Source organism: Podarcis vaucheri (assembly GCF_965113315.1).
Source record: "Podarcis vaucheri genome assembly, chromosome: 1".
Taxonomy (NCBI): domain Eukaryota; kingdom Metazoa; phylum Chordata; class Lepidosauria; order Squamata; family Lacertidae; genus Podarcis; species Podarcis vaucheri.
The window spans coordinates 84,270,466-84,412,277 of record NC_138759.1 but is presented as its reverse complement, the minus strand read 5'-3'; the positions used below and the strand labels follow the sequence as shown (position 1 = coordinate 84,412,277).

The 141,812-nt window shown below is 45.3% G+C and overlaps 7 protein-coding genes across 10 annotated transcripts in view; 4 read left to right on the top strand and 3 right to left on the bottom strand.

Annotated features, from left to right (window-relative positions):
• LPXN (leupaxin) overlaps nt 1-7,630 on the bottom strand; it is a 16,199-nt gene extending 8,569 nt beyond the window's left edge. Inside the window, exons 1-4 of the mRNA XM_082211988.1 lie at nt 7,407-7,630; nt 3,918-4,087; nt 2,073-2,128; nt 330-432 (exon numbers count right to left, since the gene is read on the bottom strand). Coding sequence (XP_082068114.1) covers nt 330-432; nt 2,073-2,128; nt 3,918-4,087; nt 7,407-7,419 — 342 coding nt within the window. The 5' untranslated portion in view covers nt 7,420-7,630. The remainder of the gene's footprint in view (nt 1-329; nt 433-2,072; nt 2,129-3,917; nt 4,088-7,406) is intronic.
• A 9,573-nt stretch (nt 7,631-17,203) lies between these two features.
• ZFP91 (ZFP91 zinc finger protein, atypical E3 ubiquitin ligase) lies at nt 17,204-31,285 on the top strand. Of its 2 annotated transcripts, none has more exons than XM_082211742.1 (11): nt 17,204-17,624; nt 18,771-18,796; nt 21,618-21,833; nt 22,541-22,577; nt 23,280-23,366; nt 23,671-23,799; nt 25,722-25,769; nt 26,670-26,748; nt 27,044-27,158; nt 29,463-29,562; nt 30,006-31,285. In XM_082211742.1, the coding sequence occupies exons 1-11, from the start codon at nt 17,230-17,232 to the stop codon at nt 30,514-30,516; spliced, it is 1,743 nt and encodes a 580-aa protein (XP_082067868.1). In that variant the 5' UTR covers nt 17,204-17,229; the 3' UTR covers nt 30,517-31,285. The 2 variants fall into 2 exon arrangements, with proteins under 2 accessions (XP_082067868.1, XP_082067867.1); XM_082211741.1 differs by having other exon boundaries at nt 17,215-17,624; nt 25,719-25,769.
• A 5,286-nt stretch (nt 31,286-36,571) lies between these two features.
• CNTF (ciliary neurotrophic factor) lies at nt 36,572-44,021 on the top strand. Its single transcript, XM_082212956.1, has 2 exons — nt 36,572-36,822; nt 38,601-44,021. Exons 1-2 carry the CDS (start codon nt 36,709-36,711, stop codon nt 39,087-39,089), a joined length of 603 nt encoding a protein of 200 aa, XP_082069082.1. The 5' UTR covers nt 36,572-36,708; the 3' UTR covers nt 39,090-44,021.
• A 6,460-nt stretch (nt 44,022-50,481) lies between these two features.
• LOC309525807 (macrophage-expressed gene 1 protein-like) lies at nt 50,482-56,184 on the bottom strand. The gene is made up of 2 exons (XM_082211393.1): nt 55,801-56,184; nt 50,482-53,540 (listed from the first exon to the last, which is right to left on the bottom strand). Exons 1-2 carry the CDS (start codon nt 56,019-56,021, stop codon nt 51,329-51,331), a joined length of 2,433 nt encoding a protein of 810 aa, XP_082067519.1. The 5' UTR covers nt 56,022-56,184; the 3' UTR covers nt 50,482-51,328.
• A 9,774-nt stretch (nt 56,185-65,958) lies between these two features.
• Nucleotides 65,959-73,504, top strand: FAM111A (FAM111 trypsin like peptidase A). Of its 3 annotated transcripts, none has more exons than XM_082211725.1 (3): nt 65,959-65,974; nt 67,759-67,841; nt 70,431-73,504. In XM_082211725.1, the coding sequence occupies exons 2-3, from the start codon at nt 67,779-67,781 to the stop codon at nt 72,231-72,233; spliced, it is 1,866 nt and encodes a 621-aa protein (XP_082067851.1). In that variant the 5' UTR covers nt 65,959-65,974; nt 67,759-67,778; the 3' UTR covers nt 72,234-73,504. The 3 variants fall into 3 exon arrangements, with proteins under 3 accessions (XP_082067851.1, XP_082067849.1, XP_082067850.1); XM_082211723.1 differs by lacking the exon at nt 65,959-65,974 and adding an exon at nt 66,403-66,536; XM_082211724.1 differs by lacking the exon at nt 65,959-65,974 and adding an exon at nt 66,423-66,546.
• Nucleotides 73,505-79,666: 6,162 nt separating this feature from the next.
• On the top strand, nt 79,667-118,356 carry DTX4 (deltex E3 ubiquitin ligase 4). The gene is made up of 9 exons (XM_082211720.1): nt 79,667-80,732; nt 100,152-100,926; nt 105,982-106,043; nt 106,944-107,105; nt 109,841-109,902; nt 110,620-110,772; nt 112,512-112,673; nt 112,830-112,919; nt 115,071-118,356. The coding sequence occupies exons 1-9, from the start codon at nt 80,522-80,524 to the stop codon at nt 115,302-115,304; spliced, it is 1,911 nt and encodes a 636-aa protein (XP_082067846.1). The 5' UTR covers nt 79,667-80,521; the 3' UTR covers nt 115,305-118,356.
• A 3,189-nt stretch (nt 118,357-121,545) lies between these two features.
• Nucleotides 121,546-124,307, bottom strand: MPEG1 (macrophage expressed 1). Its single transcript, XM_082211463.1, has one exon. The coding sequence runs from the start codon at nt 124,234-124,236 to the stop codon at nt 122,086-122,088; it is 2,151 nt and encodes a 716-aa protein (XP_082067589.1). The 5' UTR covers nt 124,237-124,307; the 3' UTR covers nt 121,546-122,085.
• Between the last annotated feature and the right edge of the window lie 17,505 nt (nt 124,308-141,812).

Sequence of the window (141,812 nt, the reverse complement as noted above, 5' to 3'; positions counted from 1 at the left end):
CTTAAAACTCCTAAATCTCACTTATTCTACAAAGCCTTTCCTGGATCACCATGCATGAACCTTTTCTATCTTGTCCCACAGAAGTGTCCCCTCTCCCCACACAACCTACACCTTCTGTTAATTTTTTTTGCAGCCTGTCTTCTGCCTTAGTTTTTCTTCTGCCTAAGCTGGAGATGGGAATGTAACTTCTGCTCTTCATTTGCTATGGCTAATACAATAACCACAAAAAACATTAAGCATTCCTTAGGAACAGTCTTGGCGCTTCACTATCATTTCCCAGAAACTGCTGTTGTTTCTCCTGCAGAGGGTCAGCCGGGTCTGTGACTCACCTGGTCCTGGATTGTTCCCAAGCAAGCCAAAAGTTCATCCAACTGTTGAGCAGGTGTGGTGAATGAAGACGAAGAGAGCACTGGCTGTGGAGTTTGCACTTTGCTAGAGGGAATAGAAAGCCAAATTTATGACTGAAGGAAAGGAGGAAGGACGTTATTAAAATTCTACAATGAACCATGTTCCCTTTGTCCATCATGCATGTTCACACATAGACCCCAACCCTGGCTACTCCTTAACTGCTACCAACCTCAAAAACTTTGAAGGCAGAAATGGATCACTGGGTGGGGGTGGAGTCACTACACTAGCTTCCTAGCAGATGGGCCATCATTACTTACCAGGAGATGTGGAAGGACAGGAAGGTTGGCACATTGCAAATGCACCAGCAGGAGCACTAAATTGGGTCTGCCAGTGCATTTGCACCACACTGACCTCCCCATCACTTTGACCTTCTGCTTCCCGGTAAGCAACAATGACCCACATACCAGCAAGCTACTCATTGCTGCTACAATGCGCCTGAGATCCTTTTAAAGAAAAACTCTCCCACATCCTCATTCCACAATTGGTGCATCAATTCCATGTACTGTATCTGATTCAGGAAAGCCATATGGCAGCAGTATCTGCCCTCCCACTGATTGCCTCCATTTCTCAAGGCATGCTGCCAGTGGGGGTGGGGTGTCTTAGTCCACCTGGGATAAATCACACTGACCACCCCTATATACATCCAAACATATGAAAGAAGGTCAAGTTGCAACAAATCTAATCTCATCCCTCACCTTCTTCGCTAAATTCATGCATCTAAAGCAGGGGGGTAGCCATCATGGTAGCCTCTTGCTGTTGAACTACAACTCTCTTCATCCCTGGCCATTGCCCATGCTGGATACCCTTGACCTGAAGCCAACCTGATACCATTATCTAGTTAACTACAGACAAGATTATATGTGAATTATAGCTAATAAACTGAGTTGTTTTTTTTAAGAGGAATTTTCACCTTCTTTGGAGTCCAAAAATTATACTTTGTGATTTGCTTGAGGGTTCTTGGAAATGGGGATAATTTCCAGCCCAGATACCCCTGACACACAATGCATGTAAAATCAGGCATATGAGTAGTACGAAAGAATGTTCCTTCTGCTTAAAATGATGGCACGGTTCCCTATTCTGAAAAATAATCATGCTATGCTTAAATGAATCAACCTGTCTTTTTAACGTTCAAGAGTTTCAAAAAAGTTTATATCACCGATTGGGACATTTAAAGCTCTGGAATAAGAATGATAAAAGGACTATATGAACAGACAGGCCTCTCTGTTTGGTTCCCCCTTTTTTTGTTAAGAACATATATGAGATGCACAAACTTCTGCTCAGACCCAACACAATGGGTGGAGCCAAAGTGTGCTTTCCTTCAGCTCTCAGCCCCAGGGCAACCGACAGATTGTTCTTTCTGGCAGATAGTGGGGAAGCAAGCTCCTTGAAGCCATTCAACTGTTATTTTTGTGTTATAAAACTTACTTCGGGGTTGTGGTATGGTATAGATGCATATGTCTGCATATGAATGAAGATGACCATTTCTGGTAGCCTTTGATGCAGTGCTAACTAACCCTTAAGAGAGCAAAAGTTTACATGCTGTACAGTTTTGATCCGTTATCTGTGGAAGGCTTTTCTCTCTCTCTCAAAAAAAAAAGCAAAAAAAAAAAAAAGCAGCACAAGTGAGCCGTGTAACCTGCCTTCCTGATTCAGTGTTCATTTACCTGTAAATATGGTCTGCATCTTCTTCACGGCATTGAACATCATGTGCTGGTGGCACCTGGGAATATACACAAGAGAAGATATACAAAAAGGACACTGTCTCCCCTCAAATCCACCCAATCATATGCTCCTCTCCAATATTGGCTGTTATCCTGTTATCCTGTATCAGCTAGTTCTGAAAAGCAAAGAACCAACAGAAATTGTTACTCTCCTCTGTTTCTCTTGAGCTGCTTTATAGTTAAGTTGCCATCTCCCAGTGTGAAGCCAGCTCCTATTTTAGAAGACTTTGGACCAGATCTCAAATATATTGTCTCCCATACCTATTGACTGCCCTTATCTCCTGTTACTGCTGCAAAGCATTCAATTATATTCAAAACATACAGGAAAGAAAAGAAGACAACTGGATCATCACAGCATAGGATCAGGGCAGCCATGCTATGCAACAGTCTCTAGACTGGGAAGTCTCATGTGTGAAAGGATATATGCATTTTGAGGAGCTGCTGTAAACTGAATCAAGGCAAAGGCTTCTCAAGTCCACTATAGCTCAGTGAGCAGGTCTCCAGGACCAGGGGCAGAGGTCTTTCCCAGGCTGCTACCTGTGGTCCTTAAACCCCAGGGTGTGGAAAATGCAGCCTTCCTGATGTTGTTAGACTCCAGCTCCCAACAGCCCAAGCCAGCATGGCCCATGGTCAGGGGTGATGGAGTTGTCATCCAAAAACTTCTGGAAGGCTCTGCTCTAACCAGAGTTGAAACTTGGGGACTTATACAATATATGCAAACCATGTGTAGTAGCTTTATGACTCTACCAATGTATAGTTATGTATAGTTTCGGTTCCTTTTTGGCTGAAATGATCAGGATGGCTGCAACAAGAAATGAATTTGACTCTACAAATGCAGCTGATTTGCTGAAAGGGGATCAGTTTTCCAAGGTCATCAGGCAGGCAGGTCTTTAGCCTGTGTTTTGCAACTCAATGGACTTTTTATGGGTTAGCCAAATTTTGTGATTATTTTTCCCCTCCAGCCATACATAAGACAAAGTGCTTTTACCCAAACTCTGGGGAAGGTGAAAAATGGCGGCAATGAGGTGGATTAAGCCAAAAACTGGAGTGGATTGTCTGCTGGGGACACAAGCTGTCATGTGGTTCCCCTGTGACCTGCAAGCCATATCCAGCCCGTTAAGCTATGTGTGTGTGTCTCCCCAAGACTCCTGTACTCTGGGAGTGCAGGGAAAACAAACAAACAAACAAACATACAAACATACAAACAAACTGCTGAACTGATTCTCTGATGCTCCTTATGAAGCGTCATTTCTTCAACATTTGGGAAGCCTTTCCTAGATGATTCGTGCAAGACCGTGATACCGATCACTCCCTCTCCTCCACTCACCACAATCAGATCAATTATCTGGTAAGCAGAGTGAAGGAGGATCTGCATCCTCACCCTGGCCCTGGGGTGAGCAGAGAAACTGAAACCTCTCCACCCATCCCAGCGCCAGGATCAGGCCGGAGATTGCTCCCTCACCCTGCTGACCAGAGGGTCAATCTGGTGATCCGGGAGAGGGAGCAATCTGCATCCTTTGCATGCATCTCTGTGTGTAGGTGTGTGCATGCATCTGGATCTGGGTGTTTCTGAGTGTGTTGCCGACTGTGTGTGCTCTGATGTGTGTGTGGTGTACATGACTGTTGTGGAGTGGCCATGCCTATCGCTGGCATTTGGCACCTGGAGGGCTTGGAAGCTGGGGATGTCTCCCAAAGCCCCCCAAAGTGTAGTCACCCCAGTGTAATTCATCTTGAAAAGCTGAATTAACCTGCAACTTGCTAAGAAGGTAAACAGCTTAAGGAGAATACCTTCTTGGCTGGAGCAACTGGTTTCTTCTTCTGGATGACACTGGTCTCTGCTGCTGCTGCCGCTGGTTTCTCCTTGTTGTCACGTTCCAGAAGAAAGTAGCCCTTTGACGTTACTGGATCACTCACAGTTAAACTTGCTGAGGTTTGTTCCAGTTCTGCCAACAAAGCATCTGAACAAATAATAATAATAATAATAATAATAATAATAATAATAATAATAATAATAATTTATATCCCGCCCTCCCCAGCTGAGGCTGGGCTCAGGGTGGCTAACAACAATCAAAATAATCCAACGTTCTAAAAACATTTCATTATAAAACTTAATTAAAATCAAATTGATGGCAACCATTAAGCAAAATTCTGTACAGATTGCCAGAGGAGGGGGTCAGGCTGCGCCCTGACCAAAGGCCTGGTGGAACAGCTCTGTCTTGCAGGCCCTGCGGAAAGATGTCAGGTCCCGCAGGGCCCTAGTCTCTTGTGACAGAGCGTTCCACCAGATTGGAGCCGCGGCCGAGAAAGCCCTGGCTCCTCTCTTCCTGCCCCTATCATGGCCACTAGCAACATCCACACCATACATTTAAAGCATTGGTGCAGTGGTACCTTGATTCTCAAACGCCTTGGTACTCAAACAACTTGGAACCCAAACACTTTAAACCCAGAAGTAAGTGTTCCAGTTTGCGAACCTTTTTTGGAAGCCAAATGGGCTCCATTTTGAGTGTTAAGCTTCCGATTTGAGTGTTACGCTGGGGTCTGTCTGGTTTTGCTATTTATTTTGCATTTTTGTTTTTGTGGCTTTTTCCTATTGTTTTTGTGACTATGTGGAACCCGGTTCAGCTATTGATTGATTGATTGATTGATTGATTGATTGCGTGGCTGCAGTACATTGTTTTATGGATCAATAGTCTTGTTAGATAGTAAAATTCATGTTAAATTGCTGTTTTAGAGGTTGTTTTTAAAAGTCTGGAATGGATTAATCCATTTTCCATCAGTTTCTATGCGAAAGCGTGCCTTGGTTTTGGAACGCTTTGGTTTTGGAACGGATTTCCAGAACGGATTAAGTTTGATAGCCATGGTACCACTATACAGTATACCTTTTCAACTCATGGCTTCCCCCAAAGCATCCTGGGAGCTGTAGCTGAGTGTGCTGAGAAGAGAATGGGGGCCTTCTAACAACTTTCAGAATCCTTAATGAACTATAGTTTCCAGGATTCTTTGTGGGAAGCAATGACTGTTAATATGGTATAATAGTGCTTTAAATGTAAGGTGTGGATTTGGCCCTGGATGCCTCTTGTCTTGAACTTGTGGAACAGCTTGAAACCGAAGTTTGATAAATCAGTATATGTGCTCTCTTTCTTTGCCTTGCATCTCTCTTGTGCTGGCTTGCATACAGTTGTCTCACAGACACTCTTGGGCTATGCAAGCCACCTATTTATATGGTGCCCAGCCCAATTTAGTACATCTTCTGTCCTAGGTGCACCTTCAAAGAGAGCTATTAATACTTGCTGGCTTCCTCTACCACATACCTTGCTCTCAGGAAGCACAATTGTCTCATCTGTGGGAGGAGCTTTAAATAGCCTTTCTCCTTGCCCTAATTTCTGCTTCCTCTGTTGACCTTTAGTGTGTTGTACATGACACATAATTTCACCTTTAAAAGATGGAGTTATAATATCCGGTGGCATTTCTCTCACATGAAATGAAGTGTCCAAAATCAGAAAAGTGAGAGCCACAAAGTTGTTGTTCAGATACCTCTTCTCACGGAAAGGAAAGATAGTTGTCATGTGGCCTAACAAAGACCTCAAACTTACATCCAGTTAGATTCAAATAACACAAAGGAATGTCAAATAAAGGACAAAAGTTGCCACCTTTTAAAGACATGAACCATATTCCACAAGTTCAACAGGCAATGTATTATTGCAGAAGCCTGAATGGTTCAATTATCTCATTTTTAAGCGCATATTTTTCATTATGGCCAACTTCAGTGCAAACTGAAATTAAAAATTGTTATGATGGAAAATCAAACCTAGACAAATTACAGGCTGAGCTAAACTTGGTAGTTATGCCATTTTAAGGGTCAACAACCAAGTTTATTAAGTAACTTGTAATTGGTTGTGAGGACGCGGGTGGCGCTGTGGGTTAAAGCCTCAGCGCCTAGGGCTTGCCGATCGAAAGGTCGGCGGTTCGAATCCCCGCGGCGGGGTGCGCTCCCGCTGCTCGGTCCCAGCGCCTGCCAACCTAGCAGTTCGAAAGCACCCCCGGGTGCAAGTAGATAAATAGGGACCGCTTACCAGCGGGAAGGTAAACGGCGTTCCGTGTGCTGCGCTGGCTCGCCAGATGCAGCTTTGTCACGCTGGCCACGTGACCTGGAAGTGTCTCTGGACAGCGCTGGCCCCCGGCCTATAGATGTGAGATGGGCGCACAAACCCCAGAGTCTGTCAAGACTGGCCCGTTCGGGCAGGGGTACCTTTACCTTTACCTAATTCTGTTTTATTCTTCATTACATTATGATACATCTCTCTGACCCACAACATTGATTTGTGGCTTTTATTGTATGTGCACGCACATACACACACAGGATTACCCATTTATGGCAGTAGCTCTGATGCAAAAAAGGAAGTGAGGTAGGGAAGGGAAGGATGATAGAATTAAATGTGAGACCACAGTGAAAGAGAAAGATATCCTTTCTGCATGTATCCAGCACAATCTAGAATATTCTAGAATATTTTAGAATTTAAAACTGCTAATAATTTCTTTAAAATGTTCTCCCCTGTTTTCCATATAAATTGGTTCAGATGTCATTTGCAACCACAGGTTTCTCTAACCATTCCTCTTCTTTCTACTGCCTTACCAATCATTATCTTTCTAATGTATCACCTTTTGTAAATGCCATATATTGGAAACTAACAAGGACAAGCTTCTTCCATCTCTGTGGATAAAGTTTTCCCCTCACAGAGCTACAACTCCCAACACCGTTAATGAACTACAGTTCCCAGGGTTCTTGGGAGAAATCGTGGGTTTTAAATGTGCTTTGAATGAGATTTAAAGGAATGGTGTGGATCTTTGGTTCTCCATTCCTCAAATTTATTCAAGTTCCTCTGCCCTAAATTGAGCTCTTCCTTCTGGAACACTAGTGACCCAAATAAGTCTGGTGCTTTTCTGTAAAGAAAGTCTTTGTGCTTTTAACAGCTGTCCGAGAGGTAGAAATTCAACATCTGCAGCTCTTTTTACTTCACCTTCTTTTTTCTTGTTATGGAAAAAGCTGTACCTGCTGAATTCTTGCCTGTCAAGCAGCTGTGAATGTTAAAGGCACAAAGCCTCTCCCAGATGGAACTGTGTCATCTCAACAGTCGGTGTTCAATCTCTTCACATCTTCAATTCTCCCTGTTCTCTTGCCCCCCATAAAAGAAAAGATGAAATATTGTGCAATCTTCTTGTGCCTTCCGCACCATGTCAGTCCTTACTGTTTTGGTATAATGTGAAAGAGTTACTTACCGAAATCATCCATTGCCTATATTCGCATACTACGGAGTCTTCTCTCTGCAAGACAGCTCAAAGGATCCCCAACACAGAGACAAGTTTGTTGGCTCTTGGAACTGAAGGGGAAATGAACAAGATGGTGAGTGAGCGGGACCGTAATTCGTGCAGACTTTTTCAGTTCCTCTCTCTAGCTGTACTTCCTTTCTTTAGAAGCTGAACGGTTCTTTCCCCCCTGCGAGTCACATTTTGCGCAGCTAAAAAATGTACTCAACATAGCTGAACAGGAAGAGACAGCAATCCAAGCTTATGCAAATCTGACGTGGCTGTTTTGTGAGATCTTTCCTATAGATTTGGTGTGTGCACTGTTGCATCAGGCAGATTGTAACATACCCCATGAATCTCTTCAGAATAGGATAATGACCAGCCTTGGAATAAGTTAATAACTGAGGTTAACACTTAACAGGTGCTGAAAAGTAGAAGGCATCAGTTATACCCTGACATTTTCCACCACATCTTTGGAAAATGCAGGGCTTGGCTGCACCTTTAAAAAGGTAAAGGTAAAGGACCCCTGACAGTTAAGTCCAGTCACAGACGACTCTGGGGTTGTGGCGCTCATCTTGCTTTACAGGCCAAGGGAGCCGGCATTTGTCCACAGACAGTTTTTCCGGGTCATGTGGCCAACATGACTAAGCTGCTTTTGGCGCAATGGAACACCGAAACCAGAGCAGCGCACGGAAACGCCATTTACCTTTCCACCGGAGCGGTACCTATTTATCTACTTGCACTTTTTGCCGTGCTTTCGAACTGCTAGGTTGGCAGGAACTGGGACAGAGCAACTGGAGCTCACCCCAGAGTGGGGATTCAAACCACCAACCTTCTGATCGGCAAGCCCAAGAGGCTCCGTGATTTAGACCACAGTACCACCCGTGTCCCCGGCTGCACTTTTAGGTAGAATGAAATGGCCATCCCAAGGCTGTGGGCACTGTTTTTCTGTTTTTATGATATTGTTTTATTGTTTTTATGTAATCTTGTATATTGGCCTGAATAGACGATGCACTTTTTTCCAGATTCCGACCATGAAAATTAAAGTGCAGCTTAAATTCATGACCTTACAAAAATTGGCTTTTACGATATCTCTGCTGAAACAGACATACGGTAAAACGGAACAAAAAATGTTTTATTGCTGATTTGCAAGCTTGAGACTGTTCATTTGCCATTTATGGGTGTGAGTGCCTGCGGAATTGTAGCAATTTTCAGCCTGTAACCCAATTTTAAGGGAGCGGCTTATATTTGGGTATTGTCTTTTTTTCATGCCCCCTCTCTTGAATTTTAGAGGTGCGGCTTATTTGCAGGTGTGGCTTATATTTGTGCCAATACAGTAGTAAGCCGTTTAGAAATGCTTTACAATGAATGAATGAATGAATGAATGAATGAATGAATGAATGAATGAATGCTGTGTGTGTGTTTGTTTAACAGTATCCCCTGCCCACTCCTCCAGAGGAACCCCACCTTCCCATCCTTCTAAGCTGGCACTCCATTGGTTTTAACACTGGCCTGCTGCTTGTCTGTGCTAGTTGGCTGTGCTAACTAGTTGCCTTCTCCCAAAGCATCACAGACAGTGCCAGAGGGAAAGACTTCTGACCAAGCAAGGTGGCAGAAAGGCAGCCAGTATAGGCCATGCATTCCAGTAGGGATTGAACGTGCTCATGCATTGTGCTGTTCACATGACACACAGTGGCACATCCAGGGATGGAGAAGGAAATTCGATTCAGTTTGTACTTCAGGTCAGTTTCATCTAATTTGCACTTTCCAAAACTAAATGAGAAAGAGTTCTCCTCTCCTTCAAAATCCAGACTTACCCAGCAGCGCTTTAAAAATGCACATTATAAAGGGGAATCTGTGCATACAAAGGCATATATTAATTAAAAGAGCATACAAAAATGCATTGTGTTAAGAGAAAATGCTTGCAAAAATTTGGTGTTCGTTAGTCAAAACTGCATGCAAAAATGTGTTTACTAGGAGAGATTCGCATTAAAATGCTGATTTTTAAAAATGTGGAAATTACTGCAGAAATGTGAAAAACTAAATTTATGGTTGGAAAAATTAGAAATAGAGAGGAATGGAATTGATGGATCTTTCGATCTCTTGTGGCACAGCTGCCACCACAGATGCATGGCAGCATTTGTTTGTGCAGGCAGTGAGTGGGTGAAAGGGTCAGTAAGGGACAAAATGAGATCCAGTGGAAACACTGCTGAACTGGAAGCACATTTACATGTGCCCAAGCATGTTCGAAAGCACCCTCAAGTGCAAGTAGATAAATAGGTACCGCTTTATAGCGGGAAGGCAAACGGCGTTTCCGTGTGCTGCGCTGGTGCCGGCTCGCCAGAGCAGCTTCGTCACGCTGGCCACGTGACCCGGAAGTGTCTCCGGACAGCGCTGGCCCCCGGCCTCTTAAGTGAGATGGGTGCACAACCCTAGAGTCGGACACGACTGGCCCGTATGGGCAGGGGTACCTTTACCTTTACTAAGCATTATGGCAGTCTTCCCTAACATGTTGCCTTCCAGATGTTGTTGGGCTAGAGCTGCCATCATCTACAACCACCAACCATGCTGGCTGGGGCTGTTGGGACTTGGCGTCCAAAAAGTACGGAAGGCATCAATCTGATCTATGGGGCTAGTGTTTGGAGGCCCTGGCACCAAATCTAACGTGGGGGGGGGGACTGTCCTCTGGTACACTAATTGCCAACAAATACAATAAATGACTATGCTTTGGAATGGTCAAGGAACTGTTTAGATGGGCTATCAAATTTAGCATGTATATAAGTGCAAGTTGGCCAGAGAATCCAACAAGGCCACATTTAATTTCAAAAGAGGAAACATTGCAAAACTGCAGGGATTAGTTGCAAGGAAATCGAAAAGGGCGAGTCTAGGGAGTCAAATCTCTTCAGAGTGCTTATTGAAAACCACAACAGCTGAAACTCAGCTAGAATGTATACCACAGATTTGAAAATGTTAAGTCCAAGTAGAGCAGGGGTGCCCAAACTTTTTTCAAAGAGGGCCAGATTTGATGAAGTGAACATGCGTGTGGGCCGACCAAGGTGGTTGAGCTTTTTTTAAGGACATGCCTGAAGTAGAGGCTAGCATACTTGTGGAAAAAGTCGAGAAAACTAGGAAAGGCAAGAAGGCTTCTTTTAAATAAACAAGGCTTGCTCAAATGAGAACAAATAAGAACATAAATTCTAACAGTACAAATGTGTCAAATAGACAAGTTGTGTTTTTTTAAAGAAGTGCTTAGCAGTATTAATATGAAAACAAATGTTTAAAAGTATATTAAAAACAGGTAATCAAAGCAGGAAAACTGGCTGGATGCTAGAAACAGACCAGTTTTCAACCTATAGGAAACAAAACCTTCATGCTTTTCTCAAAACTCAAATCACGCACACATTTATGACATCAGAAAGGAGAAAACAATCATACAGTTTTAATAATACACAAGTGTTGAAAGCTACAACACAGAGAAGTCACCCACCATTTCTCCTACCAGTCCTCTTTACCATTCACAAAAAGAAATACAGGCAACTCCCAATGTGGGGGTTATGTTCTGCACCTCCATGCATATAACTGAAATTGTGTATATTGGGAGCACCCTAGAGAGTCCTCCTGGCTCACGAGGGGACCCTTCCCAGGGCAAAGAGGACATCTCCAGGGTGCTCCCCATTTCTGGGATCAGCTTCTGGGATCCCACACCATGCATGTTCACAGTTGCATGCAGGGGGGCGCACCGCGGGGCCTGCAGAGTCTGCCTTCCTCTTCCCACTCAGCCACCCTACAGCTGGGGGGGGGGAGGGAGGCAGACTGTTTGGGCAGCGCAGAGCCTGCGCGCTCACAAGCCACCATGTCTCTCTTTTTTTATTATTAAATAATTTTTATTAACTGACCAATCAAATCAAATCACATCACATAAATTCCGAATTACAAAGCCGAATTTTAAATTTTTGTTGAGGGGACCCATATTTCAAGATCCGAAGGGGGATTCCGATCATCTTCTTGCTACTGTGTTCATATCCAAATCAGTCCAAATAAAGTTCATAATTCTATCCAGTCTTATCTTGCTGTTTCCACATCTCATCTTGTTCATATATTTTTTTCTTTTTTCTATAAGATCTCTTCTGATAATCTCCTTAAGCAGAAAAACACCAATTATATCCTGTGTGGATTTTTCCTTTCGTCCAATCCTCATATCAAGATGGTTTCCATATATCATCACTTTCATAAATAACATCGCTCTTTCCATCATTAATCTCAGGATCTGTCGTTCTTAAGTCCCACTGAGGAGTCTCACCCACAATATAATAACAGCTCTTTTCCTCCTCCCAGACTCAAGTCCTCCGACAGAGCTTGCTAATATGGCGACGGTATTTTTAACTGCGTCATTCCAGAGCTCTTAAACCCTCTACACTCTTCTTAAAACATGCTTTGGTTAGAAAATTTATCTCCACACAGTCGTAAATCCACAGCTTAAGTTATTAAAACGGCATTTCTGACTTGTGGGAGGAGGGATTCTTGTTTAATCACATAGAACAAAGAAAGGAAAGTTTTTTCCCCCTCCCCCACCCAGTCCCTTTGCCATACCGAGTCTTGGCATATCTTCTCATGATTGATTCTTGTTCCTCTGACTCGTCTTGTTTATCAGACAACTCTTCAGTTAGCAGTCTTTACTCCCCCTCCTTCCTTGAAATATGTGCATTCGCTTCTTCCTAATTGTTCCTTTTGAAGTTTTTGCAGCTAGCGGCGCGGATCAGAGACAGCGTCCAGGAGCACCGAGATCCACAGGAGGGCATTCTGCCTAGTGCCCCCATCCCCACAAATTCGGGAGTGGTATAGGGCACAGCAGGCAAGGGCAGCCCCCCCCCAATCCTGGGGGGGTAGGGAGGCTATTTACTCCCATCACAACCTCCTAATTACCTCCTGTGGGTCGGAGAGATGTTATTGTCAGCCATCTTCCGATGCGCCCCTAGTGGCCCCTCCACAAGCCACCATGTCTCTCCCAGGAGAGACGCGTGGCTTGGGTGCGCTGCAGGCCCCGCAGTGAGTGCTGCTCAGCATTTTGTCACCCCCCTCAGTGGTGACACCCGAGGCGAACTGCACCCCTTGCACCCCCCTTCCTCCGCCCCTGGTTGCACGTGAACAGAGCACTTGTAAATGGTGTGTTGCCTGTACACTTAAGGAAGAATAAATACTGTACTAGCCCAAATATAAGTTGTACTTTTCTTTCCAAATTCCGACCATGAAAAGTTAAAATGAGGCTTAAATTTGCTACCTTACAAAAAATGGCTTTTACAATATCACTGCTGAAGTGGTAAAATGGAACAAAAAATGTTTTATTGCTGATTTGCAAGCTTGAGACTGTTGTGCAATTAATTCTAATGTCATTCATTGCTTTCCCCATATTTTACAGTGCAGTATTGATTTTTTCATTTGCATTTACAGTGCTACAAATGGGTGTTTAACCCACTTGGGGGTCCTCTCCAGTACCTGTAGGAATTTCTTCTACACTTGCCAGTTTCAGGTGGGAGTGCCTGCAGAATTTTAAGGGAGCAGCTTATATTCGGGTATTGTCTTTTTCTCTCCCCCCCCCCCGAATTTTAAAGGTGTGACTTATATTCAGGTGCAGCTTATATTTGGGCCAATACGGTATTTATTAGCGAAGGACATATTGTGTCCACCATCTCTCTCTCTTGATAAATATTAATTCAAAATCAAAATGCTCAAAATAACAACCATACCCTCCTCATACATACAAAAATGTGCTTTGAGCTGTTTGGAGGTGTGGCCTTCAAGGAAACATTTCCAAGCATGCTCAGCAGGCAAGGAGGTCTGCTCTTCTTCTACCTTGTCCTATACAGAAGCTGGAGCTGCTCTCATAACAGCAGGAGGGGAAACCTTCACAACAGGGGCTGAAACACTGGCAATCCTAATACTCAAATTTCACATGTGTGTGTTTTTTTCTGCCCAGAGACACATGTAAGGAATCTCTTTGCCATAGCTTCACCTTTTGATTAGGACTAGCTGAGTGCTGCAGAGACCTGGTTGGCCAGAGAATAGATTGGCAGAAATGCCTCCGCAAGCCTCTGTAAGTTCATAAAAGTATAAAATGTGTGTGGGACTGAAAGTAGTAGTAGGAGGAGGAGGAGGAGGAGGAGGAGTTTGGGTTTGATATCCCGCTTTATCACTACTCTAAGGAGTCTCAAAGCGGCTCACATTCTCCTTTCCCTTCCTCCCCCACAACAAACACTCTGTGAGGAGAGTGGGGCTGAGAGACTTCAGAGAAGTGTGACCTGCCCAAGGTCACCCAGCAGCTGCATGTGGAGGAGCAGAGATGCGAACCCAGTTCACCAGATTACGAGACTACTGCTCTTAACCACTACACCACACTGGCTCCCAATGAAATGTCACCACACATGTGACAAACAGCCCACTGAAGGTAATGTGCTAACAGCAGCGACTGCAGGTGCACAATTGGTTATTTTTACTTATTGGCTTTTCAGTGATGAGGGGAAACCCAGAATAAATGGAAAAAGAAAAAAGGAAGATCTGGTGTTATGATGGTGGCATAAAGTGGATGCTGGGGGAGAAAAAAAAAGGTCATGCATAAGCAGAACTGATTCTACAATGAACTCCCATCAGGAAACACCCTTGGTATGTAAGCATACCAGTATCTTTCAGCTTTTAGGCGCTGAGTGGACAAATCAACCTGCATTACTTGAACTGATCACTAGGTGTCAGAGACACACCACAGGAGAGGAAAAAACATGTGGGGAGAGGGGAATGCTCCTGTATAAATCCTGACATACCCTCCAACATTTCTCCAATGAAAATAGGGACGTCCCATTCCATAAGTAAAATTTTACTATTTATACCCCACACATCTTACTGGGTTGCCCCAGCCACTCTGGACAGCTTCCAACAAATATAAAAACATAATAAAACATTAAATATTAAAAAAACCTCTTCCTTATACAGGATTGCTTTCAGACAGTTCAAGGGTTGGATAATTTCATAGCCTCCAACATTTCTCCAATGAAAACAGAGACATCCTAAGGAAAAGCGAGACATTCTGGGATCTAATAAAAAACCAGGGTGGCTTCTCTAAAGCAGGGATGTCCCTGGAAATCCTGGAAATTAGGGACACCTTGAGAACCTTTCCCGATGGAATTGTATGCTAATTTACATATAGCCCTGGAAGTATCTGTTCAAACCAAGTATTTTTCTGAATAGAATTGTTGTCTGTAAATATACATATTACCAGTGCTTTTTTCCCCTTAAAAATGTTTAGGGATACTCTAATTTGTACTCAAGAAAATCACCATTTTATAGTTCAAATCGGGAAAAATAAATACAGTAAATGGACAAAAGTACAAAGATTCACAGAACGTTTAGGGGTATGCATCCTCCTGCGTCCCCCCCCCCCGAAAAAAGCACTGCATATTACTCAACACAAGTATAATCCTTCAATTCTGTCAACATTTAAAAAACAATTCAGGTTGTACCTTAAAGACTTAGGGCCGAATTCAACCAAATAGTTGTGCTAGCGCAAGAGGGTTTCACCCCCCCTCCTTTTCCTGCACCCCTCCAACTCAGCCCTGGGGAGTCAGGTGAAATCCCAGAACAACTTGGGAGGCAGGTGGAGGGAGATCTGAGAAGCAGAAATGCTTGTGCTGACAAAAGGATCGCCTCAGTGCAATGTTTAATTCCACCCTAATAACTTTGTTGCTGTTACAGACTGCCATGACTTCTCCTCTGTAACATTTTGAAAATATGATTACATTTAGCAAAAAGTATCTTATAATTGTTAATATGTAACATTTTATATAATATCTAACCATGTTTGGTGTGCTGTCTTGTCTTTCGTACCATACAGAAGTTAAAGCAGCTCAAGGTGTATACCTGAAGGCCATAGCCTGTAGAGAGTTTTCCTAACCTGGCTTTAAACTAGTCTCAGCTTCTTCTCTCCTCTCTAACGCAATTTTAATGCCACTTGGCTGGTTCCTTAACAGTACACTCTCACACATACACAATGTATAGCAAGAGATTATTTTAAAATTGCATGCATATATGGAAAGTGATACAAAGGTTTTTTAAATATATCTTGGGAACAGTTGCACCATCATGTATACAACTCAAGCATGAGACTGTGTTCTTTCACAATGACAGCCTCTAGGTCAGAGTTTAGTCCTAACAGCATCATAATGCTTTGCAATAAAATTATTGTTCTTTTTGCTCAACTGAGGGGGCTCTGCTTACTTTTGTTACTGAACTGAACTCTGGATTGGATGTGTGTTAAGGCTGTTACAAAATATGAAAATGAAGGAGGCAGGCAGAAAACTCCGAAATAGGTATTCAGACTAAGAGTTTAATTTGGTTTACAATTAAAAGTTACAAAGTGTTTTGTAAATTCAATGTTACAATAAGTTACAAGAAAGCAGATTCCAACTAAACATCAGGAAGAGCTGTTTGACAGAGGAATGCACTTCTTCAAGGTGCAGATATGCATGTTGGTCGTTTGGGAGTGGTCAATGAATTATCCCAAGAGAAGCATGCATTCTGGCCTTATAATGTTTTCCAGTGCAACCTTATTTAGAAATAGGTTCCATTAAATGTACTGGGTCCTGCTCCCTAGGTAAGAGAATGTGGGATTTCAGACATACAGCCCAGCTCTATGCATGTCTACAAGGAGTAAATCCTGCTGCGGCCAATGGGACTCACTCTTCCTCGGCTTACAGATAGGTAGCCGTGTTGGTCTGCCACAGTCAAAATAAAAAAAATCCTTCCTGTAGCACCTTAAAGACCAAGTAAGTTAGTTCTTGGTATTAGTTGGTCTTTAAGGTGCTACAGGAAGGAATTTTTTTATTCTTCCTCGGCTTGTACGCGTAACTATGTATATACTATAAACTACAATTCCCATAATGCCGGCTCGGCCGGCAGCTGCGCAGTTCTAGCCTCGAGAGCGGAAATGCGCGCGTCCTCCGCAAGTCCCGCCTCTCCTCATTGGACGCCATTTTGTCACCGACTTTCACCCGCCACACGACGGTGCTTTTTTTTCTTAAAGGAGAAGCTACAATGTTTTTTCCCCCCTTTTAAATCCTTCCCGAACGTGAAGCTCCGAGAAACGCGGACGGCGTGAAGCTCAGGGAAACAGGTTTTCGGAAGGTACCGAATCTCTTTTCGTTTCGTTCGTCAAAACAAGAGGCTGTGGGATACCAGAGCGGCCCAAACTGCGGAGCGGACGGGGGGGGGAGGGGGCGACAACGGCAGGACTGAGGGCTTCGCGGGAACAGCGTCACTGCGCGGCACTGAGAGAGCGGCAGCACGAGAGAGAGAGAGAGAGCGCGAAGCCTCCGCAACGATGCCCCTTCCTCAGGGTAACGAAGGACATTTGGCGCGCGAGAGATAACTGTTAAACGGCTCCGCTCTACGACGCGCGCGCCACGGTCAGGATTCCGACAGCGCGCGCGCGCCCCCGACGAAGCTCGCCCGTTGATTGGAGCGTCCTGAGCCAGCCGGCCTTGGCGACGCCGATTGGTGGAGTCGGAAGAGCGGTGGGTGGGGTGTGTCCGGCACCTTCCCTTCTGACTGGCTGGCGCAGAGCGAGGGGGGAGACCTTGCGTCCGGCCTGAACTCCGAACTCGCTCTTGATTGGCCTCGCTCGGCGCGGGAGGGCGGGGGCCCTCTGTACAGAGGCGGGGGGAGCGCTTGGCGCTGCTGTCACGAGCAGGAGGGGCAGCCGCCGCCGCCGCCGCTTGGGCCGCCCTTTGAGCCGCCGCCGCCAGCTGCTCTGATGCCGGGGGCGCCCGAGCAGGCGGAGACCCAGGAGGAAGAGCCGCAGCAGGAGCCACGAGAGAGCGAAGAGGCGAGCGCTCCGCCTCCCAGCGGCCGCCGGCGTCCCCCGCCCACTCCCGCAGCCGCTGCTGGACAGGGGGAGGAGTCCGGCGGCAGTCGGGTGCTCCGAGGAGGCCGAGACCGGGGACGGGCGGCCGCCGCCGCTGCTGCTGCCGCCGCCGCTGCCGCCTCACGCCGAAGGAAGGCCGAATATCCCCGCCGGCGCCGCAGTAGCCCTGGCGCCCGGCAGAACCAGGGGCCCGAGACGCCGTCGGTGCCCGGCTCCGAGGCTGAGCCGCAACCAACCGCCGCTCCGCCTGGCGCTGCCGGCAGGAAGGAGAGCCCGCGCGCCGCGTGAGTATTGGTACTGCTCGCTGGTGAAAGAGAAAGGGGTTGCTTCTCTCCCCCCCCCCCCGCGCGCTTCCCTGTCGCATCCCCACTTTGCCGCTAATGGCATTGAGAAAACGTACATTCAGGAACTTGGCCGCGTTGCCTCACTTTGAGCGCCTCTTTGCCTTATGGCAACGACCCCATGCGAGAATGCTTCATGCGCTGTGTAATCCTGAGCATGTTTACTCTGAAGTCAGCCCCACAGAGTTCAAGTCGGCTTTCTTCTAGGTAAATATCCCCAGAATTATTTCAGGCAGTGCAAGTCTGCACTGGGAAGCACACATCATCTGTGCGTGTTCATGTTAATTAGGGACGGTTACATTACTAATTGGGGATTAAGACACACGCCCCTGACTGTTGTAGGGCCAGTTTCTATACAGGGTCAGCTTAACTTCATAGGAGAAGTGGCTAGTTAGTGGTAATAAATGCTTCCAGGGGTGGGGGCCCTGAAGTGGGGTGGCGTTGTGTAGTCCTTGCTGAAGAAAGCTGGCTTGCGCTCAGTACTTTTATAAGCATTGTCCAGTTTCCCCCTCCCTCTTTTTTTGGTGGGGAAAAGTGTTGGGAGAAAGTATATGTTGCTTTCTGAGGACTTGGCCCTGAAAATAATGAAGAACTGTAATAAAATAAATCAAATAGCTTAGCACTTGAATGAAGTGGTTGTGTGAGAGAACTGGAAAACCAAGACTGACATTTAGGACATTTCTCAACATTTGTGGCAAAAAATAATAATTTCCTGGAATTTTTCCTAAACATATAGTATTAGCACTTGTGAGCACAGCTATGTACCTTTTCCTTAGTTACAAAAGGTTATCTCCTCTCTAAGGAGCTCAAAGCAATGTATGTGATGCTTTCTCTCCCAACCTTCTCCTCACAACAGTCCTATGAAGTTGGCTAGACTAAAAGATAGTGTTTGAGTGGAATTTTGAACATGTATTTCCTAGTTCCTAGTGCAATGCTTTAACCCCTACAATCATCCTTAATGATGAAACTTCCTGAGAAGGAACATATATTTTGTTGAAGCAGATGTAATGCTTAGAATAAATCTTACTTTTCATGCTGTTGTGTTAGTGGTTTCAGCAGAAATTCACCATGTATTTCATTTCGTTTCAGATGCCTGGATAAAACTGTGGTGAAAGGTAAGATTTGAATGTATCACATATAATACAATTACTCTCCTCAATTGTATTTAGCCTGGCAGTCCATTCCCAACTTGTAAACATCTGGATATCCTTGAGAGGTTCACATGAATAGTAGAAATTGTTTGTTACCAACTGTAGAATGTATTGCTTCGGTCCATTGTTTTATTTTTAGCTATTATGGGTAATAACAGTTGGTTGATAGATTCTTTTCTGAACTTGACTAAACCTTTTTAAAAATGATCTTAATTCTAATGGTTATCAAAACATCTCATGTAAATGAATTCCATGAGTTGATTTCACATTGTCTGCACTACTTCAGTCTGTCCTAAACTACAGTACTGTCAAATTCACAGGCTAGAAGAGTCCCATCTGGATGTGCTGTCTTGTCACTTTTTTGCAATTATAACTTAAATTTTAATGTGATCGCTTCTTTTATTGGTCATATGTACGTATATACATTGGTCATATATCTTGTCAATGGATGGTGGATCAGGTGTGGCTATGTCTGATGCACCTTCAGTTAAAACTGATACCGATCATTCATTTGCCTGCTTTACACCTTTAATTACTTCAAAACCCTTTTTAATTTTTGCCATCCAACAGTTTTACTGTCTTTCTATCTGTAGCTGACATGTTTAAAGGAAACGTCTCTATTTAGATATCTTTAGTATATATTTCCTCTTGGGTTTCCTGTTAATATAATTAATTAAAATGTGGGAGACCTACTTCCAGGATAGCTACATTTCATTAATAATCAAATAGTACATTATTTAATTATTTGAAACTGGCATGTCTGAAGCAGGGTATGGTAACCGCATCCTGTGTCTTCTAATATGAGTTACAGGTCCTATTTTCTCTTTTCTGCTAGCTAAGATTATGAGGGGTGAGAGGGGTTGATCAGCCTTTTCTTGGACCTTGAAGGAGCTGTTTCTGCCAAATAAATGTCATTAGACATAGACATATAAACTCTATTTCAACTTTTTGAGGTCCCTCTGTCAAAGACTCAACTACTCTGTAGTAGTTTTTTCTTTCAGAAGGTTTTGGGTCCTTTGTAAAGACTCATTTGCTGCTGTTTGTACCAGTGAGAAATCCCTGTCCACTGAATTAGCAGTCTTGTTTCTTCTTAAAAGCCCGATCTTATTTTTCTCCTTCTTTAAATGTAAAAAATTAAGAGTTTACCCAGAGAGCAAAATATTGCAGGGTAAGAAAAATTGTTTCCTATTGGAGAGCTTTGTGTGCAGGTGTCTTTCTCCTTACCGCGCTGGAGCTTTCCTATAGTCAGATTTAAATTGCCTTACATTAGATAATCGCACAGCAAGTGTCCTGCATGTCAGCATTTATTGATTTATTCTCTAATTGTTCACACAGATTCATAGGTTAGGTTGTGGAAGGTAAGAAGTATTGGGATTGTTAGAGCAAACATTTTTAGACGGTGTATAGAGTTATTGGTAGCTTCAGACAAGTGTTGATAGTTATCTTGGAAAAATGTGTCCATTTTTGGTCAACTATTTTTAAGAAATGCATTTGATCCGGAATAGGTGCAATGAACAGTATCTAAAGCAATCATTGAAAGAAAGAATGTATAAGAAGAGGTTATTTGTTTTGTGTAAAAGTGATTGCACAGAGCAGCCTATTATAAAGAGCATTGCCTATTTACTTATTACAGTTTATATTCCTCTTTGAAACTAGAAGTTGCCAAAGTAGTGTACAACGTAGGTCAGTCCATTAAAAATCAAGCACATTGACCACCTTTAGAGTATAAAAATTATATCTATATCTAAGAGAAAGTAAAACTGGTCTAACATATCAAAGGCCCAGGTGAACAGGTTCATATTTACTATTGGTGCTGACTAAATATTGAAGGGAGACCATTTCACAGGGTGGGTAGTATCACAGCAAAAGCAATATTTATAAACAAAGTTTACATAAATGTTCTGCAACTTCTCTTGAGCTATTTACTCTAAGAGTGCCCTTCTCTAGCGCTGCACCTCCCAGCTTGTGATTCTTTGTGGTCTGGAGAATGCATTGCTTTTTGTTCCATTCCAGCTATATGATTCTAAAAGCAAAGGTGGTGTTGTTGTTTTTATTCTTGATTCAGATAAACTGACCTGGTCTCTGAGTACATCATTTGAGGCCCTTCTCTGTGGGCCCTGGGAAGTCTGTAGGATTGTAACAGGAGAGCAGGCCTTTTCACTTTGTGATTTCCTGCTTGTGGAATGCTCTCACCCAGGCATAGGCAAACTCGGCCCTCCAGATGTTTTGGGACTACAGCTCCCATCATCCCTGACCACTGGTCCTGTTAGCTAGGGATGGTGGGAGTTGTAGTCCCAAAACAGCTGGAGGGCCAGGTTTGCCTATGCCTGCTCTCACCCAAGAGTCTTGCCTGGTGCCATCTATATTTTTAGGCACAGGGGAAAAACTTCCCTTTTTACCTGGGCTTTTTGCCCTTGGAAGCCTTTAAAATACATCTATATTTAAAATAAGTGAGGCAAGATCTGTAATACAGGCAACTCCTCATTTGTGCGGCAGTTGCATATCAGGTTATTGCATGTGTCAGCGGTTGGGCGTCAGCCCTCCCTGCTTATTCCAGGGCCAAAAGTGGTGTGATTGTCGGTGGTCATACATCAGTTGGACACACGCAAAATGGTCGCTGCTTGTATCTTTTATTTGTAAAATTTGGGGGTTTAAAAGGTTTTTATTGATCATGTTTATTGTAATTGGTTATATTATTTCTGTTGTGTCTGTAAGTCCCTTTGCATCATTTCCATGAGTAAAGTAACTAATAAATAATAATCACCATCTGATATTTATATCACAGATCCCAAAGAAGAGACAGAAGAGGAAGAAGTCTCAAATATTCTTGCTGCTGGAACCCCGGTCGGTATAGCCAGGCCCAGTCGGGGCTGGCGTAGCAACAGGGCAGCAGCTGCTGTTCGTCAGTGTGATACAGATAATTCACGGAGCTCTAGATCCAAGACTGGGTCTTTGCAGCTCATCTGCAAATCAGAACCAAACACAGACCAGTTAGAATTCGGTATGTGCTGCTTTCAGTCCTTGAAAAATGCAAAGCAGGACCAGTAAGGAGTGTGGCCTAGGGTATGATGTGAAGAGAGTCCTAAGCACCAGATGGAGAGGCTTGGAAGACTGCATTTGAAGTTCCCCAACCTTATTGTAAAGCATAAAATTTATAGGATTTGAAAGCCACAAATTAGTATTGTGCCTTAAAGTTGACAGTTACTAAAAATAGTTTTTGCCCATGTAGTCACGCGCAACACAGACCAGGTGCAAATATAGCTTAATTGTTAAAATGCAAGCTATAAGCATTTCACACAACACATTTCATTACTATTGATGCCTGCGTGGCTTGGGTTGTAATTTTCTTACATATTATGTACTGTCCTTTTTGTGCAAAATTGGAAACAGTATCTCCATACGTTACATCATACGGATATTTGACATGTTGCATCATTTTGATGCAGCACTACAGTGATATATACAGTGGTACCTCAGGTTACATACGCTTCAGGTTACAGACTCCACTAACCCAGAAATAGTGCTTCAAGTTAAGAACTTTGCTTCAGGATAAGAACAGAAATCTGGCTCCGGCGGTGTGGCGGCAGCAGGAGGCCCCATTAGCTAAAGTGGTGCTTCAGGTTAAGAACAGTTTCAGGTTAAGAACGGACCTCTGGAAAGAATTAAGTACTTAAAATATAAAAATATGCTTTTGTTTCTAACTTTTAGAGGTCACAGAAGAGCATTCATCTCCAGCTGGAATCAGGTAAGTTTTGATTGCCGTGTTCTTCCATAATTAGTGTATTTAGAATATTGGTTTGTGCATAAGAAACTGATTCAAACAGGGTGCTGTCAGGCTAAAATATCGCTCAAAGATGCTTGGATTATACAAATATAACAGATGTCTGGTGTCTTGAATTAATTCAGAGGCTGACTTGCTTAGATGATGACCTAAAGTTAGGGAAAGCTAATCTGTGGCCCTAATATGTTACCCGATAGAAATATTGCCAGTAGCCAGGGTTGGAGGTTTGAAGCACTGGGGATTAACTGTCTACCATATAAATAAATGCTCAGCCAGTTTTAGAACTGATGAGGGCTAAGTTTTTAACCATTGAAATTGATAGGAAAATAGAAGATATATCTAAAGAGATTGTTACAAAGAGAGAGAATGATTTAGATAATGTTAATTCTACTTGCATTCCCACTATCCTGCAATATGATTCCTGTTATTGGATTATTTGAACTATTGCTGATGCAGGCTCCTAGCAAGTGAACAGATAGCTTGCTGTCTCTTTTGCATGTTCCAGAAAAAGTGCCTTTTGTCTACTGTGTACTCTGTGCATAATATTGTAAGGCCCAGAAAAAGTGTGTGAAGTTTATACTGTTCTCTTCTGTGTTCAGGAATATGTTGATATAAAAATTCTGTTCATCCTTTCACTTTCTTTTCTCCTCTTCACTGCATCAACAGTGATGAAGAAGAAATGCTTATCAGTGAAGAAGAGGTTCCTTTCAAAGATGATCCCAGAGATGAAACCTATAAACCACATTTAGACAGGTGTGTTCCATTTTCCAAGCAAAAAGGAATTTTATGTCTGATGTGCTAATGGAATAGCTGCCAGTTCAGACCCATAGTTAGAAACACACACTTAAATATTAAGTTTCCACTTTTGTGAGCAACTGGACTCTTTAAAAATTGGCAGAGACCAAGGCATGTTTACTAATTACAGGGCTAGCAAACATGAAAACTTGGAAGTGCCTCAAAATCCATGTTGAAGAATTGTCTAAAAGATTCAGGTTGTTGCCAAACTGCAGATGAAAGGTTTCCTGAAGTAGAGAATATGTGATGTCTGTTTCTGCAGGGAAGCTCCAAAGCAGAAGAAAAAAACAGGGAAGGGAAAAGAAGAAAAAGAGAAACAGAAAGAGATTAAAGTGGAGGTGGAAGTCAAAGAAGAAAGTGAGTTCCGAGAAGATGAGGAACCACCTAGGAAGTGAGTAAAATTCTGTGGCTTTGTGTACAAGCCATGTAATGTGATCAAAATTAAAGGCCACGTATGTGCTTTGTACTGGATCTGGAATATTTATTTCTATATCACCCATGCTATGAAGTCTACAGTTGAGTGGTTGTGTAGATTTTTTAAGGCCAAGAAGAATGTCTGGTTCATTACTTTCTGCTAGTCTACCAACATCGAAGTTATCTGCTGACTTTGCATGGCATTACACTGAGCACAAATAAGTTATTGAGTTGAATCTAACAAAGTCATTGCATAAGCAGAACAACTTTCATTCACCCAATGGAACTTCACTTCTCTCTCTTCTTCTTCTTCCTGCACCCTCACCCCAAATATTCTCTGGAGGGTTGAGGAGGAAATCCAGAACAGATTTAGGATGGGGAGTGTTTCATTGTACAAGCACATTAGATTCATTTGTTTTTGAAGAACCTGTGGCATCTGATCATTTATAGGAGATTACCTGCGCTCATGGTTTGGGGTCTTTGTTTACTAGATAAGATGTAGAAACTTGCAGCATTTCTCTTTTTGAGGGGAAGGAGTACTAGATCCTGCAGTTGTGTTGTGTACACAAATTAAATTTCAGAATTTTAAGGTGTATGAAAGCATTGTGCTCTTCTAACATCCATGCTGTATTGGTGGTACTGAGGGTAGGGGCAAATGATGGTCCTGGAGTTGGCTAATTGTTTCCCTCCTAAATAGATGCTCTTGGCCAAATTGAGGACTGCATGCTAGGGCTTAGTGGGAAGGGAAAGACACCTCACTCTTCTCTTCGAGAACCTTTGTAGAGGTAATGATCAGGGATTTCTCACCCTTCCCACGGGAGTGTTCAAAGAAACAGTAACAGTGGCAAGGATATTGCTTGCATTTTCTGTAAAAGCCTATCTGTATTTGTTGTTATAAGTAACTGAGTTTTTGTAAGTAAATAAAAAACTACTAAGTTTAATAAATAACAATAATCTTGTGAGAGAGGGACTACCTCTTCTTCACAGAGGAGAAGGAGGGAGGGATTATATCTCTTCCATCTGCTTTTGAAGTAGAAGGCAGCAGTGTACTTTTCACAAAACCCCATTGCAAAGATTTTACTTTACTTTGCCTGCACACATATACCTCAAGACTAGAAGGGAGGAGTTGATAAGACCTCAAGGAATTGGTTTGATTAGGAAGCCAAGTGAAAATTTTAGGTGTCTGGAGAGATCCCTTAATGAAAAGAAGTTCCTATTAGAAAAAACATGTTGCAATACTAGAATTTATATCTTCTGAAAGTTGTACATTGGGACGCAGGTGACACTGTGGTCTAAACCACTGAGCCTCTTGGGCCTGCCCATTGGAAGGTTGGCAGTTCGAATCTGCATTGTGGGGTGAGCTCCCGTTGCTCTGTCCCAGCTTCTGCAAACCTAGCAGTTTGAAAGCATAGCACTGCAAAAAGATAAATAGGTACTGCTGCTGTAGGAAGGTAAAAGGCGTTTGTGCTCTGGCACTCATCACAGCCCTCCGTGCACCAGTAGCGGTTTAGTTATGCTGGCCACATGACCCCAGAAAGCTGTGGGTGAACACCGGCTCCCTTGGCCTGAAAAGCAAGATGAGTGCCCCACCTCAGTCGCCTTTGACTGGACTTAACTGTCCAGGGGTTCTTTACCTTTACCTTACATCTGCTTGCTTGGGGGTTGGTTGTGTTAGAATGAATTCTGTGCCAGCCGGATAACAGAAATATATGTAAATAAGTTACATTTTATTGTGAATAAGCTACTTGTTCTGTTCTGTACTTGTTTTATTTTAGTGGTAGATTTTTGTCATTAATCAACTTGCCATCTGAAGAATAGTTCCCTTTGCATGTACATCAGTAAATGTGCTTTCTTTTTCTCTTTGTTTTCGCTTTTGTCCATGTGGTCTTGTTCTAGAAGAGGAAGGAGGAGAAAAGATGACAAGAGTCCACGACTTCCCAAAAGGAGGTGAGCTTCTTTTACTTTTTCTATCTTAATATAGTGATACAATATAAACTTGACTAACTGGATATTGGTTCTCTAAAGTTCTGCTGAGGCAGATCCTCCCCATGCATTTAGTTTTGCATATAAAAAATGAAAGACTCTTCTATGTATCATAGCAGGTTTCCCTTCTCTACAGTCTGCATGGGAACAAACTAGTACCTTCTGTGGGCTTATTTAAAGGCTTGCTTGCACTAGTCTCTTTTTGAATAACCTAATCCCATTTGATACAGTATGTTTACAGGAGTGATTAAATTTTTATCCTTGATTCAGGTCCATTCTGTGCTGCTTTTTCTATACTGTATTTCATTTGCCTGCTCAGTTCTTGCATACTTTGTAAAGTGAGTTGTTTTGAAATGTTTATTATGTAACTCTAATGGAACCATTTATAATATTCATGGTTAAACAAAAGCAAGAAAAGCTAAACGAAGCTGTGTAGTCCCAACTGCAAACCATCCTGCTAAGAGGATAATGACGCAGCTTGTATACATTTCTAACTTCCAAATACATTGTGATCCAAAGAGTTGCTTCTGGGGATGGCTGACTACTTCAGTGATAAATTGTCCCTCTAAGAGTCACGCCCTAAAGGAAGGGGGTGCAGAAGTTGTGTTGAACACAACAGTGCAGATGTTTTTCTGCAAAGGATTTCAGAAACCACAATTACTCTAGAAAAATCATTTTTTTTAAAGTAACATTTTTATTGAGGTTTTCCAAAGAATTTTCCATGGCCAAAGGCTAATGTGGCTTCTTTTACTGCTCACCCCTTGCAGTCCACCTCTCTGTGTTCATTAGAAAAGTATATTGTCTACATTTGTAATAGTACTCCATGTCATTCTGTCCCCATCTTCGCTCCTGTTTTTTCCTTAGGAAAAAGCCCCCAATACAATACGTACGTTGTGAGATGGAAGGATGTGGCACAGTTCTTGCACATCCTCGCTATCTGCAGGTGAGAATAATTTATAACTATATGTTTGCATCTATTTATTTTTAGTTATAAATATTTCCAAGGCCTGTGTAATCTGTGCTGTTTTCCTTAGCCCTCATACTACCATGAGTTGGTAGAAAATCCTTTAGGAGGAAAGGCAGGATGTAAACTTAATAAAGAAAATAAATGTTGCATTATTGCCCTTTATATGCATGTACTAAAGTGTCACAAATGCTGAGCTTGACTTTACCAGTGAACCTTTCTTCTGTTACTATTTTTAATATTTGTGAACCTTCTAAGTTTTGCTTGTTTTCAGCATCACATCAAATATCAGCATCTGCTGAAAAAAAAATATGTATGTCCTCATCCGTCTTGTGGGAGACTATTTCGGCTCCAGAAGCAACTTTTGCGGCATGCCAAACACCATACAGGTAATATAGGCTATAAGACAAAATTGCCACACTTTGCTAAAGAATATAGGACGAAAGCAGTAGCGGCCAGCAGGGTGGTGTGGTGTTGTTTACTTGGATTCCCAATGTGAAGGTTGTTGCCGCTAATGGGGGCGGGGGCGGGGAGAGCAGTGCAGTGCAGGCACAGTGACAGAGCCAGTCTGCTCCTCCCAACACTGCCCACTCCATGCCGCCTCTCAGTTCCTGGTGGCAACCTCTGCTTTGGGAAGCTAGGTAAGCAACACAGCTCCACCAGCTGTTGCTGGAGGAAAATGAATAGTTTTTCTTTTTAGGTGTGTGAAACCTCAATCCAGGTGTGATGTGCACAACAAATAGAAATTGTAGCAATTTCAGTGTTTAATAAAATGCAGAAATAAAACGTTCAGTGCAAAGGTGGAGGAGTTCTCTTTGTGTATTTGGGCCTTAAAATGCCCATTAGGTTTTTGGTCACAGCTTAAACTAGCTTTGAAAATAATCACCTGCAGGTTATGCTAGATCACAAAGTTTTTATCACAAACCAGCATCAAACCAACCCAAAAATATGAACTTGATAGGGAGGGGAGGAGGTTAATCTGTATACCTAATCCTGGTGGCTTGTTCATCAGTTCCATATAGTGGATGTTGACATCTTTTTCCATATGAAAGGAGCTGCAATTATTCTTAACACACTTCTGGCAAAGGTTAATATTAAGCTTTTACTATTTACTTATTATTACACTAATAGCCCACCTTTTCTCCAACGAGCACACTTCTCCCCCTCTCCATTTAATTTTTGGTGCCTGAAACTTTTCAAGTGTGTCAGTGTTTAGATCTGAACAATCCTGAAGAAATTTTGTCTGGATACATATATTCTGACATTCCCAAAAAGTAAACTGAAATGTCAGTATTCAGATAAGAAAGTAGACCATCTGCTATGCATATATACTCAAAATGTTGACGATGACTAGTACAGAAGAAAGCAGTAGGCAAAATACTAGGTCCAACCTCCTAAAGTTAGTTGGGTTCTCTTGTTGTATTCTCCTCACACTGAGCCTGATCTGTAGGGCAGGAGTGGGGAACCACTTTTGAAAAGATCAGAAGGATCTGAACCCACCAGAGAGCAGTGGTGCTTGCATTCAGCAGTCAGTTTGAACAGTGGCAAATGGAAGCCCTGCTGCAAAGGAACAATCGAGAGAACAATCTAAGCTGCATGCTTCCTGTTTTCCCTTAGCAGTGGGGCTTGTATTCTGCATTGTTTAAATTTGCCAACTTTGCTAGGTGAATGATAGATGACCATGGCTGGCCACAAAGAGCTGTGATGGCCACATTGGCTGGCCTCATTGGGCCTGATTTAGCATGGTCTGGAGGTTCCCCAACTGATGTGAGGAAGACGGGGAAACAAGTGAAATACTAGTTATTTATATATAAAAAAGAAATGACAAGCAACTGTTACTCAAATGCAAATTAAGTATTTTACATTGTATCTATCAAGCTGTTTTATGTCCTTATAGAGAAATCTGGCCCTATCTCCTATTTCTGGCTACTTCCCTATGGCTCTTGTTTGTTCTTGCATGTGTTTTGATCTAACCCAGACTATTTCTTCCAAGGACAGTGTCTGTTATGGGTGAAGTTACGAAAGGGCTTTGTGCAAGTATGCACATTTATTCACTTGTATATATTTGTATGGAAGTTGTGGCGTACAGGCACCTTAAATTGGGTAATGTGTAACTTTAATAGTCTTCAAAGAGAAATACTATTTACCTGTGATTGGCCCAGGAAAAAAAATAGTCTGGCCTGGATTCAACTAATCCAGCACAGTAGCCAGCACAAAGGTTCCCACTAGTTCAGTGGGGCTTCACCTCCCACTCCTCCCTTAAATACACAGGGTTCAGAAGAGCTCCCAGAACAGCATGGGGGCGGGGCGGGGATTGGTCCATTGGGCAAACAGAAATGCTTGCACTGATGGAGCAACTAGAAGAGTGTGACACTGAATTCCTCCCTGTGTACCTTGCAAGTCTAGTGTGGAGGTTTTCCATACCTTCCCTCTTCATTGGAATCTTTTTGGAAAAGAAAAAGTAGGAATGCATGAAAGTAACATCTAGGAATGGCTTGGTAGTGATATACAAATGTATTTTCAGCTGAGAAATATATCCCTGCTGCTTTTAAACAGTCCCCCGCACTCTTACAAGGAAAACATTTTAAAACATGAGTATTATGATTGGAGCATTAAGGTATTTTCCAGATGTACAAATAGGAATCTGATTAGGAACAAGACTTGATTATTGAATACTGTGTGCTGCTTTCCAGATCAAAGGGATTATATTTGTGAATACTGTGCCCGTGCTTTCAAGAGTTCTCACAATCTGGCAGTTCACCGAATGATCCACACAGGCGAGAAGCCATTACAGTAAGTAATGTCATGTTTTATCCTGCGTCATGAGGGATTAGACCAGCTATATCTTTGGGTGCCTTTCTTAGGCTACCCTTCTGTATTCCACTCTTATTTCTTAACTTATTTCAAATTCTTCTGTCCAACTTGATAGGCCAGAGGTGCTCTAAAATATTTGTATAAAGAATCACATTCCTGTAGTATCAGCAGCAGAAATAACATCTGTATTGTGCCATAATTCTTCAGGCAGACTTTCTCTGCCCTCACACTGGTGACACCTTTCAGCTACTTGCCTAACAGGGAACAGGTCTACTAAGGACCTCTGGGGCAAGGAAGGAGTAAGGCGGAGCAACTCATTTGGCCAATGACTGAGGCTAGGTTTCCCTTGTGTTGTAAATTACAATACTTTATTCTTGCAGCCTTATTTCATATTTCTTTTCCCACCCCACTTTTTTCTTTAGATGTGAGATCTGTGGATTCACCTGCCGACAGAAGGCCTCATTGAACTGGCACATGAAAAAGCATGATGCAGATACATTTTACCAGTTTTCATGCAATATCTGTGGAAAGAAGTTTGAGAAAAAAGACAGCGTTGTAGCACATAAGGCTAAGAGTCACCCAGAGGTGCTTATTGCTGAAGCCCTGGCAGCCAATGCAGGCGCCCTCATCACCAGCACTGAGATCCTGGGTACCAATCCAGAGTCGGTTGTCCCGCCCACTGATGGCCAGGGCCTCCCCCTTCTTCCAGATCCCCTTGGAAACACCACTCCTGGAGAATGTCTACTGCTGAACCCTGACGGGATGCCCAAGGCATATTGCAGTGGGGGTGATCGGGTCAATCTGATGGCTGACGGGAAGATCTTTGTTGGCACTGCTAGTGGCGAGAGTACGGAAGGGCTGGTCATGAACACCGAGATCCTTGGAGCGACCACTGAAGTTCTAATTGAAGATTCTGATTCTACAGGACCTTAGTAGGGAAAAGGAGCACATGGGTGTTGGGACAACTTGAACTTGTATTTAAAAAAATAAATAAATGGGAAAAGCTTATTCAGTATAGAGAAACTAAAACATTTAAATTACTAGTCAAATAACTAAAGGGCCTGCTCCCCCTCTGCCCCACCTCTCCTCCCTCCCAGAGTGGATCACTACACATTCTTTTGCAGTTCCCTTCTTGGAGAGGAATGTTGCCTTTACACAGAGACTGACAAAGCAAGGAATTCTTGTAATGCAGTGAAGGGAAGCAGCCAGAGCCTATCCCTCTCCCTGCCCTTCCACAGTAAGCAAACTTCCTGCTTCTTGACCAATGTTGCAAGATTGAAGGTGTTTGTATTCTGGATCACTATCTCATTTTCAAAACCCTACTTTGCACCTCCCAGTCACGTCATCCTTTTCTATGCATTATTAAATTCTGACCCTTTGCAGGCTCCTACTTCTCCTAGGGCTTGGGAATATAGCTTGGCACTTTAGGACCCTTCAGCAGGATGAGCTGTAAAACAGCATATATTCCCCCTTTCTCTCATCCTTCCTTCTGCCTCAGTAAGGAGAGAGAAGGGGATTCTGGCACTCGGGTGCTCACTTTTTCATAAGGGGTGCCATCCTTTTCTACAGTTGCTCTGGCTGCAAAAGCCCTGTGTAGGAGAGGCAACAAGAATGGGTGCTAGACTGGTAACAGAAAATTTGCACTTTGAACGTGTCTTGTTTTTAAGTTGTGATAACAAATTCCTTATTTATTTTATTTTTTTTTTAAAGATCTAGCTGCTGTCTAGGGAGGATTTTCTTTCAAAACCATTTCTTCTTAAGGGGTATAAAATGGAAGCAGCCTCTTCAGCAAACCATGTTAAGGAATTGTCCATCTCCCTGCTTGAAGGAAGTGCTAGTGTAGCAGAATAGGTCTTCGTGCCCTTTCTAGTGAACAGGGAGATTTCAGCATGTGTTGTTGTTTGGAGGAGGAGGATTTCTTTGTGAAGAAGTAATACCCACTCCAAAGCTTTGTCCTGCCATTAATCTCTCCCCCAGCTTTCCTAACGCTTTGCTCACTTAGGTTGCATTATTAGTTTTGCATTTCTCTAGTTTTGGTAAGATAATGCCATTAAGAAAAAGCCTGTTTTTGAGGATGTGTTATATATAGACTGCTGAATAGATTGACTGTCCAAAGACGCTTGGACCCAGTCTTTAAAAACCTATTTAGATGCAACACTGACATTGAGTGGTGGCAGCTCCAGACCTCCTTGGCCATATATCCAGCATTTTCACATAGGTGCATATCCTCTTGTTTCTGTCATAGTTGGTGGCTGGGGTATCACTAAGGAGTGCAATAGTCTAGCATTTTGTGGAGAGCTTAGAAAAGCAACTGACACCTCAAAAATTTACTTGGATATAATTTGCATGAGCTTTTGACTGTTACCCGACAGCTTGTGGTGACAAAGTATTCCAGCGAACCTACTTTTCTATTTTACTGGCCTAGTGTATTCATATTCACAGGAACCGAGAATGAGGAATTATCTTAGACATGATCCTGATTGATTTTTTTTGTTTGGTAATGTTGCCGCCCTCTTTTAAATCAGTGGTTATAGAAAGAGGTTTTTCAGTCTATACTGTAGTTCTACCTCATGTAGTTCCAAATTACTCTGGATAGCACTAGCTAGCATCATTCCCAGCCACAGTTTTAATTTATCTGGAGAGATGTGTAAATGGAGCTCCTTTATTGAGTTGGAAGCTAAGCATCAACCGGGTATTTCCATGGGGCACTAAAATGATGCAAACTATTGCTGTCTGCCAGGGTTTTATTTACCAACTTGTGTTCCTTCCGTTTCTGCAGACTGGTTGGAGGTTTGTCAACAACCTGCTAGGCTGCAGTGTGTAGCTGGGGTGCTGCATGTGGCTTTAGGCTGTGTGTTTTACAGGCTTGACATGAAGCTACGTATCCTGTGATTAGGGTTAACACCAGAAAGGTATTTGCAGTTGAGAGCTGCTTCTGTATACTGCTGAAGAGGCTGTCCTCTTTTCTGCAGCATAAGGAATTTCACTGCTGTACCAGCAAGAACACATCATAGGCTCTTTTTCAGTGTTGTTGGGGCTGTTAACTTTTGCTGTAGGTAGGTAGTTGCCAAGCTACTTGAAGTTCTTTCTCAGCTTGAGTTGCCCATCAGCTTATTACCTTTCCTAGACAGCTCTGTTGATCTTTTTTCCCCTCTGTTGGTGTGTGTGTGTGTATGTGTGTCTGTATATAATTTTGTCAAAGAAACATTGTCTTGTGTTTAACCAGGTCAGCTCCTTGCACTCTGGGGTGAATAACTTCTGGTCTAGATTTATGAACTGAAACCATTTGCCTTGACATAAACTGTTCCTGCTGCTTCCCCTTAATGTGTCTCCCACCATACGCATGCAGTTTTGCTTCAATCAATTATTATAATACTTGCAATAAACTATTTATATTTTCCTCTTATAAGCTTTTTCCAATGGGAAGGAAGCATGGTGCTGGGAGCTGAAGCTATATAATCTCCTTTCCTCTGTAATATGGGATAGTTTACAGTAACTAATTTGATACTGACCCACTCTGGAAGCAGTTTGTAGTTTTGTCCAATCTGTAAACTCACCTTGGCTGTGTAAGCATTGGATCCCCTTCCTGTCAGTGTGAGCGATGGTGTGCATCCTGCACCCCACCACCACCAAAAAAAGAGCTAACATAAGCCTATTTCCTAATCTGATATGTATGAATTCTCTCTTCGACATTTATATGAACACCAATAGAAGTGATGTCAACAGGAAGCTCAGGGGTTTTTCAATGGTGGGTGAGCTTAGTATGTTAGAAATGGTCCATTTACTTCAAATAGTTTCTGAACAATGGCAATATGGTGGAGTCTTTGTAGGGTGGGGGAGAACTGCTAAATCCCTGGAGCAGCTTTCCAGGATGATAGTGAAGAACTAGAGGCAATCTGCACTAGCATTGTAAATTCCTACCACAGAGGGAGCAGAATTTGCGATACTTAGCAGAACTACCTGAAGTAGTAGCCACTGGGTGGCAACAGAGCTGTGTTGCATTGTGGCACACCCCTATTTTTTAGTGTTAAAGGAAGGGATGGTTGAATAGACAAGTCTTTGATTGCTTAAAAGCCTTGTTTCATATAAAAATTTCCACCAAGTGATGGAGATTTGGGGCAGGGTGTCGGGGGGAGGGCAGTGATAAATCCATGTTGATTAAGGGTTATGTAAACAAAAATAAATAAAACAATAAAAAGGGATACTGTTTTTCATCTCTTGTGTTTAAGATGGGTAAGCCATAACCAAAATAAATACTTAAAGGGGAAAAATAAAATATTTCATGTCTCATTGCATGCTGTCTATATGGAGAAGACAAAGGAGGCGGCTTTCCATGCACCTGCATCAGTGCAGGAGCAATCCCATGCCACTGAAATGTCTACGAATGAAGCAATTTTGATATGAATTACACCACCTGGTGCCAGATTGTTTCCAACTGATGGGACGCACGCCAATCTATGTGGTTGGGTTCTACCTAAATGGTTGATTCATTCACATTCCTGAGAGATTATGGGCAGAATCCAGTGAAGTAATTCAGTTAGCGCAAGGATTTCTGGTTGTGCAGTGAAACTTTCCCTCATGTGCCCTCCCCAAATCTGCTTGGGAGATCTGCAGACCACAGGGGGGCATGGAGAGAGAGGGGGTACGGTAATTTCTGTTACACAGCCAGCAGTCTTTGTGCTAATGGCACTACTTCGTTAGATATAACCTTACATTATTTACACTGAAAAGATACTGGAAGAATAGCTATGGTTCATTTGAAGTGTAACAATTCTGTCTGGGAGACCTTACTGTTTACTTCCACAGTAAAGTATAAGTCTGTGGGTGGGTCACCCTTAATAGAAAACAGAAAAATGAATTAATTAGCACCCATTTCAAGATTTTCTGGAAGCAATTGTGTGGGATGCAACAGACTGATGAAGGAAAAAAGTTATTGGCCTCATTTGCATTATCAGGCAAGTGCTAAGCAGGTTAGGTCGCTGAACAGAAGCAAGCCCTGTTGTATGGGGTAGATAAAACCAGATTAGGATATATAGTGTCTTTAGGAAAGTTGCACAGGAGAGGAGTGGGCTAGAAGTAAATGTCAAACGAGAGGGCTGTAATCATTTCAAGCCAAGTTCCTTAGGCAGCATAATACTGATTGGTGACTTCTTCACTTTGGAATTGCTACTGTTTGTATATCACTAGTATTATCAACAAACAGTTGTAATACATTGTACCAACTGTATGCCATCTGAGATAGTGTGTGTGTATATAAAGGCACAGAAGGGAAGCATCCTGCCAGGCCCCAAAGCAAGCTGCTAAACAGATTTAAAAAGAGAAAAAAGAAAAACATTCAAACTCTTCCTAAAACAATGAACTGAGAAATACCATTAGAACCACATAGGAATTTTAGCTGGACCCCCTTTTGTCAATTGGTGCTGAAAGTGGTGGAAGTAATGAGAATGGAGGTACTGTAATTCCCACTGAATTTGTGGATGAAGTTCCAAGTGTCTATGAATCTCAGATTGAGGCGGGGGGGGGGGCTGTCCCCATACCTTTGAAAGGAGTTAAACTGGCTTTGCAGAGACTCAAGTTGTCAAAATGCTGTGTGACAGATGATTAGATTTATTTTTTACAGACAATTTAGGTAGATGTCTGAAGTTGAGCATTTCCTGCCTCCATGCAGTTTCAACTGGGGGGTACCTTGTAGCGCTGTTTCTACTAAGGATTCAGTTGACTTTGTCATATCATAAAGCCTAAAGACAAACAAGAAGGCATGCAACCTTCACTGAATGTTTGCCTGTTTGGAGCCACATGACATATTCCCATACAGCGTTGTGTGATGTTAGCCTGATGGCGACTTTTCTGCTGCAAAACAAGGAAGGGGGACAATTTGCAGTGGATCAGAGGAAATGCTTAATTCCCACCCCGGTGAAGGAGTAAATGTGCAGAGGGGCAGACCATGTCTGTGCTTTCAAAGCCGGTGTAATGCTGACTCACACCCTTTCACAGATGATGTGCACAGCGTGCATTACTGAAGCAGTTTGCACATGTCCTTGTATAAAGTAGGGAGCACCATGCAGAAAGAACCAAGAGAGGAACGTGGATCAATAGCTTGTTCTCAAAAGATAAGGCACACACTTTGTGCTAGCAGTCTTCTCCAGCATTAAGTGTAGAGCTAACAGGGAAATGTGTTGCATATCCAGGCAAATATGTACCTAGCTGAGTCAATCAGGTGATGGCGGGTTGTTTTGGGAGTTTTTTAAATAAAAATACAGTTCTGAGCAAAGAAACGAGCTGGAGTATACAACCAACCCTGCAGCACCAATTTTTTTAAAAATAATATTTATTAAATTTTCCATTTTAACAATCCAATAAAAACCCCATTATCTGCAGCACCAATTGGACTAGGCCTTGCTGAAAGGATTCACATTACAAGCCCAGTCCAAATGCATAGCGATAAATGGGAATGTTTGATGTTGGGAATGAAGCAAATGCAAAACAACTCTTTGCTGTGTTGCTGGTTCCATTTGGGCTTTTAACAAGATGTAGATGGAAGACAGTTGCTGGAGGTGAAAATTGAGAACCACACAAGGTAATAATGCCTGAGGGAATGGTTCATTGGCATTAGATGGCTGCTGCAGAAAGTATCCAGCTAAAGGTGCTGTCAGTAGGGCGACTGGCTTCCTTTTGTGCCTTTTATCACAGATGGTTAGGCTTTGTGGCATCGAATTTACAGGGATTAGTAGGTCATTGAGCCAGCACGGGCAAATCAAAATAAAAGCGGTAAAAAATAATGCAAGGAAGGGGGAGGGCACAAGCAAGCCTCAGAAAAGGGAATAGACAACTCTGGTCTCAACATCTTGTACTGAGTGGGTTGGAGGTTCTTAACTGGGGGGGGGGAGGTGTGAAATGTCTGTGCTGCTCTCAGAGAGTTAAGCTCTGCTGCCAGGAATTTGCAGTTTCTCCCTAGGCCGCGGGGGATGGAAGAGGGCGGGAGAGCGGGCAGGCTATGCAACAAGTGGAGAATTCTCTATTGGCCTCTGGAATGCATGAGCTGAGCAAGGGATTCTGTGGACACCCAGCCTTATGTGAGCTGTGCCTTGGCTCTCGCTGTCCCTTCTGGGGCAGCCGAACCGGGCGATGGCTTCATCAGAGCGGCTCCCTGGGATGTCCCACCACCGCGACCTCTGCCGCCGCACCGTTCATCTGCTGAGGAAGATGCGCTCAGAAGTCAGTAGCCTCCTGGAGTCCTACGTGAGTCTTTTCTTTGAAACTCTTCTTCCCACTCTCTGCGGCTCGGATGTCTTATTTGCTTAGCCTCAAAAGCTCTGGCCACCTGTTTTCTTTGAATTTTGAAAACAGGGCTTCATTTCAGAGGGAAAAAGAACCCTGTTGATCTTAAACTTCGTTGAGCTTTCTGAGGAGCAAAATGTTTGTCGTTCCACTGTAAGGAAAAAGTGATGCTTTTGCACTGATCAGGTGTGTTGCTTAGCTGAGTTGCTTAGCCAGGGGAGCCTTTCCCTTGAGAAAGCATAATGGGCTTTGTGCTCTTTCTTCTCTCACAAATTAGACCATTTTTACCAGATAAGGCATCTTAATGCTCCCAGTATGGGGTGCCTTTAATTTGGATTTCTAGTGAGATTCATAATTATAGATAAGTGGTAGTTTTTCCTAATCAGGGCTTAGTTAGAGCCTTCTGTGCATCAGGTTATTTAATTTTATTCCAGTTGAAGAAGAGAAGAAGAAGAAGAGTTTGGATTTGATATCCCGCCTTTCACTCCCTTTAAGGAGTCTCAAAGCGGCTAACAATCTCCTTTCCCTTCCTCCCCCACAACAAACACTCTGTGAGGTGAGTGGGGCTGAGAGACTTCACAGAAGTGTGACTGGCCCAAGGTCACCCAGCAGCTGCATGTGGAGGAGAGGAGACTCAAACCCGGTTCCCCAGATTACGAGACTACCGCTCTTAACCACTACACCACACTGGCTGTTAAGCCCCTAATCTCTACCTGGTGTTTCGGTAAATCCAGCCCTGCAGAGGGCATCTAATCTTGATGGGAAGGCACCGGTCAGCTCCTCCTCACTCCACTCCCTTTGAAAGCAGTCTTCGTAGTTTTATATATTTAACAATGAAGGGGGAAATGAATCACTGCAGCACAGAATCAAGTAATTAGAAAGGGCCGTATATCTTCCCGAGTCCACTCCCTGCCCACAGGCAGAACCATCCACCCACAACTCGACTGGCGCTTTGTTACAGCAAGGGCAGAACAAATAGCTCCAGATAACTCATGCAGTAATTTTAAGGCACATTTGTTGCACATATTGGGGGTAAAAGAAAAATAAGGAAGACAAGCTGGAAGGGGTGTGGGACTCGTTTCCATTGCCAAACCTTGATGGTCCATCAAAGCAATTGTCCCAGAAGGAATATTTTGGAGCAGTCTTGTCATGATAGGAAGTAGGTTTTCCATCCCCATCAGAAGTCAAGGCAGAGTTCAAACCAGGGGCTTAATTTAATTATTTTGTAGCAGACCTGCCCTGGGGCAGGGTAGGGGTGGAAATAACAGGATAGGAACCGCTCGGTTCCTATAATATAGCGCCATCTTGTGGAGACTACATGTATAACATCCTCTTCTTGGAGTACCTTTGGAATCCATATCTGAATGAGGTTTACACACCTCCGCAGACTTTCCACACTGTATACTGTAATTATTAGTTATTAAGTTATATACTGATTACATGCCAAAATTGCCTAAGCGGTTTGCAATTATAAAGTCAATCTGTAGTTAAAATACAGTGCACAATAACTCTAAAACGTCCTGAATTAAAATATACAACAAGACAAGCAATTAAATAGCATAACTGTTAAAATACCTAAAAACTTGATAAAGCAATAAAATCGCAAGTCCAGTTCAGGGGAATGCCAGGGTGAACAGTTGTGGTGTAACAATTGCCTCGAGAAAAATATGGGCAGAATTTCTGAAAACCTTTTTATTTCCCCCACCTACTTGCTCCCTTTCCGATTTCTTTCCTTCTAGGTTGAGAAACAAGGGCTGGACAAAAACTTCAACCTGGACTCGATTGATGGCGTGCCAACAGCTGGCACTGAACAGTGGAGCGAGATTTCAGATGCGGAGCGGCTAGGAGACAACCTGAAAGCTTACTGGGCATTTCAGATATTACTGGATGAAATCCTGGAAGAGCAGAGGTCCAACTTGAGCCCGGACGACACAGCTTTCCACGAGTCTATCCAGTCCGTTGTGCTCCAGGTCTCGGGTCTCGCTTACCAACTGGAGGAACTGATGGCAATGCTGGAGCACAATGTACCAGCCAAAGAGTTGGGAAGTGCCAGAGATGCTGGTGGAAAGAGCTCATTTGAGAAGAAAATGAGGGGCATGAAAGTACTGCAGGAGCTTGCCCAATGGACTGTCCGGTCTGTCCGGGACCTGCACCATATCTCCAAGTCTGTTCAGACAGGCGCCATCCCACGTTCGAGTCGCCGCCTAGCTCAAGCCCAGAAGAAATGAGGCTGCTCTTCTCTGTCGAGGGTCTTTCCTTTCCAAAGGCCGTACTTCCCTCTCAGCTGTGGTGTATTGGATTGATACAGTATGGTCAGAGTGAGCCCTCTGATGAGAGAGTAAGAGTGACTAGCGCTATTCAGAAGTTAGTATTTATTTCCTTTTGAGAAATCCTCAAATTCAAGCCGCATACCAACATTAATTTTGGTGTGGATTCACACAACCTTTGACGTGGAGACTTCAAACACCACATGCCAGTTGTGGTTGACTTGCACGCACTTTGTTCCGAGCATTCAGGGTGGCTTGCAGTATCTGTAGCTTTAGAGAAACCTCGGAATTTGATCTGGAGAAGGTCAGCCAGCAGGTATACAGGATGAACCAGAGATTTCAGCCTCTCCTCTTTTCCCTCCCCACCACGTTCTGAACCCTGCAGTCTTATTTGCTGTTACTGTTTCTTTGACGTTCTCATCAAAATCCTTTTTGACTTCCACGCGCTGGGAGGGGGAGAAAACCTTTACTTGAGTTTGCCTTGACAGTAAGTCATCTGAATCCACCTCTGTTGAATTTCCCTTGGGCAAATTCAACTAAAGTGATTATGTAAGCTGGATCCAATGAAGCATTGCAGGGGGTTGGACTAGATGACCCTCGTAGTTCCTTTCAATTCTACAATTCTGTGATTCTATGCCATGGTACATAATAAAGCCCTGCTCAGATCTGGGAACTCACAACTTGTCACAGGCATCTATTTGGCTGTAGTCAGTGGTGTCCCTCTGCAGCCTTACGTTGCCCCCGGATCTGCTCGAGAGGGTTGGACCTTTTAGAAAAGTGTGATAAGGTAGCACTGGAGACTACAGTAGAAAAAGTGAATTTGCAAAATCAGCTCCCAACCCCCTTTCAGCTCACAGAATCCTCCCCTGGTATAAAGTTTCTTCCATTCAGGGGAGGGACACAGTACATGTAGGGTTGTATGGACCCTTTGAAGTCCAGTTTGTCCCAGTTCACCCCGGGGGTTCTAAAGTGGATCACAATCAGACCCAGGTCATGATCTGCCTGGATCAGATCAGGTTAAGTCTGCTTTGGAAGCCGGCTTCTGCGGATTCCTCCCTCCAGCCCTGGATACACAAAGGCTAACAGTTGGGGAAAGAATATTTGTTGGCCTGGAGATCCGACAAAGCTCCGCCACTTGGAGTAAATAAAGATGAAAACGTGATGTCCAACAACTGGAAGGAATTAAAGCCACCCCTTTCAAGTTCTCAGTTTTACCATTACCAGAAGAAGTTGTATAATCCACTTTCCAGGAATGCTTCCTTCTGCTTATGAACTGGAACAGGATGGAGGGATAAGAGCTCCTGCAAGCTGCTTTTTTTTTTTTTTAAGTGCCAGGCAAACTAATGCAAATTCATTGCTAATTCATTCACTTCAATGAGAGGATATTATGGAAGTGGTGTTTTTGTGTCTGAACAGGGTTCTAAAATTGCCTGTGCCCCTGGTGCATTCTTTGAAAAGCCTCACAGCAGGCTCCAGAAGACCCTGTTGCTTCCCATGGAAGGCTGGCTGTCGACAGAGAATGCTGCTTGTGCGCCAGAAAACTCCTGCACTGAACCCGCTTTGCTAATGTTTTGCGCAGGGAGAAGTGCTTCATTTACGCAGGAAAGGGGCCCATTTAATAGTTCTAGGCTCACTGACACTGAAACTATATTTAACCATGACGTTGAAAGACTGTATACAAAAGCAGATTAGTATTTTCTGGAAATGGCTGCTTTCAAACCAAAGCAGTTGGCATTTTGTTTTTGCTAAACTAACCGGTTAGGTTTATTACATAAGGCTGCAATCCTCAGTAGACAGAGGAGTAAGCGATGTTGAACATATTAAGCTTTACTTCTCAGTAAATTTGGAAATGCACAGCTTGGCATTGAGCTATGTGGCTGCAATACTTAGGAGCAAATCCTACTGAACTCCATAGGAATTATTTCTGAGTAAACATGGATAGGATTGTGGAGCTAGCCACTTAAATGAACTGCTGTTTTTTCTCTGGGGAAGGTGCAAAATCTCTTTTTAAAAAATGGATTTAATATATAAATGTGTACAGTTTGGCTAATCATTCATGTGGATCCTTTAATCTATGCCAACTGCTATTTAAAATGAGCTAAAGGAGAGGCGGGGTTTACTTTTTAATCTGCATTGGTTCTATGTTCTTGGAGCAACTGGCATGAATGAATTAACCCTTAGGGTGACTTCTCTGAATGTGTGTGTGTGACAGAGAGAAAGGGGGTGGGGAGACTTCAGAGTGTCAAAAAATCCCAACACGTAATGTTAAATATTCGGTCCAGTGTGCCTAATTCAGAAGAACGAAACTAAAAGTGACTAGAATGAGTTGTTGTTTGGGTCGAAGACTCTTTTAATTGGTGGGGAAGAGTTTCTGCCAGATGATCTAGGGCAATTATAAAAGAACAGAGTGTTCATTTACTGCACAAAGGAGATTGTAAAGGGGCGGGTTTTTCAATCCATCTCTCAAATTAAAACCGTTTTGGTGATGGAGAGGGTCTGCGTTACATGGCTTGCACTAGCGTCCTGGGATTCTGCACCAAATTAATCCAAATTTTGCTCTCTGACTAAAAAGATGCAGGATTGTAAGTCCTATTTAGAGTAGATCCATTTAAATTACCGGTAATGAACCTAAGTTGGCCGTGTCTATTAACTTCAGTGAGTCTACTCCAAGTGAGACTGGCATTGACTGCCACTCATAGATACAACTCATTTATTTAACCAGCTTAACTGATAGGAGTCTTTTGTTGAATCTGGAGTACTTTGGTGACAGAAGGAAAGAGACAAATAAGGGGAAGAGCAACAGAATGTCTGTGGGAAGGGGAACGTGACTAGAGTCCTTTGCATTCTTTCTAGGGAATGATCACCATTGAAATCAGTAGGATTTACTTCTGTTTAAACATACTCAGGATTGGGCTGGGAAGGTTATGAAGGAGAGCCAGGTCACACAGAAGCTCATTCTCTGAATAAAGGTAAAGGTAAAGGGACCCCTGACCATTAGGTCCAGTCGTGACCGACTCTGGGGTTGCGGCGCTCATCTCGCTTTATTGGCCGAGGCAGCCGGCGTACAGCTTCCGGGTCATGTGGCCAGCTTGACTAAGCTGTTTCTGGCGAACCAGAGCCACACACGGAAACGCTGTTTACCTTCCCGCTGGAGTGGTACCTATTTATCTACTTGCACTTTGACGTGCTTTCGAACTGCTAGGTTGGCAGGAGCAGGGACCGAGTAACGGGAGCTCACCCCGTTTGTGGGGATTTGAACTGCCGACCTTCTGATCGGCAAGTCCTAGGCTCTGTGGTTTAACCCACAGCGCCACCCACGTCCCTTCATTTTCTGAATACTGGACTTTAAAAAACCCTGTCTACTTCTGCTGAATAAAGTTGGGCTTTTTTTCTTTCCCAAATACGACTTCCGCTGAATAAAGTTAAAACTCCCAAATTCTAATTCCAGATTCTGTGTAAAATTCAGCACTTGTGGCAAATGCCCCCTTATCTTTCCTTTGAAGGTGTGTCGGGTGGGGTGTTTTGCTTCTGCTGCTTTTCACACATGGGGAGTGAATGTCAAAGGGCAGGTAATGCTTGGAGAGGTTAGACTAGCCTTCCCCTATATGATGTCCTCCAGATGTTGCCAAGATTTAGCCGCCAGCATCCCTGACCATTGGCTTGGCAATGATAGCAGGGAATGATGAGAACAGGAGTCCCATCCCAAACATCTGGAGGGCAGCAGGCTACAGAAGGCTGGGTTAGACCAATTCATATTTCCATAATCCATATTTTGAAGGAGCTCCTCTGAAGGCTATGACCTATTTTATATAGAGAGAAAATAGTGCTCTTTCATTGACTAGGATTCAGACTTCGCATCCTACGTATGAATGGATGGGCACTTTCTGTTCCTAAAAGTGACTTGATCTAGCAAGGGGAGTGATTTTTGTTAATTTCCCTGTTCCCCAGTGCAAGTTCCCGTGCTGTTCTAGAGAGTCCCCCCAGCCTCTGGATCAGATCTGGCAGGGATTGCATGGAAAGAGGAAATTAGCGAAATATATATGAAAGGCACAATTCAATTTCCCACTAAAGGTCACCTTTATCTATTGTGCTATTTCTAACTTGAATATTTATATTTATGCTATATTTTAAAATGTGAAATGTTTCTTCTAGCAAGTTTTTTTAAAAAATACCTTTAGAAATGTATGAAATCTATAATTATCAGAGGTGCTTCCTTATTTTATATTGTGAGTTTTGAAGAAATGCCTCCCATAATAAAATTTGGAAGCAGAGTGAAAATATCACAGTGGCTTCCCAGTTGTGATCTCACTTGTTGCAAGAAGGCATCTAGAAAAAGAATATAACATTATTAAGAGGGTTCCAATATGTAATTGGTTGAAAATTTTGATCAACTAAACATGCCCCACAGTTACTTGGGCAGATTTTATAGAGCATACATTTTAATATAGGTAATTAGAAAAACTGCAGATGGCAAGTGCAGTCTTGGGAGAAGCATTTCCCTCCTCATCTCTCCCTCACTGGAGAGACTGCGTCTCCTAAGAACATGGTGTCTGAAGCACATGCATCATCTAAAAGGTGGATGGGGGAACCTGTAGCTCTCCAGATGATTTTTGACTCCATCTCCCATCAGCCCCAGCCAGCATGGCCAATGGTCAGGGAGAATGGGAGTTGTATTTCAGCACATTTGGAAAGCCACAGGCTCCCTACCCTAATCTGTAAACAAAGTATGCTTACTATATGCCACCCATTTGTAAATTTAACCAATTAATGGATTACTCACCAAACTGATGTGATTAAAGATTTGTCTAATTGTGTGAGTGCCCTAATTATTGATTGCACCAAAGTGTGTTAAAATAATTTGATTAAATAAAGTTGATTTATTTTTTAACAGGATATTGTTCTAGTCTTGCTCTTTGTATTTGGGGTGATTATTCAAATAGTCTGCATTTTAAAGTTGTGCCACTATTTCAGGATGAATCTTCTGTGGGCGTTGAGTCGAGAAATTAGTGGAGCCGGTCTTCTTGCTGCCAGCAGAGTGCAGCTATAGGAAAATGCACAAATTAGCCTCTTCTGCCTGTGGAATTTTGCCCATCATAAAACAGCAGCACTTTGGGCCAGTGTTTCCTGGGTGCTTTGTTCCAAACCCAAGCATAACCAAGGAATCTCATTGCTCAGGATTTTATCTCCAGTCACAACTCCTGCTCCCAATTATCAACATTTCTGAATCAGCTTGGTTGCCCTCATAGTGAGTCATAGGATGGAAGAGAAGAGAAGATCACATGTCCTATAGTTCAGTTTCTCATGTGGGCATTCTTTTGGGAGGCTGGGCAGGTAGATTTGGGGCTGAGAGCTTGCAGTACAAGTTATTCCTTCCGGTTGTTGTTGGCTAAATAAGGGGAGCCAACTGGAAGTTAAACCCTGTGGATGAATAACAGTACAGTGGTACCTTGGTTCTCAAACGCCTTGGTACTCAAACAACTTGGAACCCAAACACTGCAAACCCAGAAGTAAGTATTCTGGTTTGCGAACTTTTTTGGAAGCTGAATGTGCTCTGTTTTTAGTGTTACGCTTCTGAATTGAGTGTCACACTTCTGTTTTGAGTGCCACTCTGAGGTCTATATGTTTTTGCTATTTTGTGTTTTTGTTTTTGCAGCTTTTTTGTTTCGTTTTTGTGACTGTGTGGAACCCAGTTCAGCTACTGATTGATTGATTGATTGATTGATTGTGTGACTGCAGTACATTGTTTATTGCTTTCATTTTATGGATCAATGGTCTCGTTAGATAGTAAAATTCATGTTATATTGCTGTTTTAGGGGTTGTTTTTAAAAGCCTGGAATGGATTCATCCATTTTGCATTACTTTCTATGGGAAAGCGTGCCTTGGTTTGGAATGCTTTGGTTTTGGAATGGACTTCCAGAGCGGATTAAGTTTGAGACCCAAGGTACCACTGTATATTAATGACGGTGATAATACACTCCAAAACACTTCTTAGTGTCATACTAGGTCTTGGGAGAGCAGCTTTGAAATCTCCAAGTAGCTGTGATGACTGCGATGATAAAATGAAGAGGGGGAGAAGCATTACACCACCTTGAGCTGTAGTAATAATAAACCAAATCACCATTTCCCTATGAGATTTTCACCACCTTTCCATTCTGAAAACTGACGGCTCAAGGCAGTGAACATCGGTGGATCCACACCCTGGAGGTGTGGGAATAAAATGTGAAGGGTGAGTATTTATAACATCTTGCTGTGGGGCACATGCGTTGTACGAGGCCAAGGGAAGGGAGGAGGAAGAAATGTGTTAAAGCTGCACCCTGCCATTGTTCTTAGGCATGGGTAGGCAAACTAAGGCCCGGGGGCTGGATCCGGCCTAATCACCGTCTAAATCTGGCCTGCAGATGGTCCGGGAATCAGTGTGTTTTTACATGAGTAAAATGTGTCCTTTTATTTAAAATGCATCTCTGGGTTATTTGTGGGGCTTTCGTGGTGTTTTTACATGAGTAGAATGTGTGCTTTTTGTGGGGCATAGGAATTTGTTAATTCCCCCCCCCAAAAAAAATATAGTCTGGCCCCCCACAAGGTCTGAGGGACAGTGGATCGGCCCCCTGCTGAAAGAGTTTGCTGACCCCTGTTCTTAGGGGTTAGGAGTTCAGGGAAGTATTGGGGGGGGGGGGACAACAACCTGCCGTATACTGTGAACTTTTCTCCAGTCAACTTTCTGTGGGGCAGCATAATGCCTCAAAACCAGCCCCTTGAGTCAGAGCCGACAATGCACAGCGAAACTTGAGAGCCGGTGGTTTATGTATTGACTCCTGGTCACGCTGTAAGTGACACTGTCTCCTTCCATCTCCCTCCCTCTCTCTTTAGTAACCAGAGTATGAAACCCATGACTGATTTGAAACTGAGCGGAAATAAACACTGAGGCTGAACCAAGTGTTCAATGAAGCTTTTCCTGAGACTTGCGGTAAACCAATGAAAGAAATCTCCCATTGGTGAACTTGGCAATTTTCGAAAATAACACAGCATTAGTTCAGACCTGATTAGCTTGGGAATGTTCCCATGGTAAGAGTCTGACTTAATTAAACTGGCTCTTTTCTATTCATCTTGGTGCTTGAATCCTGCTTACAGGATGACCTTCAAAACATGACTCTCAGTTGCCTTTCATTGCTCCCTCTGATGGCACTGGTGCCTGCCTGGCCAAACAACACCATCCCTTTGGGTAGCAGTTGCGGGAAATCACAGGTAGACCGAGAGCTCCTGTGTTCCTGTCCTGCTTGCAGACTTCTTCCCACAGGTGCTGTGAGGACAGGAAGCTGGACCATTGGCCTCATCCTGCTGGCTCATCTTGCGTCATGTTCTTAACACAACCATTAAGTGAGACACAGCTCTCTTGTCTGATGTACAAGAAATAGGTTATTTCTTCTTTTTGATGGTTGATTACAGATTACCAATTTAGTCACCAACTCCCCATTTTATGAATAGGCAAACCTAGGTGCCCACCGAGGTATCAAAACTAGCAGACCAGTCTTGGGCCCCAAAGCCCCCGTTAGGGAGAGCAGTTAAGCATGGTTTTGCTTCTGGTCTTCATGTAGAATTTGGAAAAAGGACCACTGTGGAGTTAAAATGTTTTACACTACATTCCTTCCATACTTGTCCCTTTTCCTGCAGTTGCCATGCCTGGCGGTTTGCTCAATGTTTAATGGGAAACTCTCATATTGTTGTCAAGCTGTATTCTGATGTTTTGTGTTGTCCTGTGTTTCTATAAAATGGGCTCTGGCCAGTCCCCCTAAAGTAATTTGAGTGTAAATAATATACAGTGGTACCTCTGGTTACATACGTTTCAGGTTACATATGCTTCAGGTTACAGACTCTGCTAACCCAGAAACAGTACCTCGGGTTAAGAACTTTGCTTCAGGATGAGAACAGAAATCGTGTTCTGGCGGTGCAGCAGCAGCGGGAGGCCCCATTAGCTAAAGTGGTGCTTCAGGTTAAGAACGGACCTCCGGAACGAATTAAGTGCTTAACCCAAGGTACCACTGTACACTTTCAGTGCTCATTTAAAGTACAGTCATACCTCATGTTATGTTTGCTTCAGGTTGCATGTTTTCAGGTTGCGTCCTGTGACGACCCGGAAGTACCGGAAAGGGTTACTTCCAGGTTTCGCCACTCGCGCATGCACAGATGGGCAAAATGACATCATGCGCATGCGCAGAAGTGGCGAGTCGCAACCCTTTTCAGGTTGCGAACAGGCCTCTGGAACGGATCCCGTTTGCAACCAGAGGTACCGCTGTACAGTTGTATCTTGGATCCCAAATGCCCTGGAACTTGGACGTTTTGGCTCCCGAAGGCCGCAAACCTGGAAGTGATTGTTTCAGTTTGCGAACGTTCTTTTGGAACCCGAACGTCCGACGGGGCTTCCGCAGCTCCTGATTGGCTGCAGGAATCAGAAGCCACAAGTTGGTTTTTGAATGTTTTGGAAGTCGAAAGGACTTCCAGAATGGATTCCATTTGACTTCCAAGGTATGGCTGTACATGGTTCCCCCCTCAAGGATCCTGGGACCTGTATTTTACCCCTCACAGAACTACAATTCCCAGCACCCTCAAACTACAGTTCACAGGATTTGCAGGTGCTGGGAAGGAGTAATGTGCTTTAAATATGTGGTGAATAATGTGGATCTGCCCTTTGGGAAAACACTTTTAAAAATATGAGGCATAAGTATTTATTTCAGACAATTCTCCAGGAAGGTGCCCAACACTTCAAGTGAAGGCTGGCTGAGTTCACAGTGGTTTTCTAATACACACTGGGGTACAATCACGTGGCCCCCTTTTTGATCTTGGGTATTAACTCAATAAGAACAAGAGAGATTATTATTTAGTTAGTGTCTGTAGTGTGGATGGTGCTGAACGGAGTTATATGGGCAAAAAAGACACATCTCTGCCCCCAAAGAGTGTAGATTCCAGGGTGGGGAGAGAAAAGGAGGGGGCACTGCGGTTTTGTCCATGATGCAGTGCTTGGCAGCGCGACACAGGAAGATCAGATTGCAAACAAATGTGTCTTGAACTGAATTCTGCAAAGTTCCCATCGGAAGCCCCGCCCACCCGTGACTTTGGCTCCTGGTGAAGGCGGCGAGCAGCTGCTTCATCTGGAGCAAGAGCAGCTGCCACGAGGAGTGACTCGGTGTGTGCTGACTCGCCAAAAGGGTCATGTGCCTGTACATTGTCTGCTCCACCGTTGTGCAATCTTCCTATCCTCTAATAGGATGAGAGGGCAGCGCATGCATCCTTACTCTGCAGCCTGAGTAGGACAGGCACAGGTTTATTCTTGGCAGTGTACGAAACTGCAAGCTTGTCTGTACAAGTACGATTTCCAGCCCAATCCCGAGGCAGGAGAAAGGGCTGCAGCGCAGTAGCTGAGGCTTTGCATGAAGAAGAAGGTCCCTGGTTCCATCCCTGGCACCTTCAGTGGCAGCTGAGAGCCATAGCTGTCAACTTTTCCCTTTTCTCACGAGGAATCCTATTCGGAATAAGGGAATTTCCCTTTAAAAAAGGGAAACATTGACAGCTATGAAGAGAGCGCCCTGAAAATTCTGGGCAGCCATTGTCAGTCAGTGTAGGCGACACCGCAATGGGCCAATGATCTGGCTCCCTATGAGGCAGCTTTCTGTGTTCCTGCTGTGATGCCATATTTATTCAGATACAAGTCCCACTGGGTTCGATGCATTTTACTCCCAGGTGTGTATGCATAGGATTGTAGCCTCGGACTCTTTTTTTGGTTGCTCCAAAATATTTTCAGAGGAGAGGGTGCGATGCAGTGGGCAGGCGATTGGACAGCACCAGCCATACCTGTGTTGAAATCTCTGCTGGGCTATAGAATTTAGTGGGTGGTCTTGGCCTTCAGCCTCCTGCAGTGAAAGGCAGAGCAGGCAAGAGGCAGCCACTGGCCTCCATCCACGTGTTGGAATGGAAACCTCTCCGAGTGAGGGGCACTTCTCTACCTGTGTTAAGGTTGCTGTGTAATTTAGAACCCTGAAATATCAGGCTTTTCCATTGCACAGGAAGTCGTATGATTTGATGACACAGGTACAGTATTTAATTCACCGATTGAATTTATATACTACCTTTTCCTCCAAGGAACTCAAGGTGATGTACGTGATTCTCCCCTCTCCACTTTATCGGTACAACAAGCTTGCGAGGCAGGTTAGGCTGAGAGGCAGTGACTTGGCCCAAAGTCGCCCAGCAAGCTTCATGGCTGAGTGAGGATTCGAACCCAGGTCATAGTCCAATATGTTAAGCAATACACTACCCTGGCTCTTTCAATAGGATCCCCTTTGTAGAAGTCCCCCTCCCAGGCCCAGGGGTGGGGTGGGGTGGAAGAGGGGACATGGATGACATGACAGAGCAAGCAGGGTTAATATACTCATTGCTGTTGTCTAGCTCATGTGGTGATGGGGGGGGTAGGAGAAGAACTACGAAAGAGGGCTGTTCTCTCAGTCTAATCTACCAAATGAGGTGTCGTGAGGATAAGCGATGACAGCATGTTTGCTTACCTGAATTCCTTGGATAAGGATTGGATATAGAAGTAATGACTCCTGAAAGTCCAGCTCCTTGCGGAGGGGTATTCTATAATGCACTCCAGCATATTTGCCTTGAAGCTCCCAATAATTAATTTCAGCACCCCTAATATAGGTTGGGGCTTGTGGCACCTTAAAGACTAATTCTACATGGGTGGCATTCTGCTTGAGCATCAGAATGTCCCCATTCTCTCTTCGCATGCCCCCAAAATTTGCTCCAGGTGGCCCCTCCCCCACAACCCTCAACCAGATTTGGGGGCTGCAGGGGAGTAAAGAGGAGCATGAGCATAGCCGGGGGGGGGCTGGGGGGCAGCTGCTCCCCCCCCGTCAAGTAAAACAATAGAAATACTTAAGCAACTGACCAATCACTTCGGTTCTCCCCACCTAACGAAAGTCCTGTCCCCCCTAACAAACTCCAGTACCCCCCAACAAAAATCCCGGCTATGCCCATGAAGAGGAGTGGGAAGGTCCATTGCGCAAGTGGAACAGCTGCATTGGATTCAGCCCAAATGGGTTTATTGTGGAATAATTTTTCATGGATTAGAATGCAGATGTATCTGATGAAGTGGGCTTTAGGCAACAAAAATGCTTAAGCTGTGATAAATCTGTTAGTCTTTAAGGCGCCACAAAACACTGTTTTTTGCCATGATATAGGATTGCCCATCTGGAACAAGCAGGGGTGTTGAGCAATGCAATCTCCTCTTCCAAATCAATAGCCCCCTCCTCCCAACACCAGGAATTAGCACAAAGATAGGAATACGCTAATAAAACAAGCAGTCACACAAGTTGTAAAAGTCTTTTTTTAAAACCTTGGAATGTATTTCATTAGGAAAAGCAGCTTTGGGTGGCTGCCCGAGGCGTGCTTTGTGTGCATTTGTTGCATTACTTCATAACAGAGTACTAGGAGACGATGAACTGCTTGGTTTAAAAACTGACGCAAAGCGCTATAGAATTACCGTATTTTTTGCACCATAACACTCACTTTTTTCCTCCTAGAAAGTAAGGGGAAATGTCTGTGCGTGTTATGGACAAAATGCCTACGGGTGGCATGCCTACGGATTTTCCTCCTCTAAAAACTACGTGCGTGTTATGGTCGGGTGCGTGTTATAGAGCGAAAAATACATAGAGCGAAAAATACGGTATATGAACAAATCCAGTATAAAACCCCCACATCAACCAGAGAGTGAAGCAGCATAAGCACAGTCAAACAACCTGATACATAAAAGGCTCAGTGACCTGACAAGGCCCTTATAATGTTGTTTCTGCTCAGGGCTTTGCCTTGCCCATTCTTCACAGAGGGATGGCAGAGCCTGTGACGTCCCTGTTTGGTGTTTTTTCTCTTCTTTTCCACCCTGTTTGCCCATTGGTCCTGCTGCCTGGCTCTGATGGAAGTTGGTAGTCCAGCTATGTTTAGAGGTTCCCTTGCTGCTCTTTGTAATATCAAATGGATCTTTACAATCCACACAAAGCAATGTGCTTTCAGGTAGGTGTTTATTGTGGGATGAGGGCTCCACATCCATGCTAATGCTTGCTTTCACCCACCAGTCATGATTCTGCCCCTGTTACCTGTGCACCTACTCCCCAATGAAAGCGTGTGTCTTATTTCTGGAGCCCAGGTAAAAAGCTGCCTCAGGCAGCACTGAGATCTGGAGTAGTTTCTGTGGCTCCGTAGTTTACTTCATCCTGTACTAGACGTTCATTTGACAGCTCCTGGTATCCTCTGCTTTTAAAGTGCCGGATTTTGTAAACTGCGATAGCCATGGTAATGGCCAAAGCAGCAATGACTGTTATTGTGATGACAGCGATGGAGCCCCCTGAGAGTTTGGAATGATCCTCCCCGTCCAAAAGCAGAGCTATCTCTTTCTTATCAGTGGCATTGGCCAGCCTCCAGCTCCCGCTGCCATGTGTTTTCACCCAGGTTTGGCTCCCGTCAGACTGCACCAGGATGGTGTCGGGAAGGCTGGAATTCGTGGAAGGAGAACGCAAGAAGGGTGGGAGCTTGAGGGGGGCTAGTTGCTGGGCAAAAAGGGTCCCGGCCTGCAAGCAATAGAGGATTTGGCAGCCATCACTCAAGTAGGCCTTGTGTTGGCTATGCCCAGCTGGGCATTTCATGGGGTATTTGGTAGGGGAGTCCTGGTAGAAAAAATCCTGGAGGACCCCAGGGCTCTGCCCCTTCAGTAATCCAGCCAAAGGATTGCCAGACTGGCAGCTAAAGAAGCCCCCAAAGGGCACCGCAAACCGAGATCCCATCTCATAGTCACTGCTGACACACACCTTCAGATTATCAAACAGCACCAGGGGGAAGAAGTAGGCCGGGCAGGCACGGGTCTTGGTAACCGGGTTCTCGTTCCCAGTAGTGTACAGTCCTCCAAAGAGAAAACCTGAGTTTTGGGGGACGGGCCCCGTGGCAGCACACCAGTAGGCGTTAAACTTCACCGTGCTGGGATAGTAGCGGATGCCGCAAACGGTATCGCAGCAGGAGAAGAAAAGGTAGCAGGTGTGGCACTGCTGGTGGCACTCCGTCTTGGGCTTGCTGGAGGTGCGTTGCTCGCCGTGCAAAAGGGCAGCAGAGAAGTTAGCTGGGCAAGAAGAGCTGCCTGTCAGCGGGTTCTTTATCCGGTAGGCCTGGCACAGCTCCTCGGCGTCCCTGCCAGACACGCCGTGGCATTCCTGGAAGACTCCCCCAAAGGTGAAGTTTGTGTTGGGGTTTTGGCACGACCCGTCGTCTACGTTGGCCTGGAAGTTGAAGTTACTGGACTCGGGCTTGAGACAGCCAGGGTGGGTGTTGACAGCATAGTAGAGGAGGATGGCCTTTTCCACCACAGTGGCCACGCGCCGAACAGTAGGCTCGGGCAGTTCCGGCAAAGCTTCGGGAGTGATGAAGAATGGCAGAGGCCTCCCAGACTTGCCTATAGCCACTAAGCTGTTAGGGATGCCTTCCTGCCACTTCTGGAGGGTGATGCCAGGGTAGAAGGGCACACTGCCCCAGCCCTCCATCTTGGAATCCACCGTGTTGTCAATGTAGCTCTTAGTCAGATTATCCCAGACCTGTGAGGAGAAGCCCATTCCCACATTCACCTTACTGAAAAAAGTCACTGATGCTGAGGCAGTGATGCCTGCTTTCTCCGAGGCCTTTTCCAACAGAAATTTGCGCTTCACCTGGTCCTCCTGTATCAGGCTGGCTCCAGCTTCCAAACCTGTGAGGACGTGTGTGCCGTAGTTGAGCACCAGCAGCTCTGCGAGGTACTCGGCAGACCGTCTCTGCTTGTTCTCTAGGTGGTTGCCTATGTTCACAAGCTGACGGCGAAACTCCTTGTGGAAAGCCATGGACGGGAGAGCTTTGACGGAGTAGATGTGGTACCGGGCCTGCACCCGTGTGGTGACTGTCTCGTCATAGACGTTGTGCACCTTGGTCTCCTGGGAGCCATCCGAGAACTTTCCGTTAAGCACCGGAAGGAAGGAAATGTCAGTGTTGACAGACTGGGCAAAGGCATCCGTGTAGTTTTGCCAGTCCTGAATGATCTCAGAGTGCAGTTCCACCGTGCTCTTCTTGAGGGGCAGCACAAAGACATCGTTGGGAATGAGGTATTCGCCATCTTCTGTGGTCCGGCACTGGGAATAGTTGAGACTCATCACCATTCCCATCTCTATGTTGCGCAAGTTGTCCCAGCCACCCCCTGGCAGCACCTCCAGCACTTTCTCGCCAGGGTCCCTCTTACAGGCCTTGAAGCTGACTGGATCCTGGGCTCCTGCATCTTCCGCCCTCAGGAGAATCAGGAGAGGCCAAAGCCAAAGTGCCATGCTGGATGGAGAAAGGGAAAGGCCACTTACATGCACAGCCCTGAAAAACAACACACATGTCACGTAGCCTCTAATAAACAAAATGCATTTATAAAGTTTTTGTGGACTTCAGTTCACCTCAAGAAAATTGCCTCGTGTTTCTTTTTTGCCCGCTTCTATGCTAAAATATTAATGTAGGTTTTTAAAAGAGGTCTTTATGCTTGTGGGCTTCCTGTTGGCATTTGGTTGGCCACTGTGAGAAGAGGATGCTGGACTATTCTGCCTTGGATGAGAGACTATTTTGCACTCTGTTCTGCCTTGGTCAGACCACATCTGGAATATGGTGTCCTGTTCTGGGCACCACAATTTAAGAAGGGTGTTGACAAGCTGGAACGTGTGCAGAGGAGGGCAACAAGATGATCAAGGGTCTGGAAACCAAACCTTATGAGGAATGGTTGAAGGAGCTGGGTATGTCTAGCCTGGAAAAGAGGAGACTGAGAGATCTGATAGCTATCTTCAAATAACTTAACAGCTGTCATATGGAGGATGGAGCAAACTTGTTTTCTCCTGCTCTGGAGGGTCGGACTCGAACCAGTGGATTCAAATTACAAGAAAGGAGATTTCAACTAAACATTAGGAAGTATTTTCTGACAGTACGATCTCTTTGACACTGGAACGGTCCCCCTCAGGAGGTTGTGGAGTCTCCTTTCATAGAGGTTTTTAAACAGCGGTTGGATGGCCTTCAGTCATGGATACTTTGGTTGAGATTTCTGCATTGCAGGGGGTTGGACTAGATGGCACTCAGGGTCCCTTTCAATGCTACAGTTCTATATATTCTATGACTAGAGTGGCCTTTGGCCTGACCCAGCAGGATTCTTCCTATGTTCTTATTATATTTCAATATATCTAAGGTTTTCATTAGATAACATTTCTTATGGTAAATATGTCTGGTTCTTTAAGTTTGTTTTGTGTGTAATTTCTTCTTTCTTTTCTAATAAAGTATTTATTTTTTAAAACACCTGAAATGTATTTGTCTCATAAGATTTATATACTGTTTAATCAACAAAAACTTCCAGAATACAAAAATCATTAAAATAGCAATAAAATCAAAAGTTAAAAACCTATTGACATTATATTTATCAAAATATAAATAAAATGCATGTAAAATAATCACCATTCACAACAGCAGTGGGACACGGAACACCCATATATATGGTATTGTTTTTGTTGCAAAATCCTAATGGTCAAGCTACAAATGAGGTATGTTCACCCGGCCACTTTCATTTTAGAGAGAAAAACAGCCTGGGTGCCTAATATGGAGCCTGTTTCCAATTAGGATTGAGGGCCTGTGACATTTATCTCTTGAAAAACCAGCCTGTCCCTGGTGCTATTTGCCCTGTGTTAATCATTGAATTGGAAGGGACCAAGAGAGTCATATAGTTCAAACCTGAGCGAGGCAGGAACCTTTTTCACAATATGGGATGGCCCAGAAATTAAGAGTCTCATGCTCTACTGACTGAGCTATCCAGGTACTATTTATGACAAGCAGTGCTTGGTGAGGGGTAAAGGTAAAGGGACCCCTGACCATTAGGTCCTGTCGTGGCCGACTCTGAGGTTGCGGCACGCATCTCGCTTTATTGGCCGAGGGAGCCGGCGTACAGCTTCCGGGTCATGTGGCCAGCAGGACTAAGCCGCTTCTGGCGAACCAGAGCAGCGCTCGGAAATGCCGTTTACCTTCCCACCGGAGCAGTACCTATTTATCTACTTGCACTTTGACATGCTTTCGAACTGCTAGGTTGGCAGGAGCAGGGACCGAGTAATGGGAGCTCACCCTGTCGTGGGGATTTGAACCGCCGACCTTCTGGTTGGCAAGTCCTAGGCTCTAGGGTTTAACCCACAGCACCACCCGTGTCCCTGATGAGGGGTAGGTGTGTCAAATAAAAGTCAGGGATGGGACCATTTCTGACAGAAAACTGGTCTGGGCCCTGAGCTTTCGCCAAAGGTTGCTTCCAAACAACCCGTTCTTTGAGCATTCATTCTGATTTGTTTGCGTGAAGGTTATATATCCTGTATAGCAATGGTTACCTCACACTCCCCCCCCCCCAATTTCTTATAGAGTTCATACAGGAGAAGAGTCCTCTTTTTTTCTGGCGGGGGGGGGAGTGTATTTGCTGCACAAGAGCACCAAATCCATTTCAGCTGCAACAAGATGAATTTGCCAGGAGAGGACCGAACTGCACCCACGAAATAGCAAAACAGCGATGATCTGAAAGCCTACCTAAGAAATGCCCCTCTAGAGGTCCCCAAAAGTTGTGCCTTACCTGATTTGTGTCTTCCCAGCTGCTCTGCTTGCTTCTCTCTTTCTCAATTCCTTTTCTTTTCTGGAGGTTTTCAAAGAGGGCAGGCAAAGCAGGGGAGGGGACAGCAAAAAAAAAAGGGGGGGGAGAGGAACTTCAACTGCCCAATCCCATTGGTGGAGGGAAAACCTCTTGAGGGTGTGCTCCCCTCTCAGGGGGCTGTTGTGAGATGAGTCATGGGTCATCTGACGTTGCTAAGGGAAAGCGAAACCTAAGCCTGTAAAGTCCCTTCTGCAGCCTGTTTCATATTGTTTGCATTTGCCTGAATTGGCTCCCACCAAACTCTGGACTTTCCAGGCTTTGCTGGATACAAGAATATGTCTCCAGGCCTTATTGACAGGTAAACAACTTGTAGCCAGGGCATAATTCTGCCATCTCTGTATCAAAAACAGAAGTGAGGGGGTGGAATCCCAGCCTTCTAATCTTGAGATTCTGAAACAGGGATGGCTAACTTGTAGCCCTTCACCCTTGCTGGATTACAGCTCCTATTGTCCCCTGCTGGCTGGGGGGGATGGGAGTCAGATTCTGCAAGGCCACAGTGTCCCTATTTCTGTTCCATGCCAAAGAATTCTCTTACTTTCCCAATTTGTTGGGCACATTTAGTTCTCTCGTCTACCCACAATTCACTCCCTTTACCCAGGAAGCCGTAAGAACATGTTGTAATAATTTTAAGGTCTCAAATATAGAATAAATATTCATAAATACACACATATCTAAATATAGGAACCATGTGTCTGAAATAGTATGGGAGAGCAATCCTGAAGCCATTTTTACTCTCCCAATGACTTCAAATATTCCTCTGCAATAAGGGAGGCAAATGGGGAAAGCCTTCCCCTTGTCTTTTTGCTTGCAAATCCTGTCTTAAGGGCATATTTGTGTATAAATAGGGTGAGCCTGTGACCTGGATTCAGGAACTGAAGTATTAACCATCACAAAAGAATGGCCAGACTGCCCAGGTAATGCAATCAGTAACCATGAATAGGTATCCTGGCAGGCAAGATTTCTGCTGTAGACCACCTCCTTCTGTGATGTATGTATGATGTTTTGGGAGGTGGTCTTGGACTACAGGGTGGGCAATTTCAAAAGTCTATATATGGGCTTGCGCACCATTGTTCAGGGTTCTCCTCCCTCCTGCGTGTGGTGAGTGGGGACCCTGTATCAACAGTTCCTTTAATAAAGATCAGGCTTACTAGCCGCTTTGCTTCTCTGGCTGGCCTCTGGCCTCTGTTTTCTCCTACCAATAGGGAACCCACTTAAGGACTCTATATGGCAGGCTTCCTCAACCTCGGCCCACCAGATGGTTTTGGCCTACAACTCCCATGATCCCTAGCTAGCAGGACCAGTGGTCAGGGATGCTGGGAACTGTAGTCTGAAAACATTTGGAGGACCGAGGTTGAGGAAGCCTGCTATATGGGCTCTGGAATATCCCATAAGGGAACGGGAGCAGTTTTTCTTACAACCTGCTGGATCAGGCCAATGGCCCATCTAATCCAACATCCTGTTATCACCATGGCCAACCAGATAACGGGAAACTTGCAAACAGGGCCTGAGTCCAAAAGCACCCCACCACCCCCGGCATTCGGAAACATTACTGCCTCCATCTGTGGAAAAGTCACGGTGTAAAGAGATGCGCAAAACAAGGGCAAGGATGGAGCAGATGATCTTAAAGCAGGGCTGAGATCCCCACTTCAGGGAGATGGAATAGCTGGCCTTTTAGATTTTGCCATCGCATGAAAAGGCCATTGAAGGCTTTTGCCCAGAGGGGAAATGTCTACAAGGACAGACGCTGCCAAGGAGATGTGTGATCAACGGGGTTGTGCTTGTGTGTGAGAGAGGTACTCAGCCTGCAAGCTGATGCACATGACAGCATTTCCTCAGTGGAAATCTGAAAGAGTCCCTCAGCGGAGCCTGGAAGCAAGCACTTAAGTGACTCATTTAGCATTTCCCTTTAGATGCAGCAATCAGCCGGCATCCTTCTGAGCAGCAGCGACAGAGTCACTACCAACTCAGGGATTCCCAGTCCTCCCAGCTAGCTATGATTAAGTAACAAACACATGGGCAGCAGGCCTGGAGGGCCTGCCAAGCCTTTGGCTGTGGTTTTCAAACTGTGTTCCAGGGAGCCCTGGAGTTCCTTGGAAGTTGATCTGGGGATCCCTGAACATCAGTCCCGGTGGACTGGCTTCCCTGGGAGAGCACCTACAGATGCCCAAATGGGGAATTTTGCTCACTCCTGCCTAGCAGAGGTCATCTATCTATCATCAGCGTGTGGAGCAAGGCTGATTTTGTCATATTGCTGTGTGTTAAGAGGGTACCGGCAATGCCAAGTGGGAGCTGCAACAAAAGGTTGCAGCATGGAGGGCTATCCTTCCTCCCACCTGGTTTCCGCCCCACCCCCCTTTTTTGCCCCAGTAGTCAACAACATTTTTTTTTATTGGTCAACCAAATACAGGTTATAGCCAAAAAGGAAAGAGTTAATTAAACAATCTCAGAAGCATATTAAAACATAGGTGATAAAATCCTTATAATACATAGGACATGTATACACAGGTGACACTTATCTCAGTGCACAAGGTTGGACTCAGGGGCTTTTGGCTTTTATTGAAAACTTTGCTGTATTGAGCATGACTGGTTCAACTGAGCAAGACAGCAGCTATTTAATTTTGTCAGTGTCTCTGAGGGTTCAGTCATTCTCACTGAGCATGCTCTATATTAATTGGGCAGTTTTGGGAGAAACCCCCCATTGGTTTCCCCCCTCCCCCTCCATCTTGTGGACAGATGATGTAGTGTTGACTTTGAAAGGACCAGCACCCGTAGAATTAGGAACCTGGGAAGCTGCCTGGGAAGCTCACTGATTGGCGGCAGCTTTCCAGGAGGGTCTCAGACAGGCAGTGGCGGAGGAAGGGGGTGCGGTGGGGGCAGTCTGCCCCGGGTGTCATCCTGAGGGAGGGGTGACATTCGGTGCACAGCCCGCCTGTGACCTCCAACCTTCCAAGCCTACGCCGAGCTGTCAGGGCAAGGGGGTGAGCTGCGCCACTTTGCCAGCGGCCTTCAGCAAAGCAGCACAGCTCCCCCCTTTCTTTGAAGGCTCAGGGTAGGCTTGGGAAGTTGGGAGTCGTGGGTGGGCATCATACCATTGCCCCGTGCTCCCGGCTGGAGGAGGTAGGCCAGCTGGCCGGCAGGGAAGAGGATGGGAAGGAGGCAGGCGAGCAGACAATGGAGGGGGGTGGGAAGGCAAGAGGAAGGAAGCAAGATTGGTGGGTGCACCTTTCATTCTGCCTGGAAGACCAGCACTTACAGCTGGACTATCAAGTGAATTTAAAGGGTCGGTGCTGCAAACACGGAAGAGATCTTGGCAGGTGCTTAAAAAGGGAATAAAATGGTTGCTGTCTTTCTCTCTATCTGAGCTGGCTCCCTGCCTGTTACGTGATGTGTGGGGAAACCACATGGGGTTCCTCTCTGTGTAAAGTCTTCAAGCTCTGCCTGCATGTGCCTGACAAATCTGCCCCATTGCCTTTCCCAATGTCAAAATTCATATTTCTCCCCACCTCCAGTCTCCGTTGTGTGTCCTGACTGAGGGGGGAAACAGAAGACTGGGGGGGGTGGACTTGTGGTCCCATTAAAACCACTGGGGCATGTAGGCATGACTTGAGTTTTCGCTGAAATCAATGGAACTCCAGTGTGTTCCATCCCTTCATCTTTCCCCTGGAAACCACCAAGGGCCCACTTCCCTTTGAGCAAGAAAAAAGCCCAAGACAGTTCATTTGGAGCTTCTCCAAGCAAGCAAGCAAGCAAGCAAGCGCGCACACACACACACAATACACCACACAAAACCGGAAGCGTCATGCCGGTTGCTGCTAGGCTTGGGTTTGACAGGAAGGTCTGCCTCTGCAGCTAAAGAACTTTACCACGCACCCCACCTCCTGCCAGTCCTAGGCTAGATTCTCCGGTGGGTGATCGGGTGGTGTCTCTTCGGTTCTCCCCAGACAGGCTTCTCCTCCTTTCACAGTCACACCTGAATGCTGCCGGTTCAAAGTGTCTGTCGCCTTGGGCATCCCTTTGCTACTGGAAGGGAGGTCCTGGAGGGGAGGCGATGATGGCATGTGGAAGGAGGGGGCTGCGGTTTAAGGTTGGGGAGAGGGCGGATGCCATTGGACAACACCCCCCCACCACCACCGCCCTTGCCCCCTTGGCTTTTGTAGCAGCTGAGGCACTCCCTAGGGAGCTCCAGAACAAGGGGAACTCCCAAGGTCCCACCACCGCAGCTGTTGCTCGCTTGGCCGGACATTGCTGGCAAGGCACAAAGGTGTCTTCGGCGACTGGGGGGGGGGGTGAGAAAAAAAATCTGCACCAGGTATGTACCACCTGACCTTGCTACGCCTCTGCAGACAGGGGACATTCCCAGCCCTACTCTGAGCTCCTATGGGACCATAAGCACGCAAAGCAGATGTTCTACAGCTTTTCCACTTCCCCAAACTGAGAACATTAGCAGTGTGTATGACTCAGCTTGCCCATTACTACCAGTCTTTCTCTCCAAGGTGCAGCCACAGTAGAGTGGTTGTGTTTTTAAGTGCACTCTTGATTGACAGCCACCATAGCCAAAGCCCAGGGATGAAAAGTATTGTTGTTAATCAACATCTGGAGGGCCAGAGGTTTCCCACGCCAGACATACATAAGATAGTGTTGTGGAAGACTAGTTTTCTGCATGCTGAACTGACTAGGCACTTGGGAGTTTGCCCCCAGATTCTCCTGCAATGCTGAGGGGTTCTGAAGTGGATGAAAATAATATTTAAAATTTAAAAATTGAGTAATGATGTCTTCTTCAATCTGGTGCCTTCTGGAAGTTTTGGACTACAACTCAAATAATATTTGAGCATTTGCCTCAGGCTGGTAGGAGTTGGCGTCCAACAACATCTGGAGGAGGCTGGTGTAGCATTGCAAAGGGTTCAAAGCATTTTGTGTGCATTATCTAGTAACCGAACGCAATAGATGAGGAAGTTCTTTCTCACACTAGACTTATATAATTTATGGGATTTGTTTCCACAAGATGTGGTGACTGTCCGCTGCTCAGGCAAGTTTTTAAACGGATAAAACAAATTCACATTAGAAATCTGGACAAATTGTTTTAGGGGTGCTTTGTAACGACACGGGACAGCAGTGCCTTCTGCTCATCCCTTCACCTGAGCTGCACATTTAAGCTGTCACATTCAGCCCTCATCTGTATTCTGCAAGTGTCTAATGGACTGAATTGGTGTACAGATATTCTTATGTACACCTGTGGTATAAAAGGCAATGGGAAGTCAAGGTGCAGCATCTCAGCCAGCTAACCCCTCTGGCATTAACTTCTTACTTGGATTACAGTCCCTGCTGCTATTCCAGCCCCAGCGGCCTGTATTCTGTTGAAGCAGATACTGTATCTTCTTTCCTGCACTATGCTGTTTAATGGTGACTCAGCTTTTTATTGCTAGGCTGGAATCTGCAAACTGTGCAGTCGTTCTGCAAGTTGGAATTCTTTGCAAAATGCCCTGGCACAACATTTTTGCTTGAAAGTCTAGGATCCTAATCCTGCAACTGTTCTACTTGGATTTAACACTGGGCCCATCATGGTGATCTGTATATAAATATATGTGAATGTTCTCATGACCTCCAAAAGGGAAACTTTATAGTGCAATATTATGCATGCCTACTCATAAGTAAGCCCCACTGAGTTCAACAGTACTTAAAGGTAAAGGGGCCCTGAACATTGGGTCCAGTCGTGACCGACTCTGGGGTTGCGGCGCTAATTTTGCTTTATTAGCCAAGGGAGCCGGCGTACAGCTTCCAGGTCATGTGGCCAGGATGACTAAGCCGCTTCTGGCGAACCAGAGCAGTGCACGGAAGCGCCGTTTATCTTCCCGCCAGAGCGGTACTATTTATCTACTTTATCTAACTGTAGGTCCCTTCCAAATCTGTGAGGTGAGAATCTATAAGATGAAACTGGATGAACTGGTCAGACCAGTTTCTTCATAAGCTAAAGTAAGGTTACCAGATTTTTTTCAATGAATCCGGGAACACTTTTCAACTTCAATGGATTTTGTATGGGGACTGATTTGTAAATCTGGGGACAGTCCCCGGGAAATGGGGATGTCTGGTAACCTTAAGCTAAAGGCCTCAGCTGACCAGTTACATACTGCCAATTTACAGTACATGTTCAAAGAGGTTGCCCTAGAGACAATTGACTAAGCTTTTTCCCACCTCACCTGGCTGGATGCCCCCTCATCCTAGGATGCAGAACCACAGACCAAGGGCAGCTGTATGAATTTTTGGCTGCTGTTGGAGGCTGGAGATACAGAGGCTTGTCTTGCTCTGTGCTAGACTCAAAGTTAAGGCCTGGGATCTCCCTGAAAATCTACTGGGGAAGAAGATCTGTGGAGTGTTAATGATGTGAGCTCCTCCATCCTGTCCTCAGATGGCATATGTGTGTAAATAAAGCCATATAGCCTAAAGACACCACAGTCTCCAACGACCTTCATTCCATGGAAACCAGACTCTGTACCCCTGGAGTCTCTCACCCTGTGGAGCTCATGTTGTGCGCAACAGTATTTACATCAAACTGGGTTGCAAAAGGCATCCCATACGCCCTACACAGGGCAGAATTTGAGTTGGAGTCTGTGGCGGAAAACAACGTCTATAACTCAGCTTGACCTTCTCAGCATGGCATGACCGCAGACTTGGCTCCTGTCTCGTGTTCTAGCACATTATCACCGGGGGAAGGGGGAGTTGTGTGGCTGTTATATTACATTTTTAAGTGCTTCCCACAAGTCCACGAAACAATCAAACTGTTGTATGGCATCTAGCTTGTCTTTTGGAGCAGATAGGTTGTTTGGGTGAAAAATAACTCCCATGGCTTGACAGCATCTCGTTTCAGTGCTGAGCATAAGTTTTGTCTAAAGAGCCAATCTGGAAACAAATGCCTAATAGCTTGCCAGCATGGAACACAAAGGCAATTTGTTTCTGCCTTGTATAACCTATTAAAGCATTGGCTACATAAACCATGCCATTAGCCAGCTTTTTCCTACTGGAAAAATGGCATGTGTTTGGGTGTGTGTATTTTCATTATCATGTAAAGACAAGGGCAGCAACCCACCCAACCCCTTTGCGGTGTGATGCACCTTTTTGTGTATTAGATGACAACTAGTACTTGGGGTCAGCAGCACACTCTGGCAACTAGCTCAGCTGGTGCAGAATCAAATTTTATGCTCTGACCGCAGTTCCCCCTCAAGCAAGCAGAAGGCTGCATTCAACAGTAGCTGAAGCTTCCAGATCATCTCTGTCGGCAACCCCATGCAGAAGACATTACAATAGTCTAGTCTGGATGTAATTGTATCATGAATGCCTGGGGCAAGATCTGCTTTCCCCAGATGGGGCACAGCTGGTGAATCAGACAAAACAAATTTCAAAAATGCTCCTGGTCACCAATGTCACCTGCACCTTAGGCTGATAGTGCTGAGACCAGGAGAAGGTAAAGGTAAAGGACTCCTGGATGGCTAAGTCCAATCAAAGGTGACTATGGGGTGCGGTGCTCATCTCGCTTCAGGCTTTTGTCCACAGACAGCTTTCCGGGTCACGTGGCCAGCATGACTAAACTGCTTCTGGCACAATGGAACACTGTGACAGAAACCAGAGCACACGGAAACGCCATTTACCTTCCCGCCTAGCTTTCAAACTGCTAGGTTGCCAGGAGCTGGAACAGAGCAACGAGGGCTCACCCCCATCCGTGCGGATTTGAACCACTGACCTTCCAATCGGCAAGCCCAAGAGGCTTGGTGGATTAGACCACAGCGCCACCCACATCCTAAGACCAGGAGAAACCCCAGGCAGCACAACAAATCCTCCCAGAGAAGTGCAATACCATCTAGTACCAGTTTTACCTCTCCACCAGCTGTTTTCCTCATCCACAGTACCTCCATCTTATCAAAAACTACCTGTAGCCTCTCTGGGAATAGTAGTTGAGGGAGAGAGGTGTTTGAGATGTTTGGATGTTAGCTCAACCCTCTGGAATAATTCTTCCAATGGCTTTATATAGATATTAAAGAGCATGGGGAGACAAAATGGAACCAGGAGGCATCTCACATAGGCCAAAGGCCATGGGTGGAAGAGAAACTCCCCAGCACTACCTTCTGGGTTCATCCCTCCAGGAGGGACCAGAGCCATCATAACACTGTACCATTCCAGCCAGGCAACCCAGAAACATACGCCAGCCAATGATACCAAAGGGACCAAGAGTCCAGGAGAACAAGGTTGCACTGCCTGCTTTTCCAATCAGTGCATGGCAAGGCTTCACTGATGGAATGAGCAGACTCTTCTGAAACTGCTTTCAGCAAGGAGACTTTGTGAAATACACTAGTCTGTGGAGGTAACGCTCTGCTTTGTGAAGGCAAACCTCGCACCAGACATGCAACAGTGTGTCAAGGAGCATTACGCTTGTTTTCCCTCACCTTTTGCCTTCTTGGCTAGAAAACAGGGTTTTCCCCCTGACCTTTTGTCCTTTCACAAATTGTTTGCTAGACATAACACTTGGCTGGAGCAGGGCAAGGAAAGCAGATGTAATCAAGTATCGGTGGGGGGACATTAAAGGGAAGCACCTGCTGACACGTGTATTTGCTAACGCTGGAAATGTGCTTAGATGGAAATATGCTAAAGTTCAGAGTGGTTTCACTACTGCTTTCCAGCTGCTGATTTTTGCCAATAAAAGAGGCTCTGGAAAGCTAGCCGATCAGCTTGCTCCTGCACAGCTCACTTGCATCCAACCTTGTGTAGTCTCTCTACACTAGTCTCTCTCACTTTCTCCCCATCTGCACAACTGCAGCTGTATGAGTTAGATGTTCTTGCTTCGAAAAATCCAAGCCAGCAGTGTCACCAAAAGGAATACAATAACCTCAGCACGTTAATGTATGAATCCTAATCGATTCCTAATCAAATCAATAACCTCAGCGGGTTAATGTATGAATCCTGATCGATGAGTTCATAGGACATCAGCAACACTTTTTAAAAAAAGTATTTTGTTGATTTTCAGTTACGAATGAATTCGATATAAAAAGGAGAAAATAAATGTTATCAGCAATAACAACAACAGGTTGGAGTACAGAGCCCATGATGCCACTGCTCAGGTGGCTCCACAACTCTGCCCCACCACGTGCCCCAAAGGCAATAGCTACCATCTCACCTGTTGGAGGCAGTATGCCCCTGTACACCTGTTGCTGGGAACCAGGAATGGGGAGAGTGCTATTATACTCAAGTCCTCCTCCTGGGTTCCCACTAGTTGGTCGCTGTCAGAACAGGATAGACTAGATGGTCCTTTGACCCAGCAGGGCTCTTGTTATGTTCTCAAGCACAGCTGTCCTGGTTTCTCACCACTTCTAGTATCAATAAGATAGGGTTTAATTGATTTCTCTTAATTCCCCTGCCCCTGAACAAAGACTTTTTTGTCTGAATTTCAGGTTTATTTACAGGATAGCAAAGATAGGAAAACAAGCAAAGAAAACAAATGCAGAACAGCAAATAGATGTTTTACAGCATCATCTACAGGCAGAAGTCGTGAAAAGCAAGCAACTTCTGTGTTTCCTATTCAACAAAACAGCTTTCCAGGGAATTGTTTGAGTAAAAAATCCATTGCTGCTGCCACTGTCCCTCAGGTTTGTGAAGATAAGATTCTCCTATTTTATTTGTAGCAGGTGATATCTAATGTTAGTAACAGAGCTGGTCCATTGGTTTCAATGGGTCTACTCTGGGCATGACTTTGTTGGGTGTCACCCAATGTCCTAAGTTCATGGAGGAAAGGTGTCATTCTAATGTGGTTAGCTTGTTCTTTCCTTAATTCTGTTCTAGAAGAGTATTAAATAAGCGTTGTAAATAAGGGCACACAGGTTTGTTTCCTTCAACAATACATGAGATATCTTCCTCCCATTAGCACTTGGATTTTCTTCTTCATATTTGACTTATGCTTTTGTAGGACAGAGAATTAGAGGCGGGATCAGATGTTACAACAGCTCCAGGATCTGGAGCGCGGTAAACTAGAAATGACATCCAAAAAGCAAGTTCTTTGGGGAATCGCTCATCTCCTCGGCCCCTTCTTCTTCTGCGACCCGCGAAAGGCGGCGAGGTAACGGCAAACACTCCTTCCATTTAGCTGCGTTACAAGCCTAGACAAATCTCGCCCGATTTAGCACGGTCGCCTATGGCAAGGCGGGCTTAGGCAAATAGTAAAACGAGGACTTTCTGATTCCTTTTTCGGGATGACAACGCTCTTCCCCTTGGCATCCCATCGTCTTCTTACCTTCTATCTTTTCCCCTCGGCTCACTGCCGTCTGTTACTATGTAAAATTCCAGCTTGGCTGGAAACCTCTAGCTTCGTAGGAACCTGCCCCCCTCACCGCATTGAGCGAAACGCACTGGGCGGGTTATGGGAAATCAAATGACATGTTTCGAATAGAACGGGGATCCAATAGGAACCTGCGATGCCCCAGTAACTCCCGCCCCTCTTCGACTTCCCGCTGCTTTCTGGGCGTTCTTGTCGCGAAATTTGAAACGGGGAGAAAAGGGTGCCGGCGGCTTCTTTCCCGCTCCCTGGGGTATCCACGTCCGGGGTATCCCTTTGACGTGAAAGGCACGGTCTCTCCTACACTCCCCTTGCCCGCGCGCGGTGGGTGGACTGGGAAGCTCGGGTAAGTACCGGTAAGTCCCTGCTGCTACAAGCGAGGCTTGGAGTCGCACCCCTCCCCCAACCCACTTTCTGGCCAAATCCCAGGAATCTGCTTGGATTGGGCTCAGGGCCGGATTTAGGTTTGATGAGGCCCTAAGAGCTACTGGGGCCCGTTGTATGTCCAGCTGTCCTTTGTCAACAACAAATTGTCGCTGTTTTTTGTGTTGAATATATGCTATATGGTAATTGATGGACCTAATAGGTATCTGAAGCCATTTGCACATGCAGAATGTAGGCACCTTCTATATATAGAAACGAACAAAGCAGTGATATGTTAGGGAGCAGGCTAGCAGGCGGGGCCTATTACTTATATCATAGGAGCCTACACAACACAAAACACTGTTGCTGTATGTAGGTTTTATTTTATTTGTTTTTTATCTTATATTTCGGAAATGTACATCCAGTTGTTTTTTTCCTTTAATTATTTTTGGGGGCCACTACCCAGAAGGCCCTCTGCCTGGTTCCCTGTAACCTCATTTCTCGCAGTGCAGGAACCGCCAGAAGGCCCTCGGAGCAGGACCACTGGCAGAGGAAGAGGTGGGGAGCGCACTGCCCCCCGCAACACGATCCCAGTGGGGTGCCATCGTGTCTGCCCCCCCCCCCGTGCTGGGCGCCACGCTCCCGCATGCAGCGCATCACATCCCCAGGATGCGCGACACACCCATGTGGGTGGCGCACCACCCCCTCGGTGCACACACCAGCCGTGCCCCTGCCCCCTCCCCTCAGTGCCGGAGCATGAAGCTCCACCACTGAGCCAGACCTCAGTGTCCAGGCTGAACGATGGGGGTGGAGACGTTCCTTCAGGTATACTGGGCCGAGGCCGTTTAGGGCTTTAAAGGTCAGCACCAACACTTTGAATTGTGCTCGGAAACGTATTGGGAGCCAATGTAGGACTTTCAGAGCTGGTGTTATATTGTCTCGGCGGCCACTTGCAGTCACCAGTCTAGCTGCCGCATTCTGGATTAGTTGTAGTTTCCGGGTCACGCTGCAAGTTTGTATTATATGGTAAACATCTGAGTAGTATGACCCAAACAGTTCTTTTTTTGTTGCTGCTGTTGCAGCTGTTGTTGTTCATTGTTATGGTGCATGTATCATCCATTTATTTAAAAAAATTAAATAAAGTGTTAAAAAGAACAAATAACTGCCAATTCACTGATTTCTGAATCTGACAACTTCCCCCTTAGCTGTATCTGCTTGAGTAAACATGGAGTCTCATATCAGGAAGAGTTCCGTTAAAAGAAAGAGTGATATCCGGCCTTTTCTGAAGGTAAGCCTTATTCTGAAGAGGGATTACCTTACCTCAATCTTCCAAAGAACATAAGGGGCAGTTACTGAATATTTTTATTTGCTGTCTGTAGTAGTTATTGCTGGTTAAATACTGCCACTGTCTACTTCTGTTTAATAGCCTTTGTGTGCACAATTGAAATATCACCTCGCTTCCATCCAGCCCTTTTATGTTGGGTCCAGGGATTAAAGCAAAGCTACACCGTTGCACTGAGGAACAAAACCACACAGGGCCTGTTAGATGCTTACTATAAATTGGGGTATTAATATCCCAAGATTGCTCTCTTTTTGCCCTGCCCTTTTCATCCTACCCTTCCTTGTGTCCATTTGAGTGATTGCCATTTGAGTGGCTGCTGGTTGCTGGACTAGTAAGCAAACGTCAGCACCCACCCTATGCATTTCACCTGCATGACTCACTAACTAGCATAACAGTACTAACCAGGGCGGATCAGAACCTGCTTCTTTTACTTTTGAAGGCGGAGCAGGGCAGGGGAACATTGTTCAGCTGAAAGGCTACATGGTGGTGGTAGGCAGGTCTGGAGCCCCAAAGTAGGCAGAACATCAAATGTAAGTTTAACCTTTGCATAGCTGGCTAGTTCCTCCACAAACATACACCCCTCTATCCTCCATTGAGGCAAGCAAGAAACGTCAGTAATCAAGGGTGCAAATCAATCTAACCTGGACTGGAATAACATTTGTAATGTCCCCTGCTCTGGCACTGCTGAGGGTAGAGATAATCTCCACTCAGAGACCATCAAATGAAGATCTGTTAGCCTTTTTATTGACTGCTGCATGAATGGAAATTGCTAAGTGCTGGAAACTGAGGAAGATTCTAGTATTGAATCTTGGTACTCCGGAGTTTGGTCAGTTGCATTAGCCAAAATACTGACTAATAATAATGATAGTAATAATTTATTTATTGGACTCTGACTGGGTTGCCCCAGCCACTCTGAGTGGCTTCCAACAGAATATAAACGAACACAACCAAACATTAAAAACTTCCCTAAACAGGGCTGCCTTCAGATGTTTTCTAAAAGTCAGATAGTTGTTTATTTCTTTGACATCTGATGGGTGGGCATTCCACAGGGCGGGCGCCACCACCGAAAAGGCCCTCTGCCTGGTTCCCTGTAACTTCACTTCTCGCAGTGAGGGAACTGCCAGAAGGCCCTCAGAGCTGGACCTCATTCCAGCCAGGCAAAAATACTAAAAAAAAATTCAAAGCAGGCCTGGTGAGGGGATGTAGCCTGGTAAGGGCCAAACAGAAGGGCTTGGGGGGCCTCATTTGATCCTTAGGCCTAAGATTCCCTATCCCTAAACTAGAGCTTAGCCATAGGTTTCCCTCCTACTGTGTGCAAGCAGAGAGGGGAAAATCCTTGTCTGACGAGTCTTGTTACCACAGAGAAACTAAAAAAAAAAGCAGTGAAAGCTTCTGTTGGACAGCACTGATGATGAAATGAACATTGAAAGCAACACAGAGGAATCGGGTTGTCAAACTATTTCAGACACCCCCCCCCAAGTGTCCCTATTTTCCAGGGACAGTCCTGGATTTACAGAAGCTGTCCCAGTTTCTGATTTGTTCCTGGAATGTCCCACTTTTCCTTAGGATGTCCCTATTTTCATCAGAGAAATGCTGGAGGGTATGGAGTTATGTGACCCTCTGAGCCAAGGAGATAAGAAACTATACAACCTTTAGAAGGCAGCCCTTTATAGGGAAGTTTTTAAAATGTTTAATGTTTTAATGTGTGTGGTAAGCTCCAGATGTTTTTGTTTTTGTTGTTGTTGTTGTTAAATAGGTTGTCCCTATTTTCATCAAAGAAATGTTGGAGGGTAGGCTATTTGTTTTCACAGTACCCCCTTTGTCTTTCAAAGCTGCATCACAATAGAGTAATAAGAATAGCTTTCCTCACCACAATCCTGTGCTGATATGTTTACGCCACTTGCATTGTTTGTCTAGACGTTTTCAAAGACATGAGAGCCTTGCTCTATGGCAACCCCATACACGACCCCTTTCTGTTGGTCATGTCTGGAAAGCTTGCTGGCGTGGACCAGGAATGTAGTAACATTTGTTGCCTCTGGGCCAGATGAACTGTAGCATAACTGGCTGTGGACACAAAGGAAACATGGTGCTACTCATGAGTAGCAGCAAATGCAACAGAGTTACTGTGACTCATTAGGAATCAAGTCAGAGAAGGTGCCATGCCACAATATTTGTTGTTTCCGTATTCTGCCAGGAGCATGTCTGGCAGTAGTGCTGTGCCTATATTCTTCAGGCCTCAGCCTAGCTCCCCACTTTTCTCTTTGTGTGTGTTCACTGGTATTCCTGCTATGGTCTACATCTGGCATAGGCAAACTCGGCCCTCTAGATGTTTTGGGACTACAATTCCCATCATCCCTGACCACTGGTCCTGTTAGCTAGGGATGATGGGAGTTGTAGTCCCAAAACAACTGGAGGGCCAAGTTTGCCTATGCCTGGTCTACATGTAAGCAGCTACCATCTGCAAGCATGTTGTTTTTTAAAAAAGAAAACCACAAAGAAAATATATTATTTGTTGACTTCCCCCCTTTTTTACAGCGCGAAAATGAGGCAAGCCCAAGTGTCAAAAGAGTGGGATCTACGAGTGCACCCACTCTTAAGACAGAAACTGGGAATCATCCTACAAGAAATACTCTTCCTAGCAGTGAGAAATCAACAGATGAAGAACGAGAATTCACTGTGAATTTAACTGGTGATGGGAAGGATCACATGGTGAAAGGCAGTCTCCACGACAGTGTGCTTTCTGCCCTCAAGGCAACAAAAGATATTTGCACTCACATGGAGAAAAGCAAGGGCAAAGAGATCTACCTTATAGGGAAGAAGGGGATTGAGGGTTGCATTAATCTGGGAATGCCTCTGAAGTATATGCCGGATGGCTCCCATTGTGTAATGAAATGTTATAAGGTTCAGCAACTTGAGGACTCTGCTGGCTTAGGGTATCGCCAGCATGAGAACAGGGAGGAGGAATGTATTTTGTTCTTCATTGACCCCAAGCCGACACAAAACAGTAAGTTGATTAGATGCAGTCAGCTTCTTAAGGAATACTGCAAGCTGTGTGTCTGTGCACCAAAAGGAGAAACCATAAAAGATGCCCTGTGCAGTGATGGTCGTTTCACGCCTGAGCTAAAAGAAAAAGACTGGAGACTGATGGAGGGTAGCAAGGCCATAGCTAACACTCATTCAGTTAACAATTTATCTGACAAGACCTTTTATGTGGAAATGACGAAATCTGCTAAATCTGGTGGCGGTGCAAATAGCAAACAGATTCCCCAGGTGCCTCATGGGAGGCAGCTCCAAACCTGTCATTATTTTAAAATTGATCTCCTAAGCTTCTATCCTGGCTTAAAGGATCAAAAGGAGATCATGGATAACTTCTTTGCAAAAACCAAGGAGGCACAGGAGCATAAAAAAGAGGTCCTCAAAGTGTGCAGAGCAAACTATAGCAAGGAGATAAGCAATGCCATAACGGTTAAGATGTTAAAGAAGCAGGCAACTCTCAGTCAGTCAGTTGGGTACATAAAGTGGGGCATTTCCAGAAAGGAGGGTGAAGCTACTTGCTTTGTGTTGTGTAATAGCTACATACTAACTTGCCACCATGTGGTAAGATCGATCGTTGGAGAAGGGATTGAAGAAAAGGAGTGGGCATCCAAAATCAGCAAGGCAGCCCATGTAACATTCTCCTATGAAGGTGACCACCCCAAAGGTGAAGACTTTTTTTCACTTGAGGAGTGGTTTGAAATATATGATGTTGTTCTTGATTTTGCCATCCTGAAACTGAAGGAAAATGGAAACAAAAGTAGGCTTCCTACAGGCTTGGTAAAGTTATGCTCCCCTCCACCTTTTGATGGGCTTACTTACATCATTGGTCACCCAGGTGGAGAAACAAAGTCTCTGGATGCCTGTTCTGTTGTCACTGTGTGTAAGCGTCAGAAGGAATCTCTTGATCGTTGGCAGCAGGGTAATGAGGCAGAACACAGCAACACCAACTGTGGTTATGATCCCAAGAGCTGCATCCATATGCTCAATCCAGGAGTTTTCTCAGATGTTTTCAACAACCCTGATGTACTCACCTATGATACATCTTTTTTCTGGGGGTCTTCAGGCTCACCTGTGTTTGATAGAGATGGCCAACTTGTTGCAATGCATGCTGCTGGCTACGTTTATGGAAACAACTCCAAGCAGCGCAGCATAATTGAATTTGGCTATTTGATGACGTCAATCCTCTCAGTAATTGAAAAGAAGGATAAATCTTGGTATGACTCTGAAATTGGTCCTTTCCGACAGGCTTCTTATGCTACAGAAGAGGCTACCGTGTGTGTTGTGCCTATGGATGTGGATTAAAATATCTGTGTTCTATGATGATCCTTCAGTCTGAAATTTGGAAGATATATAGGGCCTATTAATTGATTAAATTGCACTTTGCATTTTTAAAGATAGTTACGCTTCATTACATACAACGCTTTTAAAAACATGTATCATATATCATTTCAAAGCAGTGCCACCCTCCCTAACTTGGACATCCAATTCAGAAGGATACCATGGTTGATGGTATTGAAAGCCTCTGAGAGATAAAAGAGGAAGAACAGAAAGTCAGTTTCTTCCAAGAGCATCTGGATCTGGTCCACAACCTAATGAAGAACCTTGCCTAAGGGGAGATTGGCAACTTGCTGATAATTACGCTACTTAGATTTTCTGAATTCAGGGAGGGTTTTTTATGGAATGGCCTTGCCACTTCAAGAAGGCATTAATCACCTCCCTGACCCTGCCAGCTTTCTCTTCCCAGCTAGCTTTTATCAGCCAAGAGAGGCAAGGGTTTAGAGTGCAAGTGGTCACCCTGACAGATCCATGCACCTTGTACGCATCCTCAAGGCTTACGAACTGAAACTCATCCAACATAACAGGACTAGACATTGCTCTGGACACCCCTTGAGATCCAACTGCTGTAACAGTGGAGTCAAGGTTCCAGCAGATTCAAGCCATTTTTATCCTCAAAATACTTCACAAACAAATCGCAGCGAGCTAGTGTCAGTTCTGCTAGCTCCTTTGTGCTAGACTGTAAAAGGCCCCATACTACCTGGAAAAGCTTTGTCAGACAGCATGATGAAGATTCAATGGAGTCAGCAAAGTATCAGTCGGCTAAATGATGAGCCTTCACCAGTGTTCAATTGCATTCAAGCCGTCTTCCCACTTGTCTCAGTGCTCCAAGCTCTGGAGAATACTAGGGAGTCAAGTGGACTCCACAAATTAATATATTTGATGTAGTAGCTATTATCTGACTGGCTTTCAACCATGCCTATATCCCACAGTTACCAGGGTTGTTGATAAGTTAAGGGCGCAAAGAGTATGAGTGAGATTAAATGGTTGTGTGGATTAAAAATCATTGTAGTAGAATTTGTGTTGTATTAATAAAATAAGGAAATTACCCCATTTTCCTTGCCACAAAGTGTGTTGACAAAAGAAGTGAAATGAACTGAAATAAGGGGTGAATACCAGGCTACTACATGATTGCTTAGCCATGTATATTGGCTATACACTCATTAAAACCTCCCCTCACACTCTGCTTATATAGCTCTTATCCAAAGGAAATAAAAATACCATTGAATTTCTTAACACTTGGGGAACTGGAATGTGCTGTTAATTATTTTATAATTTCTATATAGTGTTTAGAGTGCATTCATAATTAATTTTCATATATTATGTCATAGTTTCACTTATGATTTACTGGGGTTCTTTCTGTCCTTTGCTTCAATCAATAAGACTCTGAATTCCTTGAACCAGTGTGTTCTCAATCAAGTTCAGTTGCTTTCAGTTTATTATCGGTAATAGGAACTTAAACAAGAAAACTTATTGAAGATGTACAATATGAGCAGCACAGATGCTATTAGCCCAGAGATGAAAAGAAGATAAAGAATGGCAAATCAAATTGTTGGACTATGTCGAAATAGCAAAATTGACCCAAAAGCTCAGGAACCAAGAAGACCAAAACTTTGACAAGGAATGGGAAAAAAATTATAATTTATCTTGGAGACCACTGTGAACAGATGTAAACATTAGCAGGATTGCAATATCACTTGTAATGTCTTGGGTGTTATGGAGAGAATGACATTTTATTTTGGTTTTTTTAAAATGGAGTATAAAAAAAGAGGCAGTAGAAAAAATTTAATAACAGAACCCATGGAGGGGATGGTGGGAAGCCCAGAAATTTGATATGTTATTTCTATAATTTTATACTTGTAAAATCAAATAAAAATATGTTTAAAAAAGAAGACTTACAATATGTACCCTTAGCTGTGTTCCATCTTCCTCTTGTACTGACTTTGATGTAACTAATGGTGCAGACATGGGTCTCTAGTCCAGGAAGAGTCACTGGATGCAGGACAAGTGCAGAGAAATCCTGCACAAATAGGTGTTTAAAACATGCCACTATATCCACCTCATAAGCAGCACAAACAATTGGCAGTGACTGATACCCTCCATTAATTTGTCTAATCCCATTTTGAAGTAGGTGGCCATTCCTATAACTTGTGATAATGAATTCCACTGTGTGAGGAAGTATTTCCATTAGTCTGCCCTGGATCTTCCAACATTATGTTGGTATGGTTCTCACATTACTGTGGCAGGGCTGGCGTTTATGCTACCCCATCTCTCAGGGGAAAGTCTCTGTGGGGATGGAGAGTTATCTACATGGTCCCACACCCTGCAGTGAAGCAGACTGTGTTTAGCAAAACTCCAGTTCACAATAAACCAGTTCCATGGGATCCTGGCATGTGAGAAATGGGCGCCTTTGCATTTTAAAAAATGTAATGTGTGAAGTTGCATGTTGAAAGTGCCACAGTGCTTTCTGAAGTCACCCAGTGTGTGCACCTTGGCTTTATTCTAGAAATCAAGCTCCCGAGACTAGCCATCAGCAGTCATGGCATGAAACACGAAACGTCCATTAACAGTAAATCCCAGAGTTAAATGGCTGTCTTCTTTCATTAGTAGCTGCCTGAAATGACAAGTTTTTTTTTCCTTCAGTGGTTGGCCTCAAGCCTCTCAGGAGCAGAGTGTGTTTTGAATTCATCAATAGCTCACCTGGCAACATCACCACTCACAGAGCCACGCTTAGCGAAAGTAAATCAAAGAGCTTGTTTCCAGGACATTATTTCATTGCAGTGATTTTTACCGTTGGCATGTTGAATTAAAGTCCTGGCTTTGAAGTCCCCAACATGGGGTTCTGCCTGGCCTGTTTGAAGGCTCTCAGCTGTTCACATCAACTCTTGCTTTGAAGTGAACCATTCCAGCTTCTTACTGAGACCCCACCTGTGTTTTATTGACATATCCTGAGGATAATAATAGGTGGTGATATTATCTTTGTAGAAAATGTTAAAGGAACTCATTCAGGGTAAAGCTGCCCTTTTATTGTAGCTTTATTCAGCTTATTTATTAAATTTGTATACCACCCTTCATCCAAAGATCACAGGGAGGTTCACAACATAAAAATACAAAATGAGAACACAAAATACATAATAAAAACAAAAACCGATAACGCCCCTCCCACATACACACATTTTTTTCATTTATTAAATTTTAAGCATTTCTTATACTTTAAACCTGCAGGAATTACAGAATTGGGGTTTATCAGTTGCTTATTTACTAGTACATAAGCCCTAGGCCACAGCAAACATCAAGATACAATAACATACAACTTTATGTAGTTAAAAATGTTTCTAGCCAATACACTCAAAACTGGATGGCCATATAAAGCAGAGGTAATAAGAGAGAAAAAGTAATGCCAAATGATGTGATACATTTCAGGTTCATTACTATATGGATGAAGGATCGGAGGTCAGCAATCCTTAGTCAATGGGGGAATTTGTGACAATCTGCAGAGATGCACATATCTATGATGATGAGTTTAGGGTTGGAGTAACTAACTTGAATGGCCTATGTTTAGAAAGAAGCATAAGAGATGTCCAAGCATACTACAACTCTAGACTGACCTTTCTTTTAAGTTGACTGGAACAGCTGCCGCGCAGAATCTTGTATGAAACAGCTGTGGTACAGCGGGAAGGCTTTCCCCACCTCGCAGCTAAAAACAAGGGGGAAACTCTTCACGGTATCTCTCAACAGCTTTGATACTGGGGGGCCTTCGGATGCAATGCCAAGAACCATGGAAGCTCTGGTTGCCTTACCTTTCCACCCTGAAAAGGCCTCTTGTACTGTGCCTGCATGTTACATCAGCTTCAACCAAAGGAAGCTGATCCGTTAGAGCAATGGGGGAGTGTTATAAGAATTTTAAGGTCTCAAATACAGGATAAATATTCATAAATGCACACATATCTGAATATATGAACCATGTGCCTGAAATAGCAATCCTGAAGCCATTTTGACTCACCCAATGACCTCAAATATTCCTCTGCAGAGGGAGGGCAAATGGGGAAAGCCTTCCCATTGTCTTTTTGCTTACAAATCCTGTATTAAGGGCATATTTGTGATTGAATAGGGTGAGCCTGTGATCTGGATTCAGGAACTGAAGTATTAACCATCACAAAAGAATGGCCAGACTGCCCAGGTAATGCAACCAGTAACCATGAACAGGTATCCTGGCAGGCAAGATTTCTGCTGTAGACCACCACCTTCTGTGATGTATGTATGATGTCTTTTGGGGGTGATCTTGAGCTATAGGGTGGACAATTTCAAAAGTCTATATAAGGGTTTGCACACCATTGTTCAGGGATCTTCTCCCTCCAGTGTGTGGTGAGTAGGGACCCTGTTGCAACAGTTTACTAAAGATCAGGCTTACTAGCTGCTTTGCTTCTCTAACACCATCACCAGCTATCTAAATAGAGAGTTTTAACCTGAAGTGCATTTGTTGAAACACCGTTAAAAATTGCATTATATAACACTAGTGTAAACTAAAATTCAGCCTTTCCCATGCCTTAAGATTTCAAGGAATTAACAACTGCATCTAACAATCAGAACACCCATCCAGGAGAATTGGTGTGTAGGCCACAGATATACATATGTATGTGAAGAATCAATATGAACCTTGTTCAATATGTCTGGTTGTTAACCAGAAAGTTAGTGGTTCAAGCCTACCCAGGGATGGCTGTGGGCACAATTCCTGCATTGCAGGGGGTTGGACTAGATGACCCTTGGGGTCCCTTCCAACTCTACAATTCTACGAACAACAATAAAAGCAGGATTGCCATTCCTCCCGAAATACGTTTGTGCAATTAGAAACTGTACAGTGGTATCTCAGGTTACGAACTTAATTCATTCCGGAAGTCCATTCTTAACCTGAAGCATTCTTAACTCGAGACGCACATTCCCTACATAGGCCTCCTGTGGCCCTGGAAGCGGATTGCGTTCATATACCAGGGCAACGTTCGCAACCCAGGACACCTACGTCTGGGTTTGTGGAGTTCGTAACCTGAAGCATTTGTAAACAGAACTGTTGGTAACCCGAGGTACCACTGTACATGAAACTCAGCAGTGGTAATAGCTGATTTTGTGCATTATGTGAAGAGTTGGCTCTGAACTCTCGGGACTGGAGAAGGATTCCTAATAAATAATTCTACTGTTTACACTTTCTAGAGACATGCTAGCTTTTAAAACTGTTAAGTGCTTGCAATATGTTATCCAAACATTTTCAGGTAAGATGCTGGATGGGAAACCACTTTCCATCTCTTGTTTTTCCCCTCCTTTCCCTGTAGTTCGTGGTTTTGCCTACAACATGAAATCATCAGATAATGAGTTCCCCTTCCCTCCTGCTCCATATTGACTACTGCTGGTGGGAAGCAGGGAAATATCTATAATAAAGAAACATGTGTTATAAGAATTCTAAGGTCCCAAATACAAAATAAACAAGGCAAACAGATACATAAGTACATAAACCACATGTCTGAAATAGTACAGGAGAGCAGTCTGAAGCCATTTTGACTCCCAAACCATTTTGACTCCCAAACTGACCTCAAATATTTCTCTGCAAGGAGGAAGGAAACAGGAAAGCCTCTCCATTGTCTTTTGCTTACCTGTCGTAAGGGCGTATTTGTGTATGAATAGAGCGAGCCTGTGACCTGGTTTCAGGAATTAAAGTATTTACCCTCACAAAAGAATGGCCAGGCCGCTCAGGTAAAGCAATTAGTGACCATTAACAGATATCCTGGCCACATGTATATATTAGATTCAGGCATGCACTGAATTCATACTTAATGATACAGTCATACCTCAGGTTAAAGTTGCTTCAGGTTGAGCATTTCCGGGTTGTGCTCCACAGTGACCTGGAAGTAACAGAACATGTTACTTCCGGGTTTTGCCACTTGCACATGCGCAGACGCTCAAAATGATGTCACGCGCATGTGCAGAAGTGGCGAATCGCGACCCGCAAACACACACAGATGCGGGTTGCGTTCTCTTCAAGATGCGAACGGGGCTCCAGAACGGATCCCATTCGCATCCAGAGGTACAACTGTACAGCCTAACTGACTTCAAACACTTGATGTGAAGTAAAAAATAGGATGTGTAAAGCACTTTGTACACAGAAAAGTGCTTTTGAAATAATTCCAAATAAAATATTTCTAGATCATACTAATATGGTGTTATGTACTGAGTTGAATAGGATCCAAACTGCATCAGTCTGATTGGTCCTAGAACAATAGGATCCAAAATGCAGCAGTCTGATTGATACTAGAACAATAGGATTCAGAATGCAGCAGTATGATTGGTCGGCAGGAGCCACCCAATCCAGCTCCAGATAGAAGTGAATCCACAACCTGATTGGCCTACAGAAGAAGTCCGGAATTAGCCAATCACGTGCAGCCCATTGTGTAAATAATGTATATAAAGCAGATACTTTGAGGGGACTTTCATTCCTCCTCACCACTATGAGCTGGATAAAAAGCATGAAATCACTTTGCGACTCTGAGTATATTTCATATGGCCACCAGAATTTTTAGCTTCCTTGATTTGCTTTGATCCAGCCTCTAAGCAATGACCATACTGTAGGTGGTTGTTGTTGTTTTTTAAAAATTGGAATTGGCTTCTACACTAGCAAGATAGATTAGATAAAGGTAGAATTGTCACATCTAGAACAAACATTGCGGCATCCTTAAAAATTAACAAATTTATCATGGCATAAGCAAATGGACTACACTCCATTTCATCAGATGTGTGAATCCTGAGTTATAGCGTACATATGTCCCTGTAACTCAGGACAACACTTTTGAAGTATTGTCACAAGGAAGGCTTATGCCGCAATGGTCTTTAAGGTGCCACAGCTACGCCCCTGGAAAATATCAGAAAGCTGTGCTTTTTAGGAGTGAGGACTAACGTTGCATTTTAAAGTTACAAAATTATTTAACAGGGAATGACCGAAAGGAATGCTTCGTCGCCACTGCCTCCTCTGATCTCAGCTGTGAAGGAACTACTCTCACAATCCAACTGCTTCACCTAATTTTCCTCTCTGCAAATGCTGGAGGGCACTAGAGGCTGCAGTGAGGAGCTGTGGCAAATCAGCGGGCCTGGCTGGAAAGCAATGGCACGGGCGATTCTGCAGACGGGCCTTTCCTCGCATGCACGTTCTCTGCTTGCTCGTGGTGGCAAGTGCCACCCCCCTGTTTTGCGTGCGATGGTTCAGTCCCTCCTGCCGCTGCTTCGTTTTCTACGGTCAGCAGATGGCGCCCTGATGCTGGCCAGAGGGGTGGGCTTAGGGGCGGGGGGCCGAGCATGAGGTAATGGTGGTGAGAGGAGGAGGAGGGAGCTCGCGCGCTCGAGACGTCGCGTTCCCGGGGAGCTCGTGCTGCGGCTCCTACTCCAAAACCTTGCTAAGGCAGGGAAGTTGTAGCGGGAGAGGCTGCGGGTTGCAGTAGGCAGGAGTGAAGTGCCCGTGCCGTGCAATGGGTGATTGTTTCTCCGCTTTGGAAAGCGAGCATCGCGTCTGGTGGAGGCTTGCATTTCTCCTGCTGTGCCGAGAAAATCCCACTCACCCGGATTCCTCGTAGAAAGGAGGCAGGCAGAAAAGCAACAGGGAGGTGGAGCTGGAGCGATTGCTGCATCTAGTGCACGGGGAGGAGGAGGAGGAGGGGGAAAACTAGAGCATGAAATTCCGAGAAGGGCTCGCTGAGAAGGATCCCCCGTGCAGCTGCAGAGAGGAAAACAGGAGGAGGAGATGCAACTGGTGTAACTGAGTCACCCTCCTTTCGCTGTAAAGATAGTGAGAAATTCCCCTCGGAGCCACTTTACAGAGCAAATGACGGAACCTGCTTTTCCAGCTCGCTGAGTGGATGGATCCTTGTTATTTTTTAAATGCATGCATTTTTATAGGCAGTGAAGCAAGAGTCTTCAAGTGGGTGGGATGAGAGCTTTAGAAGCCTTTTTTAAAAAGGTGCATGAAGCGAGCAGAATCGAGGCGCTTGTGAACCCCGCAAAGCCCAGCTCTTCGCTGCCGGGGAGAGAAAGGGAGAGATTTGACAAGAGCAAGATCTGGAACTGATCCAAGAAGCAGCCAGGCAGCTAGTGGCCGTGACGTTGCAGAGTTTAAAGGGGGTAGATGAGACCGATCGGACGCTGACCGGGCGAAAAGGGGCTCCTCCGGGCGCCGCTTGGGATCGGGAGAGCTTGCTTGCTTGCAGGAGACCGCCACCAATATGCTGCTGGCTTCGGCCGTGGTGGTTTGGGAATGGCTGAACGAGCACGGGCGCTGGAGACCCTACAGCCCCGCCGTGAGCCACCACATCGAGGCGGTGATCCGATCCGGGCCGAGAGTCGGGGGAAGCGTCGTCCTAGGCCAGGTGGACAACCGCCTGTCGCCTTATATCATCGACCTGCAGTCCATGCACCAGTTCCGCCAAGACACGGGTGAGTGTGCCCCGGCGTGGCCTGGAGCGCCCACCCCACCGCGTGGCCCGGGAGCCGGTCCTCGCCTTCCTTTCCCTTCCCCGGCCGGTCCCATCTCTCCCTCCCTTGCCTAACAAAAGGCCACACCGGGGATCGAACCCCTGGGATCGAGAGACGTGGTGTCCAAAGTAATCTAGGTGGAGATCCGTGGTGGGATCAGCCCCTCGATTGGCACGGGAGGGGAAGGCGGCGTAAGAGAGGAACCGATGGGGAGGCTGGAGAAGGAGTCACCCGAGGTGGGTACGCGCGGTACGCTGGCGTGGCAGAGGTCCCTAACCTGCCAGGCCACTGCAAAGGCAGAAATGAGACGAGGGAGCTCATCTAAGGGTTTCTCGGCCACCTGGATGTCTTCGGAGTTCCTCTTTAACCTGGGCAAAGCTTGTACTTTGGATTAACGCGAGTGCAAGTTTGGGAACTGCCTGCGCAGCCCAGTCATCTTCACAGCCGAAAGTGCCGTTGCTAGTTGTTCTCAGGTGCCTTGCTTAGCCTTCATGAACTCCCAAGCGCTTACATACCTGCAAAGGAAAAGCAAGTGTGCGACTGCGGGGTGGCAAGGGCTTTCTGGGCCACAGGCAGTATTGGGGGGAGTTTACTTGGGAGTAAACTCCATTGGGCTCAGTGGGATTTAGTCCTGCGTAAAAATGCATAGAATTGGACTGTGTGTGCCTCAGAACAGAGTCGAAACATAGTTGGATTACCTAGGTCCAGGGAGAGAAGTGTGAAGATTGGGGGAATAATATGGGATATATTGGAACTTTTTAGGTACTGGGTCAGAGTAAGTCTGAGCAACAAGGAAAACCAGAATTTCATAATAGCCATTCCCCAGGAATCGTGAAGAAATATTATGTTCACTGTACTAAAAATCTTTGCACTGCATCTTAAGTGGTGGTCTGGAGTCAGGCCCCCCCCCCCCCGCCTCTAAACTAATGCGGTTTAGAATGTCCCACTTCCCCTGTTATTGTGGATTGACAGGCAGTGACAGATAGTGGTTTACTTACCCAGGGTGATTAAAAGGTTGTTAAAGAGTAGCAACAAATCCGAGTGAAATGAAACTGTGTTTGCACCCTGAGGGTTCTCTAACTCCTCCTTCACCCTGGAGTCTTGGAAAAAAACAACAACCCATATGCCTCTGAGTGGATGGATGTTTATTACTGGTTCTGACCAAAATAAATGTTTAGGGACATCCATCAAGGATGTATGCTAACCTTTAGAACTCATGTGTGAAAAATGGAAGTTATTTCCATTTTCTGTCAGTTGTCTGCTTTCTTTCCGTTTTCTTCTGCCAGCTAGGGTTGGGGGGGACCCACAAGGCTGGAATAGTAGTGTGATATTGAATAGCAAACCGAATAAAGTCCTCCTGATTGGCAGGGGAAACATTGGTTGAGATGTGGGTGGTGCTTCAGTGCTGGTGCTGCTCTTGCTCTCCGCCTTCCCCCTCCCCCCCCCTTTATAAGCACCTTGATCAAAGGATTTACCGGAGGGGCTGAATGCCGCTAGTTAAAATGTTCTTGAAATACCTTCAGTGATGCAATTGCAGTCTCATGATTGAAGGGGGGGGGGAATCAATTGTAGGTGGAGAGAGAGAGAGACTGAGTGCTGTCTTTGCTGACAAGAGGAAAATACCCTGGGAAAGCCATCAGCCTCCTTGGCTGGGAATCCCGGTTTGCTACTGCCAGTGAGCTCACGTCAAGAAGAGGTAAAGCTATTGGATCAGGAGGAGAGCTGGGAGGAGATAACAGGTGAATCAGGCCACCACAGTGCATAGGAATGAGAGCCTCCCCTTCTGGTGCAGCAGACTGCATTTTGGATAGACTGAAGCTAGATGAGGGAGGAAGAGATGTTGAAAGCAAGGCAGAGGAATTGAACAGGAATATTTTAGGGGAGGATGCTCTAACTGAACAGAAGAAGGGCGAGAAAAGGAGGCTTACAGCTCATCTGAGGGCAAGGGGGACACCGCAAGAGATCTACAGTCAGATTTCTAACTTTGGGTGCTGAGAAGCTGGGAATATTTCTAAATATTCCATTCAAGAGAGCTCTGAAAATGTAATAAACCAGCATCCTATGGCCTGAAGCAAACCCTGTATCTGGTCTGTCATTTTGAAGGAGCGTTTTCCCCGCCCCCATCATCTCTAAGTATATTTTACCTTCAGTTTATTTTAAAATAAAAGTGATATTTTTTTATTTTAAAAAATGACAGTATGAAGAGAATCAAAATCAGTGGAGTCCTCTAACACCTTAAAGCAACCTTTGCCAACCAGATGCCCTCCAGATGTGTTGGACTGCCATCAGCTGCTAGGCATTGTAGTCCCAAACCTTTGGAGGGTGGCAGGTTGGCAAAGGCTGCCTTAACAAATGGCAAATACTGTATATATTGTGGCCTAAGCTTTTGTAGGCAGAGGCCCAGTTCTTCGGACATCCATTATTGCCTTTATCCCTCTTTCCTAGCAAAAATGGTTTCTAAAGCATCTTACAGATATAAAACAGATAGGAAAATACAATAAACGAATGAAAATCAGTTTAAACACAAAAACAAGTAGCTTAAGACTTAAATAACTTCACAGTCACTCTAAAGAGCAGGTACCCAAGTTATGAAAGGAGATTCTGACTAAACAGTTTCTGACGTTAAGAGTTGGTTGACACAGTGGCACAGACTCCCACAAGAGGTTGTAGACTCTCCTTCACATTGGAGGTTTTAAGTTGAGGCTGGATGACCACCTGTCTTGTATGCTTTGTACAATTCTGTGATTCTATCCTTTTGAACACAGGTAAGAAGCTGACGGCCCAGGCCTCCCTAGGACCACACAGAGGGTATCATTACAAATAGATACATGTAGTCTTCATAGTAGGGACTCTCAAGCTGAGCTTTAATGCACTGTGGAGAATATACATCCCCAGTACATCCATGACTGTGATAATCATTCCTACAACAGCATCACTAGTAACTATCTGAAGGACTTCCATTCTGCCCTTTCTTTCTTGGTGCCCTGTATGCTAGGAACTGCCTTCCAGAACACTTGCATGATATCACTTCTCTTACTTCATTTAGACATGTGAATCCCAGGTGAGGAACTGGAAGCCCACATCCTCGCTACAATTTGTGGGGCCTTCCTATCTAGCCCACAGACTACTCCAGCATCAGTTAGGCTTGAAAACAGTTTCCCACAGAAGGCTTTCAAGGCCAAATGCAGTGTATACGTTTGTGTGTGGGTTGGGGGACGGGTCATAGCTGGAGAACGAAGGGTTAACACTTTCCCATCTGCAGTCTCCATGAAGATCAAAGCCCTCCCTCCTTTGCCAATTAGTCTTGGAAAAAGCTAGAATGCTTACCCCCCCCCCAAGCCCAACTGCTGTGGGGGCGGGGGTGAGAGCAAAAAATTGTGTATGTATGTATGTGTTTGTGTGCATATATGTATGTTCAAACAGTGTGTGTGTGTGTGTGCTGTGCTTGTGCCAACACTGACCTAGTGTGCTTTGGGGGCACACTGGCAATGCAAGTGTGCCCTCAAGGACCTACAAGTTTGGTCCTGAGAGAGCATAGCCTCAGGTGGAAAATGATTCCCCACCCCAGTACTAGATCAACCAATCCATTAACTTACATGGATTAAGCTTTAGTTTATTATCCCCCATTCAGCCCACTATTAACTCCAGAGACAGTTTGAAGAATCAATTGCCTTCCTGGGCTACAAAAGAAGATTACTGGAGGTCATTAGCCTACTTCTTCCAGTAGTTTGATTTTGAAAGGTGTGGCACTCCACAGGTTAATTCCCATAAGGTTGGAGCCACAATTTCCTGTCACCCCCTTCAGCTACCAGCCTATCTGTTAGAAGCAGATACCATGTCTGGAAGGATACCATGGGAGATGGTTCTGAAAGCTGAAGAAAAGTCTGCAAGGTTCAAGAGGGACACACTCCCTCCATTTGTCTCCTGCTGAAGGTTGTCAACTAGCATGACTAAAATGGTTCTAGATCTTATCTGGGCATCCTGCAAGTAACATTTCGCCTTCACACACCATCTGTATGGCTTGTTTCAGGTGCCCACGCTGCCCTGCCACAGAATTTACTGCCACAAATACTTTCCTGCCAGGGTTTGGGAGTGCTATGTAAATCATGCTCCTCCCAGCCCACCAAACAGTTGTGACACCCACCTACCTAAGCGTCCTCCCATTGCTATATGTATCCCCCACCCAGGGGCCAAAAATGCACCCATCCACCCAATAATGCTTTATTTCCCCTCTGGAATCATGAGAGTTGAGTATTCTGGGGCCTTTCCACGATAAGGCCTAGTTGCCTTGCTTCTGCTGTACCCTTTGAAGCCCGGCCTTGAAGGCAGGCTGTGAAGTGGAGTCATTCATCCCTGCGGAGCTGAAGTTACCTCACAACTGTGAAATGAAATTCATCTCAGAGCCTTGATGCATGCTTTCTTCCTCTCTGCATGAAATATGGGCACCCACATAAAGAATGTTTGGTGTGTGGATAAAGTGTTAGGAGCACAGAAGACTTATGGGACTGTTTGTGTGCTGCTCGGAGCAGTGCATAGGCGCCGACTCCATGGGGCTTGAGGGGGCTTGAGCCCCCTCAAAAAATTTTTTGGGGGGGCTCAGCCCCCCCAATAATCTCGGGCGCCCTTGCCGCCGTCCCCCGCCTCCTCCCCACCTGCTCCCTCCCCAGCCAGCCAGCCAGCCGCGCGCCCTAGCTGGAGAGCCCCGGCCGTCCCCCGCGAGAACAGGGGAATCCCCGGGGGCGGGGGCTTCTGCCTCTAGCCCCAGGTTTCCCGCATATCAGCTGTTCCGGAGCTGATTAATAGGCAGCAGCACGCTCTCCCCTATTCGCTCACGAGGGGGCGGCGCCACTTTATTTGCATATTCATGAGCTTATTTGCATATTCATGAGCTTATTTACATTTCACGAGCTTTCCCGGGCCCCCCCAATATTTTTTATAAGTCCGCGTCCCTGGAGCAGTGCAATAGCTGCCTGGAGTGCATATGTTAGGAACCCCAGTCTGGAAATCTAGCTCTGCTATACTAGTGGTATAGCAAGTGGTAGAGCGAGTTAAGAGTGTGAACTATGGAGTGGGTATTCCTGATTCATATGTCAACGTCAGCCCAAGCTGGACAGTTTTAGTCCATCCAGGGCCTTTTTAGTTGTGGGACACTGGTTGTGGAACTCCTTCCAAAAAAGCTTTGTTCCTTCAGGCTTTTAGTATTCTTTATTTAGTCTTGCTAATTAATATGGCACGTAACAGGATTGTTAGAAGGAGTGTTAATATGGCCTGCCCACGTTTACAGAGCTGGTAGAAGGATTAACAAGGTAATGAAGATGTACTGCCTTGGACACTCAGTAAAAGAGCTATTACCTGTCTTGCATGCCTACTGCTTGCTGTGGCTCCCAGCACTCCTTCAGCTGCCATTTTGATGCAACATATTCACGCATATCAGCACACATATATCATGTCATAAGGAACTATCAGTGAGCAGCAGATGGATGCTGAGGCAAAGGCAGTAGCAAAGCAAGGCAACAGGCAAAGTCTTGATTGTGGCTTTCCACCTGTCGATTGTGAAACAGACTTGTAAGGTTAAACTTATTGCCTGACTTATCAGATATTCATCAACTGAAGGGATAGCTAACCTTCAGCATGCCAGATGTTTCTGAACTACAGTTCTCATCATCCCTGACTATTGGCCATGCTGGCTGGAGCTGTTGGGAGTTGGAGTCCAGCAACATCTGGAGAGCCACAGGCTAGCCACCCCTAATATCCTGGTTCAGGGGTTGCCGTGTTTGAGTGCCCAGAACCTGTAAAAACATGAGAATGGTCTGGCCTTGCAAGACAAAAAATAATCTAGCTGAGCATTCTGTGCACTAGCCAGATGCTATGGGAAAGCTTACACTGTGAACTTGCGAGAGATTGCTATTTCTGTCAGGGGCAGTCCTACCGTTAAGCAGAGAGAGGCAGCTGCCCCAGGCAGCTGAATTTTAGTGTCATAAAAGGGACAGAAACTTGTTAAGTTATTCAATTTGAATCAACATATTTTTACTCTCAAGGAGTGGCACTTTTGGATTTTGTGTCTCTGGCACCAAAATAACATGGCAAGTATTTGATCCTATGCACGTTGACTTGAGAGAGGTGTGTGCGGTACCATTTGCCTATGGTGATCTTATCCTATCCTCCATGAATTCAACTCGCCCATTTGAAAAAGGAATTGGTGTTTAGTGACCATCCGTAAACCATGTGGAAATGAACTTTGTAAGCTGAGTATGCATTGCGTGAAGAGATAGTTAGAGAGAGTTTGTCCTCCAGTTGTGGCTGATCAATTTCATTGGGCACTTTAATGCCCAAGTTATAGTGTTTACACACACACACTGATAGGAATTTATAGGCAGAGCTTTTGCCATCCTGATAAAGGAAAATTGTGAAGGATGCAACAATTGCACTGATATTGATGGATCATCTGCAGAATTTGGTTGTGCATATCTGTACATTTGTATAGATGTGGATGGTGCCTCTAAAACTAGCATTCTGGCCACTCCATTCCTCAGCATGGCGGATGTGGGCTGAACATTGTGATGCAATTACTACTGAAGGAGTTAGCACTGCAGGGTGTGCTTTTACTCCCGAGCCATTAGCATGCAGGCCACCTCTTGTCTGTGTGGTGGTGGCCTGGGCTCCCTCGCTCCCCACCCCTTCCCTGAACTCACTCCCTTCCTCTTGAATAAAAGCACTGTCCTTCTCCTCTTTGAGTGGTTGCCACGGTGATAAGAGCCATGTGTCTGCCTGTCCTTCCACCTCCCTCGCTGAATTTTGCTGAAGCAAAGTCAAACTAATTTTGAAGTCTAAGCTCGTCCCATCTTGGCGCTAGAGCCAGTGGGTCAGGAAAGAAAGTGGGCCAGGCAGGCTGCCGGCCTGTCTATAGGCCTTTGTCAGCTCTGAGACAGGCAGAGATTAATGTTTGCTTTGCTCTTGGAAAAGGAAAGGCTGAAGAAGAATACCAACAAATAAACAAAAGTTTCCTTCAAATCTAGCAGGGTCTCTGCAGTTAGGGGAGGCATTCATTTGCCTGAGGAAAGAACAGTAAAGGATTTCTGCCCATTATATTTAGAATTTTATCTAGAGACTAATTTCTTTGTCCTTATATTTCACTTTTGATTTTCAGGGTGTTTTTTAGGACTTAAACTTGCTTGTGAATTTTTTATTCCTCCCATTTTACAGATGGGGGTTGCAGTGACCATGTCAACAGTGTGGATGGGAGGAGAATTAGTGCAGGCAGAATTTCCCTCACATGACTGATTAAATGCATTGCATGAGTGAATCCAGCTGTAAGACCATGTCCTGGGGGACATATCAAAGACTTATATCTTATTAAAAGTACCTCATTTTATTCTCACAGCAGCCTTAGGTGAAGTCACCTATTACGTTTCATGGCTGAGTGGGGACTTGAACCCACATCTCCCTGGTTAGACAAGTCTATCCACAGTGCCTTTCAGGTGTCCTATAAAGCCATGGTTGAGTTCATATTTGAACCCTGGTTGATTCAACACATTGCACTAGAAAGTCTGATGAATTATACAGTACAGTTCATCATCTAGCTTGCTTTCCAGGTCTGAATAAAGAACATAACCCCTGCATCCTATACTTCAAAAAATATTTGAATTAAAAAATATTTGAATAAGGAGGCAGCAAGAGACTTGGGTAAAACCATTAAAGAGCATGGTGGGTTTTGCTCTGCATGTGTATGAGAAAGAGACTACAAGCTTTTAAGCACCAAGAGAAGTGTTTTAGCATTTTAGATACTTTTTCTTTCTTTCTGGTTGGCTCTTTAGCTGTTTGGGTTTAATTTGTTTTTGTCTACATTTACATGTTGGATTTAAATTGTGTGTATATGTTTTGTGTGAATTATTTTTTATTCACACTCCTGTGCTCCATTGTGGCATCTTTTGATGAAGTGTGGGTAGCAAATATTTTGAATTTTTAAAGAAAGAAATACAAATCCCATAAATTCCAGTAAGCGTGGGCTCATACGTTTGATGAGCGTCACGTGAAGACTGGTTGAAACAATTCTTACTGTGAATACTTGCCCAATAAGTTGCTGCTGTAAGGTGCAGCACTAGACATGTGAAGGCTTCTGGCAGGGTACAGAAAAATTGGAGGGGACCCCAATTTTCCACCTATTTTTCTATGCCCCCCCCCCAGTTTGGGGGGAAATGAACAGGAGGAGAAAATTTCCCAGGCCTTCATATCTCTGTTAGCACTGCTCTCCCTTTCTCTGTCCCTCCTCATCTGGCGTGTCCCTGTTATAGCAGCAGCAGTACAGAATCCAGCCATGATGGGTAGTAAGTCATCATACAGAGGCCATTTCCAGCAGTCCACCTTATTCAAACTAAAGTCTTCTCAGGAGTGAGGTGGGAGCTGTAACAGCTTCATGGTTTGGTCCCCACCCCAACCACCCCAGTGCTTTTTGCTCTTTTCAGGGACTGTTCACAAGACAATACTAACATTAAGAAGAACCAAGTTGGATCAGGCCAAAGGCCTCTCTAGTTCAGCTTTTTGTTCTCGCTGTTGCCAACAAGATGCCACTGCTTGAGTGGTAGGACATCTGCTCTGCATGCAGAACGTCTTGTGTTTGATCCCTGGCATTTCCAGATAGCACAGGGCTAGATGAACCAATGAACGGATTCTGTATCAAGCAGCTTTTATGGGAAACCCAAAAAGGAGGATATGAACTCAACAGCACTCTCTTGCTCATGGTCCCCAGCACCTGAGTGTGTTACTAGAGGCAAAATTGCCACCAGGACTCATAGCCATTGATGGTTTTATCCTCCATGAATATGTGTAATTACGGTACTCCGGACTTAGTCCATTCTAAATTAATTACTGCAGAATAAATACAGTCACTAATACAAATTAGAATTCCTATTCCACACTTTAGGACTACTCTTCTCTATTTTACTAAGTGTGCATGCTGCCAGGACCTGGGGTTGGTTACCACTCCCTGCATCGTGTGCATACTGCATAGACACAGGGTGAAGAAATAAGGTTGCCTTTCACATATTTTGAGGAACACTGTTGGTACACACAGTATTCAGGTATAATCCCCCCCCCCCCCCGTAATGTGTTAAGTCTTCATCATTTTTTGCCATGACTAATGGAAGGCACACTAATATTTACCTGGACTGACACTTCAGGTGCGGGGGGGACGGGACATTCTTTTTCAAGGACAAGGTGTAATTCTGTTCCCGGTGCTCTTTAAACTCCTCTGATTGAGAACAGATAGACACAAAAGTGCATTAAAAATCCATTAAAACTGGAGTAATTATGCATGTGAACATAGGCCAGATCCCATTAAATGTGAGTGGGGTTGTTCAGATCTTTTTTAAGGTTAGGATACCAGGCCGGTTTTTGGCAGCCTCAGATCTACTGGCTCCTTGAGAAAGGGGAATGCTGTCAATATCCTGTTGAGAAGCTGCCTCTGAGGAGGGTGGGCAGAAATCCCCTCACACCCCAGACTGAATGAGCGATTGTTCTGCCTGTCTCCCCTCCTCTCCCTCTCCAGTTGCTATGAATGTTGTTGTTTGGGGTCATTAAGGAGTTCTGATGGTAGAGGGGTTGTGACCCTGGCAAGGTCTTGAATAGCTATTGTCCCTTTTCTTCCCTTGTTGAATGGGAGGCTGAAGGCCTGATTCAGAATGACCCAGGGAGTGTCGGGAGGATTTTCCCACAAGGTTGATGGATGGAGCCAGATGCTGAAATTCCAGCAACCCCCCCCCCCTCCCCATGCTGGTTCCTTCCCCTTCTTGTGATGGATTATAATAAATTATAGGGTTTGCACTAGCGGTACTGCGGTTTAGCTTGTAACAGGCTTCTCCATTGTATTGCCTGATTATTTCTTAAGAGTCCACCTCCCCACATAATTTCTTCAGAAAATGCCCTTTCTGCCTGAAATACCTTGTTATGGTGTGTGTGGTCTTCCCTGATCCGTGGTATTTACTTCGCTCAAGCCTAAGGAGGCAAGGAATTCTTAAGAGATCAAAACAGGGAGTGGGGGGAATATCCAGGTGTTAGCCATAGAAAGCTGGTTGCCTTTATTAATTCATGCCCACCTTCTTTCACCCCAGCAATAAATTCTTCAGACATTTTAATGGAACAAAATCCAATCACAGCAGCGCCTTTCTTTTGTGACGTGCTTGCTACAGTGCATTTGCTGCTAAATTATAAAGCATTTCATGTAATTCAGGCTTAAACTACAATCAACAGAATAAATGATCCAGGTTTATCCTTTCCTTTTCATTGTTTGATCACTTGCTAATCCAGAGTGTTCAGCCATCTGTGCCAGGCACCTGTTCCTTGTGCAACTTTGCATGGTGCTGTTACTCTCAGAAGCAATTTCTGGAACTGCTCAGGGTGGTGGAGACTGCTTTCCATAAATTGGAACCCCAAATCACCTTTGTGCCACACATCCACTTTTGTTTGGAGTTGCAGATTCTGGGAGTGATGTGGCACATCGTTTGATGATGAGTTATTCTCCATTGGCATTTTAACCATTAACAAAAGGTAGCAAATCTGTTTTTTATATTTGATCCGCTTTTTTTGTTGAGCTGGTCTTCTTCTTCTTCTTCTTCTTCTTCTTCTTCTTCTTCTTCTTCTTTTCTTTGGTATTCTTTTATATACCACAGAATCAATAAACATATATCTACGTGGTATCTATACTTCAGTTAAAACCAAAACAATATGACTAATAAGATGAAAGCAAAATACATTAAAGGAATGGAAGTGAACAAAATGGATAATCTGATATGAGGGTTATAAGAATAATAATTCATTTTCATATGAAGGCTTGCTGAGATAACGAAGCCTTAAGTTGACACCTGAAACTCATTGTACAGACAACGGGCATTTGATTTCATTTGGTAGAGTTTGATAATCCTGGTGCCACCAAGCAAGCACAGCTGCTTGTTGAGGACAGTCTTATACTGCCAGGAGCAGTCAGACTTGCCTCAGTGGCTGATTGCAAAGACAGGGCAAGGGTATAGGGGATGCGGTGATATTTTAAGTGCACTGACCTTGGGTTGTTCAGGGCTTTATTATGTACTAATAGTAAGTCCTTGAAGATAGCTTTGGTCGTTTACTGACAGTCAGTGCAAGTCCCTCATCACAGGTGTTATTGGGCGTGGGCAACTGACAATGTATAACATCCAGGCTGCAGAATCTACCTCACATAGATAGAGACAGGTATCCTTAAGGTTACCTGTGCTTTTGAACCACCATAGCTAACCTATCCTAATCCAGGAATGGTTGTGGTGGGGATACTGGCTGAAGCTGGTAAAAGGCATTCTTCACCACTGAACCTCAAGTGACTGAGCTGGAGCCAAGAGTACTGTGTACCTGCTCCTTCAAAACGAGTTCCACCCCAACTGGCTTATCTCCCTGATATGGGAACGTCTCATCCGTAGTGCTCCTGTCTTGCCAGGATTTAAATTTAGTTTATTGGCCCACACTGAGCCCAGCACTGCATCCAGGCACTGGGCCAGAACCTTCATGCACTCACTCAGCTCAGGTTCTTGCACCAATGTACTCTTACCTTTCTTTCAAGATGGCCTAGCCTCCTATTTCTGTGTGGAAGCAGGATTGGAATAAAAGAAGAAGTGAAAAGTCAGTCAACCCTGTTTTTGTGCAGGTATTTATTTGGAATCATGGGGCAAAGGTCATTTTGGCTCTGGCATTCCACCCCCACCCCACCACCCCCCACCACCCTTTTGAAAACATTTGGGCAGACACATTCAGTAGTCACTGTAGTTTGTCACTTCCCTAATTCAGACCTTGCAGTCTTCCTTATTCGCTTGGAGAAAGGCAATTTGCATCTGCTTCTCTCTCTCTCTCTCTCTCTCTCTCTCTCTCTCTCTCTCTCTGTGTGTGTGTGTGTCTGAAAATGTGAGCAGGATTGGGGAGCACCACCTACATGTTAAAGTCCTCCACGAGAAAGGAATCACCAGATAAGAAGAAATGATCTCTTTGCTAACCAGCTCAACTAAGCAGTTGAGTCTCTAGAATTATCACAGCATTTGTCTCCTGGGGTTCTTCAATATTTGATCATCCTTTTCTCACTTTGCAATGCAAAGGTAATACTTGTTTAACAAGGAAGGAGGAGAAAAACACACTGATTTAGAAATATTTCGGGGTGCCAGCTAGCCCACCTTGAGCTTTTTTGTTTTGATTAGCTTACTCAAGTTTAAACTAAAATCTACACAGTTGCTAAATTAAGTATACAACATTTACTTCGTTAGAATAATAGTTTTTATTTTTCCCAGTTCCTTGTTCTGGGCAGAGCCCTGGTAAATATAGGTTGTAGTGGTGTATAAACTAGATCTTACTCAGTGTCCTCTTCTGAACTAGGTTTTTTTCTGGGGAAATTGCCAACTTTCCAATTTTGTACCACCCATGTATAAAACAAGTTGTGAAACTTGCTTCAGTAAATAGTCACCCTCTGTTTTGAATACTTTTTCTTTTAAAAGGAAATCCCCGGTCAGAAATATTTATTTGCATGAGACTGTTGTTATAAACAGAGATAAGTGAGTTAAACATAATCCCTAAAAATGAATAGTTTGCATTCTTCACATAATCTCTATAGTGGCTTTATATCCTAGCCTGCAAATTACATGTATTTTAGCTAATTATCCTGTTTTCCAGTCATCTGTATCCTCAGTGTGTACAGCAGTTTTAGTGACCAATTAGCAAGCGATCCAGACCAGATCAGCACTATTGTCAATTTATGTTTCAGTTTTGTCATTCACTGTCCCATAATAAATCTTTCTGTTCTCCCCTTCCCCATACAATAGGGTTGCCATATTTCAAGAAGTAAAAATCTGGACACCCCTAAAGTTGTTGAGTTTTTAAAAATTGTTGAGTTTAGTGTGTGTGTTTTTTAGGAAAACACACTTGCTTCTCTGCAATTGTAGGCTTAGCTTTTATACCCCTCCTTTTAGCATGTGCTGTATTAGTACAGGTGTACCTGCCAACAATTAGTTTTACCCAAATTATGTCAAAGTAGTCAGATTATGCTTCTGCTAAAAGACACCAGCTGATAAAGGGCATGAGTCAGCCAGAATTATGTGTGTTTAAACCCCATTTGTTTAAATGGGAGGGTGAAGCATTTAGGGTGAGGCTTATGCATTTAGGGTAAGTGATGAGAGAGATGCAGCCCCAAGCGCAGCCATACTGGTTTATTCTGCCCTGTTCACATTTAAATGGCGGGAGGGTCTGATTTTTACACCAGAAGGTGTGTGCTGAGAGCTGAACCTATTCCCTCCTCCACTTTAACTCTCCACACTCCATCCTTAAGGGCATTTTTCTCCTGGCCCAGTCCACTTCCAGTAATGATCTGGTTGGGAGAAAAGTTCCTGGGGTGGTGGACTGCGAGAAATTAAAGGGGAGGAGTGGGAAGTTCTTCTCACCTGTTGTTGTTTAGTCGTTCAGTCGTGTCCGACTCTTTGTGACCCCATGGACCAGAGCACACCAGGCACTCCTGTCTTCCACTGCCTCCCGCAGTTTGGTCAAACTCATGTTGGTAGGTTTGAGAACACTGTTCAACCATCTCGTCCTCTGTCGTCCCCTTCTCCTTGTGCCCTCCATCTTTCCCAACACCAGGGTCTTTTCCAGGGAGTCTTTGAAGACAAACTGCCAATATCTGCCTGCTTCAGTGGGTGCTTGGATCTCAGAGTATCACTCGACAAGCAGATTGAACTTCTTCACCAGGCAAAAAGAAAAAGAAAAGAAACAAACCCTCTTCTGCCTAGCAAGGTGGAATGTCAGGACCATGTGTCCTGGCTTATCCACAGACCTGTTGCAGGTCAACGACTCGCAGAAGATGGCCATCATTGACCGTGAGCTGAAAATGCTCAATACTGACATTGCTTATCTAAAAAAAAAACCAGTGTTGCTTCAAATAGCAGCCTCCGAGATAATAACTGCACCTTTTTCTGGCATGGAGGGCATCCAGAAGAACCATGTATTGACAGCTTAGACTTTGCAGTGAGGAACTCTCTTTTGTCTGCTACAGAGGGCTCAAAACACTTGCTCTCTCTGCCTCTCAGCCACCTGCAGTCCTGGTTTAAGGTGGGCAGTAGCTGACCAGTGAGATAAAATTCAAAGACAACTCAGAGCGATCATACCTTAAGCCAGTCAGGTTGAGGTTAAGACTCGTAACTGCTGCCTCACCGAAGTTCTGCAACATATAATAAAGGCATTAATATGTGAGAATCCCTTAACACCTCTAACATTTCCTTCATAGAATAATCAACAACTGATTCTGTTCTTACACCATTTGTTCTCTCATTTCTATCAATGATGTTGATTATAAGTGGAAAGTCCTCATTTCTGTGCTAGTAAGTTTTACCAAAACTTTTGAATTAGGAAATTTTCCTATGCAAATCTGGCTAATTTGTATAGAGTAATTTGCATAAGAAAAATCTCAGTTTACACTGTAGGGCCTGCACAGTGATTTAAGTTAGCATATTTAATTTACTCACATTCAAATTAACAAAACTAAACACTTTGAAACTGCCATGCTTGCCTAATACTGAATTTGCATTTGGCATCCATTCACTGTTACTAATAAGAACAGAAAAGTTTCCCTCAGAAAAATAAAGGAGTGGAAAACTTCCACCCCACATCACTACCTCCATTACGGTGGTCAGTGAATGTGGAGCCATATGCATTCTCTCCTGTTGTTCTACTTGCTTGCCCTGTCTTAATTCAACAGGGCTCATCATTTTTGAACCTGGTAAACTGAGTGAAAGAAGATTTGTGGTAACAGTTGGAACAGTCACAGTAATTGTGGTTGATGGGTGGCTTGCAATGATCTTTCACCTGTTCTGTCGAATAGTTTAGCAATGCATGCCTTTCCCACTGCCTTTTTAAAGGAGTAGTGAAAACAGCCTCTGAAGGAATTGTGATACCTTCTCTGTGCTCTTACGTTTGACAATCAGCTGCACAAGACCCTCTCATGATAATGTCCCTTACCTTGCAAATGAGTCCGCTCGCCAGAGTCACCCCTGATGATTGCCATTCTGTCACAGCATTTGATGACATAGAAGCTATTGACCACACAACTGCTTGCTTTCAAAGACTACACATGGGCTTGGAGGCCAGCCTAGGATGGGTGGGATTGATTGACTGATTGATTATCTATCTAACTAACTTGTGTTTCCTCTGCAAGGAAATTGAGGGCAGTGTACATAAGCTCTTCACACCATACATTTGTGAGGGGCACATGCCTCTCACCACTCAAGACTCCTGGGAACATTACCCTTTACAGAGCTACAATTCCCAGCAGCCTTAACAAACTACAATTCCCAGAAATATTTGGGCAAGGGAAAAGTCATGTGCTTTAAATGTATGGTGTATACACAACCATTGGTGGTCTCCCACCCAGGCACTGACCAGACTCAGACTTGCTTAATTTCAGTTGAATCATTTGCCTTCCAGCCTTTTGTTCCACCCCTGCCCCACTGCTATTCCCTCCATATCTTGGCTTAATACCCCCACGATCCCCAGCCAGTGTGGCCATACTGGTTGGCGCTGATAGGAGTTGTAGTCCAAAACACCAGGAGGACAGTAAAGCTGCCGAAACCTGGTTATGCAGCAGAGAATTCACAAGCAGGAGAGGGGTTGAACAATACCTCCCTCTTCCTTCCTGTTCTCCCCTGCAAATGCCCCCAACACTTGCATTAGAACTATGAGCTAAAGATGGGGGTTGGTGACCCTGTGTTTTCCTCATGTACTTTGTTCAGAGTTGCACAGGAAAAACTGGTCTGTTGGTGATGTCAGGGAAGATGGGGGGGGCTTATATTTCCCCTCATATTTGCCTTCTGCTCCTTAGGGGGAGGCCCACCCCTCACACATGAGAACCATGGATTTAATGCTTCAGAATGTAGCTAATCAGATTATCTTTAAGCCCATTAACTCTACTGCCAAAGATGAAATAGTTCTGAAATCTTGTTAGCACGTTCTGTGGGTGAAATAGGGAAGTATGTCAGAAATCTCCAGATACCTCTTTGGCCTGAAATAGGGTGTGTGTTTGTTGGAGCATCCCATCAAATTGTAACCTTCCTGTTGGGATTCATACATTATCTGCAATGATAACCTGCAGTTTCATTGCTAGCAGTTCCAGCCATTATTGCAGCTCTCCCCCTCAGCATAGTTCAGAACAGAAAGAAATGGCAAGCTAGATATTTTTATATAAAGGAAACTGAAATAGTATAGAGCTAGGCCCATATATTTAGCAAAATGCCACAAGGAATAGCAACAGCCAGTGCTTTTTTTTCCCATAAATTTTTTTTAGGGATACTCTCATTTTCCTACTCAGATTGAAATACTGCCTCTCAATGAGGCCAAACTTAGATTCACAAAATGTTTAGGGGTATCCGTACCCCTGCGTCACCCCAGAAAAAAAAGCACTGGCAACAGCGATGCACATTTGTAGCTGCCTGTTTAAGTGCTGAATTGTTTTCTGCTTCCACATACAGTGGTACCTCGGGTTACAAACGCTTTGGGTTACGCGTTTTCAGGTTGCACACCGTGGGAAACCCGGAAGTACCGGAAAGTGTTACTTCTGGGTTTTGCCGCTTGCGCATGCACAGAAGTGCCAAATTGCATCACGCGCATGCACAGACACGGCGCTGCAGGTTACAAACGCTGTGGGTTGCAGACATGCCTCCGTCACAAATTACGTCTGCAACCCAAAGTTCCACTGTATTGTGATACAGCTTTGGAGGTCTGCGGATTAATGCCAGCTGTGGAATAAGGGTGTGGTGGTTATTAACCTCCGGTGGTTGGATAAATATTCTGTCACTGGGTAAGAATCCCTTATCACCAGTCCTATAAGCTTGTGTGTCTTTTGTACATGAAAACTGATGGGATCCTTGGTTACATCAATGGGCAGGAGTTAATGATGGTGTTATAATTAGTTAACACTAATGGCATTACAATTATTGTGAAATAATGGTTGTGTACTTGAGACCTCAGGTGATTTTACCCAGGAGGAGAAAGATGCATTTAGAAACCGGGTCAGCAGTGAAACCGCAGAGATCAATTTCCTTCCCCCACCAATGTTTATTATGTCTTATTTTTTCCAGCAGTGCTGGATTGTTATTTCAGCAGCACCTAAAATTCTGTGCTGTGGTAGCTTACACATGTGAAGAGACGGGAGCACAAAAGCAGGGCCGTAATGCAGATTGTGTACTCGAAATACTCTTGGGAATAAGCATATATTTCTTTGCTTTTGCATAATTTATTCTGCTTCCAAAGAGTCAAAGAAGTTGGAGGGTTTGGGTTTTTTTAAAAAAAAGAATGTGGTGATTAAGAGGAGAAGTGGAAAGAGCATGGAAGATTAAGGATTGGTAGGTCACATGTCTGCAAGGGACAGGGAACTAATAAATAACAAGTGGAATCTGCAACAAAATGTTGCAGTGTGGGGTGCTGCCATTCAGAATTCAAGGCATTCCACCTCCCACTTCTTCCCTTCTCTCCCCCTGCCATGCCCAGTCAAGCAGCATTTGATGGCCAGTGAGCATGCTTTTTTGTAATCAGCTTTTTTGTGGCAGAGGAGCTCAAGTTTTTTCTTCAGAAATGTTGCTCGCCTACAGACCTCTTCTGTATGGGTGGCAGTATTTTGGCTGTGCAAGCAATGACACCCAGAGCCTGGACATAATAAATACAGTGAATTATATGGGTGGAGCGGGTGTGGGGACAAGGAGCTGAAGACTCACCCTCAAGGCCACTTCAGAAGTTACTAGCTGCTAAGCATATCCCAGCATTTATATCACTATGAAAACATGATGCAGGGAGAAGGGAGGCAGTTGCAGTTCTGAGTGGCTTCTTTTGCAGTGTACACATGGTTAAGTAAACACATCTAGCCGGCACATATATCAACAGGATCCCATAAAAACATACACAAATACATGTCTTGTTTATTAATTAGTAACATGTGAAGCAGCCCACATATCAGTGGGAATCCTGTGTGGCCCCCCTTTCCTTTTGAAATTGCTCCAAGCACCACTCACGTCTTTCACCATTTTCACTGTAAGAATATGAATGTGGATCAAATATGAATATGAATCAAAACAAAGAGTGGGGAGGACATTAAAAAGAAGTCACATTATTTTTGCAAAACCACTAGTACTTAAATCAGGAGTAATCACTGTGTTGTGGGACTGTATGGAAAGCAGTGCCTTCAAGTTCATAATGCACAGTAATTGACAGTGTATTAATAATGAATACTATGACTGATCTGTGCCAGTCTATTGGGTTGTATTCAGTTATGGTCCTTATGCAAATGGTAGCTCACTCTTCCAGCATGGGCTTCCTTCAGAAGAATGAGTGAGAGGTGATTTTTGTCGTGCGTCCCTCCATGCATCCCCACTCCCAAATCTACTCCAGGAGGTAATGGAGGAACATTTGGGACAATGTGAGAGATCTGGGTGGGGTGTGTGTGTGCGCGTGTGTGAAGGGGAGGGCAATTGGTGAAAATGGTCTCCCTCCGTCTGCTAGATCAAAGCACCTTCTGACAGTGTGAGGACCACCCCAGGGATTGCTTGGCATGACTGGGATTTTGGCAAAGTAGCAGTGACCCAATGGATAGATCGTACAATACGATTCAGTGCATATCCTTAGAATATGAATGAGAGAATGTCAAACTTTCAATAGTGGCCTCATAGTCTCTGAGATTCAACTGCAGTGCAGTTCTGTGGCAAAAGCCAAGCACAGAAGATGAGAGATGCCCTATAATCCACTTCGACTTTGCCTATTTAGACCGAGTTTGCTGAAAGGAAATTGAGTCAGTGAGCAAGCTGTGCATAATTTCCAGAGAAATCCATTTTGCTGATACTTGCCCCCCAAACTTACCTAGCTTCCCTCACATATCACTAACTGCCAATCAGCATCCAATTACTACCCTCCTATTATGTCATGGAACTGTATAGATCCATCCCCTGCTTCCATAATGGGGGAAGATTTGGAATATATCAGACACAGCTTTCACAGACTGCCACACGCGAAGACTCTCCATTGCCCATTGGGTTTCTGTTTAATATATATAGGTGTCCAAAGTACTTAATGTACAGCAGCTTAGCAGTCCTTGCAACAAGCCTGTGAGGTGGGCCAATAGTATCTACGTGACCCAGGGCCACTCAGTGAGTTGGGGATGGTTGCGAAATTTCAGCCAGAGACTTACAGGTTCGCCACTGTGCTACACCAGCTCTCTTGTCTACTAGTGCTTCTCAAAAAAACAACAACCATTTTCTGAGCATCATTCTCAAGTAGGCTTGTGTGACCTTGAGCTATAATAAACTCTTGGGGCCTTTCTGTTTACCCTCTTCCCGTTGCTCTTTCCCACAGGCACCATTCGCCCCGTGCGGCGCAGCTATTACGACCCCTCCTCAGCTCCGGGAAAGGGCGTGGTGTGGGAGTGGGAGAATGACAATGGCACCTGGACTCCCTACGACATGGAGGTGGGCATCACCATCCAGCATGCCTACGAGAAGCAGCACCCCTGGATTGACCTCACTGCCATCGGCTTCTGCTACATCATTGACTTCAGCACGATGGGGCAGATCAACCGCCAGACGCAGCGCAAGCGCCGCGTCCGCCGCCGCCTCGACATGGTCTACCCGTTGGTCACCGGCACCTTGCCCAAATCCCAGTCGTGGCCGGCGAGCCCTGGGGTGGCCAGCACGCCTCCTGCGCCGGCCTGCACTTGCCCCCAGTGCCTCCTCGTCATGAGCATCAAAGCAGCGGTGGGAGCCGGGAGCAACGGAGGGACTGGCGTTTCGGTCAGCCAGCAGCAGCTCTTGCAGCAGCAGCAGCCGCCCGCACAACCACCACCGCCTCCCTGTAAAGCTGTCTCCCTTTCTGGCAGCGCCAAGCTCCCCATGCCGGCATCTATCCACAAGCCCCAAGACGGAGCAGCTACCATGCGCAGTTCCTTGAAGACCCTGGCCTCTCAGGTGAGCCGGAGGCAGGCAGCCAGCACTCCGGCCCTCACCACAGCCAGCTCCCCCGCCAGCCCTACCAGCGCCAACGGCAAGGTGACCCGCGCCAGCCTTAATACACTGAACCGTACCAACCTGCAGCGCCTAGCCATTGCGCAGTCCCGTGTGCTGATTGCCTCGGGGTAAGTACATTGCAGTTGTCTCGGACAGTGGGGTGTGTGACTGTGAGTGTTCCCAAACGGTGGTCCACGGCGCACCAGTGGTTCACGAGCCTCATTCAGGTGTCTGTGGATTTGTGGTTGAGGATAGCAGACATCAATCACATCAAATGGTCATACTTATTTTTATTTATTGTGAGTCCTATTGATTTTTAATGGTGTTGTTATTTGCTTCTTTTATTTCTTGCATCAGACCAGATTCAACTCACTAGTGCAACAGGGGTTTCCCTTCCTCTCTTTTCCCACCCAAGATTGGCAGGGCAGCGGACTGTCGGGAGAACCCTCAGAACAGTTCACCGGGGGGGGGGGGCGAGCATTCCGGCAAACTGAAATGTTTGCACTGACAGAGCATAATTTTAAATTTTACATTATTTTATTGTGTTACAATTTGAATTCAATGGAATGCAACAAAGTGCAATAGAAAAGAACCAAAAGAAACGATGGGAATACGGTTAAAAATCATACAGTATCTAGTGCAGCACATTGCAATTGAAAAATCGTTACGCGTTTCCCCAAGAGCCTCAGCAGTTTTCAAGTGGTCCGTGAGGAGAACAGTTTGGGGACCACTGGGGTAGGAAACCTGAGTTGTGAGTGAATCTCTATGGACTGTACAGATTAGTGCCTCCTCCCCTTTTTTGCATATGGAGTCCACACTCTCCAAGTAGATAAGGCTATATTGCAAACTCCCCTGTGATCTTCAGATGAAGGATGGTATAGAAATTGAATAATAATAATAATAATTCTGTCTCTGCTGATGAAGGCACTATACCTCTGTTGCTAGGATTTGGAAATGAGGAGACAGCTATGGCACTCAGAGCCTGCTTGTTGATATCCTGTGGTTGGCCACTGAGAACATGATGCTCAGTTGGATGAACCTTTGGCCTGATCCAGCAGGGCTCTTCTTAGAGGGTCACTGCTGTTTTACCATGGTGCACCCTTGGGTCATTACGCGGGAGAAGCTCTTTTGAGCCCCCTCCCTCCAATTCTGTTGTCTCTGCTTGACGTGGTCTGCAGAGACAGACGCCCAACACCCATCTCAGCTAGTCGAGACAAATGATGAGTCAAACCAGATCTTGCCTCACATTGAAAATGATTACTTTTTCTCAGAGCAAGCCAAGTTTCAGTGTTGTGAAAGGATTTTTCAGTAAGCAAAAAGACTACCTAAAGCAAGGCTGGGCCATCTGAAGCTGTAGGCCATATGCAGCCCTCAGCTCTATCTTGTAGCTCAGTGGCTTTGCTAATGTAGAAGGTCTTAGGTTCAATCCCCAGAATCTCCAGGGAGGGGCTAAGAAAGAGCTCTGCCTGAAATCCGAGAGAGCCAGTCAGTGGAGACAGTTCTGAGCTAGATGGGCCAATGGCCTGACTCCCCATAAGGCAGCTTTCTATGTTCCTATAAGTCCCTTGCAAACAACCAGGTGTGGCCTTTGGGAAGAGTAATCTAGGAAGGAAGGGAGTGAGAGAGAGAGAGAAGGGGCAGCCCTGCCCCATTTTTGGATCTGTGCCTCCCATCCCAGTGCTGACTTTGGCCCTGCCCACAGTCTGCATGTGGCCCTAAACAAATTATCCCCAAGGGAATATGGACCTGGACAGGAGAGAAAAGGTTGACATGAAGTCTAAGCTCGGATGTTACAAACATTTGGGGGGGGGGTTTTCAGCTGAAAAGAATCTGACTTCTTAAGTGTTGACTTGTTCGTTAATTTCATATACCGTATTTTTCGCTCTATAACACGCACCCGACCATAACACGCACGTAGTTTTTAGAGGAGGAAAATCCGTAGGCATGCCACCCGTAGGCATTCCCTCCATAACACGCACAGACATTTCCCCTTACTTTCTAGGAGGAAAAAAGTGAGTGTTATGGTGCAAAAAATACGGTATTTGTTACTCTTCATTGTCATGGGCAGCGCTAGAGTAGATTACAAAACATGGGAAACGGGACAATAGGTTAAATAAACACAACAAAAATGTTGCAGTTGAGGCATCTCTGGAGATTCCAGCAGCATGAGCCAGTTGCAAGTCAGAGGGCCTGACTTGAGAATCTAGAAGAACATGATGGGGCCGAGCTGTGGTGTTGCTTAATGTATGCAGCCTGACATGCCAGCATGATAAAAAAATCCCTAATGAAGATCTAAGACTGCCTACAGCTGGCACTCCCCACCTCGGCCTCTCTCAGCTCCCGCGTTCCCCAACTTATAGCAAATACCACAGACCCCTTTAACCATGAAAATGGGGGGAGGCCTGCAAACCCCTTTTGAATACTAATGAGGAAGTGAAACATTCTTTTTCTCTCCCCTCCACATCTAGGGACCCTTCCTCTCAAAAGCCCTATTGAAAGCTTTTCACGCCACTGCCTGATCTGGAAGACACCCCACCCTCCCCTGACCAAAACACTCTTTCTTGGTCATCTAATTAGCGTGTTTCTCCCCTTTTGTCTGACTGCCATCGGCCTTCTGTCGCCCGGTGCCCCCCCCAATCGCCCGTGACCCTTCCAAAAGACTTTCCCAAGGAAGAGAGCAAGGGAGGAAGGGGCCAAGGCGATGTTTGCTGGAACAAAAGGCCCTGTGAATAACTTGGAGACACAACCAAGGTTTCTAAAGAGCTGGAGAAAGGCGCAGTGAGAGGAGTGCTAGGGAATGGGAGAGGGGTGGGCAAATGCCTCTGTCTTTAGATTAGAGGATTCTCTGTCTCCAGTTAGGTCTTGGTCTGTCTCTACGGCAACTATTGTCCAGCTAGAAAGGTCCTTCGCTCTGTTTGTCATTCAGGCCTTGTTGCCTTCTCATGCATACTTCATCCGTCCCTGTCCCAGATGCCTCTACTTCCCTTTTGTGTGTGTGTGTGTGTGTGTGTGTGTGTGTGGAGCAATTTGAGGATTGTTCATTTCTAAAGGGCATACAGTTTAGGATGGCCATCAAATGGCGATTTCTGATATGTGAAGCCACTGTTAGAATTTGGCCAGACAGCTCTCTGCGTTGTACAGACATGGGCAGGATTCGTCAGGCGAGGTTGGCTTCTTTTGGCCTTGCATGGCTGACAGGACCCAGTATAGATTGTACAATGGAACCTTAGTTGTCGAATATAATCCATTCTGGAAGACCGTTTGACTTCCAAAACGTTCAAAAACTGAGGCTCAATGGGCAGTCAGAGAATTCAATTGAAAAAATAGAGAAATGCGCCTCGGAAGCCGTTCAACTTCCAAGGCGCATTAAAAAAATGGAAGCATTCACTTCCAGGTTTTCGGCATTCAGCTTCCGAAATGTTCGGCAGCCAAGACATTCAAAAACTGAGGTTCCACTGTACTGTCCACCTGCTGGCTTCATGACTTAGGTCAAAGGGCACCCAAATATTTGGAACATGGGGGGAGTTGCTGCTTTTGTAGGACACATCTTGCCCCACAGTGGCTAACCAGGAATGCATGAAGCAGTCATGTGGACCTGTTCTAAGAAAGTTGTGGGACTGCACTTTTTTTTTTACTTCACAACCCTTTCACTTACACTATGTCCTCAGTGGTTTTTCCTCCATTCAGACACAGCACAATGAAGAACTTTACCCTTCTCTTCATGAAGAAGAAGAAAAAATCATGTTATTTTTTAAAACTTCAAGCTTTCAAACTTCCCTCAATATCACTTTGCATTTTCAGACTGTCACTATTTGTGGGGTGGGAATCAGGCACATGCAGGTTATTTCAGTGCTTTAGGTCAGGATGGGCTAACCCATGGCTCTACAGCGGCTGCTGGAATCTTGACTCCTGCCAGCCTCCAGCCAGCCTGGCCGGTGGTTAGGGATAATGGAAGCTACAACTTCTGGAGGGCCACCGGTTCCCCACCCCGCGAATAACAGCCTATTTCAGGGCACAAGTATTTCCAGGAAGTGGTCCTGGAAAAAGCAATAACGTTTTCTCTCTGGGGAATCCATCCCCACTGTTACTATGATCACTCACTGCCCAGTCCTATATACCTCGGGTTAAGAACTTAATTTGTTCTGGAGGTATGTTCTTAACCCGAAACTGTTCTTAACCTGAAGCAGCACTTTAGCTAATGGGGCCTCCCGCTGCTGCTGCTGCTTGATTTCTGTTCTCATCCTGAAGCAAAGCTCTTAACCCGAGGTAATATTTCAGGGTTAGTGGAGTCTGGAACCTGAAGCGTATGTAACCTGAAGCGTATGTAACCTGAAGCGTATGTAACCTGAGGTACCACTGCAGTTGACCCTCTCTGCTTTGCAGGAAGGCAGAAGATCATCATGGTTAGAAGACCACGGCTAGTGCACACCTGACCCTCTTCCCCAACCCCCTGCATACACATGCCTTTCAGGAGTCATGCTGATACAAAGGCTGTCACAACCACAGACCTGCCTTTCCGTCAAACCAGTCCTCCTGTCTCTGGCACACACCCTTATTTCAGATACCTATGGGTGCGCTTGCCTCTCCCAGGCCGCCTTTCTTTACTCAGCCAGGGATTGTGTTTGTGCCTCAGGCTACTAGCAGCCAAAGGCAGGGATGCAACCTGCCAGGCTAGTTTAGTGGGAACACGCTGCTTTTCGTCACTTTCAGGGTCTTAACAGAAACCAGTCTGGGGATCAGAGAAGCGGCAGGGAACCTGCCACCCAGTGTAGCGTAGAGCGCCATTCCCCCCCCCCCTGGCCTCACAGAGTCTCCAGTTTCGTTCCTCAAAGGGATTCTAAAGCGTCCTTTGATTTCTGTGCCTCATCTCCTTCCATGTTTGCTTGGTTCTTAAGAAAAGTAAAACATCTCGTGGCACTTTAAAGACAAATAAAGTTGTTATAACTTAAGCTTTCATGGACTACAGTCCGCTTCATCAGATGCATGAATTTCTGTAGTCTGTGAAAGTTTATGCCATGATAAACTTGTTAGTCTTTTAAGGTGGCACAAGATTCTGCTGTTGTTTTTCCTCAAGAGACTAGTGCACCTGCCTCTCTGAGAATTGGTTCTTGAGTATTCTGCTTTTCGCAATGATGCCGAATGTGTCCACAGTCACTTGTAAGCTGTGCCTCCTTTCTTTGCAGGGTCCCTACAGTTCCTGTGAAAAACCTCAATGGCTCAAGCCCAGTCAATCCAGCACTGGCAGGTAAGAGGGTTAGGGTCACTGTAGAAACAGAGCAGTCATCAGTGACTCAGGGCTATTGCTTGGCCTAAATAAGGGATATCTAAGGAGCTGTAATAAGTTTGATGAGGGTTTGGCGTTCGTCTGTGCCATATGTTTATTCAGGGAATGCAGAGGATATGCAGAGTTGCCATATGGGTTAAAGACAGGAGTCACGCCTAAAGAAATATTAAAAGGGAGGTAATGGTGACATTCTTTGGTGAGGTACAAAACCTGTGGCCCTTCAGATGTTTTTGAAATGCAACTTTAATCATCGCTGACCATTGGCCATGCTAGCTGAGTTGGGGGTCTAAACAATATTGGGGGTCCACAATGGAATAAAGACTGCCATGGGCAGGAAGTGCAGCTTTAAAGAAGTGAAGTTTTAATTTCCATGATGGACTGCAGGATAGTTCAAGCTACCTTGTTGTCACTGTTGTTAGTAATTGCAGAATAATTACCACACAAGCTTTTAAGCTTTGAATTTTAATTAGCAAATAAAAAATAACAATTGCTTAGGTCTTCAAGGATTATCAGTCTTTACCTCTGACTTGCCTGTTACATTATGATATTGTAAGAGCTAGGAATGGTAGGATCTTGCCATCCCACCCTCGTAGATGAAGGTGAGATCCAACACACAGGGTACCATAAGCAGAACACTTGGGGTCTCCTCTAGATAAGGGCTTGCAGAGAAAATAAATTTGCAAAGCACCATGTCCTTGCAACGTAATGCGGAGGGTGTTCCCTTTGTTAATGAATGGTTTTGGCCTAAGGAGGCAAATGGATGGAGAAATATGGAGCATTGGGGGAGCAGACAGGGATATGTTTTGGTTTTGGGGGAGCAAAGAGGAATCAACTTCTCAAATACCCCTCTGTCCCACCCAGGCATCACAGGGATCCTCATGAGTGCTGCTGGTCTGCCGGTCTGCCTCACTCGACCCCCAAAGCTGGTTTTGCATCCCCCTCCAGTCAGCAAGAGTGAAATCAAATCCATCCCTGGGATATCCAATACTTGCCGCAAGACCACCAAAAAGCAGACCAAGAAAGGTAAGAATGGATAACCTCTCTACCTTTTCTCCTCATGGGATTCTAAAACTGGAGTACCAGGGGGCCACAGCAGGACCTTAACGGTGCCCAGAAGCCATCTGCCTTTCACTTGTCAATCTACACAGTTCAGACCACACAGAGCACTACAGAAAGTAACTCCATCCAGACATCACGCCAAACCATGGTTTACAGTAACTACAGTTAAAAGTCAAGCCATGGTTTGAGACTCCATCTGCAACGGAAAATAAAGCCTTAGTTTTGCTGTGTAAAGCTCACACCACGTTCTTCGTTCAGCTCACTCTCCTCCTAACAGAGCCCCTAGACGCAGACCCAAGCTGTTCATGACTGATGCCCACCCCCATGTGCTGCTACATTATCACTGATTGACTCCTTCTGAAGGGTTTAGAACAGGACGGTGAGCTAGCTGAGGACTTGCCCGCTCAATAGCACTCATCTTTGCAGATCAGACAGTATGTTCCTGTCTTAACACTCATCAGTCTGTGGACCATTCCCCTTTCTCCGATTTCTTTCCTGGCCCTTTATAGCTGCCACCCAAACCTTGTTCCAATGCAAGGATAATTAGCGTAGTGCGCTCCAGATGTTGTAATACTGCAACTACCACCACCCTTCACTATTGCATGTGCCCCAGCAACATCTGGAGGGCACCACATTGGTTCTAAACCATCATCCTGCTTCCCTGCACTTCTCCCGCTTCTCTGTCCCATACCAGTGTGTGGCTGCATCTGTTGATGGCCAGACAATGGCAGCTATCCAACCAGTGTTCTTCCAAAACATTATCCTGGACGGCTCCCAACTGCAGCATTACCTAACACATGTCCCCTGCTGTTGACTTGCACGCATCCTCCAACCCCTCATAATTTCCTGGCCCAGCTGTAGCAAGCATACTGTACTACACTCCCTGTCTTTCTCCAGAGTACTTCACATCTGCTTGACAGGTAGTAGTAATCCAGGAAGGGACTCCATAAACCTAACCAGTTTCACTGGTGCCTGCTGCACATCTGTAAAGGAGGAAGGAGCAAAGAGCTGACAACAAAGGGGGCCTTGGCATCGCATCCAGCACGCCTCATACAATGCTGACAAGGGCAGAAAGGCTTGCAGATAGGCTCAGAGATCCAGAGCAGAGCACTGAAATCGGTTATCAGTTCTAAGGATCAACCCTGGAGCATTTTAATTAAGAATATATTAAGATGCCCCAGAGCACGTCGACTGCATTTCCCTCATCAGGTTCCTACAGAATCCCACACATCAGGGATCAGCCTGAAGGGTTTCCTGATAAGGGGGTGGTGTTCTTGGACACTCTTTGAGTTCCAGCGTCTCTTTCTCTAGAAACAGAAAGGCTCTGGCTAACAGCACGACACTCCCTTGCTGTCTTTTCCCAGATGGCCAGCTTAAGGCTGCAGTGCTATACACCCTTCCCCTCAAGTAAGATCAGTTGGTCTCAGTTGGGCTCATTTCTGAGTAGGATCCAGCTGCAATTGATCTGGCCCACAGGCAGCTGTTTAGTATTTTGCAATTAAATTCCTGTGAATGCAAACCTAGTGCACTCCACCCCCTTCCCACCTTACATTTTATAAAGTCGTATGAAGACATCAAGTTCTTGGAAAGAGTTGAGTTTACATTCTTAGACGCACAAAATAGAAAGAAAAAGCTTCGCTGTGAACTCAGTAGAAAGTAGGGGAAAAAACATGGCAGATGTTTAATGATATTTTTTTTAACTCTCTGAAACAGAGAACTCTGGGAAAAATTATCAACAGTGGATTGAACAAATGGGGCATGCAACAGAATGTTGCAGTGTGGGGTGCTTGCAGACTGTCACTATTCTGCCAGAGGGATTGCAGCCGTCAGCAGAGGAAAGGTTCCCTATCTCTGGTCTTGAGCATGCTTGCTCCTTTGTCAATCTGCAAAAATCTTTTCAGTGTCCAATCACATCTCGGCTTGCTTACCTCTTGAGATGCTTGGGTGGAAGCAAGGGAGGCTGAAGGTTGCTGCCACAAACAAGAACCAGGTCTGCAGTGGACCTGGAGATAAGTTAGGAAAAGTTGCTTAGCCCAACACTGGACTGCAGCCACAAACTGTGCAGAGTCTTTTTCAGGAACACTAAAGCACCCTGGGAGGGACAGACAACAGGCACATGACCCTTGCACACATGTGAGTTTGCAGGGGGGCGGTAAGAGTGGAAATGTGAATTAAGGTTTCAAATTGGAGTCTTACCATTCTTGCTCATGTTTCTTAATTTAAAAAAAAATGTACTGATGTTACTGGTCCTATTTTAATCTTGCATGGTAGAAAGATCCATCATTAGCACAAATTGGGCTAGGGGCAGATCAGAGGCAAAGAGTCATAACTGTAGTACATTGATCAGGACATTGTACCAAACTCTCCACTTCAACCCATGGCTTCTGATTCTGGTTTGCCAGCTAATTGCAGACTCTGGTTGGTCAGTTTGGATATCACGCATAAACCATGATTGAGGTACACAAACCTCAGTATAGTGGCATCTGGATTGAACGAGTATATGCAAAGTAAATAACTCCAAGTGACCGAGGAAGGGGGCAATATAGCCAAGTTGCACAAAGCCAGGGATGGCAACTTTGATTTCTCTTGTGCAGTCCTTGCCCTCCAAATTTCTCATTCCCCCTTTGTTTCCCTCCCTTTCACCTTGTTGTATGCCTTTCAGCTTGCTGATCTTCTCTTGTTTCCTCCTCCTTGTCCAGGTAAAACCCCAGAGGAGGTGCTGAAGAAATACTTGCAGAAGGTGCGCCATCCCCCAGAAGAGGCAAGTCTGGGTTTTTACGTACAGCATGTGTGTAGTGTAGTACAGCAGCTAACGTGTTGGACCCGGGCATAGGTGTTATTGGTGCAGGCTCCCCCCCCCACACATGCAGAGTGCCGGTTGCTTTAACCTTACTGCAACGAACCATTTCTCTAGCACTGAGCATGTGCTGAGCATTGTTGAGAGCAGAGCAGGCTTCTCCTGAAAGTATCATAATTTCTATCGCACCAATGACCTGGCTAAGGCAAGGGGACATGGACTGTCAAACAGCATGGGCTACAGGAAGCTGCTGCTGGGCCTCCTAGCTCCACCCTAGCTGCACTCATTGACTGGCAGTGGCCCTCCAAGGTTTCAAGCAGGATCCTGATGTAGATGTTTATTCCCCCTCGTGTTCCTGATGTAGGTCTTCGCTCAAAACCCTTCTTCCCTGGCAGGGAGAGAGGCTCCATTTTGGGGTCCACCTCAGGTGCCAAAACATCCAGAAGTCAGGGATGATGGGAGTTGTAGTCCCAATGACTTTGGGAGGTCACAGATTCCCCATTTGTGGCAGCGGCAGGAGGTGGCAGGTGAACTTCACGCCGTTATCTCATTGCTGCCGAGAACGACATTAACGTGACAAGCGTGCCAGCCATTGGCAGGCTGGGCTTCCTTCAGGCGAATGTTTCTATGTGTGCATATGTTTTGCTCTTGTGTTCAACGCCATTTCTCGCCCCTTTTCAGGACTGTACCATCTGCATGGAGCGCCTCTCCGCCCCTTCAGGGTACAAGGGCCCTCAGCCAGCCATCAAGCCAGATTTGGTGGGAAAGCTTTCCAAGTGCGGCCACATGTACCACCTCCACTGCCTCGTGGCCATGTACAACAACGGGAACAAGGTGCGTTCCTGGGGTGGGGAAGGCAGAGGGAGGCCTGCAGTCTCTTGAGTGGGTACCCATGAATTCTGCCCAGGACTGAACAGCTCTTTTGGTACTTGATAGTACTGACAGGCACCGATATTGATAATATAGGAAAGTCACTGTGATGTGGCTTATATATTTATTATTTGGTTAGTTAATTTATATACTGCTGGGGCGGGGAAAATTTCTCAGCTTGAGGGCCACATTCCCTTCTGGGCAACCTTCCAGGGGCCACATGAGTCTGGCGAGATGGGTGGGTGGGGCTGCTCACCTATCAATCATCTGATATCACAATGATATCAGTAGATGGAACACTTTGAAGTTCAGAAGTCAGGACTTCAAAGCACCATGTGCAGCCAATCCAGGAGGCTTCAGCTAATGCTTTCCCTTGCCAGTGCATAAGCAAGAGAGCCCTTTACGGCTCCCGACCATGCATCAGCAGTTGCATCCCTACCTGCCCCACATCTGACATCACATAGGGCATCAGGTTTGGGGCAGGTGGGCATGGTTTGGGGAACACTATCTCTTGGGGCATATTTGAACCCCTGGCAAACCAAACTTGGCCTGCGCTCTGAGGCTCCCCACCCCTATCATATAACAGACCTCTTTAATGCTTCTGTCTTTAATGAGTCAGAACCAAGACTGCATGTTCTGCACTTCTGTGATGGCATGACAAAAGCAACCTGAAAAGTGACCTTTTATTAAAACAAAAAATATGTTTCTGAGCCATTTGGCTATGGAGAAAAAAACATACAGAGGAACTGGGTATAGCTAGGAAATTGCTTAGAAGCCAAACAGTGATGGGACCTCAGTAATCTGCTAAACTCTTCGTCTTTCCTGCTTGGCTAGCAAAAAACACTTTATATTGTGCAAATTAAGGGCAAGCGTGTCCCACTTATTAATTGCAAACACAGACTTTCCAAGGAATGTTGCTTTTTTTTTCTTTAAAAAGAGTGCATGCAAAGTACACTTAGTCCCAGTTGAAGCCCATGGTTTTGAGAGATTTAATTCTGGAATTCCATACTGCATTTTAAAAAGGCTGCAATAGCCCTAGTAACGTAACAGCTCTAACATGAAAACAAATTCTTCTGTGGGCAGACTTAAAACTCTTTCTTTTTGAGCTGAGCCCAAAACATTCCTGAACCCATCATCTTTCTGGAGATAACACTACTTCGCTCCCACATTTCTTGGCTGCTTCTGCCGCAATCTGGCTTTTTTCCACTGGGGCTTAAAAATGTTTCACACATGTACATTTTTAAAAGATGACCTAAGATATCTCAGCCGAATACCTAAAAGCACAAAAACATGATATGAAGGCCTTCCATTCAGTGGTGGCATGTGGTTCACTTGGGTAACAGTTGATGGGAAAAACCTTTCTGACCAAGACTTTGCAGATCTACTGCCAGTTGGAATAGCGACAGGCTAAATTGAGTGGGGAGCCTAGGCGCCAGTGAAGGCAAGATTCACAGGGCTTAGATGTAAGACTGGGACTTGGAACCTAACCTTGCTTTGTGTGTTTGTGTTTCTCCACTTGGGGATGGATGAGATTGCAAAGTGCTTCCTACTTTTCTGGAAGAGGAGATAATAGCCGTCCATTCTTCCACCACCACCGCTGGCTCTTTGTGGCCGTGTGATTATAATGTCAGCCTGGGGTCTTTTTATTCTGTGCTGTTCTAAAATTATTGCCCAGCATTACAGCTTGCCTACTGTGCTTTTAGGATGGGAGTTTGCAGTGTCCAACCTGCAAGACCATCTATGGAGTGAAGACTGGCACCCAACCTCCTGGGAAGATGGAATATCATCTTATTCCCCATTCCTTGCCTGGGCACCTCGACTGTAAAACCATCCGAATTATCTACAACATTCCACCAGGGGTCCAGGTGAGATTCTAGCTTGGCCCTCAGATAGATCCTACTGTCTTATCTCCCAACCAGCTTCATGCTTAGAGACTAGTGGGGCCTTTCTCATCCTGTGAACCTCCTTCAACGATATTTGAAAAGTCACATTCATTTTCATGTGCATCTCATTCTTTTTAGGGACCAGAGCATCCCAATCCTGGGAAGAGCTTCACTGCACGGGGCTTCCCTCGACACTGTTACCTCCCAGAGAGTGAAAGAGGCAGAAAGGTAAGTGGCATCTTCGTGCTGTAGGAATTTTAAGCACAACCATTCGTTGTGGTTATACCACTTAGCTTTACAGTAGCGTGTTGGTTCTGCTCCGTGTTGGCTTTACCTTGATGCAGGGAGGACACTCTCGCCATGCAAACTCGCAAAGTGTATTTCTTACCTATAATATTAAGGGGGCTGTTAGGTTATTCTGTTGTTTACCTTGGGCCACATTCTGCTACCCTGTTCTACTAGTAGAAGCCAGCACAAGGACTCCTGCTAGCACAATGATGGGGCTTCAACCCTCCTCCCCATTTATACCCTCAAATATACTCTGGAGGGTCACAAAGAACCCCTGTAACAGTTTGCAGGGGTGGTGTGAGGATCAGTGCGCACTGATGAAATTATCTCCTTAGCACTACATTGAATAGCATGCATTGAAACCAAAATTTTACATAGGAGTTTTGGGGTTTCTGTCATCTTGTTCTTGATAGTTTCATGAGGATTGCCTAATTGGTGGGCTGCATCTTTACCCCAAATGACACATCACAGGTTTGCCCATACCAAACACGTATATACTTGCTGCTTTCTGTACATACTTTGTTGTTTTTAACAAGAACAACAGTAACAAACTTTAATTTAAAATTGTACCGCAGCAGTTTTTGTGTGAGACTGTGTATCAAAATACCATGTATTTATTTCCAGCTAGGACTTAAAAGGGATCTATTTGGCCCCAATAGCAGATTGAAACTGACAAAAGAAATGGTAGTGGAGAGTTAAAAGCAGTTTTTGAATGTTTGTGTCTTTTCAAACAAAGCATAACTTTGTTGCAGATTGACTCTCAGTCCTTCAGCAGAAGCTCTCTGCCTCTGAAAACTGGGGGGTGGGGAATCTCCTGGTTTTGAAGCTGAGGTGGATAATTTTTCAAATGCCCACATATTATTGAATTGAAGCATGAAATCCTCTTTCCTGAGTTATGGTGCTGCAGAATGCCTTATTATAAGTGGTATTAATGTGACATAGAAAAGATCATAGGAAGATGGGGAAAAGTTAAAACAGAGAGAATAGGAGGGGAGAGTTTGATACAGCAGGATAATAGGCTCATAATGGCTTCCTAATTCATTTTTTGCAAAAGCCTGATTCATGTTACAGATTTGGCCTGTACATGCTTACACTTCCAATGTGTGAGGCACTTCAGTTCATTAAATGAGTACTGTGGAAACACGCCATGAAGAGCTACCACTGTTGCCAGCTCCCCTACATTATGGGGAGCATGCTAGAAGTACCCCAAAGGACAAGGTCTAGAAGATAAACCATAAAAAATGTCAATGTTCAGTGATGTTCTCCGTCTTCCCTGGTTGAAGCCCTGCTTGTTCATATCTGCTAGGTTGCCATCTTCCCTACTCTCACTTTTTAAAAGTGGATTAAATATCAGTGGGGAAAAGGTGACCCAGTTTGCCTGGAGAAGTTCTTCACTTTGCAAGATATTCCCCACAGTCTTTGGGGGGAAATGGTGCCTTACCTTTCTTTCTACATGCTTGAGGCTATAACAAGATTTCCCCTTTTGGAAGAAAAGGGGTCCTCTTGTCTTTCGAAGTTTAAGACATTTTGCACAAGGCCCTTGCATTGGGCACAGTCCCTTGCCTCCATTCCCTGTGCACTTGTAGTGTTAACACACCTTTGCTACAAGCATGAGATTGTGGAATCTTGTCTATACTTATTGAACGGATTCCTGCACTAATAGCATCAAGTGTTTGCAAGTGCATCAGACGCACATTGTGTGTATTTTAGGGAAGTTTTTAATGCTTGAAGTTTCATTCTGTTTCTAGTGTTCTGCTGGAAGCCGCCCAGAGTGGCTGGGGAAACCCAGCCAGGTGGGTGAGGTATTAATAATAATAATAATAATAATAATAATAATACCACCTTTGTGTTGGAGGCCATATGAATACAAGTTGCCAGATATCGTAAGTGGGGAATGTGCTGTTATACGCAGGTCCTGCTTATGAGCATCTGGTTGGCCACTGTGAAAACAGATGCTGGATTAGATGGGCCTTTGGGCCTGATCCAGCAAGGCTCTTCTTCTGCCAAGTACTCTGTGCTACGAGGCTCTAGGCTTTGGGAAAACCCCTCCCCATAACCCCTTTCCCCTCTTCTTCTTCTTCCCACTGGCAGGTGCTGAAACTGCTCCTGGTAGCCTGGGACCGGCGTCTGATCTTTGCCATTGGCACCTCAAGCACCACGGGCGAGTCGGACACGGTGATCTGGAACGAGATCCACCACAAGACAGAGTTTGGCTCCAACCTCACGGGCCACGGCTACCCTGATCCCAACTACCTGGACAATGTGCTGGCTGAACTGGCTGCTCAGGGCATCACGGAGGAGAGTACGCTCCAGGAGAAGGATTGAGGGCACAGGAGGAGAGGGAGCAGGCTTTGCCCTGCCTGGGGCGGAGCTACGAAAAAGAGCCGGCGTCCTGTGGATCAAGCTCCCTCTCCCTTGTCCACTGTGCCTGCTCTGCCCTCTCTGCCTCTTGTTGCCACAGCCACCACCTGCCTCTTCAAAGGCCTGCTTCCGCCTGCCCAGCAGTCCGCTTAGGGGCTCGCTCAGGTTGGAAGCCGCCAGTCCTACAGCATTTGGCTGCTGGGAGCAAACAAGCCTGGGAAAGTTCCCCGTACCCAGCTTGTCTTGGGCCTGGGCTGCAGTGTCCTGACGAGGCCTGAGGTTATATTAACCTCAGCACCCAAAGCTGCTTTTATAGTTAGGAGCTCCGATACCCAGCCTGGCATTTTTGTGGGGGGAGGGGCAAATAAAGATCCACTTTAAATTCTGTGAAAACAACAGAAGGTATGCCTTGGGGGCAAGCAGGCGTCTCGGGGGGTGGCAGCACTCGGGAGCCAAGAAAGGTGGCTGTCCGTCCCAAAGGCACTGAGGATTAAAACTGGCCCTGGTCTCTCTTCCTTGCCCAGCTAGGTGCCTGGTTCTATGTTGTCATGTCACTGCTTTCATGTTGTGGCTCAATGTGAGTCAGAAATGTGCTGTTTGCTGGTCTGGTGCTCTCTGGCACTCTCATATGTTCTGAGGCTGCCTCTCCGTCCCTATTTTAAGATAGCTAAGAAGCAGGCCCGCTTCCTGCTAGAGTTCCTTGAGGAAGCAGGCTGGGAATTCCTTCTCTTGAATGCATTCCAAACTGGGTCAGCTGTAGGCAAGCCCTTGCATCCGACTCAAAACTTGGATGAGCAGAATAACTGAACCACAGCCGGTATCTAGACTGCATTAGGTGGATGCAAGAAACCCCTTGCTTCCCTGCAAGTTGGCATATTGGATCTGGCCCACACTTGCCTTTGGATAAAGTCGGTCCATTCCAGACTGAGGCTGGGAAAGTACACATTATATACCTTTAAAGCACATTTGCAGCCCTGTCTTTTGGGCCCTGTAGTTCACCCCTCACAGAGTGAACATTCCCAGCAACCTCTGGCAAACTACAGTGCCCAGAATTCTTTGAGGGAAAGACTGTGCTTGGAATGTGCCTTGGAGGCATGGTGTGCATGCAGCCCAAGTCTTGCTCCTGTGGCTGGATCTGCCCGATCCAGCTGGGTCCCTGGACTTAGCTAGGGTTGAGGTCAGGCCTCCCTGTCTCAATTGCATTTACTTCTCTCCAGACCAATACAGAGCCATGTGCCCCGATCTCTCTTTCTGTTTGTGAATTGCATCCCAGGGGGGTTGTTTTATGTCCGATTTGTTTCTGTTGTGGGTTGGAATGAGAGGCTTTACAGAAGTGGTGGAAGGCAAAACACTTTCAGGTTTTGCCTCCTCACACTCCTGAGGTGGGTTCTTTTGAACTGTTTGTTTGTATGGGGGAGTCCCCTGGATACTGATTTGAATTTATTTACCTCATGTTTGGGGGGTTTGTCGTATATATGTATATATTTATATATATATTTGTAATGTATGAGAAAGGCTTTGAGGCTAGGATGTGTAATACAATGGTACTTAAGTTAGACCTGGAGGCTAAGCGCAGCTTGTGATAGAGTTTGCCATGGCACAGAGCAGGGGGCATCCGTGTGGGGCCCTCCCAGAAGTTTATTTCTGAACTACAACTCCCATCATCCCTGACTGTTGGCCATAGCAGCTGGGGTCGATGGGAGCTGGAGTCATGTGGCACCTGCAGGGCACCACATTGGCTCTCCCAGGAAGAGTGACAGCCCTTTGGGTCCCTGCCCACCCCTGATATTTGAATAAAATATTTTGACTTTTTTGTATGTGCGAAGACCTTAATAACCCATGTGAAATCTCTGTGGGGCAGGCTCGGGTGAGAAAATAAAAGAGATGGAACGTGTGAGAGAGAGCATGTGGGAATAGGAAGGAGCATGTCTGTAGAGATGTCTGACTGCATGCTTGTCTGGTTTGGTGGCGGCAGGGTGTGTGTGAATGTGGAGGAGCCCAGAGACATCACAAGGGTTGTTAAGTGTGCTGTGATTTTTTAAAGAGGCTCTTAATAAATCATCGGTGGCTCCTTGGTACATGTCACCTGGAGAATCTCCTCTTCCTTTCTCATCAACACTCCTGTCAAGAACATGTTAACGTTCAGCTAGGTTTTACGTGGAATAGACGTATTGACATTAATGGTCCTAACTTAGTCATCGTCAGTGGGTTTACTGTGTGTAAAACTTGGTTGAGTGCCAGTCTTAAGCTTTTTAATTTTTACTCAGTTACTACATCATCATCAAAAATAAATAAATAAATAAATAAATAAATTTATATGCCACTCATCTGACTGGGTTGCCATCATACATTATGTAGGGATGCCTTTCTGAATAAATATTGCCAGGCATTTCCTTCTTGGATTTCCCCCTAATAGATTTGATTTGATTGAGTGGTTCAGTTGGCAGGGGGGAAAAACCCGTTTGGGAGTTTACCCAGCCTTGTTAAACTCTCTAAATGCAACCTCTCTCTGCCCCACCCTCAAATACACACACACACCATGGCATTCCCTCAAATGTGATTTAGCCTCCAGGATAGGGGAGAGATTTTGAAGGGCAACCTTCCAGCCACGGACATCTCCCAACTGAAGGGAGCCAGTTTGCCTTTTATTTTGCTTTTGTTTTGGCTGAGTTACTTCTTCCTTGAACTCTCCAGCCGTTGATAATTTTGTACTTCGTAGGGAATGACAAGCCTGATGTGACGCTGTTGTCGAGGGCGATGGGGGGAAGAGGGTCTCTCTCTTCAACTTTTTGTCCTCTTCAAGTCCCAAAGCAGGTTGTGGTGGGGGTGCTGGTAGTGGTATTGGGGATGGGGGGGAGGGCAGGGTGAGGGGGAAGCCATGATGTATATTGTTTGTTTGTTGTTTGTGAACGGTGCGTTTTGCCCGTCTCTAGTTTGTTGCATTGCGTCAGGATGGCACCCTTGGGGGGGGCGGGTACAACAATAAAAGGAAAACTCCACTGCCAATTTTGAAGAATGTCTCGTGTCTGTGTTTTCTGAGTCTGTGAGTCTGTCCTTTGTTCATTGTTGGTGCTTCCTGAGCAGGTGAATGTGTGCAGTTTACTTAGCTGGGAGAACATTGGCTTTCAAACAGCCACAAGGGGGAAGTTGCTTCAGGGAAAGCAAATACTTCGGCTTGAGATGAGAGTTGATGGAAAACCAACTCACTACAGTTAACACAACTTGAAGGAAAAGGTTTAGATCCAGTGAAGGACTTCTAATTCTTGGATTTTGGACAGAATCAAAATCTTTCATTTGTAAGTGTCAGGAGGGAGGGAAAGAACTGAAGGAACGAAACAGGATCATCTTGCTAAACTTCTAATTTGAGTTGGATCTAATCTTGGAATCTGTTCATACTCGCTGTTCATACTTCAGATTGCCAACTTTTTTCTGAGATACTGTGCCATTAACAGCTGCATGGCCTGCAGGAATCAAACAGGTGCACCTTCTCTTTCTCCTCTCCCGATCCTTACGATGCCGTGCTGGAGAAATTTGGACATGCTGGAGAAATTGGGAATGCCTGCTCTGATGCAGTGATGAAAGGTGCAAAGCCTGTCAGGAAGAGGGTTAGAAACTACAAGCTCATCCTTTAGGTGAGCTTGGACTGACGGGAGCTGTGGTCTAAGACATCTGGAGGCCACCAGGTTGGCAAAGGCTGCCTTAAGATCACACTGGTGAAAGTAGACGGTTCTCTCATTCCAATCAAGAACGCACAGCCGTTCTTGTCATATCTATTCCATGTGTTGCCCTGCCAAGCACAGAATTTGCTGTGTTGGTTACCATTTGCCATTTTAATATTTTGGCTTTAAACTTTTAAAAAACAACCAGCAGGTTTTGAGTCTCTGCCTCTGTGGTTGCCAGGAAGAACTGGAAATTTAGTGTGTGGTGTTTTATATTAAAAACTCAGAAACCAGGGTGGGGCTTGTCTAGGCCCCGAAGGTTGAGGGGGGTGCTTCTTCACACCACTGCACAGCTACATGTGACTCTCCCACTGTTTCTTTCCTGAGCCTTCATGGCTAGCTAATTCCCATTCCTTATTATCACATGTTTCATTGCCAAATAATTCCACACTGTGAGATAGCTTGCCTAATTAGCCTCTATTTTCGCTATAAGTAAATCTATACCAATATATTTCACACACCTCTAATGGCACAATTTCATTTTTCTGAGTGCAGAATCCAGAAATAGTACATAAAACACTGGCGAGTTCTAGCTGTACAAATTCTTTCCCACTGATCTACTATTTGTGTGTAGTTTCCTCTCTTTGTTTACATGAGATCTAAGTGCCTACATCCTTTCTTATGTCCTTTAAAACTGATTCCCTCCACCAGCTTGGAGAAATAAGCAATAAAGCAGAACCAAATGGGAGCAACTTTCTGAAAAAATGATGATATTCATTGATGGCTCCCTTAATACAAGACATTCATTCCCTTCAGGCATGTTGCATTGCATGTTTATGAAAAAGCACTATATATATACATATATTTTGCATTCAAGAGGGTTTTTAAAAAAATAAAATATATTGTTATATATGGATACATGCAGTTGCCTTTACTGGGTCAAATAAAACCAAAAATTCAATATACTGTTAGTAACCAGCCTTGGTTTGCAGACAAATCAGTGGCTGACTCATTGACAGAGTCTGGAAGAAGCATTTCCTGCCATCCTTTTCCGGGAGGATATATGTTAATAGAGCATAAGCTGCTGATGGAGCACAGAGGAGCTGTTCTCAATAGAATAAAATCTTGCTAATGCACCAGGCCAGTGTGTTCAAAGATGCACTTGTGGGGGGAGAAAATCCTTTTGCCGAAAGAGGAAAAGCCCTTGCAGCTCCTTTGCTGCAAGTCAGTGCTTTTTATAGCTGAACAAGGGCTGAATCTTGAAGTTACTGTACTTGCATTCTCTCTTCATATCCCCCTTTTCTATTCCACCGCCGCCCCGGGCTTTGTGTGCATGTGACAATATAAGCATGCTTCCTCTCCCATCTGAGCAGCTCAAAGTGTTTCCCCAAAGTAGCTACACAGCCCCTCTCTTCTACCTGGGAAGTAAAACTAGGACTTGCACAAGGTGTTATCCTGGCATTGTTTCTACAACAGTGCTGGTAAAAAAAAGGAAAGAATGCAGAGTGCTCTGCCTGACAGTGGGGGGGGGGGGAGTGTCCTTGTTAAGCTGCACCCTGTTAAACTTAAAATCCTGTTAAGCATTTGCAACTTCTTTACACTGGGGCCCGATCAGGGCAGGGAGCCTTTTTCAGCCTAAGGGTCTTCTCTTGTCATCATCAACCCTTCATGACACCCCATGGGACCACCATCTTAACCTGTGCTTTGTTTGCAGTACAATTTAGGTGCTGTGTGTGGCTGTATATCCCATGGGGGGAAAGGTTAAGCTGAGGCCCTCCAGAGGTTGCTGGACTCCAGCTCTGATCATCCCTGGCCATTGGCTGTGCCAGCTTGGGCTGATGGGATTGGGAGTCGGACAGCATCTGGAAGGCCACACCTCTGTTGTACTCTAACTCCCCAGGAAAAGGCATGTGCCCCTTATGCCCATAGATGAGGTTGGGGAAAACTTGCATCAGAAATGCAATGCTACAAATGCCCACTCACACTATAAAGAGCTCATAACCCACCTACTCTCAGCAGTCAGAAACACCATAGCCAGACACTGGAGGAACCTATCAGAAATAAACATGGGGTGCTGGTATCAAGTAGTATGGGAAGCGGCCTTACTAGAAAAGCTAACCGATAGACTGAAACTGACACAGGGAGAAATAGAAGGGGACGCCTTCACCCCAGTATGGCTCCCCTTTATCACAAACACAGCCCAAGGAGACAACAACAAGAATAACAGCATGTGAATCAATATGGCTAACTTAACCCAACAATGCCCTCTCCCCCCCACAAACAAATCCCACTCCAGCCAACCAAAGTCAATCAGCCACACACTACGCCACCCCCAACCTCTCTCACCACCAAGGTGAACCTACCCAAGTGACGCTGACACAAAACCCCCACACATGTACTAAGGAAAATAATATAAGCTTGACCACCCCACCCCCTCTCACCCCCCTTTTCTTCCCAACCCTAAACTGCATATAACACCAATGACACACAAAAAATGTAACTGATCTGTAGAAAACACAGCCTGAAGAAAGAGACAATGCGTGTGCTTTTGTAAACAAAAGATTTAATAAAAATCATTTTAAAGCAAAAAAGAATCTTGGAGAGCTGCTGCTTGACGGAAAAGGCACTTCTGATCTAGGTGGACCAAAGGATTCTGCTAAGTATACGGCAGCTTCCCAATGCCCTGGACCTAATGGAAAATGCCTATGGGAGCTGCTGTGCTTCTGCTTACTCAGCAAAGTTAGAGAAGAGGAACAAGAGACAGTAGGAGGTAGAAGCTCGTAGCCATGCACTTGCAGCAAAGCACATTAACATACACTAGCCTTCTTTGAACTACAGTTCCCACCAGCTCCTTCCAGTGTAGCCAACAGTCAGGACCATGGGTGTTCTAGTCCCAAACAGCTAGAGGGCAGCAGGTTGGGGGTGGCTGACATACAGCAGCATTCAGGTGTCCCTCCAGATGTTGCTGGACTACTACTCCCATCATGCTGGCTGGAGCTGATGGGAGCTGGAGTCCAACATCATATTCAGGGCCACAGGTTCCCATCCTGATGTAATTGATAGTAACACACACACACATACACACACTACACAGTTTGTCTTTCCTGCTCCTGCTCAACCTCTATTTCGCCCATGAAATCACAGGCATTGTTGCTTGAGGTCAAACTCCTCTCCTCTTCCCCGATGTTTTTGTACTCCCTTTTCTTGTACCTCCTGCACCCATAGACCGACAGGCCAATCAGGATGGCCAAGCCAGTGGTGGCACCAACAGTGACCCCTGCTGTCTCTCCACCTGAGAAGCTCCCACCAGCAGCGTTCATGTTGTGCAGATCGGCAGGGCTGCCTATCTTCCACATCTGGGTCTGGGTATCCTTGATCCAAACCTGGTCACCATGGCTGTTCATCACCATGACGGTGTTGGTGGCAATTAAGCTCATGACAGGTTTGCGAGTGAAGGGAGGGAGCCGGGCTTGGGGTAAAGCCCCTTCTGTGAAACGCCCAGCCTGGACACAGTATTGCACTTCACAGCCATCACTGATCAGAGCCAGGTGCTGGCCAAACCCTGCTGGGCACCTCTTGGAGTAGGGGTCATCATCTGTTCCACGGTGGTGTCCCGTCAGCGGGTTTCCTACCTGGCAACTGAAGAACCCCCCAAAAGGAATAGCGTTCCTCTGTGCCCGGGCATCGTTGCTGACGCAGATTACAAGCTGGTCCAAGAGCTTCAGCTGGTAATAGTTGGAGGGACAGGACTGGCTGTTGGTCATGGGATTGGGGCTCTGGGCACTAAAGAGGCCTCCAAAAAGGAACCCTGACTGTTGAGGGACGGAGTTTCTTGCTGCACACCAATAGGAGCTGAACTGGACCATGGAAGGGGTGAAAACATCATTGCAAACCTGTCTGCAGAATATCCACAGCGTGCAATCCTGGCGGCACTCCAAGTGGCTATAGCCTTCCTCAAGTAGCTGGGAGCGCAGTTTGATTGCGTCATAACCCTCGGGGCAAGAGAAGTCTCCAGTGAGTGGGTTCCTCTGCTCCAGGTCCTGGCAGAGCACAGCAGCATCAGGACCTTCCAGCTGAGCACACTCCTGGTAGACTCCACCAAAGGTGAAGTTGGTCATTGTCCCTTCACAGCTCCCATCATCCATGTTGGCATAGAAGTTGAAGTTGGGCGAGGCAGGGTCGATGCAGCCAGGGTAGGTGTTGAATGTGTAGTAACGGGAAATGGCAGATGCCACAGTCCTGGACAATCTCTTCACGGTGGGGGTGGGCAATCCCGGCAGATTTCCTGGGGTGATGAAGAAGGGCAGAGGCAAGCCTGAACGGTCAACAGCCACCAGCTGGTTGGTGGTGCTCTCTTGCCAAGTTTTCAGGGTAATGCCAGGGTAAAATGGTACCCCGCCAATACTCTCCACCCTGGAGCTGGTGAGGTTGTCCTGATACTGCTGGGTGAAAGCGTTTTCTGTCGCCACTGAAGTGCTAATGTCAAAGTGGAGCATTTTGCGGAAAGAGGCCCCAGCCGCAGCTGTGACAGAAATTCTCGAGGACCTGCCATCTTTCACAAAGGAGGACTTCACTTGGTCCTCCTGGATGAGGCTGGCTCCAGCATCAACTCCCGTGATAACGTGAGTGCCGTAGTTTAGGACCAAGATCTCTGCCAAGTAGTCAGCCATTCGTGTGTGGTTGTTCTCCAGATAGCTAGCAATGGTGACAAGCTGCCGCTGGAAGCCTTCATCTAACATTGCACCAGGGTTGAATTTCACAGTGTACATCAAATTCCTGACCTGAACCCTGGTGGTCACAGCCTGATCTCTCACTTGGTGGGTTTTCATCCTGCGGAAGTCAGTGGAGAACTTTCCGTTGATAGAAAGAAAGGACACCTCTGCATTGATGGAAACGGAGGTGGCACACTGGTAATCCATCCAAGACTCTATGATCTCTGAGTTCATCTCCAGGGAGCTCTGTTTACGGGCGATGGCAAAAAACCCGTTGGGGATGAAATAAGCCCCATCTTCCGTAGTGCTGCACGAAGAGTAGTTTAGGCTGATCACTCTTGCCATATCCAGATTCCTCAGGTTATCCCAGCCACCTCCAGGAAGAACTTCCAGTGCAGGAAGATTCAAGACCTGTTTGCATGCCTGAAATCCAGTGACAGAAGGACGGCACAAGGGCGATTCCTGTGCCCGACATACCCAAGTTATGAGCGTCAAGGAGAGAACGATCCCTGTCCAAGTACTCATGGCTCGACCAGTGTAGAGGAAAAGCTAGCATCTGAATGGTCTCAATGTGCTTCTCTCTCTACTGCTGGTAAAGGCTTCCTTCTTTTTATGCTGAGGTTAATCATTTAAAGAGGAAGCAAAACTATTCTGCTTTATACGGTACTTTCTCTTTCTCAGGTTGGACAAACTTTAGAGCAGCCTCTGATAGGCTTACAGCACAATAAGAAATATAACTGGGGCATATTTGCAGAAATCTGTTTCCTTATAGCTTTACTGAGCAGGTATTATGCAGGTTCAGGAATAGGCACCTAGAACCAGGCAGCAACAGTTTCAATATATGGGTCCTCAAACAGTAGCAGTTTTGCTGGAATCCAGAGGCAGATCGACTATGAAACTAATGAAGTTTAAACTTCAGGGCCCCTAATCCCAGAGGGGCCCCAGAGCCGACTTTAGTCCACATTGCTTAAAATGTTTGCGTCTAGTAGACCAAAGTTGAGTTGGGTGACTTGAAAACTATAAAGAATAGGATTTTTTTTATTCACACCAGTGACTTTGACCTGGGAGACAATCCAGTACAGAAATTTTAATCAAAATCTGAGATGTAGTAGTTGGTTTTTTTAATGTGATGGTGGAACAACCCCATTGAAGAAGGTAACAGTGGTTACTCAGACCTTGTTGCTGGTTGCAAAGGGACTCCCATAACAGTTCAAACTACAGGGCCCCCAAAATGTCAGTCCACCACTGCTAGAACCCACCATTTCTTATTCTCTCCAGAATTGTCTTAGCAACTTTTCTGGACAAATAGAAACGGTTCCTTTAATAGCATAAGAAGAGCCTTGGCTGGATCAGGCCGATGGGCCACCAAGTCCACCCTCCTGTTCTCTCAATAGCCTAAAGCAGGACCTGAGTCCAACAACACTCTGCCCACTTGCAGTTCCCAGCAACTGGGAAACTTCCTTGGTGCCACATCACATCACATGCTCATTCTCCACCAGCCATATTCAGAACTTCCTCCCACACCAAAGCTGACCACCCATAATGGCCAAGGTGATCTGATGCACTGATTCCTTAGCATCTGTTTTTAGTGCAACCAACAGACAGCTAAGTCAAAGGAAGAATTTAAATAAAAAGACAGAATGGCTCATAATGCTATGGGAGGGAATGGGCTTTGTGCCACAGGAAAAGAGAGAAAGAAGCTATGACTTCTTTCTTTCATTGTAGTGGCAGGAAGCAGCCATTTCTTATTTCTGCCTGGTGCCTTATAGTAAGAATTGCCTGGACAATGTTCAGAAGAATGGTGGTGGTAAGGGTTAGTTGACTGTGAATGGCTGTTTTCTGATCTGATTTCCTGACTATGTACCATGATAATACACAATACAGTGTATCAGGGGCCAGCAAACTTTTTCAGTAGGGGGCTGGTCCAATGTCCCTAGTGGGGGGCCGGAATATATTTTGAAAACAATAATAATGAATTCCTATGCCCCACAAATAACTCAGAGATGCATTTTAAATAAAAAGACACATTCTACTCATGTAAAAACACGCTGATTCCCGGACCATCCGCGGGCTGGATTGAGAAGGCGATTGGGCCGGATCCGGCCCCTAGGCCTTAGTTTGCCTACCCATGCAGTATATTATGGCAAGAAACTTACAAATGTTACATTCGTCTCTTTGGAATTACCCAACTGGGTTTTTGTTTCCTTGTTTGTTCTTTGTTGATGTGATATGCTTCTGGGGTGGGGTTCCAGTTCAGATTGTTGGATGTAACCTCTTCCCTGCAGCCATGTGAGTAAAAAAGTGGAACTGAATCTGTTGCCAGCAGAAATGAAAGTGCAAGTGTTCCAGTCTCAGTTTGCAGCTGAAATATGTACAAGGTGGGGGGGGGGGCAGACAACAAAAGGGGGAAGGAACAGTCTGAAGGGGAGGTGAGACTTGACATAAGTTGTTTTTATGTCATAATCTAATCATGCGATAGCCTTGATTTGAAATATTGCAACAGCACCATTCATTTAAAATCATTGTTTCCTTGTAGCAATTTGGTGCCACAAATAAAGGACAGGGGTTTTACTCGCTCCTGTATCGTTTTGTCTTATTATTTCTAACTTCCTCATTTCAGAACAGATTGGGGCTGAGAAAGATTCAAAAGCAGAAACTGAAGCATGTGGTTAGTCCTCACAGCTGGCGACTTACTCATTTCTGCTATTGTGTTCTGACCTTTTCTAACAAGGTGGAAGTGAAATGATTCTCGAAATCTGAGGTAGCCAGCCTGGTGCTCTGCAGATGTTGTGGACGACACTACAATTCCCATGATCTATGCTCCTTGGTCATGCTGGCTGTGGCAGATAGGATTTCTAGTCCACCCCTGGTGGGCACCAGATGGGCTGCTGCAGCTCTAGGTCAAACAGTTAGTTCATTTCATCCCTCTAAGTTTGATCTCGCTTGTGAGGTAGGCACAGGAGACTGGCACATGAGGGCAAATGGAGCACTGCCCACTAACCTCAGTCGGCCCTCCATCAGCCCCCACCTGCCTGCCTTCTTACAACTGCCCGTCAGCTTCCTCTACCAGTCTCAGTGTTACTCTTATGGAGTGCCACAGCAGAGCCGTCTTTCCTATAGGGCTTAATGGTGCATTGTGCCAGGGCGCCAACCTCTCAGGGGTGCCCCAGCGAGTGGGGGAGCTGCGCGGCTTTGCCGGCGGCCTCCCCTTTCCCTGCATGCTCGCCAGCTGTGCCCCTCCAACCATATGGCTAGCGGGCGGGCAGCTTCCCTCCCAAGCCTCTGTGGGGATTGCTCTCCTCCTGAGGAACCTTGGGAGGGAAGCTGCGGTCTCCTCCCATGGAGGCTTGGGAGGGGCGCAACTTCACTCCCAAGCCTCTGCAAGGATTGCTCTCCCACAGCGCATGGGGGAGAGTCCCCCCCCCCCGGATGGCTGGCAGTATGCAGCTATGGCCACCCCAACACTAGCCGTGGTAATTTGGGGCACTGGGCAGATAGTTGCACCCCGGTGCTGCATCTGCTAAAGATGGCCCTGTGCCACAGCATGTCTTCTTGGTTTCAGCAAGATCTCACAAGAGGTCCACAAGATCTCGTAAGAGGTCTGTGAGATTTCACCAAAACCTAGAAGCCACAACTTATCCAGAGGTAGGGGGACATCCCCCAGTTTTGGGGAAAGGGAGGAGTGGCAGCTTTTGGAAAGATCTCATGAGAGCCCCACAATATCTTGCTGGCCACCAATGTTCTCTTCGGTTCCCAGGCAGGTGTGGGTGTGCCTACGACAGTGCTAGAGAAGCAAGGAGAAGGAGCGGCAGTTTCCCACGTGATCTCATGAGAATCCTGCGAGATATCGCTGGAACCCGGAAGGGCACTGCCCCTTGGATTTTGCCACCCGGGGCAGCTGCTTCCATCTGTCTCACGGACAGGCTGGCCCTACATGGGAGAACTGATTTGGTACATTGTTGGGTCAATAGAAGTAACTCTAAAACATTTCAATGAATTATTTCTCTTCCTTCCCTGACCCCCGATTCATGGTGCAAAATCATACGAAACATTGGTTTGCACAAAACGATAAAGCAAAGCCAAAGTATGGCTTGCCAGGACCGCTTGAACATGACACTCACAGAGGGATGCTCACAGATACTTTGCTCCTCCTTAGTCCGTCTTGTTCTTGGTATAACACACATCCAAACTATACATTTAAAAGCACATTCCCCCCAAAGAATGCTGGGAATTATAATTGTGTGAGGGGTAAACTACCCTTCACAGGGTTCTTTTGGGGAAGCCGTGTCCTTTAAATGTGCAAGGAATGTGCTTTCAGTGTAGGGTGCTCACACTCAAAGCACTTTAGAGGGAATCTGTTTTTACAATGCTGATTTCACTCTTTTAGCTGCTATTGCTCCTTACTGATGCTTGAGCACTGTGCTTGGATGCGCTGCTGGACTAAATTTTATTTTTGATGAGTTGTCAAGCAGTCATGAGAAGTTTTTAAAACTGAGGGGTGGTATAGAAAGATTTCAAATAAATGAGTCAAAATCGGTTGCTGTCGTCTTCATCAGTAATCTCTTGGGGTAAGTTTTTGCTTCCTTCAGTCATGTGGTAAAACTATTTCTGGATTGCACAGGCAGAGCCACATGACTGCCGGCTTTCCCGTAAATTTATCTATGAAAAGTGTGCAGGGGAGGGGAGGGACCAACCAGGGAGTTGGAGTTGGAGTCATACAGAGACAGTTGAGCTTGGAGCTCTGAAAACATCTTTTAATTGCCGTGGGTGTACAGGGTTAGGATGCTCCCCACTGGCTTCTTCTGGTGGAGAGGAGGACCACTGATGGTGGTGGGGCTCTGCCATGAGAGAGGCCCCAGCTTCACTCTAGGGGGTGGAAAGCTACAGCAGGAGGTTCTTCAGCCACCATTTTGGGGCAAGACACCAGGTAGACACCAAAGCCACATGGGTCCTCTGAGGGGCTCAGTTCTTGGGCTGCTCAGCTGTGCCAGTCTTGATCCTTGCATGTGCATAGGATCCCAGCTGATCTGCCTATCTCTCTGTACATAGTTGCATTGGCCCAGCCCCAATGGAATGAGGTGGCCACCTCAAGCAGCTGGTTTGGGGGTCCAAAAAGGGCAGCAAATTGTGTTGTTGTTGCTGCTGCTGCTGCTGCTGCTGTTGTTACCTTCACAAGAAGTGCTTGTGGCTCAGGTGCCAAAACAATTTGGTCTGCCTTGAGTACAAAGCATTTTGACTTGTGGGGCATCACAGGCAGCAAAATGTCTTGGGCTGGTCCTACATGGTCCTATACGGTGCCACTCTCTCTGAGGTTGCTCTTTCTTCCTATGCACAAATACTACATGGGCCTCTGCTCATGTGGCAACGCTGTTCTTCGCAACCAGGTTTTCATCCAGTTTAGCTGCCATGGCTTCCTTGAAATAACCCTGGGAACTGCAGTATGGTGGGGATTCTCTGAGACGCCCTCACCCCCTCTGAGGTGGGCAGAATAAAGGAGAAAGTGCCTGGATAGCTCAGTTGGTTAGAGCGTGGCGCTGATAACACCAAGGTTGCAGGTTCGATCCCCGTTGCAGGGGTTTGGACTAGATCAGGCATAGGCAAACTCAGCCCTCCAGATGTTTTGGGACTACAATTCCCATCATCCCTGACCACTGGTCCTGCTAGCAAGGGATCATGGGAGTTGTAGGTCAAAAAATCTGGAGGGCTGAGTTTGCCTGTGCCTGGACTAGATGAACCTCAGGGTCCTTTCCAACTCTACAATTCTATGACTGGCCACACTGCTGTGCAGCACACTTACCACACGACTGCTTACACTGACCGGGGGAAAACCAACTCGAATATTGCTGCCGCCACACAGAGTCCCTGAAAGAGATGAATCAAAGGCTTGGCAGCAATTGCTGTGCAGCCACACAAAAAACAGCCTTGTGAAGGAGCCCTCTGTGATTACTTCTCGCATATTTCATGGCTCGGAAAGACATTCAGGGGCTTAAACCCTGTCTCCAGTTAAACTCTGCCCTCACCCCCAATGTGTGCTGGGTAAAACAAAAGCAGTGTGGAACAACAAAAAATGGCTGCTTTCCTCCTCACACCCTGCTGCCCCTCCAACACAGAGCATGGCATGCTGTGATCAGGTTGGATCTTCCCTCAGTCCGTTTTTGCACCCCTCCCCCAGCAGCCTTTGGACACACTCGCAGCCCCAGCTGTTCAATGGGCACACATAATTTCCATCAGCTACAGGAAACAGGTGCTGCCAGCAGGCAAAGAAGCAGTCGAGGGCTGAAAATATTGTGGAAGGGAAAGGGGGCTGGCGGGACTCCCCCCGCCACAGCCCTGACCATAAAAAAGGAGGCCAGAATGAGGATATGGCACCACACTGATTGTGCTGCTTTGCCACAGACTTCCGCATATTGTTTCTCTCTCATTCAGGTGATTGTCTGGTTTGGACTGCTTCTTTGAATCACTTCTTCTCAGGAGGATGACAGGAGCTTTCCCCCACCCCTGGCCAGCACGGGCCCAAGGCCTGCCTGAAAGTTGCTGCACTTTTCTGACCAAAATGGCCGTTTTCAATTGAGACACATGCTATGATTTATTTATAGACTGCTGGGTGGCCGAAAGCAGTGAGCAGCATATGAATATAAAAGAAATATACAATCAAAGTGCCATAAATTAATCAAAACAGCAACATTGCAACGCACCCATCCATCATACTTGTTGTGTGCTGGGAGCATTGGTTAACCCCATTGCAGAGAAACACAAAAACCACTAATTAATCCAGCCACCATCTCTCATGCTCCTCTCCCATCTCTCTTGAGAGCAGGTTCTACCGACAGGCCAGAAACCACCTCTCTCTCCCTCTGCAGCAAACAAGCCAGCAGGCAAAACACTCATAAGTGCCACATTATAATAACCACAGCATGCAACGCCAGTCCCCTCCTGCCTCTTGCTCTGCATGGGTCAACAACAGCTGGCCCTCACCCTGGAGCCGGAAACAGCTTCCCTCTCCCTTTGCTATGGCTGCCACACTCACCATACATTGAAGCAGGTTGAAGCACTGTCCCAGCCCACCCTCCTGCCCCCAAATCCAGGGGAAAACCTCACAGAATTATAGTTAAAGTTATAGCGTGTACTCAGCCCTTGCATAGAGAAGGCTGGTGTTTGGGGATGGCTACATACGCTCCAACATTCCTCAGGTGAAAACACAGACATTTCTCACTTCCCTCAACTAATGCTCATTGACAACCCCATGTCTGCCCCCCCCCCCGCCCACGGAGCAGTTCCATCAACGGGACACAGCACACACACCCTCCACCTGAGAAAACTCCTGAATCCCTATTCTATTCATCATCGTCAAACCTTTACTGGCATCACATACAAACATTCAGAATAAATAGGCCCATAGGCGCCGACTCTATGGGGCTCTGCCCCCCCAATAATCTCGGGCGCCCCTCCAGCAGAGCGCCACCGCCGCCCCTCCCCCAGCCCAAAATGCACAGGGTCGGGCTGCATGCCTCCTGCCCTCCCTCCCGAGCAAAAGCTCCACCCAATTTCCTTCGGAGCTGATTAATAGGCGCAGCACGCTCTCCCCTATTCGCTCACGAGGAGGCGGCGCCACTTTATCTGCATATTCATGAGCTTATTTATTATTCATGAGCTTTCCCGGGCCCCCCCAATATTTTTTATAAGTCCGCGCCCCTGAATAGGCCAGTGTGATCTCGTCACCATTTCAACAGTACAGTGGTACCTCGGGTTACATACGCTTCAGGTTACATATGCTTCAGGTTACATACTCTGCTAACCCAGAAATAGTGCTTCAGGTTAAGAACTTTGCTTCAGGATAAGAAGAGGAATCGGGCTCCGGCGGCGTGGCGGCAGCAGGAGGCCCCATTAGCTAAAGTGGTGCTTCAGGTTAAGAACAGTTTCAGGTTAAGAACGACCTCCGGAAAGAATTAAGTACTTAACCCGAGAGCCAGTGTGGTGTAGTGGTTAAGAGCGGTAGTCTTATAATCTGGGGAACCGGGTTTGCGTCTCCGCTCCTCCACATGCAGCTGCTGGGTGACCTTGGGCCAGTCACACTTCTTTGAAGTCTCTCAGCCCCACTCACCTCACAGAGTGTTTGTTGTGGGGGAGGAAGGAAAAGGAGAATGTTAGCCGCTGTGAGACTCCTTTGGGTAGTGATAAAGCGGGGTATCAAATCCAAACTCCTCCTCCTCCTCTTCTTCTTCTTCTTCTTCTTCTTCTTCTTCTTCTTCTTCTCCCACCCTACAGTCATTTGCCAAAGGGAAGAAGAGGCGAGCAATCTATTTCATCTCTGTGGGTCTCCAGCTAGGGCAGGACTCTGTAGCGTACTTCGGCGACAAAAAATCAAATAGAGGAACTTAGCTACTGTCTTGGTGAGCTCCTGGATTCTATTCTATTCTATTCTATTCTATTCTATTCTATTCTATTCTATTCTATTCTATTCTATTCTATTCTATTCTATTCTATTCTATTCTTCTATTTTTTGGTAGATTTACAAAAAGAAAAACACACACCCAATAAATAAATAGAGTAAGATTAGATGTGGATGCACAAAGCATTTTTTTAAAAATCAAGACTTCTTACATACCCTTCGACATTTCTCCAGTGAAAATAGGGACGTCCCATTCCAGAATGATAATTTTACTATTTATACCCCACACTGGGTTGCCCCAGCCACTCTGGGCAGCTTCTAACATATATAAAAACATGATAAAACATTAAACGTAAAAAAAATATATCCCTATACAGGATTGCCTTCAGATGTCTCAGGAGTCAAATAACTCCATACTCTCCAACATTTCTCTAATGAAAATAGGCACATCCTAAGGAAAAGTGGGACATTCCGATCCAATCAGAAACCGGGACGGCTTATCTAAAGCAGGGGAAATAGGGACATTCTGGGGTCAAAGTAGAAGCCATGATCACTGTCATAATACTGGGAGATATAATGCTAGGTTTACAACAGTGGTGCATTGGATCATGTGGGAGCATTTCCAGAGGACCTGTATATTAATCCCAATTCGTTTGCAGAGAGATTAGATGGCACTGGCTGTTTAAGGAGCATTTATTCTGATTTGTTTGTGGGGAGGTTAGATTACAGTAGTACCTCAGGTTAAGTACTTAATTTGTTCTGGAGGTCCGTTCTTAACCTGAAACTGTTCTTAACCTGAAGCTCCACTTTAGCTAATGGGGCCTCCTGCTGCTGCCGCGCCGCCAGAGCACGATTTCTATTCTCATCCTGAAGCAAAGTTCTTAACCCAAGGTACTATTTCTGGGTTAGAGTAGTCTGTAACCTGAAGCGCATGCAACCTGAAGCGTATGCAACCTGAAGTGTATGTAACCTGAGGTACCACTGTACGTGGCTTTCAAAGCAAAATGAGGCCCTGGACATCTCCCCCAAAGTCCTGTCCTGAAGGCACCGCTGCTTAGAAACCAGCCTGAAAGACCCTGAAAGACACTGTTGGTGAATCCCACCTCCTCAGCTTCAGTTTATCCTCTGCATTGTTTGTTGCATTAAACATTCATATTGATTTTTAATTGTATCTTTAATTGCTTTTTTATTTCTTAGATTGCATTTTATCGTATTGCTATTTGAACCCTATGGAATTCAAATTGTAACGTGATAACATACAAATTTGCAAGAAAAGAAGAGGCAATAAAAATACAGTGAAAAATTATACAGCATCAAGTGCAGCACATTACAATTGCTACAACAGGTGAAAAAATCATGAAGGGGTCTGCCATGATCCTCAGCAATTTTCAAGTGGTCTGTGTTGCTATGATGATCACTGATTTTAATTATTATTATCTGAATGTTTCAACTAGTTGTTTTAAAGCGTGTTTACTGTTTTTTATTATTTTCCTCTTTTTGTAAATCGCTTTGAAGTTTGTTTGGTTTTTTTTTTACAATCAAGCAGTATATAAATGGTATGAAGTAAATAAAATATGTTTTTGACATATTTGAACCTTTTAGCTTCCTAAAACTTATTGGACAGGGACGGTTTTTATAATTATTATTGGTGAAGGCCTTTTATTTAATTTTTAAATGCATTTTTTAAAAGACTATATTACGCACTTCTTTTTCACTCAGTACACAAAGACAGAACTTCAAATGTTCCGAAATTAAGTTAAAAATAATAAATATTTTTAATAATGGGTAGTATTAATCCCAAACAAAAGGAGTAACATTTACATTAATGATTTTGTTTTGTTTTTCTTACATAGGGCGTTGGCCTTCTGCTTTGACAGTCTGTTTCTCTTTAAAGAGCTTTTTAAGGAAGCAGCTAAGCATTCCAGATCCTAGCATACCTTGCTGGGATTGTATGGATATTGCTTTCAGAGTTTGTGTTGAAAATACAGTAAAATGTTGCCATGTATCGAAAAAAAAAGTCCTCCTTTATTTGATGGGGAGGCGTGTTAGAAGAAAATGCAAAACCCCCTAATCCAAATACTTCAGCATGGTGGTGTTTCCCAAGACAGCAGGATGGTAAGCTTGCAGAGTTTGTGATACTGTGCAGTTGCACCCTCTGGTGTCATTATGACAAAACCACAGATATTGTTGGGTCCATACTTGTGCGCAGATCCACATTTCATGACTTAACTGAGTGGATCACACTGGGACTGATGGAAGTTGTAGCCCAAAACATCTAAAGAACATCAGGTTGGCAAAAACTGATTTAACAGTAGAGTAACTATTTAGCAGATGAAATACACATTTTATTGAAATGTGTGAAGCCTACTAGAGCTTATCTACCAACAGTATCAGCAGTGACCCTTACAAGACAGTGCTAACTTGTGTCCTAGAACTTGCAACACCATTCACAGTGTCCACCGGAACTGGATAGTCTTCCTGGCATGTTTGTTTTATATTTTGAACAGACCCCTTCTTTGCAGTCTGAAGTGGTACAGCCCAGGCATAGGTGGTGGAGGATACAAAGGAAAAATGACTGGGAGGTCAAATACACCATGTAGAAAAATTGGATGTGTGCCAGACTACATATCTCTACAGTAGAGATCTACCTACAATTCTATGGGGGGGGGGGACGGGGACTCGGACTCGGCAAACAGGTTTTGTAAATCAAGCCTTTTCTTCCTAAGCAAACACCATGACAGGCACATTCAGGGTGAATGATAATAAGTCCCTATAAAGTTCTAAGAATTGTCATATGTTCAGATTACTTTTCACCACTCCCTGTCTCTGAGCTCACTGTTACAAGTTATATATACCCTGCAATTCATCTTCATGTGCCCCAAGTGAATGAGAACTGCCAAAGACCTTGGGTTTTGCTTTGTTCTGTACTTGTGAAACTAATTTGTTATTGAAGACTAAGATCAAAGCCAAGGTTGTCAAAATTACAGGCATCAGCTGTTACGATCAGCAGTGCAGGCTCACTTTTATAGCAGCCTTGAAACTGTCTAGACTTCAGCAAGGGGAGCCCTGGACTGAGGAGTTTATGGATTTGTGTGGTCACAAATTTTCCTCCATAATTTGGTACCAACATTTCACTCCCTTATAAGAACCTTAGAGGAACCTGCTGGATCAGGCCAGTGGTCCATTTAGTCCAGCATCTTGTTCTCAGAGTGGCCAACCAGATGTCTGTGGGAAAACAGCAAGCGGGACCAGAGGCATAAGATCACTGTCACCTCCTGTGGCTTCCAACAACTGGTACTCAGAAGTGTTACTCCCTCCAACCTTCCTGCTGCTTTTAAACACCATTTTTCAAACAGATAATCCGTGGCCACATGTTGGACCTATGATAAAATGTTGCAGCACAATCTACGAGCCAGGCCACAAGTGTTGCAATCTACCCTGAGACCTGAGGATGAACGGTGGGTAATTAATAATAGTAATAATACTTTCAAGGGACGCAGGTGGTGCTGTGGGTTAAACCACAGAGCCTAGGACTTGCCGATCAGAAGGTTGGTGGTTCGAATCCCCGCAACGGGGTGAGCTCCCGTTGCTCGGTCCCAGCTCCTGCCCACCTAGCAGTTCGAAAGCATGTCAAAGTGCAAGTAGATAAATACCATATTTTTTGCCCCATAGGATGCACCGGCCCATAGGACGCACCTAGTTTTTTGGGGGGAGAAATAAAGGGGGAAAAAATTAATTCCCCCCCCAGGTGCGCTGTGCTAATCCCGAAGCTTGGGGCGTGTGAAGCTCAGCGCGCCCCAAGCTTCTGGGTGCCGGCAAGGTCTCCGCTAGCCGTGGGAGAGCCGCACGGATGATGGTGTTTCTGCATATGCTTAGAAATATTATCTGCTTTACCATTACTTCACAACTTGTAGAACTGAGCTTCTTAGTTCATGGACATGCAGTAAAGTCATCACAAGTGTGTTCCCTGCAGCCACGCAAGGTATCCAGTTCCGGCCAGGTGGTGAACCAATGAGGTTCTGAGCAAGGTGTGAGGGGAGTCATCTTACAGGGATGCAGCAGGTAGACGTTAGTACAGGGGTATCTTGGTTCTCAAACTTACTCCATTCCAGAAGTCCTTTCCAAAACCAAGGCGTGCTTTCCCATAGAAAGTAATGCAAAATGGATTACCCTATTTTTTGCTCTATAAGACTCATTTTTTCCTTCCTAAAAAGTAACGGGAAATGTGTGTGCGTCTTATGGAGCGAATGCAGGCTGCGCAGCTATCCCAGAAGCCAGAACAGCAAGAGGGATTGCTGCTTTCACTGCGAAGCGATCCCTCTTGCTGTTCTGGCTTCTGAGATTCAGAATATATTTTTTTCTTGTTTTCCTCCTCCAAAAACTAGGTGCGTCTTGTGGTCTTATAGAGCGAAAAATACGGTAATTCATTCCAGACTTTTAAAAACAACCCCGCAATTTAACATGAATTTTACTATCTAACGAGATCAATGATCCATAAAATGAAAGTAATAACCAATGTAATGTACTATAAAATAAAAAAGACAGTATTGTAAATGATAAAAAATAAAATTAAATTCTTTTTCTTACCTGCACTGATGATAGTCATTGTTTGAATGGGGGGCTTTTATCCATTTCCGCAGTCACACAACCAACCAATCAATCAATCAATCAATCAATCAATCGCTGAAGTGGGTTCCACACAGTCACAAAAACAAATTAACCAAAAAAGCCTCAAGAACAAAAACGCAAAATAAATAGCAAAAACAAAAGCTCCAAATACAGTGGTACCTTGGCTCTCAAACTTAATCCGTTCCGGAAGTCCGTTTGACTTCCAAAATGTTCAAAAACCAAGGCACGGCTTCTGATTGGTGCAGGCGCCCTGGAAACAATAGCTGACAGCTATATCAGATGTTCAGCTTCTGAAAAACGTTTGAAAACTGGAACACTTACTTCCAGGTTTTCAGTGTTTGGGAACCAAGGCGTTTGAGAACCGAGATACCACTGTAGATGCCAAGTAGCAGAACAAACTCAGGCACTGCAGGACCTAGGAGAGCTCCTAGGATAAATAAGGCTGGTGAGCAGGCATTACCTCTACCAGGGAAACGGAACCTGTGGCCCTCTAGATGCTGTTGGACTACAATTCCCATCATCCCCAGCGAGTTGGGTCAATAGTCAAGGATGATGGGAGTCATATTCCAACAACATTAAGGCGGGGGTGCAAAGGCTCCTCAGCCTGGATTACTACAATGATCAGAGTCCAGCTGCATGGCTGGCTTGGAGCCATGCCCTCTGGTGTCATTAGTTGGCTCCAGTGGTGTTCTCTCTTTAGAGATGTACAAGGGAGTGAAGGACCCTGAGTGAGCCAGTGATGTTGCAGAACTGCAGATTTCAGTTTTACACTTGAGAAACTTTGCTTTAAGTCCAGCCCTCTCCCCCCCGGGGTGGTCCACAGACTGTTCTCCCTTAACATTGTCCTCCGCAGTTACATTTGAGGATTGACACCTTTCCTCCCCCACAGCCTTGATTTTTGCACTGGGAAAGAAAGCATAGTATTGGTTGTGGTCTTATATTTTACTATTCTGGGGTGAGCTGTGCCATCTCCTTTAATCTTGGGAGCTCCAAGCTGGTTTTAGTAGGTTTTGGTTGTTTCAGATGTTATCATAAATATTTTGCATTGCTTTTAATATCATTTTTATTACTATGGGATTTTTTTGCTTCCAAATTACTGTTAATAAGCTTTTCATTCCTTGCCAGACTGGTTTACTCGCTAATGCTCCCTGTAATATGTTGGAAAGCATTTTAGTTAATTAGTGGGAATTAAGTCTGGAGGATTTTCACATAATTGATATGCACCAAGTATTCTGAGTCATAATGTGTTCTAAATCAGGGTTGCTTTTGATGATCCTAATATGTAAGTAGTTCCCTTTAGCACTATAGCCTAAAGTTGTATTCTTCTGCTACTTTGTTATTTGCTGCCTGGGGCTGCCTTGGGAGGAAGGGTAGGATAGAAATTTAGGAAAGGCAGACAGAAAGTTAATTGCAAGATGTAAAAATAGATTGACTATGCTGTGCACCAGGGGTGGCTAACATTTATGAACCCAGGGGCCACAATCACCCTTGGCCAAACCTGGGCAGAGGTGTGTGTGCGCGCGCGCCCACAAGGGAGGCTACATGCAGGCAGTTAGAATGGCCAGGGCTTTTTCCAGAGGGAACTCAGGAACTCCGTTCCAGCAACTCTTTTTCTAGAAAAATAGCACTGGTCTGGCTAACTCACCCTCTCACTTGCATATTTCCTTTCTCATACAGAGAACACATGAAAGATTCACACTCATGCAGGTCACAAGCACACAGCGCCTACTATTCCCCACTCATCACATTATATGAGTGGCAGAGTGGGAGGGCACTTTAGACATACCTAGCCCTCTCAAGGGCAGGAGACACTCCTCCTAGCTCATTACAACCCCCCCCCCGCCCCCATGCATAGCATCAATTGGATGGTGGTTGCGACATCACAAACTCTGCTCGCTCTCCTACTTCTCAGAACAGTTTTGCAACTCTAGAAGAACTGGTTTCCTTTTTTAAAAAGTTGGTGGTACAAGAATGTTTAGATGATTTAGCAAGTATGTTTAGATAATGTTTAGATAATTTAGCAAGTATGCAGCTCTTTAAGAAAGAAGAAGGTACACATTGTGCCCGAAGAATGGGGCAATATTGCTGACTCTTGGAATCACTGGGGAAGTCCATTTTGTGTGAGAACAATGAAAGATCTGTCTTGCCATGCTGGGGGGAAGCACCACAGTTGTGTTCAACAAATGTTTGAACTCAGCTGTAGTATTTCGAAATGCATTTGCCAATTCCTACCTGTGCCCATCCGGCATAGTTCTTGTACCATGACATTAAGAAACTAGCTAAGCACTATGCGTATCTATTAAACTCCAGCTGCTTTCAGACAAGTGTGATTATGCCAATCTACAGACCAACGGGGATGATGCCAATCTACTGTTTGAGTCCTGCTAGGAACATGAGAAACTCCTTGATTATGAGTCCCACTATTGGTGCATCTAGCTCAGTACTGTCAACACTGACTGGCAGCAGTTCTCCAGGGTTTCAGGCAGGAGTCTTTTCCCCAGCCCACCTAGAGATGTCAAGGGTTGAACCTGGGACCTTCTGCATGCAAAAGAGATGCTCTCCCTCTATCCTATGGCCCAACCCCAGACCCAGGAACTACATGTTCCAGCATAAAATCTTCATGCTAGCTGGTGCCTCCTCAAACCCATAGCAAGAAACATTATGGTGGATAAGGGCTGCAAGCTCGCGAGGGGAGCACCTGAAGTCAAAGAACAAGAATCTGTATCTTGAGCATAATATAATGCCATCTTGTCAAGCCTTGTAAGGGAAATTCCCTTGGGTGTTCAAGTATGAAAGGTAAAGGTAAAGGGTAAAGGGACCCCTGACCATTAGGTCCAGTCGTGACCGACTCTGGGGTTGCGGCATTCATCTCGCTTTACTGGCCAAGGGAGCCGGCATACAGCCTCCGGGTCATGTGGCCAGCATGACTAAGCCGCTTCTGGCAAACCAGAGCAGCGCACGGAAACTCCATTTACCTTCCCGCCAGAGTGGTTCCTATTTATCTACTTGCACTTTGACGTGCTTTCGAACTGCTAGGTTGGCAGGAGCTGGGACCGAGCAACGGGAGCTCACCCCGTCACGGGGATTCGAACCACGACCTTCTGTGGTTTAACCCACAGCGCCGCCCGCGTCCTTTAGTATGAAAGCTCACACCCAATTCCCAGTAGGTCAGTTTTATTCAGCAATGCATTACAGAATAGAGTTCAAAGAGTTCATCCCAATCAACCCAATACCCAGGAGCATAATGTGGGGAGGGCCAGTGGGGGCCCTGGCCCTGGGTGCAGATTTTTGAAGAGGTGCAAGGGGGCGCAAAAAGTCACCCCAGTGACAAGATGCCTCATTAAGGCAGAGTCGTGAGAAGGCAAGTCAAGCTGCGCCCAGGCCGGGCATTCAGGACTGGGGCACTAGAGGCGTCTCCTCCTCATGGCTGGTGAAGGGACACCCTCGTTTGCCCCACCACTGGGACAGCTTGGATGGAGGGAGCCGCCAACCAAGGAGAGGTGAGAGCCTCTGGCAGCTGTCCCCTCTTTTGTGAACAGCCCTCAGGTCCACCCTCCTTGAGGGACAGCTTCAAGCCTCTTTCTCCCTCTCCTCACTTCACCTCACTCGCTGACAGCTCAGATCACCGTGGCTCGGTCAGTGGTGAGGGCTTGGGTTGGTGAGGCCACCCTCCACTCCTTGCTCCCCAGCACACGCACCCGGGGCGCCGACTGCTACATCACTGCTAACACCTCACCATATCTCCTCCCACCACAGTCCTTGAAATGCAACTTACTCAACCTGTTTTTCACTGTACATATCAGGAGCTTCCTTGCACTTTCAATGGAGTTGTTTTTAATTTTTAACAGTCAGCTGTTGATTTCCTCCTTCACTGGTTAGTACCAGTTTTGTGGTCAGTTTTGTGGTCTTGCAGCTGTGACACTAGCCCCACTGATAATGAGTTTAACAGAAATGCTACCTCAGCCTTTAGGGGGAGATCTTTTATGGGCCACACCAGAAGGTCCCAAGGCTGGTTACAGCAATACCAAACACAGCATTAAAAAATAGTTTTAAACAAGTGACCATCACTGTTAGAGACAACCACAACTAAAACACAAGTTCTGTCTTCCAATATCCATGGTTCCCTGTTTTGGGGGAAAAAAGAGAGACAAATCTGGTTTGGAACAGATTATTATTCTGCCAGTTTTGCAGAGGACAATTGGCCTTGCATAGCAGTACACAGGGCTGGCCCACCCATGAGGCAAGGTGAGGTGGCTGCCTCAGGTGGCAAGATCCACAAGGCAAGCAGATCAGCCCTCCAAGGAATACATTGCTCATTGCTGCTGCTGCTGCCGCCATGATAGCAGTGGTAGCTGCAGCACACTCCTTGGAGGCCAGATCTGCCATCTTCTCTGCAGCTCTTCGCCCACAATGACCTCTTGGCAAATAGGAGGTGCTGCTGGTCTCCTCCCACTCTTGTACCCAATGTAGATCTTTACCCCAATCCCTTCTTCCTGATGTAGCTCTTCACTCACCCCTTCTTTCCAGAGGCATAGCAAGGTCAGGTGGTACCCGGTGCTGAAATTTTTTTGTCACCTCCCCCCCCATTGAAAATATTAAAAGAAGGAAAAATAAGATACTTATGGTTGCAAGTGTTATTTTCTGGTTTGTTTATTTATTTAACATTGTGAGCATAAGCACTTAAAAGCCCTGCAGACTCAGTGGCCTCAATATCAGGAGAAACAAATTTCTTCTAACCCAGTGTTTCCCAACCTTTTTTGGGCAAAGGCACACTTGTTTGATGAAAAAAATCTCGAGGCACACCACCATTACAGCCCCGTGACGTCAGCGCGCAGCGTCACGCCGGGAGGGACGCACGAAAGTGTAAGTTTCAATTTTTTTCCCTCCCCTCCTGTGTAAAGGGGAATGCACTCTGCTAAGTAAAGGCACTTGCCACAGCAGCGTCAACGTCACAGCACCCACCGGCACCCAAGAGAGAAGGGGTCTCAGCAGCCCTTTTGCCAGGAAGAGGAGCAAGAACGAGAGGAGGAGGAGGAAGAGGAAGAGAGTCCCCCCCAAAAAAACATTCTCCTTTTGATCTTCC

Coding starts and splice junctions, on each gene's coding strand:
- MPEG1 (XM_082211463.1), bottom strand. CDS start 124,236: ATGAGTACTTGGACAGGGATCGTTCTCTCCTTGACGCTCATAACTTGG.
- CNTF (XM_082212956.1), top strand. CDS start 36,709: ATGGCTTCATCAGAGCGGCTCCCTGGGATGTCCCACCACCGCGACCTC. Junction 36,823..38,600: donor GTAGCCTCCTGGAGTCCTAC/GTGAGTCTTTTC, acceptor CTTTCCTTCTAG/GTTGAGAAACAAGGGCTGGA.
- LOC309525807 (XM_082211393.1), bottom strand. CDS start 56,021: ATGACCCATGACTCATCTCACAACAGCCCCCTGAGAGGGGAGCACACC. Junction 53,541..55,800: donor GCTGGGAAGACACAAATCAG/GTAAGGCACAAC, acceptor GTTGTTTTTCAG/GGCTGTGCATGTAAGTGGCC.
- ZFP91 (XM_082211741.1), top strand. CDS start 17,230: ATGCCGGGGGCGCCCGAGCAGGCGGAGACCCAGGAGGAAGAGCCGCAG. Junction 18,797..21,617: donor GGATAAAACTGTGGTGAAAG/GTAAGATTTGAA, acceptor TTTATATCACAG/ATCCCAAAGAAGAGACAGAA. Junction 21,834..22,540: donor CACAGACCAGTTAGAATTCG/GTATGTGCTGCT, acceptor TCTAACTTTTAG/AGGTCACAGAAGAGCATTCA.
- DTX4 (XM_082211720.1), top strand. CDS start 80,522: ATGCTGCTGGCTTCGGCCGTGGTGGTTTGGGAATGGCTGAACGAGCAC. Junction 106,044..106,943: donor AGTCAATCCAGCACTGGCAG/GTAAGAGGGTTA, acceptor TGTCCCACCCAG/GCATCACAGGGATCCTCATG. Junction 109,903..110,619: donor TGCGCCATCCCCCAGAAGAG/GCAAGTCTGGGT, acceptor GCCCCTTTTCAG/GACTGTACCATCTGCATGGA.
- FAM111A (XM_082211725.1), top strand. CDS start 67,779: ATGGAGTCTCATATCAGGAAGAGTTCCGTTAAAAGAAAGAGTGATATC. Junction 67,842..70,430: donor ATATCCGGCCTTTTCTGAAG/GTAAGCCTTATT, acceptor CCTTTTTTACAG/CGCGAAAATGAGGCAAGCCC.